A 144,179-nucleotide genomic window follows, 5' to 3' on the forward strand; every position below is an offset into this window, starting at 1 on the left:
GGCTCTCCTGAGCTTCTTAGTGAAAGTTTTAGTTTAGGTTTTTTATTTTCAGTGAGACCTGCTGGCAACAGGCTCACTGCATCGAGGGACTAAGGGGAGAAGAAGCGAACTCACCTGCGTGCAGAGTGGATTGGGCTTCTTGGCTACTGGACACCATTAGCTCCAGAGGGACCGCTCACAGGCCCAGCCTTGGAGCTCGGTCCCAGAGCCGCGCCGCCGGCCCCCTTACAGAGAAGCAAGAAGAGTCCGGCAAATCGGCGGCAGAAGACATCCTGTCTTCCACAAGGTAGCGCACAGCACTGCAGCTGTGCGCCATTGCTTCTCAGCACACTTCACACTCCGGTCACTGAGGGTGCAGGGCGCTAGGGGGGGGCGCCCTGAGCAGCAATAGAAACACCTTGGCTGGCTAAAAATACATCACATATAGCTCCTGGGCTATATGGATGAATTTTAACCCCTGCCATATTTTCACAAAAAGCGGGAGAAAGGCCGCCGAGAAGGGGGCGGAGCCTATCTCCTCAGCACACTGGCGCCATTTTCTCTCACAGCTCCGTTGGAGGGAAGCTCCCTGGCTCTCCCCTGCAGTTACTACACTACAGAAAGGGGTTAAAAAAGAGAGGGGGGCACTAATTAGGCGCAGTATAACAATACAGCAGCTATAAAGGGAAAAACACTTATATAAGGTTATCCCTGTATATATATATAGCGCTCTGGTGTGTGCTGGCATACTCTCCCTCTGTCTCCCCAAAGGGCTAGTGGGGTCCTGTCCTCTATCAGAGCATTCCCTGTGTGTGTGCTGTGTGTCGGTATGGCTGTGTCGACATGTTGGATACGTGGAGGCGGAGCGGAGGCCGATAGATGGGATGTCGCCCCCTGTGGGGCCGACACCAGAGTGGATGGATAGGTGGAAGATATTAACCGACAGTGTCAACTCCTTACATAAAAGGCTGGATGACGTAACAGCTGTGGGACAGCCGGCTGCTCAGTCCGCGCCTGCCCAGGCGTCTCAAAGGCCATCAGGGGCTCAAACGCCCGTTACCTCAGATGGCAGACACAGATGTCGACACGGAGTCTGACTCCAGTGTCGACGAGGTTGAGACATATACGCAATCCACTAGGAACATCCGTTACATGATTTCGGCAATTAAAAATGTGTTACGCATTTTCTGACATGAACCCAAGTACCACATAAAAAGGGTTTTATTTTTGGGGAGAAAAAGCAGCCAGTGTTTTGTTCCCCCATCAAATGAATGAATGAAGTGTGTAAAGAAGCGTGGTTTCCCCCGATAAGAAACTGGTGATTTCTAAAAAGTTACTGATGGCGTACCCTTTCCCGCCAGAGGATAGGTCACGTTGGGAGATATCCCTTGGGGTGGATAAGGCGCTCACACGTTTGTCAAAAGGTGGCACTGCCGTCTTAGGATACGGCCACCTTGAAGGAACCTGCTGATAAAAAGCAGGAGGCGATCCTGAAGTCTGTAATTACACACTCAGGTTATACACTGAAGCCTGCTATTACCTCAGCATAAATAGTGCTGCTGCAGCGTGGTCTGATACCCTGTCAGATAATAGCTAAGACAGGGATAATGTTTTGCTAACATTGAGCATATTTAAGACGTTGTCATATATATAAAGGATGCACAGAGGGATATTTGCCGGCTGGCATCCAGAATTAATGCAATGTCCATTCTGCCAGGAGGGTATTAGAAACCTGGCAGTGGACAGGTGATGCTGCATTTAAAAGGCACGTGGAGATTCTGCCTTATAAGGGTGAGGAATTGTTTGGGGATGGTCTCTGGGACCTCGTATCCACAGCAACAGCTGGGAAGAAAAATTTTTACCTCAGGTTTCCTCACAAAAGCCTAAGAAAGCACCGTATTTTCAGGTACAGTCCTTTCGGCTTCAGAAAAGCAAGCGGGTCAAAGGCGCTTCCTTTCTACACTGAGACAAGGGAAGAAGGAAAAAGCTGCACCAGTCAGCCAGTTCCCAGGATCAAATCTCTTCCCTCGCTTCCTCTGAGTCCACCGCATGACGCTGGGGCTCCACAGGTGGAGACAGGTGCGGTGGGGGCGCGTCTCGGGAACTGCAGGGACCAGTGGGCTTGCCCACAGGTGGATCCCTAGGTTCTGCAAGTAGTATCACAGGGATACAGGCTGGAGTTCGAGACGACTCCCCCTCGCCGTTGCTTCACATCAGCCTTGCCTGCTGCCCTCGGAAAGGTAGTACTGGCGGAAATTCACAAGCTGTACTTCCAGCAGGTGAAATCAAGGTACCCCTCCTTCAACAAGACCGGGGTTACTATTCCAAAATGTTGTGGTACCGAAACCAGACGGTTCGGTGAGACCCATTCTAAAATTGAAATCCTTGAACACTTATATACGAAGGTTCAAGTTCAAAATGGAATCGCTCAGGGCGATTATTGCAAGCCTGGAAAATTTCAGGGTATCACTGGACATCAAGGATACTTACCTGCATGTCCCTATTTACCCTCTTCACCAGGTGTACCTCAAAATTGTGGTACAGGATTGTCATTACCAATTCCAGACGTTGCCGTTGGTCTGTCATCGGCACTGAGGGTATTTACCAAGGTAATGGCCGAAGTACTTATCCCGTACTTGGACGATCTCCTTATAAAGGCGAGGTCCAGGGAGCAGTTGTTCGTCGGAGTAGCACTATCTCGGGAAGTGCTACAACAGCACGGCTGGATTCTGAATATTCAAAAGTCGCAGCTGGTTCCTACGACGCGTCTACTGTTCCTGGATATGGTTCTGGACACAGAACAGGTTAAAATGGGTTTCTCCCGGAGGAGAAGTCCAAGGAGTTGGCGTCTCTAGACGGAGACCTCCTAATACAAATACAGGTATCGGTGCATCAATGCACGCGAGCCTTGGAAAAGATGGTAGCTTCTTACGAAGAATTTCCATTCGTCAATTCCCATGCAAGGGATCTGTTGGACAAGTGGTCTGGGTCGCATCCTCAGATGCATCGGCGGATAACCCTGTCTCCAAGGGCCAGGGTGTCGCTGTGGTGGTGACTGAAGAGTGCTCATAGGCTGGGGGGCAGTCACACAGGGAAGAAACTTCCAAGGCCTATGGAAAAGTCAGGAGACTTCCCTACACATAAATGTTCTGGAACTATGGGCCATTTACAATGCCCTAAGTCAGGCTAGACCCCTGCTTCAACACCGGCTGGTGCTGATCCAGTCAGACAACATCACGGCGGTCGCTCATGTAAACCGACAGGGCGGCACAAGAAGCAGGATGGCGATGACAGAAGCCACAAGGATTCGCCGATGGGCGGAAAATCATGTGTTAGCACTGGCAGCAGTGTTCATTCCTGGAGTGGACAACTGAGAAGCAGACTTTCTCAGCAGATATAACCTCCACCCGGGAGAGTGGGGACTTCATCCAGAAGTTTTCCAAATGATTGTACACCGTGGGGAAAGGCCACAGGTGGACAGGAGGGCGTCCCGCCTCAACAAAAAGCTACAAAGATATTGCGCCAGGTCAAGGGACCCTCAGGCGATAGCTGTGGACGCTCTGGTAACACCGTGGGTGTACCAGTCGGTGTATGTGTTCCCTTCTCTGCCTCTCATACCCAGGGTAATGAGAATAATAAGAAGGAGAGGAATAAGAACTATACTCATTGTTCCGGGGGGCCAAGAAGAGCTTGGTACCCAGAACTCCAAGAAATGATCTCAGAGGACCCATGGCCTCTGCCGCTCAGACAGGACCTGCTGCAGCAGGGGCCCTGTCTGTTCCAAGACTTACCGCGGCTGCATTTGACGGCATGGCGGTTGAACGCCGGATCCTGAAGGAAAAAGGCATTCCGGAGGAAGTTATCCCTACGCTATTTAAAGCTGGGAAAGAAGTGAACGCAAACCATTATCACCGCATATGGCGGAAATATGTTGCGTGCTGTGAGGCCAGTACGGCCCCAAAGAAGGAATTTCAGCTAGGTCAATTTCTGCACTTCCTACAAGTCAGAGGTGACTATGGGCCTAAAATTGGGTTCCATTAAGGTCCTGATTTCGGCTCTATCGATTTTCTTCCAAAATAGAACTGGCTTCACTGCCTGAAGTTCAGATTTTTGTTAAGGGAGTGCTGCATAGTCAGCCCCCGTTTTGTGCCTCCAGTGGCACCGTGGGATCTCAACGTAGTGTTGGATTTCCTGAAGTCGCATTGAGTTGAGCCACTTAAATCCGTGGAGCTATAATACCTCACGTGGAAAGTGTTCATGTTGTGGGCCTTGGCGTCGGCCAGGCGTGTATCAGAATTGGCGGCTTTGTCAAAAGCTCTTATCTGTATTTTATATGGATAAGGCGGAATTGAGGACTCGTTCCCAATTCCTTTCTAAGGTGGTAGCAGTTTTTTCATGTGAACCAACCTATTGTGGTACCTGCGGCTACTAGGGACTTGGAGGACTCCAAGTTGCTGGACGTAGTCAGGGCCTTGAAAATATATGTTTCCAGGACGGCTGGAGTCAGAAAATCTGACTCGCTGTTTATCCTGTATGCACCCGACAAGCTGGGTGCTCCTGCTTCTAAGCAGACTATTGCTCGTTGGATTTTTAGTACAATTCAGCTTGCACATTATGTGGCAGGCCTGCCACAGCCAAAATCTGTAAAAGCCCATTCCACACGGAAAGTGGGCTCATCTTGGGCGGCCGCCCGAGGGGTCTCGGCTTTACAACTTTGCCGAGCAGCTACTTGGTCAGGGGCAAACACGTTTGCTAAATTCTACAAATTTGATACCCTGGCTGAGGAGGACCTGGAGTTCTCTCATTCGGTGCTGCAGAGTCATCCGCACTCTCCCGCCCGTTTGGGAGCTTTGGTATAATCCCCATGGTCCTTACGGAGTTCCCAGCATCCACTAGGACGTCAGAGAAAATAAGAATTTACTTACCGATAATTCTATTTCTCATAGTCCGTAGTGGATGCTGGGCGCCCATCCCAAGTGCGGATTGTCTGCAATACTTGTACATAGTTATTGTTAACTAAATCGGGTTATTGTTGTAGTGAGCCATCTTTTCTAGAGGCTCCTCTGTTATCATGCTGTTAACTGGGTTCAGATCACAAGTTATACGGTGTGATTGGTGTGGCTGGTATGAGTCTTACCCGGGATTCAAAATCCTTCCTTATTGTGTACGCTCGTCCGGGCACAGTATCCTAACTGAGGCTTGGAGGAGGGTCATATGGGGAGGAGCCAGTGCACACCAGGTAGTACTAAAGCTTTCTATTTGTGCCCAGTCTCCTGCGGAGCCGCTATTCCCCATGGTCCTTACGGAGTTCCCAGCATCCACTACGGACTATGAGAAATAGAATTATCGGTAAGTAAATTCTTATTTTCTTTCCTTTAAACATACAGACCCTTGTTTCAGGAACAGCAGGGTCTTCCGAGATATGTAACACTTCTTTTATTGCCACAATCATGTACTGAATGCTCTTAGCCAGTTTAGGATTCAACCTGGCATCACCATAGTCGACACTGGAATCCGAATCCGTGTCGGTATCTGTGTCTGCTTTTTGGGTAAACGGCCGTTTCTGTGACCCTGAGGGAACCTGCGTTAGGGATAAAGCATCTTCCATGGATTGTCTCCATGTTTGGTTCTGAGCCTCAGATTTATCCAATCTCTTATTTAATAAAGCCACATTTGCATTCAAGGCACTCAACATATTTACCCAATCAGCAGTCGGCGGTGTCGACAGATTCACTCCCCCACACTGTTCTGTCCCACTCCAGCCTCATCCTGGGAAGAGCTTTCAGCCTCAGACATGTCGACACACTCATACCGACACCACTATCACACTGGGCTATAGGGGACAGACCCACAATAAGGCCTATCCCGGTCTGAAAGCATATATAATGCCCCAGACTTGTCAGCGCTTTTTATAAATAATAATCAACACTAAATTTGCTGTCCCCCCCCCCCCCCTTCCTCGTTGAGCACCCTGTTACTTGTGACAGAAGTGTAGGAGGCCAGGACCAGCGTCTCTGCAGCCCACTGTGGAGAGAAAATGGTGCTGATTATAGCTGGGAGGACCAAGCCACGCCCCCGTAATGGCGCGCTTATGTCCCGCTATTTTTATACTGGCGGGGGTCTGTATACAGTGCCTATGCACTGTATATTACTTATGCCAGGCTGAACTTGAGGTATTATTGCTGCCCAGGGCGCCCCCCCCCCCCCCTGCGCCCTGCACCCATGTAGTGCCGTTTGTGTGTGGGAGCATTGGCACGCAGTGCGACCGCTGCGCGGTACCTCTGAGACTAAAGTCTTCTGCCGTCTTTAGTGAAGTGAAGTCTTCTGTACTTCGGTTACTCACCTGGCTTCTTTCTTCTGGCTCTGTGAGGGGGATGACGGCGCGGCTCCGGGAACGAGCAGTTAGGCTATACCAAGTGATCAGACCCTCTGGAGCTAATGGTGTCCAGTAGCCTAAGAAGCAGAGCCTTTAACTCACAGAAGTAGGTCTGCTTCTCTCCCCTCAGTCCCACGAAGCAGGGAGCCTGTTGCCAGCAGTGCTCCCTGAAAATAATAAACCTAAAAAAAAAAGTATTTTTCCAGAGAAACTCAGGAGAGCTCCCCTAGTGTGTGTCCAGTCTCCCTGGGCTCAGAATCTAACTGAGGTCTGGAGGAGAGGCATAGAGGGAGGAGCCAGTTCACACCCCTTTTTTGAAGTCTTAAAGTGCCCATGTCTCCTGCAGATCCCGTCTATACCCCATGCATCCCCAGCATCCTCTAGGACAGAGGCGGCCAAAACGTTGATCGCGATCTACCGGTAGATCGCAATCCAAGTGTAACTTGCTGCCTCTGCCCGGAGCGTTACCAATGATGCATTGCGCGGGTGATGTCATGACGGCAGCCGCGCAACGCAATGCGCGATTGGGAACGCGATGTGAGGAGCCTGTGCGCCTGCTGGCACTGTGGGGGCATATGTGGCACTGTGGGGTCATATGTGGCACTGGGGGCACATGGCACTGTGGGGGCATATATGGCACTGTGGGGGCATATGTGGCACTGGGGGCATATGTGGCACTGTGGGGGCATATGTGGCACTGTGGAGGCATATCTGGCACTGTGGAGGCATATCTGGCACTGTGGAGGCATATCTGGCACTGTGGGGGCATATCTGGCACTGTGAGTACATGGCACTGTGGGGGCATATCTGGCACTGTGGGGGCATATGTGTATCTGGCACTGTGGGGGCATATGTGTTTGAGGTTTTTACCTGTGGGAGCCAATAAGTGATTTCGTGCGAGACAGTCATAACACCCAGTGCAGCAAGGGCACGCCCCTTTTGTTATAACACGCCCCCTTTTTGTTATACCACACCCCTTTTGGGGGCGCGCGCCTGCAGCGCACAAAATTATCTCACATGAGTAGATCACAAAGCTTTTCAGCTTTCAAAGTAGATCACCGACTCCAAAAGTCTGGCCACCCCTGCTCTAGGACGTATGAGAAATTACATTTGAGGTCAGACTGGCTCACCAGATCCCCTGTGGGCCCACATCCTGAGTACTCCATCCCCTCTTATATAATGGCCTGAGGCATGGGTCGATCAAGCAGCAGCTGTGCCAGATTTTTTTTAAGTGTCTATTAAAATAAACTGGGCCCTGCCAGGATTGGCGCCTGCATCATATTTTCTGCATTTTTCGTCCCTGCCCCAGAAAAAAATCTCATGACTCCACAGATATTACATAACGTGGGAGGTGTTAATAATTCAGAATGCTAATACAGTACTGGAGCATGTGTTTTCCTAGCACACACATTGGTTCACTTGATACAGTATATAATCCAATTCACCACAGCAAGTTAATTGTTTGGACTTAATTAGAAACTGACACACCAGTCCAGTGGTTCTCAAATTCAGTCCTCAGGACCCCAAACAGTTCATGCTTTCTAAGTCACCTGTGGATCTTTACAGGGCCGTCTTAACAGCAGTGTGGGCCCCTGGGCACAGCAATGTACTGGGGCCCCTACCCATCCTCCAGGGGGGGGGGGGGCTATCAGCGGCAGCTTTGATGTTCTGTGGGGGTAGGGGGGTTCTATCTTCCGCTCAGCATGTAGAACCTGGAGCAGTAATCTGCTAATTACTCCTTTACTGCACAGATGGGGCAGGATGGAGAACACTAAACTGTAGAAGGTGGCATTGGGCTGAATGAAGGGGCCGGGTACATAACCTCCAGGGTGGTAGGGAGTGTTTAATACACAGGGGAGGTGTGGACAGCGGAGTGGGCTTAATATTCATCATTTTCTGGTGAGAGAGCAGCTTGTATGACTGTAGATATCTCAAGTTCCTGGAAAATGATTTCTTAGATTTGAATGGGATAAAAATGAGAAAGTCTCACCTGTCAGGAGGTTCTGGGGACTTGGGGATCAGAGTTCAGGAGCCAGAGCAATCCACCAATGAAAATATAAAACTGCATCCCAGGCGTGTGGAGCTGGAGCAGGGACCAGCTGCTTGAAGGCTGATATCTCTGGTTCTGGGCATGGTAGAGACAATCTGTCAGTGTCCACGAAAAAGGGAGAGTCCCAGCTTTTGGAGTATACCCTCAGAAAAACTCTACATCATACAAAGCCCGAGATATCTGGCTGGCAAGAGCAATTAACAGGCTTGGATGGGGACCACTGCTTTGAAGTCGGATATCTCTGGTTCCCTATGGCCGATTTTCAAAAATTTGGTACCTCTGGAAAGAGGGGACCCTCAGCTATCATCCTAGGGCCCTTATGCTGCTGGGGCCCTTGGGCAAGAGCCCATTGAGCCCATACGAAAAGACGTCCCTGGATCTTTAAAATGTGACATTAGTATTCCTATGCACCTGTAGGTGGTCTGTAAAATGTGAACTATCAGTATCCTGAGAACTGGCTTGGAGAAATACTGTGCTAATGATCTGTGACAGGCAATTCCACTCACTTTAACCTGGCGAGTACAATTACAATGGGTTGGGTTGCCGTCTTGCCGCCGGTCAGAATACTGACAGCGGCATCCCAACACATTTTGGTAAGTATGCTAACAGCGGCATCCTGATGGTCAGAATCCCGACACAGTTTGGTAAGTATGCTAACAGCGGCATCCCGATGGTCAGAATCCCAACACATTTTGGTAAGTATGCTAACAACAGTATCCCGATGATCAGAATCCCAACACATTTTGGTAAGTATGCTAACTCTACCCTCTACCCTTCCCCTAACCCTTCATACCTGCAACCTAACCCTAGCCTCCCCTCTGGCAGCATAACCTTAACTCTCCCCTCCCGCAGCCTAACTCTAACCCTCTTCTTCCACAACATAACCCCAACCTTCCCCCTAGTGCCAAACCCTAACCCTCCCCTTCCGCAACCTAACCTTAACCCCCTAGTGCCTAACCCTAACCCTCCTCTCCCACAGCCTACCCCTTTCTGTCTTACTTATGTTTGAGATTGTTACTGTCGGGATTCCGAGTGGTGTCGGGATTCCAATGCCGGTCTTCTGACCGTCGGCTTCCTGACTGTTGAGATGCCAACTAAATCCCAATTACTACAGGTGTGTAATCCATACACTGTTTATGATCTTCTCATCACTGCTTTCACCATAAATTTTTCTCTTACGTCCTAGAGGATGCTGGGGACTCCGTAAAGGACCATGGGGTATAGACGGGCTCCGCAGGAGACATGGGCACTATAAAGAACTTTAGATGGGTGTGCACTGGCTCCTCCCTCTATGCCCCTCCTCCAGACCTCAGTTAGATCCTGTGCCCAGAGGAGACTGGGTGCACTACAGGGGAGCTCTCCTGAGTTTCTCTGAAAAATAATTTTGTTAGGTTTTTTCTTTTCAGGGAGCACTGCTGGCAACAGGCTCCCTGCATCGTGGGACTGAGGGGAGAGAAGCAGACCTACTTAAATGATAGGCTCTGCTTCTTAGGCTACTGGACACCATTAGCTCCAGAGGGTCGGAACGCAGGTCTCACCCTCGCCGTTCGTCCCGGAGCCGCGCCGCCGTCCTCCTCACAGAGCCGGAAGATAGAAGCCGGGTGAGTATAAGAAGAAAGAAGACTTCAAAGGCGGCAGAAGACTTCAGATGCGCGCCATTGCTCCCACACACAACACACACAGCGGACACTGAAGGGTGCAGGGCGCAGGGGGGGCACCCTGGGCAGCAATAATAAACCTCTAGGGACTGGCTAACATGTATATAGGCTGCGGAGGCAGTATATTATATAATCCCCCGCCAGTATTGGAATTTTGAGCGGGACCGAAGCCCACCGCTGAGGGGGCGGAGCTTGATCCTCCAGCACCAACCAGCGCCATTTTCTCCACAGCACATTGCAGAGAAGCTGGCTCCCCGGACTCTCCCCTGCTGAACACGGTGACAGAGGACAAAAAAGAGGGGGGGGCACTTTGAATTGGCACCGTGAGTGTATATATATATATATATATATATATATATATATATATATATATTTATATAAAAGTGCTGTTTTATCTGGGAATTTTGTTTCCAGTGTCAGTTGGCGCTGGGTGTGTGCTGGCACTCTCTCTCTGTCTCTCCAAAGGGCCTTATTGGGGAACTGTCTCCATATAGATATATCCCTGAGTGTGTGTGTGGGGGGGGGGGGAGGGGGGGGGGGGGGGGGTGTCGGTACGTGTGTGTCGGCATGTCTGAAGCAGAAGGCTCATCTAAGGAGGAGGTGGAGCAGATGATTGTGGTGTCTCCGTCTGCAACGCCGACACCTGATTGGTGGGATATGTTGAATGTTTTGAATGCAAATGTGTCTTTATTACATCAGAGATTGGACAAAGCAGAGTCCAGGGATAGAACAGGGAGTCAATCCATGGCTTTGACTGTGTCACAGGGCCCTTCAGGGTCTCAGAAACGTCCCATGTCCCAAGTAGCAGACACTGATACCGACACAGATTCTGACTCCAGTGTCGACTACGATGATGCGAGGTTACACCCAAGGGTGTCCAAAAGTATTCATTATATGATTATTGCAATAAAGGATGTTTTACATATCACAGATGACCCCTCTGTCCCTGACAAGAGGGTACACATGTTTAAGGAAAAGAAACCTGAGGTAACCTTTCCCCCATCTCATGAGCTGAACGCGTTATTTGAAAAGGCTTGGGAAACTCCAGACAAGAAACTGCAGATTCCCAAAAGAATTCTTATGGCGTATCCTTTCCCTGCGCAGGACAGGTTACGGTGGGAATCCTCACCCAGGGTGGACAAGGCGTTAACGCGCTTGTCCAAAAAGGTGGTGCTACCGTCTCCAGACACGGCAGCCCTCGCAGACAGGAAACTACCTTAAAATCAATTTATACACATACAGGTGCCTTGCTCAGACCGGCAATAGCGTCTGCTTGGGTTTGTAGCGCTGTTGCGGCTTGGACGGATACTTTGTCAGCTGACATTGATACCCTGGATAGAGATACCATTTTATTGACCTTAGGTCACATTAAAGACGCAGTCTTATATATGAGAGACGCTCAGAGAGACGTTGGTCTGCTAGGTTCGAGAGCCAACGCCATGGCAATTTCTGCTAGGCGAGCCCTGTGGACCCGCCAATGGTCGGGTGATGCCGACTCAAAGAAGCATATGGAAGTTTTACCTTACAAAGGTGAGGATTTATTTGGGGAAGGTCTCGCGGACCTGGTTTCCACAGCTACCGCGGGTAAATCTACTTTTTTACCTTATGTTTCCCCACAGCAAAAGAAAACGCCGCAATATCAGATGCAGTCCTTTCGGTCGCATAAGTCCAGAAGAGGTCGGGGCTCTTCCTTCCTCGCCAGAGGTAAGGGTAGAGGGAAAAGACTGCCTGCTATGGCTAGTTCCCAGGAGCAGAAGTCCTCCCCGGCTTCTACTAAATCCACCGCATGACGCTGGGGCTCCACTGGGGGAGTCTGCGCCGGTGGGGGTACGTCTTCGACTCTTCAGCCACGTCTGGGTTCATTCAGATGTGGATCCTTGGGCAATGGAAATTGTATCCCAGGGTTACAAGCTGGAATTCGAAGACGTGCCTCCTCACCGGTTCTTTACCAGCTTCTTCCCCAGAAAGGGAGATAGTTTTAGCTGCAATTCAAAAACTGTGTCAACAACAAGTGGTTGTCGAGGTTCCCCTAGTTCAACAGGGGAAGGGGTACTATTCAACCCTATTTGTGGTCCCGAAACCGGATGGCTCGGTCAGACCCATTCTAAATTTAAAATCCCTAAACCTGTACTTGAAAAAGTTCAAATTCAGGATGGAATCGCTCTGGGCAGTTATCTCCAGCCTGGAAGGGGGGGATTTTATGGTGTCACTGGACATAAAGGACGCATACCTTCATGTCCCCATATATCCCCCTCATCAGGCGTACCTGAGATTCGCTGTACAGGACTGTCATTACCAGTTTCAGACGTTGCCGTTTGGGCTTTCCACGGCCCCGAGGATTTTCACCAAGGTAATGGCAGAAATGATGGTACTCCTGCGCAGGCAGGGAGTCACAATTATCCCGTACTTGGACGATCTCCTGATAAAAGCGAGATCGAGAGATCAATTGCTGAAAAGCGTGTCGCTCTCCCTGAGAGTGCTGCAGCAGCATGGCTGGATTCTGAATCTACCAAAGTCACAGTTGATTCCAACGACTCGGCTATCTTTCTTAGGCATGATTCTGGACACGGAACTGAAGAGGGTTTTTCTCCCAATGGACAAAGCCCAGGAACTCCAGAACATGGTCAGAGACCTGCTAAAACCAAAAAGAGTGACAGTCCATCAATGCACTTGGGTACTGGGAAAAATGGTGGTGACCTACGAGGCCATCCCCTTTGGCAGGTTCCATGCGAGGACGTTTTAGTGGGACCTTCTGGACAAGTTGTCGGGGTCCCATCTACAAATACATCAGAAAATAAGCCTGTCCCCCAGGGCCAGAGTGTCTCTCCTGTGGTGGCTGCAGAGTGCTCACCTTCTCGAGGGTCGCAGGTTCGGCATTCAAGACTGGGTTCTGGTGACCACGGACACGAGCCTCCGAGGATGGGGAGCAGTCACACAAGGAAGAAATTTTCAGGGACTATGGTCAAGCCAGGAGGCTTGTCTACACATAAACGTACTGGAATTGAGGGCCATGTACAACGGCCTACGTCAAGCGGAGAATCTTCTTCGCGACCTACTGGTTCTGATTCAATCAGACAACGTCACAGCCGTGGCTCATGTAAACCGCCAAGGCGGGACAAAGAGCAGCCACCAGGATTCTTCGCTGGGCGGAAAATCACATAAGTGCGTTGGCAGCAGTCTTCATTCCGGGAGTGGACAACTGGGAAACAGACTTCCTCAGCAGACACGATCTCCATCCAGGAGAGTGGGGACTTCATCAAGAAGTTTTTGCAGAGATAACAAGTCATTGGGGACTTCCTCAAATAGACATGATGGCGTCACGCCTTAACAAGAAGCTTCAGAGGTATTGTGCCAGGTCAAGGGACCCTCAGGCAGTAGCAGTAGACGCCCTGGTGACACCTTGGGTGTTTCAGTCGGTCTATGTGTTCCCTCCTCTTCCACTCATCTCAAAGGTATTGAGAATCATAAGACAAAAAAGCTTGCGGACAATACTCATTGTTCCAGATTGGCCTCGAAGGGCCTGGTATTCAGATCTTCAGGAAATGCTTACAGAAGATCCGTGGCCTCTTCCTCTCAGAGAGGACCTGTTGCAATAGGGGCCCTGCATATTCCAAGACTTACCACGGTTACGTTTGACGGCATGGCGGTTGAACACCGAATCCTAGCTGGGAAAGGTATTCCGGAAGACGTCATCCCTACTCTGATAAAGGCTTGGAAGGAGGTGACGGCGAAACATTATCGCCGTATCTGGAGAAAGTATGTATCTTGGTGTGAAGCCAAGAATGCTCCTACTAAGGAATTCCATCTGGGACGTTTTCTCCACTTTCTACAGACAGGAGTGGATATGGGCCTAAAATTAGGCTCCATTAAGGTACAGATTTCGGCCTTATCAATTTTCTTTCAGAAGGAATTGGCTTCTCTCCCAGAAGTCCAGACTTTTGTAAAGGGAGTGCTGCACATACAGCCTCCTTTTGTGCCTCCAGTGGCACCATGGGACCTTAACGTGGTGTTACAGTTCCTAAAATCTCACTGGTTTGAACCTCTTCAAACGGTTGAATTAAAATTTCTCACTTGGAAGGTGGTCATGTTGTTGGCCTTGGCATCTGCAAGGCGGGTGTCCGAATTGGCGGCTTTGTCTCACAAAAGCCCCTATCTGATTTTCCATGTGGATAGAGCAGAGTTGAGGACGCGTCCTCAATTTTTGCCTAAAGTGGTTTCATCGTTTCATATGAACCAACCTATTGTGGTACCTGTGGCTACGGGTGACTTGGAGGATTCCAAGTTCCTTGATGTGGTCAGGGCCTTAAAAATTTATGTAGCCAGGATGGCTTGGGTTAGGGAAACAGAGGCACTGTTTATCCTGTATGCAGCCAACAAGGTTGGCGCTCCTGCTTCTAAGCAGACTATTGCTCGCTGGATCTGTAACACGATTCAGCAGGCTCATTCTACGGCTGGATTGCCGTTACCAAATTCAGTAAAGGCCCATTCCACTAGGAAGGTGGGCTCTTCTTGGGTGGCTGCCAGAGGCATTTCGGCATTACAGCTTTGCCGAGCGGCGACTTGGGGGTATATTTACAAAGATTTGTGTTTTTGCCGTTTTTAAGGGTGTTTGAACTCGAATGGTATCGGGTGCATTTTACTGCAACTTTTTGAATCCTGATACGATCATTCACTAAGCTGCTGATTTTTGAAATTCGTATTTTCCGATGTCGATGTGATTCGTAATGTCAGGCAGTGTTTTACGGGAGTGATGAGTAAAACACTGCCTTACAAAACACAAGGAATCCCGGCCGGATCTGTGAGATCCGTGCAGGGCTTCATTGTGTACCTTAATAAGGTGTTTAAAGTGTTAAAAATTCTGAAAAAAATTGCATGGGGTCCCCCCTGCTAAGCACAACCAGCCTCGGGCTCTTTGAGCCGGTCCTGGTTGAAAAAATATGGGGGAAAAAATGACAGGGGTTCCCCCATATTTCATCAACCAGCACCGGGCTCTGCGCCTGGTCCTGGTTCAAAAAATACGGGGGACAAAAAGCGTAGGGGTCCCCCGTATTTCTTAAACCAGCACCGGGCTCCACTAGCCAGGTACATAATGCCACAGCCGGGGGACACTTTTATTGTGGTCCTGGCGGCCCTGGCATTACATACCCAACTAGTCACCGCTGGCCGGGGTACCCTGGAGGAGTGGGAACCCCTTAAATCAAGGGGTCCCCCCCTTCCAGCCACCCAAGGGCCAGGGGTGAAGCCCGAGGCTGTCCCCCCCATCCAAGGGCGGCGGATGGGGAGCTGATAGCCAAGTGTAAAAAATCAGAATATTGTTTTTAGTAGCAGTACTACAAGTCCCAGCAAGCCTCCCCTGCAAGCTGGTACTTGGAGAACCACAAGTACCAGCATGCGGTGGAAAACCGGGCCGCTGGTACCTGTAGTACTACTACTAAAAAAATACCCAACAAAAAACAGGGGACACACACCGTGACAGTATAGGTTTATTACATACATGCACACCTCCAAACATACATACTTACCTATGTTCACACGAGGCTCGGTCCTCTTCTCCATGTAGAATCCTCGGGGTACCTGTGAAAAAAATGATACTCACATAATCCAGTGTTGCTTGTCTTCTTTGTATAATCCACGTACTTGGCAAAACAAAAAAAACGGAAACCCGACCACGCACTGAAAGGGGTCCCATGTTTACACATGGGACCCCTTTCCCCGACTGCCAGGACCCCCCCTGACTCCTGTCAAAGAGGGTCCCTTCAGCCAATCAGGGAGCGCCACGTCGTGACACTCTCCTGATTGGCTGTGTGCTCCTGTAGTGTCTGTGAGGCTGCACACGGCAGATACAATGTAGCGCCTATGCGCTCCATTGTATCCAATGGTGGGAACTTTGCGGTCAGCGGTTGACCGAAAGTAACCTCACCGCTGACCGCAAAGTTCCCACCATTGGATACAATGGAGCGCATAGGCGCTACATTGTATCTCTGCCGTGTGCAGCCTCACAGACACTACAGGAGCACACAGCCAATCAGGAGAGTGCCACGACGTGGCGCTCCCTGATTGGCTGAAGGGACCCTCTTTGACAGGAGTCAGGGGGGGTCCTGGCAGTCGGGGAAAGGGGTCCCATGTGTAAACATGGGACCCCTTTCAGTGCGTGGTCGGGTTTCCGTTTTTTTGTTTTGCCAAGTACGTGGATTATACAAAGAAGACAAGCAACACTGGATTATGTGAGTATCATTTTTTTCACAGGTACCCCGAGGATTCTACATGGAGAAGAGGACCGAGCCTCGTGTGAACATAGGTAAGTATGTATGTTTGGAGGTGTGCATGCATGTAATAAACTTATACTGTCACGGTGTGTGTGTCCTGTTTTTTGTTGGGTATTTTTTTAGTAGTAGTACTACAGGTACCAGCGGCCCGGTTTTCCACCGCATGCTGGTACTTGTGGTTCTCCAAGTACCAGCTTGCGGGGGAGGCTTGCTGGGACTTGTAGTACTGCTACTAAAAACAATATTCTGATTTTTTACACTTGGCTATCAGCCCCCCATCTGCCGCCCTTGGATGGGGGGGACAGCCTCGGGCTTCACCCCTGGCCCTTGGGTGGCTGGAGGGGAGGGACCCCTTGATTTAAGGGGTTCCCACTCCTCCAGGGTACCCCGGCCAGGGGTGACTAGTTGGGTATGTAATGCCAGGGCCGCCGGGACCACAATAAAAGTGTCCCCCGGCTGTGGCATTATGTACTTGGCTAGTGGAGCCCGGTGCTGGTTTAAGAAATACGGGGGACCCCTACGCTTTTTGTCCTCCATATTTTTTGAACCAAGACCAGGCGCAGAGCCCGATGCTGGTTGATGAAATATGGGGGAACCCCTGTCATTCCCCCCCCCATATTTTTTCAACCAGGACCGGCTCAAAGAGCCCGAGGCTGGTTATGCTTAGGAGGGGGGACCCCACGCATTTTTTTTTTCTGTTTTTACACTAAACACACCCTTTCCCATAGATAACCATGCACAGATCTCACTGATCCGTGCATGGTTATCCAAACTCGACTGGAAAAAGCAGGTCTATTTTTTTGCTGCTTTTTTAAAACGATTCGCAAAAAAATAGACCCGCACTTGAGCACTCAGAGACTAGCACCCAAATACGAATGAATAGTGAATACCCGTATTGTATGAAATAACAGCCGCGTTTGACCGATGGTCTATTCATTCGTATTTCAGAACTTTGCCGTTAAACCCTTTACAAATAGACCAGACACTGCCGAGATTTGTGCTTAGTGAATTCACGGATTGGGACTTTGAAAAAAAAACACAAATCGGACAAACTCGATTTTTTAGTAAATATTGACCTTGATCGGGTTCAAACAGTTTTGCAAAGTTCTACAAGTTTGATACCCTGGCTGATGAGGACCTCATGTTTGCTCAAGCGGTGCTGCAGAGTCATCCGCATTCTCCCGCCCGGTCTGGAGCTTTGGTATAATCCCCATGGTCCTTACGGAGTCCCCAGCATCCTCTAGGACGTAAGAGAAAATAAGATTTTAAACCTACCGGTAAATCTTTTTCTCCTAGTCCGTAGAGGATGCTGGGCGTCCGTCCCAGTGCGGACGTATTTCTGCAAGGCTTGTATATAGTTATTGCTTACATAAGGGTTATGTTACAGTTGAGATCAGTCTTTGGCTGATGCTGTTTTTGTTCTTACTGTTGACTGGTTGCGTATATTCCAGGTTATATGGTGTGGATGGTGTGGGCTGGTATGAATCTTGCCCTTAGATTAAGAAAAATCCTTTCCTCGTACTGTCCGTCTCCTCTGGGCACAGTTCTCTAACTGAGGTCTGGAGGAGGGGCATAGAGGGAGGAGCCAGTGCACACCCATCTAAAGTTCTTTATAGTGCCCATGTCTCCTGCGGAGCCCGTCTATACCCCCATGGTCCTTACGGAGTCCCCAGCATCCTCTACAGACTAGGAGAAAAAGATTTACCGGTAGGTTTAAAATCTTATTTTTTCATCTCTTGCCTTTCCGTTAATATTTTACATTTGCCTTTCTTCCCCAGACAGATAACATCAGTGGACTCTACAGCTATGAAGTGAAAGACCAGTAATTGGAACCTAGTGCTCCCTGGTCACCATTTTCTATGACAAGCCTAAATATGCGGCCCAAATACTGATGGACCCAACTGTGTATGTGTTTTCTATCTATCCAGTGAAACGTTCTTTTAATAAATTCAATTGACTATTTCAATGTGAACAATTCATGAATGTGTGTGTGTGTGTGTGTGTGTGTGTGTGTGTGTGTGTGTGTGTGTGAAAGCCCTCACTCACTCACTCACTCACTCACTCACTCACTCACTCACTCACTCACACATCGCACTCACATTCTCTTACTTCCCGATATGTTAGGAAGCTGAAATTTAAAATAGGTATTCATCAGGCAGGAAATAGGAAAACTAAGTAATTGGAATGTTAATAAACCTCCCCTAAGGGGATGAAAAGGGGGTTGATATAATGATATCCTTACTGATGCGTGGTTTACGTTGCGGGAACGATTATGCCCAAATGGACAATCAGATCAAAATTTGGATTGCAGCTCCAGTGGGTAGAATTTAATAAACTACAAAAAAAGTCCTGTCACTTTTTACCGTATCTGCTACGGGTGCTCCTCTGGTAACATCAAGAAAATTTACTTACATTAAGACGTCTCAATTTTACATCTCTTTAGATTTACCAAATTTTTAACACTCATTTATATTCACAACTGTGAAAATCAGCTAGTATGTATTTATTTTCATCTCTGTGAACCTGTAACAAAGTAAGGGGGAGATGTATGAAGCAGTTAAGAGTGGAGAAGTATACAAGTTGTCCATCACAATCAATCAGCTTTGAGGTAGCATTTATCAAGTACATTCCAACTTACCTTGGGTCTCTCCTGGCTACTCTTACACGCCCTAGATTGGAGTAAACCCCAAAGCTGTCTTGGGGACCTCACAGTCATCAGAATTGTTTGTCAGCAATAATTCCTCCACTGAGTTATTCAAACTGCTGCGATCACTCAAGTCGACTCCATGACGTTCCCTTAGCAGTCATTTAGTGATGTATTTAGCAGAAAGCTGCAGAGATCCTAACTGTATAAGGAACATGGGATTGCCCCATTGATTTGTTACCTAGGAAAATGCCCCCTCAAGGAAAAATCTTCCACTTTTTGCTTCCTGAGACTCAAGTGGTAGCTGTGTATATACAGGAGAACCTCGAGGGTCCATCAGAGAATCAAAGTCAACTCTACCCCAAAGCTCTGAGCTTTTGGGTCAAATTAAGGGGGCTAGAATCTTTTCTAAGTTAGATCTACATAGTGCCTACTATTTAATAAGAATCAGTTCCGAAGATGAATGGAAGTCAGCCTTTAACACCCGTGATGGGCACTACAAATATTTAGTTATGCCTTTTGGATTAGGTAACGCAAAAGCTGTTTTACAAAAATTTAAGGATAGCATATTCCGGGATTTCCTGTATAAATATGTCATGGTCTACCCACAATACTTTATTTGACATTAACAAGACAACCATGAAATTTCAATGAAATTAACGTATGAGCACCCTGTACTGTGGAGCAAGCAATAAACATATTTAATTTAAAATTAACCCTGTTCCTTTTGACCATTTAGCAAACGAACATCTGTTGGAAAAAGAACTATTAAGCATATGCTTAGTGTACACACGTACACTCCTAAATTGTTTTTGGGGCAGCAGTCTTTCAAAGACCAAGTGATTTGGATGACTAGGTTCAGCTATTATGCATCTGACTCTTTTTAACACTCTGTTTACATAGAGATCCTTCATACAAGGCAGGGACGTCCCAAAAATCCTACTAGAAGTCCTAACCACACTTTCTAGGGCAATCTGCTCAGCTACAGTACAGTTCCCAACCCATACTATGATCCCATAAGTCAGAACACTCTCTACTATGCTTTGATAGAACTTAACTAACATGTTCGTACTCAGGCATACAGCCTTAAGTCTCTTTAAATAGTAAAGTACAATTTAAGGACCAAGTAAAGTCACTAGCAATATACATGCCCAGAAATGTAAATGAGTCCACCTCCTTAATTGGCTTACCGTCCAGAAATACAGGAAGTAAAGGTCTTCAGCTGCCTCATCTAAAATCATTACCAATTCCTTCGTTTTGGTTGCATTTAGGAGCAAACTATTTTTTTTACTCCATTCTAATAAGTTTAAAACCTCATGCCTATAAGCTTCCTCATTGTTTTTATTTATCAGACCGACAACAGCTGTGTCATCAGCACATTTCACCACCTTAACAAATTCAGAGGCTGAAAAACAATCATGCGTAAATAAGGAATACAATAATGGGCTCAGGACACATCCCTGTGGTACCTTGATAAAGGCTCCTAGTGGAGCAGAAACGCGTTGGTGAGCTGATCAGGGAGACTGCGGCAGACCAGGTTACCGAATTGGACACTGCAGGTCCAGGGACGAACACGGCACCAAAGAAACCCGGGAGGTACCCGTATGATATGACTATGCTTGTTTGGGTAGGCATGAAATGATACCTCTTTGAATCTGGTACGCTTCTGAGCCTGACTTATGGTGGAATTCTGTGCATTGTTACCATTTTTAAGGGTCTGGGACTCAGGGTCGACAGCAAAAAGGTCAACACACCTTAGGTCGACGCCAATTGGTCGACATATCTTAGGTCGACATGGACAAATGGTCGACAGGAACAAGGTCGACATGGAAAAGGGTCGACATGAGTTTTTTATGTTTTTTTGGTGTCGTTTTCTTCGTAGAGTGACCGGGAACCCCATTTAGTGCACCGCGTCCCCTCGCATGGCTCGCTTCGCTCGCCATGCTTCGGGCATGGTGCCTTCGCTCCGCTACCGCTTCGCTCGGCATAGATTACCGTTCCAATCGTAGTCCACGTGGATCGTTAAGTATGAAAAGGTTCCAAAAAAGAAAAAAATCGTAAAAAACTCATGTCGACCTTTTTCCATGTCGACCTTGTTCCTGTCGACCTTTTGTCCACGTCGACCTTTTGTCCATGTCGACCTAAGGTGTGTCGACCAATTGGCATCGACCTAAGGTGTGTCAACCTTTTTGCTGTCGACCTGGAGTCCGGATACCATTTTTAATGTCATTTGTCTTTTGAAATATTAAAATTGTACTTCACTATATACACCTCCTCTATTTTTACATTTTGGGTCAACACGGAGTAAATACTCTTTCAGGAGAGAGAAAAGTCTTTTTTTGCCAACAAGAATGGATTTGGATGGTTATTAGACTTCCAATCAGTGTTTCTGGAGAATTGGAACTTGTAAAGCAAAGTAACAGTAACTTTCTGGACTTCAAAGTATATCTATTTACATATGTAAATTTCACCCTTTTCATATCTGCCAAAATTATTTACCTGGTATTTATTTATTTACACATATAATTTCCCCCTGTATCTATGAGGGTGCGCATAGTTGCTAACATGGGCCCTCATTCCGAGTTGATCGGTCGCAAGGCGAATTTAGCAGAGTTACACACGCTAAGCCGCCGCCTACTGGGAGTGTATCTTAGCTTCTTAAAATTGCGACCGATGTATTCGCAATATTGCGATTACTAACTACTTAGCAGTTTCAGAGTAGCTCCAGACTTACTCTGCCTGTGCGATCATTTCAGTGCTTGTCGTTCCTGGTTGACGTCACAAACACACCCAGCGTTCGGCCAGGCACTCCCACCGTTTCCCCGGCCACTCCTGCGTTTTTTCCGGAAACGGTAGCGTTTTCAGCCACACGCCCCTGAAACGCCGTGTTTCCGCCCAGTAACACCCATTTCCTGTCAATCACATTACGATCGCCGGAGCGAAGAAAAAGCCGTGAGTAAAAATACTTTCTTCATAGTAAAGTTACTTGGCGCAGTCGCAGTGCGAACATTGCGCATGCGTACTACGCGGATTTTCACTGCGATGCGATGAAAAATACCGAGCGAACAACTCGGAATGAGGGCCATTGTGTATTGTCCTGTGGTACACCAGTTTTTACCTGAACCTCACTAGACACAGATTTTCGTAACTTAACTACTTGAGACCGGTCAGTCAAAAAATATAAAATCCAATTGCACCTAGACCCGTTTAAGCCTAGATTTAAAAGCTTAAAAAACAAGGATACTGGTATTATAGTATTAAACGCAGAACTAAAATCCACAAATAAAATTCTGACATATGTCCCCTTCTTTTCTAAGTGGTTCTGCGCCTGGTGTAAGACAGTCAAAACTGCATCGTCTATAGAACGGTTCTCCCTATAGGCAAATTGAACGGGATCAAAATTGGCAGAAAAACAAGATTTAATATGACTTAGCATCAGGTGTTCTAAGCACTTCATAACAAACAATGTCAATGTAATAGGGCGATAGTCATCTAGACATTTAGGCACATTCTTTTTGGGTACAGGAATAATTGTCGTAGATTTAAAACATTTAGGAATTATACAGACCTGTAGTGAAATATTAAATAACAACGTAAAAATCCTAGCTAATTGATCGCTACACTCTCTGAGAATTTTTCCTTGAATCCCGTCTGGACCAGCTGTTTTACCTATGCTGACACATCGTAGGCACTTCAAAACATCTTGTTCATCTAGTACTATAGCAGGGACGGGGAACTTCAGGCCCGAGGGCCGTATAAGGCCTGCAGAGCCACTTGATCCGGCTCGGCCAGGCTCACCTAGCTGGGCGCCCGCTGAGATTTTGTTACTAGTGGGCGCCCAGCTTCTTAACCTCAGTAGCAGCCGGAGGCAGGAGCTCACTCCTGAGTTCCCGTTTCCGGCTCTGGCAGTGTGCATGTGCTGCTGTGCGGTGTTATGGGAGAGATGTCATGACTTCTCTCCCATAGTTCTGAGGAGCGAGCGGCCAGGCGGAGGGCAACGGTCCAGAAGCAGGAGCGGGGCTGGTGAGTATAGTGTTTTGTTTTTTTAATTTGTGTGTGTGTAAGATTTGCTACTAGAGGGCATATCTAATGGGGCATAACAACTGACTGGTGGCATATCTAATGGGGCATAACAAGTGACGGGGCATATCTAATGGGACATAACAAGTGACTGGGGGTATACTTACTGGGGGCATATCTACTGGGGCATAACAACTGACTGGGGGTATATCTACTGGGGGCATAACTATTGACTGGGGGCATTACTATTGACTGGGGGCATAACTACTGACTGGGGGCATATCTACTGGGGGCTTAAATACCGGGGGCATATCTACTGGGGGCAGGCTCATTTTTAAATTGATAATTTTTGTATGGCCCCCAAAGGATTTTATAAATATCCAAATGGCCCTTGGTAGAAAAAAGGTTCCCCACCCCTGTTCTATAGGAACCTCACCTGGTCTAGTCTCAACAGCTTTGACAGTAGTCAAGTTATTCTTATCAAATCTGGAATAAAAAACATTTAGATCTTCCACCAGAGTACTATTTGCTACAATAGACTCCATCTTTTAGGTATATAATCGGTAATATCTTGCAAGTTCTGCCACATACTCCTAGAATCATTGCACTGTTTGAGCTTGTCCGCCACGCTTTTAGAAAACGAAATTTTTGCCTTTTTAATCCCTCTCCTCAAATCAGCCCTAGCTACTGTATATACAACTCTATCCTTCATTTTGAAAGCCCTATCCCGAGCCCTTATTAGGGAACACACCTCAGTGTTTCTCGTTTGCAGAAACTTTAAAACTTCGCTTTAACGTTACACTCTCTACACAGCAGCTTATGTACCCTATTACCATGGTCGCTAAAAGATCGATATCTATAGACCCACCCGTCACGGACTCCTCAATTAGCAACTACCAATTTGTAAATGCTAAGGTGTCCTGTAACCTCTCCACAGCAGTGTCTGGCCATGCAAGGACAGATCTTTTGGGAGGCCTAACACGTCTAACCAAGGATTTATACATAGGGATCAAAAATAGGGAAACATGGTCCGATTTCCCAATATGTGGAAGAACAACAGTCTCATAAGCAAGGTCCATGTTAGTATAGACTTGATCCAAAATGTTACCACCACGTGTAGGCACATGAACATATTTATAAAATTTCGGTAACACCAATTGTAGATCAGACCGATTAAAATCACCTGCTATAATAAGAGCAGCGTCCACATACAGTATTTGGTCTACAATCCGACTAAAATGTCATATAAAGTGTCAAGTGCAGAGTCCACATCAGCCTGTGGACAGATATAAACAGACATCACTATAACAATTGAATATTCTCTAGGTAAATAGGCCTGCATTTAATCAACAAGTATTGGAAGTCCTCAGAGCAATAACTTTCAATCAGGGCAGCATTTGAACACCACAAATTATTCACATAGAGGCAAACCCCGCCACCACTAATGTTTCCTGATGCACTAGTCCTATCCGCTCTAAACAAAGTCCTATCCATGAGACCCAATGCAATATCGGGGATGGTATCATTCAACCATATTTCAGTAAAAATTATAAGAGAAACATTTCTCAAGCAACGCTTATTAGCTACTTCCATTTGAATGTCATCCAATTTACTGGGTAGAGATTGAACATTTGCCAGGAATAAACTGGACAAAGGAGGCTTCAAGGGGCAGAGCTGTAGTCTTACTTTAACTTCAGACCTCTTTCCATGCTTCTGCCACCTTTCTCTTTGTTGGGCACCGTTTCCAGCTATCCAGAAAGTCAGACCACCAGCGAGATCCCCTGGACCTTGAACCTTGACCAGCTCTTCTGTAGTAGCAGTAATGGTAGTGGCTGCGATTTCCTCCCCTTTCCTGGCCGCTGGTAGCCGGCTCTGGCAGCTGTAGCTCTTGCCCAACCCCATGGACAGGGGAAACCAGCCGCTCCTGGACAGCAACCGCGTCCGGAAGCACATAGCCGCTTCCCGCAGCATCAGCAGGGTCAGCGATACCATCAGCCCTTGCTCCAACTCTGGCGTGATGAGCCGCTTCCGCCCCATCATACAGGGCTCCCGACAACGCGCCACTGCACCGCAATCCCAGCAAGACCTCCCGTTGGTAAGCAATCCTCGACTTTCCGCTGCCCAACATGCTTATCAACATAAAATAGATGTAAATCTTCGTTGTAACAGTGCAAGTACAGGAGCTCAAAGCTGCTGCGTCAAGGCGTGCCGCCATGTTGAGCCCAGAAGAAGGTGACATTCTGATCTTTACTAAACATTTAACATTCCAATGCAAAGTGCAAACATGTGAGTAGAATCTTGTCCGTTTTCAGGCATACCAGCTATACTGTAAGTTGGGGAAATGCATTTTTTTGCAGGTGATTGCAGTTTTGGGTTACACTATGACTGGGTCCAGTCTACCAATTGATCCTGAGAAGCTCTCGGCTATTGTAATTGGCCTCATTCTTCTGGATTGAAAGGAATTCAGTAATTTCTGGGATTCAGTTTATCAAGAATATTCATCCGTAGTGTGTCCAACAAAAGCAGTTATTGGGAAATCACAAATGATCAAGGTTTGGCCTCCTGAAGCTGCCATTCTCTTGTTTTAAACAGCACCCATTATACAGTTACTTTAGGACCCATTCTAAGACAACCAGATCCTGACCAGCCTTTCTTTGTAGGAGTGGACGCCACTTCAGTTGGACTTGAAGCTGTCCTCTTGCAAAAGGACACAGCTGGGAAATAGTGTGGACAAGAAGCTGTTGGCAATTTGCTTTGAAAGTAGCAAAATTCCCTATTTTAACAACTCAGTTATTAAAACCAGGAGACAGAGGGGCTGATTAAAGGTGGATGCTAGGCCTATATTTATTTATTTTTTTAAACTAGGCATGCAGTTGCAGTGCCTTGGATATCACAGCTTGCGGCCATTTTTAGGCAGTATTCTCGAAAAGGGGCATGTCAGATTTACTGGCCACGGTAGTGGAGATGTTTCGCCCATTCTGATTAGCCTTAAGCTGAGTACACACTACACTATGAGGGTCATTCCGAGTTGAACGCTTGCTAGCAGTTTTTAGCAGCCGTGCAAACGCTATGCCGCCGCCCACTGGGTGTGTATTTTAGCTTAGCAGAAGTGCGAACGCATGTGCAGCCGAGCTCTGCAAAAACAGTTTGTGCAGGTTCTGAGTAGCTCTGAACCTACTCAGTGCTTGAGATCACTTCAGCCTATTTGTGTCCGGATTTGATGTCATACACCCGCCCAGCGAACGCCCAGCCACGCCTGCGTTTTTTCAGACACACCTGCGTTTTTGCAAACACTCACTGAAAACGGTCAGTTGACACCCAGAAACGCCCCCTTCCTGTCAATCTTCTTGCGGCCGTCAGTGCGACTGAAAACTTCGCTAGAACCTGAGCACAACCACAAAGAGCTTTGTACCCGTACATCGAGCGTGCACATTGCAGCCCATACACATAAACACATAAATGCCATTTTTTCACCTGATCACTGCGCTGCGAAAATAGCCAGCGAGCGATCAACTCGGAATGACCCCCAATGTGTGTACCCAGCGACATGGTGAGCAACGGGACCCGGCAGGGGTACTGGCATCACCAAGTGCATACATACTTGCCGATGCCAGACTCGACGACGGGGGCCATACTGAATTCAGCAGTATGGCTCTTGCTAGCAATGTTGCCCATTGATCCTGCATGTCACTGACGATGTGCGGAAGCGCGCATCATCAGTGACATATTGGGTACACACAAGATGATGTGCCCAATATGTCAGTCTGATCCGCCAACAAAAAAGTGCAACAACAAAAAAAATTGTTTGGCTTATTACACGTTTATATTTTCAATAGGATAGTATTTTTTTTTTACTCTATATAGCATCTTAAGTTTTTCTACCTAGTGTTTTTTATATCTAAATATATGTTTATTTCAAAATTGTTGCACGTGATATAGCAAACCTCCCAACCATCTTGTTTTTAACAGGCCAGTCCCACAATTTGAGGACCGTCCCACTGTTCCACCCGTAGGCAATGGGTGGTTGGGAGGTTGTGGGACATACTGTCACTGCTCTGCCTCACAATGCAGCGGTGCTGGATATGCGTCCATCTATTCACATGCTGGGGCTGCCCAGTACAGGGCAAGGCCGTCCAGTATGTGTGTGGTGGTGCCACCCGCAATGCATCCGCTATTTATTTGTGGACATATTGATTTACGGTTGACCTCTGTCTGGTCCAGCGCCATTTTTGTTCTTGGAGTGGCTGAATGTGATGTCACTGAGCTGCCCCAAAAATGCTCCTAACACAGCCCTGTTTTGCCTGCCACGCCCCCGCAACACCGCGTTGCCACCCACCCAACGCCTGCCGCTGTTAATCATCTTGTGGACGCATCCTTTGGGGATATGATGTGAATGACCAATGTTCGGCAAACTGAGATGCAGCCAAATCAGCATTCATCTCTGAACAGGGCCCACAGTGTTCACTCTGGGTGCAGAGTCATGATTACCGGGGAGGCATATTGCTTGTCTTGTGCGATGTATGTTTTAGAAAATATGTCCTCCTCACTAAACAACACCCTGTACATACAGTGAACACTATATCACCCTTGCACTTGTATATTTAAAATGGTTCAGAGGAAGCCACCTGTAACCCAATCAAAAGTACTTAATTATAGGTCAATTTTGGTGGTAATATGTTAACAATGTAAACACCTTTGCGAAAGGGATCCTGCTTTTCTGGCCCTTGGTATTGTATTGTAAAAATATAAAAAATGTTCTTGTGTGTACTTTTACAGATGTTTAAATTTTCAAATAAATTAAAAATCATTGCAGATAAACAAAATTAGTTCAACCCAAAAGTTGTTTATGTCGTCTATAAAATTGAGGGAAGGTTTGCTAACAGGGTCTCCTGGATGCATTATGCACTGGCGTTACCTTGGTCCCCCTCATACAGCACAGACACAGGTGTAGTGTACAGCTCTCCAGTGTCCTGCATAGTCCACTCAGGGAGAAAATGCTCATGTATCTCACAATTATTGGGCCTAATTCAGACCTGATCGTAGCCGTGCAAAATTTTGGACGTCTATGATAGGTTACTCAGACATGCGAGGGGACGCCCCACATGTCTGCCCCCCCCTCCCTCACCTCATAGGTACAGATGCTTTTGTACCTGAAGAGTAGCTCCCTACCTGCACAACTCCTGCGCGCTGTCAGAGAGCTACCCGTTGCTGTCCGGGTTGCAGCGGCAGCATGTGATGTCACGCAACCACTGCGGCCCGCCCCCCACGCGGTCTGTGCAGCCCAAACTACGCCCCCAAAACAGCGGCCATACGCCGCCGGCCTGCCCCCTCCCACCCAGTGACCGCCTCTGCCTGTCAATCAGGCAGAAGCGATCGTCTGGCTGAGAAGGCCATCGGTTGTCTGGCAAGCGCCTGTGCACTGTGGCGCCTGCGCATGCGCAGTTCAGACCTGATCAGCTGCTGTGCAAAAACGCACAGCAGCGATCAGGTCTGAATTAGGCCCATTGTGCAGTATACAGCAGGCACCTACAACGTTAGGCATTAGTTTTAGGTCAACATCACTACACTTCAATAAGCAGTGCCAACATCCTTTTAAATATCTGAAGGCATTATCCATGACGGTCCAGACAGAACTGAGGGTGTGGGTGAAGTTTAGTTGGTGTGGCAACAACTGTACAAGTTTGGTGTAACCCTTCATGAGCCACCGCCGCAAAGCATATGCTCTATCCCTGTCCAGGTGTACTGGGATCTCCACCCTATACACAGTCTTGGATTTCTGGATATGATGATGATTATTATTATTATTATCCTTTTTTTATATGGCGCCACATGGAATCTGCAGTGCCCAATTACAGAGTTTATAAACCAAAAATCAATACAGGAAAAACAGTGACTTACAGTTGAAGATGGTATAGGACAAGTACAGGGTAACTAAACATAGCTACATCAGCAGAGTAAAAGTATCAGAAAACCAAGGGATTTAGGAGGTTATTCCAACCTGATCGCTCGCTGCAGTTTCTCGCAGCGCAGCAATCGGGTCAGAACTGCGCATGTGCTGGCGCCGCAGTGCGCCGGCGCATGCCAGCCATTGTTGCGGTCGCTGGGCAGGGGCTGGTAATGCCGCTGTTTAGGGGGCGCGGTCCAGCCAATGCAGGCGTGGCCGGGCGGTTGGGGGGGGGGGCAGGCCGCGGCGGCTGCGTGATGTCACACGCAGCCGCTGCAGGCCGGGGAGAGACGTGTAGCTCCCGGCTAGCACGCTAAAGCTGCGCTGGTCAGGAGCTACTCTTGAAGTGCAAAGCCATCGTTGCTTGCGATGCCTTTGCACTTCTGTGGAAGGGGGGGGGGGGGGCGGCACTGACATGCGGGGCGGACTAGCCCTGTGCTGGGCGTCCCCCCGCATGTCAGTGTGAATGGTCGTAGCTGTTCTAAATTTAGCACAGCTACAATCAACTCGGAATGACCCCCTGAGGGCCTAATTTAGCAAGGATCGCAAATCAGCAAAATAGCAAAAAAAGCGTAAAACCGCAAATTCTGCAACTTAAATAACAAAAACTGAGAGAGAAAAAACAATTTCTGAGACTTAGCAAAAATTGCGTATGCACTACGAAAAGTAGGCGTGTAGGGGGCGTACTAAAGGGCTGGACTCGCAAAAACTACGATCAGGGACGTGTTGCGGGGTGTGTTGTGAGCATATGCTGATGGTCGGTGGGTGGTGCATTCGCACTTTTTATAGCAGATCGCACATTTCTGATGTGACAGTTTCTGAATGACTACAGGTCTACTTTAAAAATTGCACAAGCTGACCTCAGTTGTAGACTGCATGTATACTGCAATCATTGCTTCATTACACCCAGCTGAAGAAACTCACACCTCAGACCACAAATCACTTCATTCAGCTGTATTGGAATTAGAAACATGTAAGGTATTGTTTAACTCTGTAACACATGTTGATTGTGAACATATATGTTACTAACCGATTTGTGTTTACACTTACTAACAATCAAGGTTTGAACACCACACTATTTGATAGAAGCAAAAGTAAAATAACCTTTACAAGCATTTTGCTTAGTAGTATCTGCTGAATGACATTTAGCTTCCTAACATTTTTTTTGAAACAACCAACATTTTATTGTTAAACAAAACATACCCACATACATTTTCTTATTTTTTACATTTTATTTGTGCGCTACACACATAAACATATGTTGAAGAACAGCAACACCATCTTTTTATTTTCAAGTTTTGCAAATTCAGCTCCATTTGTATACTTATTGAAACAAATATTTACACATAATTCCTTAAAGTAAGGTATGTAAATAAAAGCAAAGAAACAATAATATGTAATGTTTGACCACTTCACAATAAAAAAAAACCTCTATTTTTTTATTTTATTTTTATAAAAATGTTACTGTTGTTTCCGAATTAAAATATTTTGACTCCAAAAAAAGTGTGTTTGTTAAAACATAAACCAATAATTGCTGTTGTGTAGGGTTTAGAGGCTAGAATTCACACTCTCTCTAGTGGAATATATTTGAACACAGTTATGGGCATTAGTCAATGTTTGAAGAAAAACACTATGGTGTCTTTAAGATAATAATTGCTAAATTACCACAAGATCATTTGACCAATTAAGTGATGATTGAATTGATTTACAATTGTTGAGTAGTTTCTTTAATTTGGGTGCAGGAAAGTAGGTTGTGCAATTTTTAAGGGAAAAACACTGTTGTTAGCAAAAAATACAACATCAGAAACATGTATGCAAAAATTGCGATTCTTAGGATGGTTTTCGTAATATTTGCACATTTCACAAGGCCACCTTCTTTTTGTTAAATTAAATTAGTGTTGCAGTTTTTCCGTTTGGGCGTGCTTTCGAAATTTGCTTTTGCTCACAATTTTTGCTAATTTGTAATTTTTGCAATCCTTACTGAATTTGCCTCTTAGTGCAGTCAAAGATTATTAAAGTAAGAAAAAAATAAGCACATAAAGGAAGAGGACCCTATTCGTGAGAGCTTACATTCTAAAGGGGAGGGGCAGACAGACAGGGGTGACACAGATGGGTGTTTGAAGTTTTGTAGAGAGGTGGAGAGTCTGAGAGGGAGAGGAAGAAAATTCCAGAGAGCAGCATGTGAAAAATCTTGGAGGTAGGAGTGGAAGGAAGTAATCAGTAGGCAGAAGCGGAAGCGTGAATTAGCAGAACCAAGAGGATAGTTGGGAGTGTAAAGGGAGATAAGGTAAGAGATGTAAATAGGAGAGGAGTGGGTAAGGGTTTTGCAGACGGATGTGAGAAGCTTGAATTGGATTCTGAAAGGGAAGGGAAGCCAGTGAAGGGCTTTTAGGACAGGGGAGGAGGACATAGTGTGTTTGGTGATGAAGATGAGCCAGGCTGCAGCATTGAGGATATATTTGAGTGGAGAGAGGCATTCATCAGGGATGCCAGTCAGGAGGAGATTACAGTAGTAGAGTCTGAAGATGAAAAGTGAGTGGAAAAGGGTCTGATCCTGGAAATATTTTTGAGGTGAAAACAACAGGTTTGTGAGAGGTGCTGAATGTGTGGTTTGAAGGACAGGGAGAACTCATGGATTATTCCAAGACAGCGCACTTGTGGGCTAGAGTAGACAGTTGTGCAATCAATAGATAAGGTGAAGTTATGCGGGAGGGTGGGAAGATGATCAGCTCAGTCTTAAACATGTTAACTTTAAGAAAGCGCTAGGACATCCAAGAAGAGATAGCAGAGAGACAGTTAAAGATACAAGTAAGGAGAGCAGGGTAGAGGTCCGGGGAGGAAAGGTACATTTGAGTATAATCAGCATAGAGATGATATTGGAAGTCAAAAGAGCTAATGAGTTCTCCTAAAGAGGAAGTATAGAGAGAGAAAAGGAGAGGACCAAGAACAGAACCTTGAGGGGCACCTACAGTTAGTGGAAGGGGGGAAGCCATTAGAGGAGACCGAGAAGGAACGGTCAGAGAGGTAGGAGGATAGCCAAGAGAGGGCAGTTTCACGCAGACCAATGGAGTGAAGGATTTGCAGAAGGAGAGAGTTGTCCACAGTGTAAAAAGCAGCAGAGAGGTCAAGAAGAATAAACAGAGAGTAGTGGGCCTTATATTTGCAGGATGGAGGTCATTGCAGACTTTTGTGAGGGCAATTTCAGTGGAGAGGATGGAAGCCAGAGTGGAATGGGTAAAACAGTGAGTGGGAAGAAAGAAAGGAAGTAAGGTGGTTGTAAACAATACGCTCATGAAGTTTGGAGGCAAAAGGAAGGAGAGAGATGGGTCAGTAGTTGGAGAGGGTGTTTGGCTCAATGGTAGAATACAGGTAACCAGTGGAGGGACGGACAGAGTGGATCTGCAGATGATGAATGTCTAGCGAGGAAGATCAACCTCACAGCTGCATTTAGAATGGATTGCAGTGGTGAGAGTCTTTTTTGGTAAGACCAGTAAGAGGACTATTGCAATAATCATTGCTGGAGATAATGAGAGCATGGATTAGAGTTTTTGCAGACGCTGTCACAGTAAACGCCATATTACACCTGGCATGGCGTCTCCCGCGGCCTCCGCCGCCGTCCCTGAACTTCTGCATGCAGAGTGTCTGAGTGGCGATTACGTCAGCCGCGGCCTCCGCTGTGTCCGCGTGGTTGGATGTGCATCTGTCAGCCTGGCGCCTCCTGTCTCCGGTGGCTGGCGCCGCCATTACTGTTTTCATTACCACATGGATTACAAACCAAACTTCCCTCCAAGTGTCTGCATGGGCGCAGCCATCTTGGATTCTGTCAGCTGATCATTTCCACCAATCTGTTCTCAGTATTGATAATCTGCATAATTGCCTAGCCAATCCCTTCCTTGCTGCAGGTATAAATACACTGTGCCTGAACAAGGAAGGCGTCAGTGCTTTGGTTGTCAAACCTAGTTCCTGTTTGTCTCTCTCCTGTGATTGTCTTCCAGGTTCCAGCTCCTGTCTCAAGACTTCCACCATAGAGACCCGCACCAGCATTCCACCTGCGGTGTAGCCTGACTCTCCAATCCATTGTGGATTCATCTGTTTCCAGCTACAACATTACCTGCTTCCAGCTCAGCTTCCAGCAGAGTACAGCTTCCCTTAAAGGGCCGGTGTCCTTTCTACACTTTACCACTCTCCACCGGTATTATTATTTCTCCGCTCTCAAGTTCTACATTTCAGTTCATATTTCATCGCTCCCAAGTTCATTTATTATTTAACTGGTTCCAGCCAGTATCCACTCCGTGCTAACAACAGTCTGGTTCCAGCCAGTATCCACAGCAGCTGTTTTATCTTCAGCAACCCAGCTTTTCCTGGAACACCAGCTGGCACAATCCTGGGTTATCTCCATTGCTACAGTCGGGCCTGGTAAGGACTTTCCATCTAGAAGATCATAAGAACTATCTCACACTACCAGTGCCCTGTGGCTCCTGCCATCCTGTAGTACCCAGGAACTGTATTTATTCTTTGCTGACTTTTACGTTTTCTTTTACTGCTGCTGTGTTGCGGAGTTGTCATAATAAACATCATTGACTTTTATCCAAGTTGTCGTGGTCACGCCTTCGGGCAGTTATTATTCATGTTACTTACATGTCCAGGGGTCTGATACAACCTCCCAGGTTCCGGTACATCTCAGCCCCTACAACTGAGGCTGCCTCCCGTCAGCTCAGGCCCTCAGTTGTGACAGTAAGCACTGACCTAATGAATCCAGCCGGAGACCAGGATCAAGCAGCCAGGCCGATGCAAGAACTGGCAGCCCGATTAGAACATCAGGAGGCTGCACAGGGCCACATCATCCGCTGTCTCCAGGATCTCTTTACTCGGCTGGATGGGATTCAGACAACTCTCCGTGGATCAGGCGCGTCTGGTGCGTCAACCACAGTGACTCCAGCTATAACCCCACCCACCTTACCCATTTCTGCTCCACGTCTTCATCTTCCAACGCCAGCAAAATTTGACGGATCTCCGAGATTTTGCAGGGGATTTCTCAACCAGTGTGAGATTCAGTTTGAGCTACAACCTGGCAATTTTCCCAGTGACCGTACAAAAATTGCCTACATTATTTCTCTTCTCAGTGGCTCAGCCCTTGATTGGGCATCACCGTTATGGGAGAGGTCCGACACCCTGCTATCTTCCTACACTGCCTTCGTGTCAACATTCAGGCGCATCTTCGACGAGCCAGGCCGGGTAACCTCAGCTTCATCCGAGATTCTCCGTTTACGCCAGGGGTCACGTACTGTAGGACAATATCTGATACAGTTCCAGATCCTGGCATCCGAACTGGCATGGAACGACGAGGCCCTGTATGCTGCATTCTGGCATGGCTTATCTGAGCGTATTAAAGATGAGTTAGCTACCAGAGACTTACCTTCTAAGTTAGATGAGCTAATCTCACTCTGCACGAAAGTTGATTTACGTTTCAGAGAGAGAGCAACTGAGCGTGGAAGATCATCTGCTCCAAAATCTTCTGCTCCTCCTCCTCGTCAACTGTCACCATCTAAAGATGAGCCCATGCAACTTGGCCGTTCCCGTTTAACTCCTGCTGAGCGCCGAAGACGTCTCTCCGAGTTTCTCTGTCTCTATTGTGCAGCTCCGTCTCACACCATTAATGCCTGTCCCAAACGTCCGGGAAACTCCAAATCCTAGCTCGCCAAGGAGAGGGCCGGCTAGGAGTAATGATCTCCTCTCCATCTCCTCAAGATTGTAATCTCCCAGTCTCGCTTCAAGTTGCTCAACGTTATCGGAACGTCATTGCCCTCCTTGATTCCGGAGCAGCTGGGAACTTTATTACCGAAGCCTATGTTAAACGGTGGTCCCTACCCACCGAGAGACTTCCTTCGTCCATTTCTAAATTTTTGATGCAGTTATTTCTTTAAGGACTCTACCAGTTCGTCTGAGAGTGGGAGTTCTTCATTCCGAACTTATTTCTTTTTTAGTGATTCCAAGAGCCACACATCCTGTGGTCCTGGGCCTTCCATGGCTCCGTCTTCACAATCCTACAATTGATTGGACGACTACGCAAATTCTGGCATGGGGTTCCTCCTGTGCTGAGACATGTTTGTTTAAAGTATTGCCTGTCTGTTCTTCCTCCCCCAGGTCGTCTGATGTTCCACCTCCTCCATATCAAGATTTCACGGATGTGTTCAGTAAAGCTTCTGCTGATATCCTTCCTCCTCATAGAGAATGGGACTGTCCGATTGATCTCGTTCCAGGGAAGGTTCCACCTCGAGGCCGAACTTATCCGTTGTCTCTGCCTGAGACGCATTCTATGGAGGAATATATTAAAGAGAACCTAGCAAAGGGGTTCATTCGACCTTCTTCTTCTCCAGCCGGCGCAGGCTTCTTTTTTGTAAAAAAGAAAGATGGTGGTCTGCGGCCGTGCATCGACTACAGAGGTTTGAACGACATTACCATCAAGAACCGTTATCCTTTACCCCTGATTACTGAGCTCTTTGACAGAGTTAGCGGAGCTACCATCTTTACAAAGCTGGACTTGCGAGGTGCATACAATCTCATCCGGATCCGTGAGGGTGACGAGTGGAAGACCGCCTTTAACACCCGTGACGGACATTATGAGTACCTCGTCATGCCCTTCGGATTGAGCAATGCTCCAGCTGTCTTCCAGCATTTTGTCAATGAGATCTTCAGAGACATTCTATACCGTCATGTCGTGGTCTATCTAGACGATATCCTCATTTTTGCCAACGATTTAGAGGAACATCGTTTTTGGGTTAAAGAGGTTCTGTCCCGTCTCCGTGTCAATCATCTCTATTGCAAATTAGAAAAATGCGTCTTTGAAGTCAAGTCCATTCCGTTTCTAGGGTACATTGTGTCCGGTTCCGGACTAGAGATGGATCCTGAGAAACTACAAGCAATCCAAAATTGGCCGGTACCCTTAACCCTCAAAGGGGTCCAGAGGTTCTTAGGGTTCGCCAACTATTACCGAAAGTTTATACGAGACTTTTCCACCATTGTGGCGCCTATTACTGCTTTCACTAAGAAGGGTGCTAACCCGTCCAAGTGGTCTGAAGAAGCCATGCAAGCATTTCATCTTTTAAAACAAAGGTTCATCTCTGCGCCTGTTCTGAAACAGCCTGACATCGACTCTCCTTTCATCTTAGAGGTGGATGCCTCCTCCGTTGGAGTAGGAGCGGTGTTATCTCAGAGGGCTAAAGATGGCCATTTACACCCTTGCAGTTTCTTCTCCCGGAAGTTCTCCCCAGCTGAGCGCAACTATGCCATTGGCGACCAGGAGTTGCTAGCCATCAAGCTCGCTCTAGAAGAGTGGAGGTATCTGTTGGAGGGAGCTTCTCATTCAATCACCATACTTACAGACCACAAGAACCTTTTATACCTGAAGGGCGCACAATGTCTCAACCCTCGTCAGGCCAGATGGGCACTTTTCTTTTCCAGGTTCGACTTTAAACTCCAGTTCTGTCCGGGCTCTCAGAATCGCAAGGCCGATGCCCTTTCCCGCTCATGGGAGCAAGAAAATGAGTCAGAGTCTTCAGACAAGCATCCTATTATAAATCCGTTGGCATTCTCCACGGTAGGGATGGACTCTACGCCCCCATCAGGGAAAAGTTTTGTGAAGCCGATGCTAAGGAAGAAGCTCATGCATTGGGCCCATGCTTCCCGTTTTGCCGGACATACAGGTATCCAAAAAACCCTGGAGTTTATCTCTAGGTCCTATTGGTGGCCAACTCTGAAAAAGGACGTCTTGGAGTTTATTGCATCTTGCCCAAAGTGTGCCCAACATAAAGTATCCCGCCAGTCGCCTGCGGGGCAACTGGTTCCACTATCCGTTCCCCGTCGACCATGGACCCACTTGTCGATGGATTTCATTACAGACTTACCCATGTGCAACAAGTTCAATACCATCTGGGTGGTAGTTGACCGGTTCACCAAGATGGCACACTTCATTCCTCTCACCGGTCTTCCGTCAGCTTACAAGTTGGCTCAAGTATTCATACAAGAGATCTTCCGACTCCACGGTCTTCCTGAAGAAATTATCTCAGATCGAGGAGTTCAATTCACAGCCAAATTCTGGCGAAGTTTATGTCAAGTCCTCCAAGTCAAGCTAAAGTTTTCCACGGCTTACCATCCTCAGACCAATGGTCAAACCGAGAGGGTGAATCAGGACTTGGAGGCCTTCCTCCGCATCTATGTGTCCTCCTCTCAAGATGACTGGGTTCAATTACTTCCCTGGGCCGAGTTCTGTCATAACAACCAGTATCATTCTTCATCTGCTTCAACACCATTCTTCACTAACTTTGGATTCCACCCTAAAGTCCCTGAGTTCCAACCGCTTCCAGCAACTTCTGTTCCCGCAGTGGATATCACCTTGCATCAATTTGCCAATATCTGGAAGAGCGTACGATCAGCTCTGCTCAAGGCATCGTTCAGGTACAAGAAGTTTGCGGATAAGAAGCGTCGAGCAGTTCCTGCTCTCAAGGTGGGTGATCGGGTATGGTTATCCACGAAGAATTTGAGGTTAAGAGTTCCCAGTATGAAGTTTGCACCTCGCTATATCGGTCCTTTCAAGATTGAACAAGTCATCAATCCTGTTGCTTACAGACTCCAGTTGCCTCCCTTCTTAAAAATACCCAGGACATTCCATGTTTCCCTGTTGAAACCGCTGATCTTGAATCGGTTTCATTCCTCACTTCCTCCAACTCCGAAAGTCCAAACTCAACGAGGCGTTGAGTATGAAGTGGCCAAGATCCTGGACTCACGTCACCGTTACGGTCAACTACAATATCTTATTGACTGGAAGGGTTATGGTCCTGAGGAACGTTCATGGACCAATGCTTCTGATGTCCATGCTCCTGCCTTGGTCCGGAGATTCCATTCCAAGTTTCCTCAAAAGCCAAAGAAGTGTCCTGGGGCCACTCCTAAAGGGGGGGGTGCTGTCACGATCCGGGTATCTGGACGCCATTTCTTACCCATCAGATGCCTCCTAAGGCTGGCTCAGCGCTCCAGGACCGGATCCCATCTGTTATCCTGATGTGTACATTCCTGTATCCTCTCCTGTCACTCTGGGACGCTGTCACAGTAAACGCCATATTACACCTGGCATGGCGTCTCCCGCGGCCTCCGCCGCCGTCCCTGAACTTCTGCATGCAGAGTGTCTGAGTGGCGATTACGTCAGCCGCGGCCTCCGCTGTGTCCGCGTGGTTGGATGTGCATCTGTCAGCCTGGCGCCTCCTGTCTCCGGTGGCCGGCGCCGCCATTACTGTTTTCATTACCACATGGATTACAAACCAAACTTCCCTCCAAGTGTCTGCATGGGCGCAGCCATCTTGGATTCTGTCAGCTGATCATTTCCACCAATCTGTTCTCAGTATTGATAATCTGCATAATTGCCTAGCCAATCCCTTCCTTGCTGCAGGTATAAATACACTGTGCCTGAGCAAGGAAGGCGTCAGTGCTTTGGTTGTCAAACCTAGTTCCTGTTTGTCTCTCTCCTGTGATTGTCTTCCAGGTTCCAGCTCCTGTCTCAAGACTTCCACCATAGAGACCCGCACCAGCATTCCACCTGCGGTGTAGCCTGACTCTCCAATCCATTGTGGATTCATCTGTTTCCAGCTACAACATTACCTGCTTCCAGCTCAGCTTCCAGCAGAGTACAGCTTCCCTTAAAGGGCCGGTGTCCTTTCTACACTTTACCACTCTCCACCGGTATTATTATTTCTCCGCTCTCAAGTTCTACATTTCAGTTCATATTTCATCGCTCCCAAGTTCATTTATTATTTAACTGGTTCCAGCCAGTATCCACTCCGTGCTAACAACAGTCTGGTTCCAGCCAGTATCCACAGCAGCTGTTTCATCTTCAGCTACCCAGCTTTTCCTGGAACACCAGCTGGCACAATCCTGGCTTATCTCCATTGCTACAGTCGGGCCTGGTAAGGACTTTCCATCTAGAAGATCATAAGAACTATCTCACACTACCAGTGCCCTGTGGCTCCTGCCATCCTGTAGTACCCAGGAACTGTATTTATTCTTTGCTGACTTTTACGTTTTCTTTTACTGCTGCTGTGTTGCGGAGTTGTCATAATAAACATCATTGACTTTTATCCAAGTTGTCGTGGTCACGCCTTCGGGCAGTTATTATTCAAGTTACTTACATGTCCAGGGGTCTGATACAACCTCCCAGGTTCCGGTACATCTCAGCCCCTACAACTGAGGCTGCCTCCCGTCAGCTCAGGCCCTCAGTTGTGACAGTATGGTCGTATTTTGGATATGTTTTTAGATGCATGTAACATGATTTTGAGACACACTGAATGTGGAGAACAAAGGACAGTTCTGAGTCAAGTATGACACCTAGGCAGCGAGCGTGTGGGGTAGGATTGATTGTTGAGTTCTCAACAGTGATGCAGTTATCAGTTTGGTAACTACTATTGGCTGGTTAGTTTACCAAGGTTACCAAGAGATGAAGTATAGATTAAGAAAAGCAGAGGACCGATCTAAGTAGAAGATTCAAGAGCAGTAGTAAGGGATGCATTGTATAGGGAAGTGGCTTGTTCAGGACATGAGAGAGAGAAAATAGGAGACAGAAGTTACTCAAACAGGGAGGATAGGGATGTGGAGTCAATAACCTCAATGTTACACTTAGTGATGGTAGCCTTAGGAGATAGAGATGGGTAAGCAGAGACATAAAAGTTAAAGGAGAGCAAGTGGTGGTCAGAAATGTGGAGTTGGAGAAATCATAAATATTACAATGGTGAGTGAAGACCAGATCCAGTTGGCTCCCATTCACATGGGAGGGTGAGGAGGTCCACTGGGAGAGACTAAGTGAAGATGTGAGGTTAAGAAGTTTAGAGGCAGGGGATATTGTGGGGATATCGACAGGGATGTTGAAATCTCCTAGGATAATGGAGGGTATGTCGGAAGTGTGGAAGCCAGGAAGCAAAGTTGTCGAATTTGGAGGCACTGCCAGGGGGGGCAGTAAATGACAGTTCTAAGATAGACAGGTTGGAAGAGGCATACAGCATTGACCTCAAATGAGAGAAGGGATGGTTCTAGGGGTATGAGTTGGTAGGAGTAACTAGAGGGTAAAAGAACCCCAACACCACCTCCATGGTGACCCTCGGGTCGAGGTGTGAATGTGAGGCCACCAGCAGGGAGTGCCGCAGGAGAAGTAGTCAGAGGGGGTAATCCAGGTTCAGTAATGGCTAGTAGATGCAGGGAGTTGGAGATGAAAATGTCATGAGTAGGGACCAGTTTGTTACAAACAGTTCCGGCATTCCAGAGGGCACAGGATAGGTGGTATGAGTTTGTGGGAGAGATGTGAATGAGGTTATCAGGGTTGCTGTAGCGTTGAGGTGAGATTAATGTGGAGGGCAGGGATGATGAGAGAGTAGTGATGGTGCGGGTTTATGAGCTACGAAGAGAAACTGCAGTAGTTAGGCAGGAAAGGAGTTCAGCGTGATGTGGATGGGGGTGTGGTGAGATGATAGGGAGAGGAGGGAGGGAGCAGGGCAGAGTGGTGGGGTAGTAGGACCATGGTGAAGCAGAGATGAATGAAAGTGGGGTAACAGGAGAGGAGGGGATAGGAAACAGAGGGGTGGAGGGGAGACAGAGGAGGGGAGAGAGGATGAGGTATAGGAGACTAGGGGGAAAGGATAATGGTGGGAACAGGAGGTAAGATACTGTACATAATAGGTAGACACTGAGTGAAGGGGGCGTAGAGGAAAACCTAGACATAGCATACCTCCCAACATTACCCTCTCCAATGCTCTGCTTCTGCACTTTTCTCCTAATTTATGATTGCTGGCACCTGTTTTGAACAGGTTAATAGATAAGAAAGGTGTCTCAGCACAGGTGATGGCAATCATACATTAAGAGGGAAGTCCAGGAGCAGAGCATTCTGTCCCTCCTGGAGAGGGTCATGTTGGGAGGTATGGACATAGGGGTTAATTTACTAAGATGGGAGTCCTATTTAAGATGGGATGTTGCCAACAGCAAGCAATCAGATTCCAGGTATTATGATGTAGAAGGTGCTAGATAAATGAGAAGTAGAATCTGATTGGTTGCTTTGGGCAACATCCAATCTTAAATAGAACTCCCATCTTAGTAAATTTACCCCATAGTGTGGAGTAGGTAAATAGGTGGAGGGAAACTGGAACTAGTAGTGGAGGCTGTAAGGGAATCAGAGGAGATTTGCAGAAATTGAGGTGAGTAAAGCAGTGTAAGCGCAATCATGGGTGTAAATTTAGTTTGAAATTAATCAAAAGCGTTGATAATATGGGTGCAGAAATTGATTTGGACTGAAAGCACCTGGGGGATGTGAGTGTGGATAAAAAGCAATGGTAATTCAGACAGGACTTTTAAGTGTTTTAAGGTAAAATTCCATTGGTACAGCTGTGCATAAAAAAAAAAAAATACAATAAAAGCATGTCTTGGTAAAATGGATGGTTTTTTAAATGTCCATGTCAGGTAGTTCACTGTTATTTACTCAGATTAAACAATCAGAAGGTGAATGATATAAAGAGTAAGTGGACTCACATTTGTTTAAATTAGTTCTTCAGTTTTCGGTTGTTTTTTTTCTTCTTAGATTGGTCTCCTTCTGTTTCCCTTCTGTTTCCCTTTGGTAGAACGGTGCAGTTATGTGGCAATTGTATCACACTTTGATAAATATGCACACTTCAATAATATATGCACAGCCTACAGGATGAAACTATCAGTATATTATCACTGATTATCATTATATTGAAAATATGGGACATTTATTCACATGGGGGTCATGTTACTGTATGTAAAGCACTGCAGAATTTCTATGTGTTTGCAAATATAATATAGTTGGGTCTATAGTGCACATATTGTGCATTGCTTTACACATACTATTTTGGTCGTTTACAACAGTTGCAACACCTGCATACAATATATAATGGTTGTCACATGGACACATATAGCTGTATTTCAGACTTGTGGTTACAAGTTACAGCATGTACACTTGATGGTGTGGTGATTATCTATGAATTGGTAAGTGGAAGTAATACTGACCATCATACCAACCTTGCTGCCATATTTGCTGACTAGGTGCAAAATAAAATAATAAAGGAAGCTGTACACACATTGGGTCAGATGTATTAAGCCTGGAGAAGGGATAAAGAAGTGATAAAGCACCAGCCAGTCAGGGGGATATGTACTAAGCAGTGATAAAAGTGGAGAAGTGAGCCAATGGAGAAGTTGACCATGGCAACCAATCAGATGCTTTGTATACTTTTACAGCATGCAAATTATAAATGTTATGTCAATGCTGATTGGTTGCCATGGGTAACCTCCACTTTTATCACTTCTTAGTACATCTCCCCCTCAGCTCCTAACTGTCATTTTTCAAATGTGTAATGATTGGCTGGTGCATTATCACCTTGCGCTTATCACTGCTTTATCACTTCTTTATCCCTTCTCTAGTTTAATACATCTGCCCCATTCAGTGGCGTAACTAGAAATGTTTCTCCCCCAAGCCAAAAAATTCTTCGGCGCCACCCCCCCCCCCCCATAATTGGCAGCAGTAAAGGGGCAAATATGCGCGCGCCGAAGGCGCGCACCGCCAAAAAGGGAGTGTGGCTTCATTGAAATGGGTGTGGCTTTGCATAAAGAGGCGTGGCATTGCAGGAAAAGACTACCTTATACCCCAGTTTTGCAACCTGCACGCCCAGACGTTAGCCACCACAGGAAAGAAAAATAATCCTGATTCATGCCCCTTACATTATTTGTAATTTTTCCTCCTTATAGTAATGCCCAGTATACATTATGCCACATACTGCAATGGCCCTTAGACATTATGCTACACACAATAATGCACATGACACAATATGCACACACTGTAATGCCCCCGACACATTATGCCACACACCGTAATGCCTGTGACACATTATGACAGGAATCGCAATGCCCGTTATACATTATGCTACACACTGCAATGCCCCTGATACATTATAGCACATACAATGTCTGTGACACATTATGACACACACCGCAATGACCCTGAGACATTATACCACATACCACAATGATCATGATATAGTATACAACACACCGTAATGCCTGACACATTATGACACACACCGCAATGTCCGTGATACATTATGCCACACACCGTAATGCCCATTACACATTAAGTTCTACAGTAAGGCTTCTAATTACTTTTAAATTACCTGCTCGTTGCCAGGGGTTTCATGCTCTTGGTTCCATGCACGGTGCCAGGGATTTTCATGCTCAGGGTGTCATGCTCGTTGCCAGGGGTTTCATGCACTGGGTGTCATGCTCGTTGCTAGGGGGTAGTGCTTGTTGGTAGGGCCGTGCTCCCAGTGCCACATATGCCCCCAGTGCCAGATATTCCCCCACAGTGCCAGGTATATGCCCCCAGTGCCAGATATTCCCCCACAGTGCCACATATGCCCCCTCAGTGCCTGCTCCCCCCAGTGCCAGATATTCCCCCACAGTGCCAGGTATTTGCCCCAGTGCCAGATATTCCCCCACAGTGCCACATATGCCCCCTCAGTGCCTGCTCCCCCCAGTGCCAGATATTCCCCCACAGTGCCAGGTATATGCCCCCAGTGCCAGATATTCCCCCACAGTGTCACATAAGCCCCCTCAGTGCCTGCTCCCCCCAGTGCCAGATATTGCCCCACAGTGCCAGGTATATGCCCCCAGTGCCAGATATTCCTCCACACAGTGCCAGGTATATGCCCCCAGTGCCAGATATTCCCCCACAGTGCCGCCAGGTACATGCCCTCAGTGCCAGATATTCCCCCACAGTGCCTGCTTCCCTATTTCCCCCCCCCCCGCCCCCCACCGCTCCTTTGTGTTGGAGGGACACGGAGGGCACAGCGCGCGCCTTTCCCGTGTCCTTCCTGGCTCTCCTGCGGGTCTAATAAAGGAAGTGCCGGTTCATGAGCCAATCAGAGCTCACGAACGGCACTTCCTTTATTAGACCGGCCGGAGAGCCAGGAGGGACACTGGAGAGGCGCGCGCGGTGCCCTCCGTGTCCCTCCAACACAGCAGCGGAGGGAAGGAGACCGCAGATTGACATGCGGACGCTCGTCCGCATGTCAATCTGTTCTAAGTCAGTGGCGCCCCCGCAGCCCCTCGCCCCCAAGCCACCGCGAGGACTGCGGGGGCATTAGTTACGCCACTGGTCCCATTGCACTATAATACATTATTACTACAGTATTATTGAGTCGGACTACAACAAATTTCTACCCCCTAATAAATAGAAAGTTTAGGCAAAAAGCCATCCATCCTTGCATCATGAGTTTACCCAGGCCATTCGACAAACACATTTGTGAAGCTAAAATTAATGTTTATTAGATTTTTTACCAAAACAAAAAATACATGTATACTGGATATACAACACACATTGGAAAACAATGCTTACCAATAGTTGTTGTCCACTACAGCCTGTAGTGCAGGGGTGGGGAACCTCCGGCCAGCAAAGCTGTTTGTCAGCGAGGCACGCCGCCGCTTAGTCCGGCAGCGGCATGTCTCAGCTGTCAGGGCAGGGAGGAGAGCACAGCTACTATGTCCGGCGGCAGCGGCGGGTAGGATCTCAATCCGCCGCTGGTTCATGAGCCAATCAGAGCTTGCGGATCGCAGCCAATCAGAAGCTGCCACTGCCGGTCCGCAAGCTCTGATTGGCTCACAAACTGGCAGCTGGTTTGAGGTCCTACATGCCGCCGGACATAGCCACGCTCTCCTCCCTGTCGTGACCTGACAGCTGAGACACGCCGTCGCCGGACGGAGCTGCAGCAGCGGTGAGCGGTCTGGCACTGTGGGGGCATTTATGTATCTGGCACTGCAATGGCATATGTGTCTCTGGCACTGCACTATTGGGGGCATATGTGTATCACGTCCCATTTTAATTGGCCAACCCATTTTTTGGCATGCGCACGCACTCAGTACCGCTAAGGGGCATAACTACTGGGGGCATAACTACTGGGGGGCAGGGTAATCTTTAAGTTGATAATTTTTGTATGGCCCCCGAAGGATTTTATAAATATCCAAATGGCCCTTGGTAGAAAAAAGGTTCCCCACCCCTGCTGTAGTGCAATAAAATCTATTCTTTGCGGTTGTAGTAGTCCACTGGTTTGTGATGGGGAACGATGATGGAGATGTGAGTCCCGTCGATGACATCTGCACACTGGGGATATCCGCACCTCAAGAAACCTTGAATGGTGTCATCTAGGCGTTGTCCTTGAGGCAAGGAGACAAAGCGATGATAGAGGTTATCCAGTATTACCTGCAGCACCATTTTTAATGACATCCATAGGGTTTGATCTGGGCAGTGGAAACAGGGTCTGTGCCGGATCCGAAATGCTGGGTTGGACCCGAGATTTTGGTGGAAAAAGGGTATAATTTATGAGTGTCATGAGTGTCCCAGTTTAAAGGGGTAGTATGGTAAGCCCACAAATAGTGTATTAGAACTACAATACATACTTTTTCTAGGATAGTCAGCAAGGCTGCAGCAATTACACTCAATAATGAGACAAGTATTTAGTGCACCTTGTTCATTAACAGAGTGTAACTCAAATACTTTCAGTTAATGAAGTTACTGTGTTTTACCTGTAAATGCCTTGTTAGCATGCATTAGCCATATACTGATCTTTTCTATGGTGCTCAAACTATGTTAATTCCCAGAGTTAATATAAAGCCAGGTAATCTGCTACACAGCTTGCATGGCTGATTTATTGTATTTGCACACAAGGGTGTGAGACTCACCATGTTTACTCATGTCAGAAACATAACACATTGGAATAGAATATATATATATATATATATATATATACATACATATATATATATATATAATAACATATGTACTTTATTCATCACAATTATTATTTCACAACTAAATTGTTACATTATTAAACACATTGCATGTGTTCTCTTTTTTTGTTTGGATTTGCTTCTCTTGTTTCTGGAGATAGTTTCATAGTTTAATCACAGTAAGGTTGGTTGTATAAACTTTAGTTTATAGAGAGGTTTGTGATTTTGCTTAATATGATTGCCGACACCTGTTTTGAACAGGTTAATGGACAAGAAAGGTGTTACAGTGCAGGTGATGGCAATCATAAATTAAGAGGGAAGTCCAGGAGCAGAGCATATAACAAGTAATGCTCCATATGCCCTCTATATGTCAGTAGACCCTAAAGCTGGCCATACACCTAAAGATTTATTGTCAGATGTGGCTGGTTGGAATGAAAATCTGGTAATGTATGGAAGCAAATGACAATTGACCATTTGTTCCCAAACACTGAAAAAATTAGATCTATGGTAAGAACTTACCGTTGTTAAATCTCTTTCTGCGAGGTACACTGGGCTCCAGAAGGGTTAACATCGGGGTGTAGAGTAGAATCTTGATCCGAGGCACCAACAGGCTCAAAGCTTTGATTGTTCCCAAGATGCACAGCGCCGCCTCCTCTTTAACCCCGCCTCCGTGCACAGGAGCTCAGTTTCGTTAACCAGCCCAATGCAGTAGCAGATACCAGAGACGACAATCGCTCGTAGCCAATTACATCACACACTCAACGCAGGAGAGGATGTCATCGGCTATACCATACCAACCCAAAGAAGCTAAGTGCGTCAGGGTGAGCACCTTGTGGAGCCCAGTGTACCTTGCTGAAAGAGATTTAACAACGGTAAGTTCTTACCATAAATCTCGTTTTCTGCTGCGGGTACACTGGGCTCCACAAGGATTAGCATTGGGGATGTCCTAAAGCAGTTCCTTATGGGAGGGGACGCAATGTAGCGGGCACAAGAACCCGGTGTCCAAAGGAAGCATCCTGGGAGGCGGAAGTATCAAAGGCATAGAACCTTATAAACGTGTTCCCTGAGGACCACGTTGCCGCCTTGCACAATTGTTCAAGGGTCGCACCACGGTGGGCCGCCCAAGAAGGTCCAACCGACCGAGTAGAATGGGCTTTGATGGTAGCAGGAGCTGGACGACCAGCCTGTATATAAGCATGTGCAATCACCATTCTAATCCATCTGGCCAGGGTCTACTTGGAAGCAGGCCAGCCACGTTTGTGAAAACCAAACAGAACAAACAGAGAATCAGATTTCCTAATGGAGGATGTTCTCTTCACATAGATACGGAGAGGCCGTACCACATCCAAAGACCAAGCGGCATCAGGCGCCCACATTGGAACAGGCCCACAGCATCTGTTGTGCTGCTGCAGCCAGTAATTTTTTATCCTGCTACAGCAGCCTGCCAGTGACCATCTGAAGCCCGGCCCACGACCTCTCCCATGTGCAGGGACCTCTTCCCTCCTGCTGCGACCACCAGGGGACCAGATACCGGCGCCGATAACTACTGCACTCACATCACACAGTGATATCACACAGGAACCGCCCTATGAGGGTAACTCAGTTCTGACCCCAGCAGCAAATTTGTTAGCAGTTGGGCAAAACCATGGGGGTCATTCCGAGTTGTTCGCTCGTTATTTTTTTCTCGCAACGGAGCGATTAGTCGCTAATGCGCATGCGCAATGTCCGCAGTGCGACTGCGCCAAGTAAATTTGCTATGCAGGTAGGTATTTTACTCACGGCATTACAAGGTTTTTTCTTCGTTCTGGTGATCGTAATGTGATTGACAGGAAGTGGGTGTTTCTGGGCGGAAACTGGCCGTTTTATGGGAGTGTGTGGAAAAACGCTACCGTTTCTGGGAAAAACGCGGGAGTGGCTGGAGAAACGGAGGAGTGTCTGGGCGAACGCTGAGTGTGTTTGTGACGTCAAACCAGGAACTACAAGCACTGAACTGATCGCACTGGCAGAGTAAGTCTCGAGCTACTCAGAAACTGCACAGAGAAGTCTTTTCGCAATATTGCGAATCTTTCGTTCGCAATTTTGATAAGCTAAGATTCACTCCCAGTAGGCGGCGGCTTAGCGTGTGCAAAGCTGCTAAAAGCAGCTTGCGAGCGAACAACTCGGAATGACCCCCCATGTGCACTATAGAGGGGGCAGATATAACATGTGCAGAGAGAGTTAGATTTGGGTGGTTTATTTTGTTTCTGTGCAGAGTAAATACTGGCTGCTTTATTTTTACATTGCAATATAGATTTCAGATTGAGCACACCCCACCCAAATCTAATTCTCTCTGCACATGTTATATCTGCCCCCACTGCTTTGCCCAACTGCTAACAAATTTGCTGCTGCGATCAGGTCTGAATTAGGCCATATATCTGGTGTGCACTGAGAAGCAAACTGCAGGTCCTTGATTAATGTGAGTGGGTCACTGGTCGCATCAGTGAGCGGAGTGAGCTGACAACTACTTAAAGGCTGGGTCCTGGGTAAGTGACTGATCCTCCAGAAAGGTGTCAGCTCAGTCCTCATGGCTGCTGGCGAACCACTCACATGACAGGCCAGTGAAAATAGGATTTTGATAACCTACCGGTAAATCCTTTTCTCCTAGTCCGTAGAGGATGCTGGGGACGACATCAAGACCATGGGGTATAGACGGGATCCGCAGGAGACATGGGCACTCTAAAGACTTTTCATTGGGTGCGAACTGTCTCCTCCCTCTATGCCCCTCCTCCAAACCTCAGTTGTAGGAACTGTGCCCAGGGAGACTGACATTTAGAGGAAAGGAATTACTTAACTAATGGTGAGATATCTACCAACTCACACCCTCAACCATGCCGCACACATGGCTTTCAACATAACACACGCCAACTGGCATGTACCAATTGCAGCAACATGCTGAACTAAAATAACACAACTTGTGTAACTGTAATAACTAAACTGCAGGTAAAATACGCACTGGGACGGGCGCCCAGCATCCTCTACGGACTGGGAGAAAAGGATTTACCGGTAGGTTATCAAAATCCTATTTTCTCATACGTCTTAGAGGATGCTGGGGATGACATCAAGTCCATGGGGTCTATACCAAAGCTCCAGTACGGGCGGGAGAGTGCGGATGACCCTGCAGCACCGATTGACCAAACTTGAGGTCCTCATCGGCCAAGGTGTCAAACTTGTAGAACTTAGCAAATGTGTTTGACCCTGACCAAGTAGCTGCTCGGCAAAGTTGTAATGCCGAGACCCCCCGGGCAGCCGCCCAGGATGAGCCCACCTTCCTAGTCGAGTGGGCCTTTACCGACATCGGTAACGGCAATCCAGCCGTAGTATGAGCTTGCTGAATCGTATTTCTTATCCAACGTGCAATAGTCTGCTTGGAAGCAGGACAGCCAATCTTGTTGTGAGCATACAGGACAAACAGAGCCTCTGTTTTCCGTATACGCGCCGTTCTAGCGACCTAGATTTCAAAGCTCTAACCACATGTAGAGATTTTGAAAAAGGTGAATGTGTCAGTAACTACTGGCACTACAATAGGTTGGTTTATGTGGAAAGATGAAACCACCTTCGGAAGAATATGTTGACGAGTCCTCAACTCTGCCCTATCTTCATGGAAGATCAGGTAAGGGCTCATGTGAGACAAGGCCCCCAATTCAGACACCCGCTTTGCGGATGCCAAAGCCAAAAGCATCACCACTTTCCAAATGAGAAACTTCAACTCTATCTTTTGTAAAGGCTCAAACCAATCCGATTGAAGGAACTGCAATACCACGTTAAGGTCGCATGGTGCCACTGGAGGCACGAATGGAGGCTGGATGTGCAGAACCCCTTTCACAAAGGTCTGAACCTCTGGAAGAGAGGCCAATTGTTTCTGGAAGAACACTGACAAGGCTGAAATCTGGACCATGATTGATGCCAATCGGAGGCCCGCCTCCACACCATCCTGCAAAAAATGGAGAAAACGTCCTAAATTAAACTCTTCCGTAGGAGCTTTCTTGGATTCACACCAAGATACATATTTTCTCCAAATATGGTGGTAATGTTTTGACGTTACTCCCTTTCTGGCCTGAATAAGGGTGGGGATGACTTCCTCTGGAATACCCTTCCTGGCTAGGATACGGCGCTCAACAGCCATGCCCTCAAACGTAGCTGCGGTAAGTCTTGGTAAACACACGGCCCCTGCTGCAGCAGGTCCTCTCGAGTAACTGCTGAAGATCTGGGTACCAAGCCCTCCTTGGCCAGTCTGGGGCAATGAAGATTGCTCGAACCCTTGTTTTTCTTATGATCCTGAGTACTCTTGGGATCAGCGGAAGTGGAGGGAAGACATACACAGACGGAAACACCCACTGGGTCACCAGTGCATCCACTGCTACTGCTTGAGGGTCTCTCGACCTGGAACAGTATCTCTGAAGCTTCTTGTTGAGACGAGACGCCATCATGTCTATTTGAGGAACTCCCCAAAGACTTGTCACCTCTGCGAAGACTTCTTGGTGGAGGCCCCACTCTCCTGGATGGAGATCGTGTCTGCTGAGGAAGTCTGCTTCCCAGTTGTCTACTCCCAGAATGAATATTGCTGACAGAGCTTGTAGATGTTTTCTGCCCAGCGGAGGATTTTTGTCGCCTCTGCCATTGCCGGTCTGCTTTTCGTTCCGCCCTGCCTGTTTATGTATGCGACTGCTGTTATATTGTCCACCAGGATCTGCACGGGACGGTCTTGAAGAAGATGTACCGCTTGTTGAAGGCCGTTGAAAATGGCTCTTAGCTACAGAACGTTTATGTGAAGGCAGGCTTCCTGTTGTGACCAACGTCCCTGGAAGTTTTCTCCCTGACAGACTGCTCCCCAGCCTCAGAGACTTGCATCCGTGGTTACCAGGACCCAGTTCTGAATCCCGAAGCTGCGTCCCTCTAGTAGGTGAGAGCTGTGTAACCACCACAGGAGCGAAATCCTGGTTTTTGACGACAGGATTATCTTTCTGTGCATGTGTAGGTGTGACCCCGACCACTTGTCCAATAGGTCCCACTGGAATACTCTGGCATGGAACCTGCCAAACTGTATGGCCTCGTAGGCCGCCACCATCTTCCCCAACAACCGAATGCACTGATGGATCGACACATTTGATGGTTTCAATATCTGTTTTACCATTTTTGGGATTTCCAGAGCCTTTTCCTGCGGAAGAAATACTCTCTGAACTTCTGTGTCCAGAATCATCCCGAGGAAAGACAACCTTGTAGTCTGTTTCAACTGTGACTTTGGGTAATTCGTGATCCACCCGTGTTGTTGGAGTATTGACAGAGAGAGTGTTATGTTTTGTAACAACTGCTCCCTGGATATCGCCTTTATCAGGAGGTCGTCCAGATAAGGAATTATATTGACTCCTTTCTGACAAAGGAGAACCATCATCTCCGCCATCACCTTGGTGAATACCCTTGGCGCCGAGAGACCGAAAGGTAACATCTGGAATTGGTAATGACAATCCTGAACCGCGAATCTCAGATAAACCTGGTGAGGAGGATAAATGGGAACATGTAGGTAAGTATCCTTTATGTCCACCGACACCAAGTAATCCCCCTCCTCCAGACTGGCAATCACTGCCCGAAGTGATTCCATCTTGAACTTGAACCTTTTATATGTAACCATTCAGATCCTTTAGATTTAGGATCGGTCTGACCGAGCTGTCCGGCTTCGGAACCACAAAGAGGCTTGAATAAAAACCCCTCCCTTGACATAATTTTTGGATTGCGCTGTTACTGGTTCTCTTTCGGACGGAGAAACTGGCAAGGTCGATTTGAAAAATCGGCATGAGGGAACATCCTGAAACTCCAGCCTGTACCGCTGGGATACTATTTGCAAAACCCAGGGATCCAGGCCAGACAGAATCCAATCCTGGCTGAAGAGTCTGAGACGTGCCCCCACCCGAGCGGCCTCCCGCAAGGGAGCTCCAGCGTCATGCTGAGGATTTGGCAGAAGTAGGGGTAGACTTCTGCTCTTGGGAACCTGGAGCCGCTGTGGGCTTCTTTCTCCTTCCACTACCTGCAAAGAAGGGGGAACCTCTCGTCTTTTTGTATTTATTGGGCCGAAAGGACTGCATTTGCGAGTGATAGGTCTTTTTTGCCGCTGCAGGCGCAGATGGTAAAAATGTCGACTTACCTGCGGTAGCCGCCGAGACAAACGCATCCAGGCCATCGCCAAATAAGGCCTCACCTTCATATGGGAGAACCTCCGTGTTTCTTTTGGAATCTGCATCCGTGTTCCACTAGCGAATCCACAACGTCAGCCTAGCCGATACTGCCATGGTAGCGGCCTGTGAACTCAAGAGTCCAATATCCTTCATTGCTTCCAGAATGTAGGCGGCAGCGTCCTTGATATTCCCTAACTTAAGGAGTATCTCATCTTTATCAATCGTGTCAATTTCTGATGACACGCTTCTGACCATTTTTCAATAGCGCGACTCACCCATGTGCAGGCATAAGTGGGCCTAATCAGTGTACCATTGGTAACATAAATGGATTTCAATGTTGTTTCAATTTTGCGGTCTGCCGGCTCTTTAAGAGAAGCCGTGCCAGGAGCAGGGAGAATTACCTTCTTTGTCAACCTGGAAAGTGCACTGTCTAACACAGGGGGTGACTCCCACTTTTTCCTGTACTCAGCCGGGAAAGGGTAAGCTATGTGAATTCTTTTGGGAATACGAAATCTTTTATCAGGATCACCCACATCCCTTCAAACAGAGCATTTAGTTCGTGTGAAGGGGGGAACGTGACTTTGGACTTCTTTTTCTTACATACATACGCCTTCTCCTGAGGTATAGGAGTGGTTTCTGTAACCTCCAACACGTCCCTTATAGCCTCAATCATATATTGTATATTTTTTGCCAATTTATGATCTATCTCTCTGGACTCACTATCGTCGACACAAGAGTCAGAATCCGTGTCGGTATGAGTGTTTACAACATTTGCAAATGGTCTCTTATGTGACCCAGAGGGGCCCCCCGCATAAGGAATAACAGCATCCTGAAAAATCATATCTTCCACAGATTTTCTCCAGCATGCAGCCTTAGATTCAGATTTATCTAATCTACGGTTAATCAGATGCATACTGTCACGTATCTCTTTCACCCATGCAGGCTCTTGGTGTGCCGGTAGCGCCACCACATTACAACTCTGTGTCCCTAAAATGGCTTCCTCCGGGGAGGAACTCCCTGCCTCAGACATGCCTCACACGTGTATAGCACACCAACAGACACACTGGGACTTATTTTGGGGACAGACCCACAGTAAAATATGTCAGAGGGACACAGGACAGGAGCAGCCAGTTCACAATCCCAGCACCAGTATTTTCTGTGAACACAGTATGTCCACAGCCTAACAGCGCTTTTTAAATAGTAATATACACTGTCAAATGCACCACAATCGCTTTGTGCCCCCCCCCTTAATAGCACCCTGTACATGTCAGAAGTGGAGGAGAGGACTAGCGTGTTCTCTGCAGCCTGAGGAGAGAGAGAAAATGGTGCTGAGTAGTGTGCTGGCTGCCTGAGGAAGAAGCTCCGCCCCCGCAATGGCGCGTCCTTACACTCATACAAACTAGAGCTGAGCGGGTTCGGTTCCTCGAGATCCGAACCCCCCCGAACTTCACCTATTTTACACGGAGCCGAGGCAGCCTCGGATCTTCCCGCCTTGCTCGGTTAACCCGAGCGCGCCCGAAGTCATCATCCCGCTGTCGTATTCTAGCGAGATTCGTATTGCATATAAAGAGCCGCGCGTCGCCGCCATTTTCACTCGTGCATTGGAGATGATAGCGAGAGGACGTGGCTGCGTTCTATCAGTTTCTGTGTTCAGTGTGCTGCAAATATCTGTGCTCAGTGTGCTGCAAATATCTGTGCTCAGTGTGCTGCAAATATCTGTGCTCAGTGTGCTGCAAATATCTACGTTCTCTGCCTGACAACGCTCCATATCTGTGCTGCATTGTAGTATATAGTAGGACAGTGCAGAATTTTGCTGACCACCAGTATATATATAGAAGTACGGTACAGTAGGCCATTGCTCTACCTCTGTGTCGTCAAGTATACTATCCATCCATACATGTGCTGCATTGTAGTTGTGCGCAGTATATAGTAGGAGGACAGTGCAGAATTTTGCTGACCACCAGTATATATATAGCAGTATGGTACAGTAGTCCATTGCTCTACCTCTGTGTCATCAAGTATACTATCCATCCATACCTGTGCTGCATTGTAGTTGTGCGCATTATATAGTAGGAGGACAGTGCAGAATTTTGCTGACCACCAGTATATATATATAGCAGTACGGTACAGTAGGCCATTGCTCTACCTCTGTGTCGTCAAGTATACTATCCATCCATACCTGTGCTGCATTGTAGTTGTGCACAGTATATAGTAGGAGGACAGTGCAGAATTTTGCTGACCACCAGTATATATATAGCAGAACGGTACAGTAGGCCATTGCTATTGATATATTACTGGCATATAATTCCACACATTAAAAAATGGAGAACAAAAATGTGGAGGGAAAAATAGGGAAAGATCAAGATCCACTTCCACCTCGTGCTGAAACTGCTGCCACTAGTCATGGCCGAGACGATGAAATACCATCAACGTCGTCTGCCAAGGCCGATGCCCAATGTCATAGTAGAGAGCATGTAAAATCCAAAAAACAAAAGTTCAGTAAAATGACCCAAAAATCAAAATTAAAAGCGTCTGATGAGAAGCGTAAACTTGCCATTATGCCATTTACGACACGGAGTGGCAAGGAACGGCTGAGGCCCTGTCCTATGTTCATGGCTAGTGGTTCAGCTTCACATGAGGATGGAAGCACTCATCCTCCCGCTAGAAAAATGAAAAGACTTAAGCTGGCAAAAGCACAGCAAAGAACTGTACGTTCTTCTAAATCACAAATCCCCAAGGAGAGTCCAATTGTGTCGGTTGCGATGCCTGACCTTCCCAACACTGGACGGGAAGAAGCGGCGCCTTCCACCTTTTGCACGCCCCCTGTAAGTGCTGGAAGGAGCACCCGCAGTCCAGTTCCTGATAGTCAAATTGAAGATGTCACTGTTGAAGTACACCAGGATGAGGATATGGGTGTTGCTGGCGCTGAGGAGGAAATTGACAAGGAGGATTCTGATGGTGAGGTGGTTTGTTTAAGTCAGGCACCCGGGGAGACACCTGTTGTCCGTGGGACGAATATGGCCATTGACATGCCTGGTCAAATGACAAAAAAAAAATCACCTCTTCGGTGTGGAATTATTTTAACAGAAATGCGGACAACAGGTGTCAAGCCGTGTGTTGCCTTTGTCAAGCTGTAATAAGTAGGGGTAAGGACGTTAACCACCTAGGAACATCCTCCCTTATACGTCACCTGGAGCGCATTCATCAGAAGTCATTGACAAGTTCAAAAACTTTGGGTGACAGCGGAAGCAGTCCACTAACCACTAAATCCCTTCCTCTTGTAACCAAGCTCCTGCAAACCACACCACCAACTCCCTCAGTGTCAATTTCCTTCTTAGACAGGAACGCCAATAGTCCTGCAGGCCATGTCACTGGCAAGTCTGACGAGTCCTCTCCTGCCTGGGATTCCTCCGATGGATCCTTGAGTGTAACGCCTACTGCTGCTGGCGCTGCTGTTGTTGTTGCTGGGAGTCGATCATCATCCCAGAGGGGAAGTCGGAAGACCACCTGTACTACTTCCAGTAAGCAATTGACTGTCCAACAGTCCTTTGCGAGGAAGATGAAATATCACAGCAGTCATCCTGCTGCAAAGCGGATAATTCAGGTCTTGGCAGCTGCGGTGGTGTTAAACGTGTGTCCGGTATCCACCGTTAATTCACAGGGAATTAGAGAACTGATTGAGGTACTGTGTCCCCGGTACCAAATACCATCTAGGTTCCATTTCTCTAGGCAGGCGATACCGAGAATGTACACAGACCTCAGAAAAAGAGTCACCAGTGTCCTAAAAAATGCAGTTGTACCCAATGTCCACTTAACCACGGACATGTGGACAAGTGGAGCAGGGCAGACTCAGGACTATATGACTGTGACAGCCCACTGGGTAGATGTATTGCCACCCGCAGCAAGAACAGCAGCGGCGGCACCAGTAGCAGCATCTCGCAAATGCCAACTCGTTCCTAGGCAGGCTACGCTTTGTATCACAGCTTTCCATAAGAGGAACACAGCTGACAACCTCTTACGGAAACTGAGGAACATCATCGCAGAATGGCTTACCCCAATTAGACTCTCCTGGGGAGAGCCATTAATATTGTGCGTGCATTACATCTGGGAAAATTCCAGCACGTCCCATGTTTTGCACATACATTGAATTTGGTGGTGCAGAATTTTGTAAAAAAAACGACAGGGGCGTGCAAGAGATGCTGTCGGTGGCCCGAAGAATTGCGGGCCACTTTCGGCATTCAGCCACCGCATGCCGTAGACTGGAGCACCAGCAAACACTCCTGAACCTGCCCCGCCATCATCTGAAGCAAGAGGTGGTAACGAGGTGGAATTCAACCCTTTATATGCTTCAGAGGATGGAGGAGCAGCAAAAGGCCATTCAAGCCTATACATCTGCCTACGATATAGGCAAAGGAGGTGGAATGCACCTGACTCAAGCGCAGTGGAGAATGATTTCAACGTTGTGCAAGATTCTGCAAGCCTTTGAACTTGCCACACGTGAAGTCAGTTCAGACACTGCCAGCCTGAGTCAGGTCATTCCCCTCATCAGGCTTTTGTAGAAGCAGCTGGAGAGATTGAAGGAGGAGCTAAAACAGAGCGATTCCGCTAGGCATGTGGGACTTGTGGATGGAGCCCTTAATTCGCTTAACCAGGATTCACGGGTGGTCAATCTGTTGAAATCAGAGCACTACATTTTGGCCACCGTGCTCGATCCTAGGTTTAAAGCCTACGTTGTATCTCTCTTTCCGGCAGACACAAGTCTGCAGAGGTGCAAATACCTGCTGGTGAGACACTTGTCAAGTCAAGCGGAACGTGACCCGTCAACAGCTCCTCCTTCACATTCTCCCGCAACTGGGGCTGCAAGGAAAAGGCTAAGAATTCCGAGCCCACCCGCTGGCGGTGATGCAGGGCAGTCTGGAGCGAGTGCTGACATCTGGTCTGGACTGAAGGACCTGCCAACGATTACGGACATGTCGTCTACTGTCACTGCATATGATTCTGTCACCATTGAAAGAATGGTGGAGGATTATATGAGTGACAGCATCCAAGTAAGCACGTCAGACAGTCCGTATGTATACTGGCAGGAAAAAGAGGCAATTTGGAGGCCCTTGCACAAACTGGCTTTATTTTACCTAAGTTGCCCCCACTACAGTGTGTACTCCGAAGGAGTGTTTAGTGCAGCCGCTCACCTTGTCAGCAATCGGCGTACGAGGTTACTTCCAGAAAATGTGGAGAAGATGATGTTCATCAAAATGAATTATAATCAATTCCTCCGTGGAGACATTCACCAGCAATTGCCTCCAGAAAGTACACAGGGACCTGAGATGGTGGATTCCAGTGGGGACAAATTAATAATCTGTGAGGAGGGGGATGTACACAGTGAAAGGGGTGAGCAATCAGACGATGAGGAGGAGGTGGACATATTGCCTCTGTAGAGCCAGTTTGTGCAAGGAGAGATTGATTGCTTCTTTTTTGGTGGGGGCCCAAACCAACCAGTAATTTCAGTCACAGTCGTGTGGCAGACCCTGTCGCTGAAATGATGGGTTTGTTAAAGTGTGCATGTCCTGTTTATACAACATAAGGGTGGGTGGGAGGGCCCAAGGACAATTCCATCTTGCACCTCTTTCTTCTTTAATTTTTCTTTGCATCATGTGCTGTTTGGGGACTAGTTTTTTAAGTGCCATCCTGTCTGACACTGTAGTGCCACTCCTAGATGGGCCAGGTGTTTGTGTCGGCCACTTGGGTCGCTTAGCTTAGCCATCCAGCGACCTTGGTGCACCTCTTTTTTGCTTTGCACCATGTGCTGTTTGGGGACTATTTTTTTAAGTGCCATCCTGTCTGACACTGCAGTGCCACTCCTAGATGGGCCAGGTGTTTGTGTCGGCCACAAGGGTCGCTTAGCTTAGCCATCCAGCGACCTTGGTGCACCTCTTTTTTTCTTTGCATCATATGCTGTTTGAGGACTAGTTTTTTAAGTGCCAGTGCCACTTCTAGATGGGCCAGGTGTTTGTGCCGGCCACTTGAGTCGCTTAGCTTAGTCATCCAGCGACCTAGGTGCAAATTTTAGGACTAAAAATAATATTGTGAGGTGTGAGGTGTTCAGAATAGACTGGAAATGAGTGGAAATTATGGTTATTGAGGTTAATAATATTATGGGATCAAAATGACCCCCAAATTCTATGATTTAAGCTGTTTTTGAAAAAAAAACACCCGAATCCGACAAAAATTTTTTACGAAGGTTTTGCCAAAACGCGTCCGAATCCAAAACACGGCCGCGGAACCGAATCCAAAACCAAAACACAAAACCCGAAAAATGTCCGGTGCACATCACTAAACAAACACTGTAATATTTATACTGGTGGGGGTAGGGCTGTGCCAGCGGCAACTTATGCCCCCTTTTAGCCAGTTTGAGGTATTTTTCTTGCTGCCCAGGGCGCCCCCCCCCCCCCCGCGCGCCCTGCACCCTGTAGTGCCTGTGTGTGGGCAGCAATGGCGCGCTGCACTCCCGCCAGACGCGCAGCACCTCAACCGTCACTTACTTGATAGAAGATCATTCTTCTTATACTCACCTGTCTTCTGACTTCTGGCTCTGTGAGGGAGGTGACAGCGTGCTGTGGGAGTGAGCATCTAGACACGGCTAGCGTTCAGTTCCCTTCAGGAGCTAATGGTGTCCTGTCAGCCAGAAGCAGAGCCATGAAACTCTGAGGAAGTTGGTTCTGCTTCTGCCCCCTCAGTCCCACGAAGCAGGGAGTCTGTTGCCAGCAGACCTCCTTGAAAATAAAAAACCTAACATAAGTCTTTTCAGAGAAACTCAGTAGAGCTCCTCAGAGTGCATCCAGTCGACCTGGGCACATTTCTAAAACTGAGGTCTGGAGGAGGGGCATAGAGGGGGGAGCCAGTTCGCACCCAATGAAAAGTCTTTAGAGTGCCCATGTCTCCTGCGGATCTTGTCTATACCCTATGGTCTTGATGTCATCCCCAGCATCCTCTAGGACGTATGAGAAATGATTTTGATAAAGAAATATGTATGTGTCACAAATGAGAAAAATATGTACCATGATTCGCTGCAGCTTATACTAGCATACTGCTATGCACTACAGCCAATAGGTTTCTGCCATGCCCCCAACCCCTCAAAAAAGTCAGCAGCTGCAGAGGCATCAAGCATTTGCACTTTTCAGTCTCTTCACATCACCAGTGCAAGTGATCAGCACAACCACGGCATCCCCAGCGCAAGGAGCAGGAGGAAAGGTGTCAACCTTTTGCCGCTGGCAGCGTATGGCTGCCTGGACCTTACTGAACCACTGTACAAGTAATATGCGGGGAGCAAACCGAGTGTGCTGCCTGTAGTGTTTTATATCTTGTCTGTGGGGCCTTTTTTTGGGGTATTGTACAGATCCATAACTAGACTTTCCCGAGAGATAATTGCCTCCAATAGGGACCTATAAATAAAAAAATAAATATAATGTGTGTGTGTGTGTGTGTGTGTGTGTGTGTATGTATAAATATATACTAGCTATAGCATACACACCTGCTGATGTCGGCTGCAACAAGGGAGGAGGAGTGGGACCATGCTGCATTCTGCAGCATGGCCCTTGTAACCAATATCTCATTTCGGACCTGCATGGATCGCTATTGAGGCTGAGATAGCTATTTTTACAAATCTACTATTGCTAAAAATCGCATGTGAAGAGCCGCCCAGAAAAGATAAAAGACGCCCACTGATGCATTCTAAAATCTGTGTAGGTATTAGCAGATTCGCAATGCATATACAAAATGAGCACCATCGACATTTGCGGCTGAACAATGACAATGCACTGGGCGACATGTTTGTGACCACAGCGTTCAAAGATGATGTCAGATGCCCCCCTACCCACAAACGCCATGTTACCACCCACAGCTGATCACTTCCTGTTAATCAAAATGCATCCTCTTTACAATTAGTGCAATCGCATTTTGCCCTTCTCGCATGCACAGTCTGACGATAATCGCTCACTGCGTGCAATCTCACATTTGCAAACGGTAGTGAATCAGGTCCACTGATCACAAGACCAATGCCGGGATCCCGACATCAATCACAGTGTCAGCGCCGGAATCCCGACTGCTGGCATCCAGATAGTAAGTATGCCAGGAGAGTTAGGCTGCAGGGTGGAGGGTTAAGGTTAGGCTGCGGAGAGAGAGGGCTAGGGTTAGACATCACCGGGGAGGGTTAGCACGGACAGGCGTAACATACTTACCTAGTAGGTGTTGTGATTCTGCGCATCGGGATACCACTGTCGGTATTCTTACCACCAGCATCCCAAGCGCCGGGATCCTGATACCATCCCTTATGGGGAAGAGAAGCCAGTTACTAAAGGTTCTTTTACACCAAGCATGGGTCTGCTGCAAGTACTCCTACTAATGATGATGATTGATACTGTTGGTGTAAAATCAGTGAGCGGCATGGGTTTCCTCTTTCACGCACACTAACACCAGTTTTACTTGAATACATTTGTGTTAGCATAAAGCAGTAAAATGGGAAGCAGTTACCATACCGTTAGTCGGGAACCCGGACATCACAATGCTGACGCTGGAATCCCGACTAGTGCTGAAAATCCTGCCGCCATAATCCTGCCGCCACAGGCTTTTCTCCCTCAAGGGGTGTCCACGATACCCATAGAAGTAGAATAAATCCTGTGGCAAGCCACCGTGCCCGCTGCGTTGATAGCGCAGCGAGCTCGCAAGGGGCTTACTAGCGCTCATCCAGCTGCCGGCATACCGACGGCCAGGATCCCGCTGTCGGTATACTGTCATAATAAATACTACTGTACTTGTACAAAGAGTATATAAAATCCAATTTTAATAGCTTTCAAAATGTAGATATATGTACTGAAATTCAAGTGTAAAAAATATTTAAAGGATATTACAAATAATTTGTATATTTAGTGTGAACAAAGGTGCACAAAACAGATGATTAATTCCTAGTATATTATATCACCCTACAGTGCCCTTGTGGATATGCACTTTCATCCTGTTACACCCAAAGAGCTGCCCAACCTGTTTTGTCCGTTTCTCTATTAACCAACTTTGAGGATGCGAACAACATCTTTGACTGGGAGGTGAGAAGCTTCATATGGCCGAGGAAATAATCTACTTATCCAGTTTCCAATTATAATTTCACAATCCCATGCTATAACATTGATTAGTTTCCCCCCTAATTGTCCTTCATGGTATTGTGTCCTTCTGCAGGTCCAGGAGGATCTGTGTGTTTTCTAGTACCTGAATATTGCAGTGTGCCCCTCTGCAGCATCTGATGGATGCAGTGTGCACCTCTGTAATGACTGATGGACGCAGTGTCCACCTCTGTAATGAATGATGGATGAAGTGTGCACCTCTCTATGGGACTAATTCAGACCTGATCACTAGGGTGCGTTTTTTGCATCCCTGCAAACAGGTAGTTGCCGCCTACAGGGGGAGGGGGAATTCTCTGTGCAGGTGTGCGATCGCATGTGCAGAGAGCTGCACAAACAAAAGTTTGTGCAGTCTCTGCATAGACCAGGACTTACTCAGCCGATGCGATGATCTGGGGCCGAAGCTGACATCAGAAACCCTCCTTCCAAATGCCTGGTCCCTCCTGCGTTTTTTCCGGACAGTCCTCTAAAACGGTCAGTTGCCACCCACAAATGGCCTCTTCCTGTCAGTCACCTAGTGGTCGCCGTGCGATTGCTTTGTTCATACCATCCCAGCGCTGCCGGCACTGCCCGGCGCAGCGCACCGACGTGCCTGCGCATTACGGTGCATACGCGTGCTCAGTTCAGACCCAATCGCCCGCTGCGCGGAAACACACAGCAGTGATCGGGTCTGAATTAGGCCCTATGACTGATGGATGCAGTGTGCACCTCTGTAATGACTGATGGATGCAGTGTGCACCTCTGTAATGACTGTTGGATGCAGTGTGCACCCTTGTAATGACTGATGGATGCAGTGTGCACCTCTGTAATGACTGGTGGATGAAGTGTGCACCTCTCTATGACTGATGGATGCAGTGTGCACCTCTGTAATGACTGATGGATGCAGTGTGCACCTCTCTATGACTGATGGATGCAGTGTGCATCTCTGTAATGACTGATGATTCAGTGTACACCTCTCTAATGACTGATGGCTGCAATGTGCACATCTCTAATGACTGATGGATGCAGTGTGCACCTCTTTAATGACTGGTGGATGAAGTGTGCAACTCTGTAATGACTGATGGATGCAGTTTGCACCTCTGTAATGACTGACGGCTGCAGTGTGCACCTCTGTAATGACTGATGAATACAGTGTGCACCTCTGTAATGACTGATGGATGCAGTGTCCACCTCTGTAATGACTTATGGTTATTGTGCAGTTCTGTTATGTCTGTCGGATGCTGTGTGCACCCTTGCAGTGTCTAATGGATGCTGTGTGTACCTCTGCAGTGTCTGATGGATGCAGTGTACACCTCTGCAGGGCTATAGAGAGAATGGCAGGGCCCAGGTTCTTGAGGGGCATGGCCTAATGTAAGGAGGCGTGAACAATCCCCCCCCCAAGTAAATTTAGCATTTGTGGTGTTGTGAAGTTGAAGGAAGGCAACAATGTGCCCCTCAGCCAGGAGAAGTTAAAGGGGTGGGGGGATGCAATTACTCCACCCCCTTCCATAGCCAGAGAAGTCTGCTGCTGCTCAGTGGCAGCCTCCCTGCGCCCATTGCAGCCCATCACACTGCTGGGCCCCTCCATCGGGTTTGGGCCCAGGTAATTAGTGCCCGCTCCCTCCCTCTCTTTGCCACTGCCCCTCTGTAATGACTTATGGATACAGTGTGCACATCTATAGTGTCTGATGGATGCAGTGTGCTCCTCTGTATTGTTTAACAGATGCAGTGTGCACCTCTGTAGTGTTGAATGGATGCATTGTACCCTTCTACAATGTCTGATAGATACAGTGTGCTCTTCTACGTCTGCTGGATGCAGTGTGCTCTTCTACAATGTCTGATGGATACAATGTACTCTTCTACAATGTCTCATAGATACAGTGTGCTCTTCTACAATGTCTAATGGATGCAATGTGCTCTTCTACAATGTCTGCTGGATGCAATGTGCTCTTCTACAATGTTTGGTAGATATAATGTGCTCTTCTACAATGTCTGCTGCATGCAATGTGCTCTTCTGCAATGTCAGATGGATGCAGTGTGCTCTTCTGCAATGTCTGATGGATGCAATATGCTCTTCTACAATGTCTGATGGATGCAAATGTCTGATGGATGCAGTGTTTTCTTCTGCAATGTCTGATGGATGCAGTGTGCTCTTCTGCAATGTCTGATGGATGCAGTGTGCTCTTCTGCAATGTCTGATGGATGCAGTGTGCTCTTCTGCAATGTCTGATGGATGCAATGTGCTCCTCTAAAATGTCTGATGGATGCAGTGTGCTCTTCTGCAATGTATGATGGATGCAGTGCACTCTTCAGTAATGTGTGATGGATGCAATGTGTTCTTCTACAATGTCTGGTGGATGCAGTGTGCTCATCTACAATGTCTGAAGGAAGCAGTGTGCTCGTCTACAATGTCTGATGGATGCAGTATGCTCTTATACAATGTTTGATGGATGCAATGTGCTCTTCTACAATGGTTGATTTATGCAGTGAGATCTTCTGATACTCCTTTTCTATTATGTAGAGCATGTATTGAGTTGCTCTGTAATATCTACCCCATGTACTGAGGTCCCCTAGTATTTACAGTATGCAGTGAGGTCTGTTGTGTTATATGGAGGATGTACAGCAGTGAGATTTTCCGTAATATCTGAAGATTATGGTGGAATTACAAAGTATCTAGCAAAAATAATGAGAACCTTTGTAACTGAGAGAGAATGTAGTTTGCTTCCCTGTAGTATTTGGATATGGATATCAAGTTATGGATATCAAGATCTTCTATGGTGTATAAGGATGTGATAAGATACTCTTTAGTATCTGGATGATATAGTATGTGGAGAATGTAGTCAGGTTCTCTGTAGTATATGAAGGATGTAGAGAGATTATCTGTTTAGCATCTGGATGATATACTGTAGCATGTGGAGTATATAGTCAGAGTATCTGAAGGCTGTAGATAGATTACCCGTTATAACTAGCTGATTCACTGAGATTCATTGTAGTAACTAGAGGATATAGGGGGACATTTACTAAGCAGTGATAAGAGTGGAGAAGTGAGCCAGTGGAGAAGTTGCCCCATCAACCAATCAGCTGCTCTGTATAATTTTATAGTATGCAAATTATAGATGTTACTTCAGTGCTGATTGGTTGCCATGGGCACTACTCCACTGGCTCACTTCTCCGCTCTTATCACTGCTTAGTAAATGTCCCCCATAGACTAGTGAGCCCCTCTATAATACCTGGAGTATGTAATGAGATCCTTTGTAGCATCTGAATGATGTAGTGACATCATCTGCCAATTGTGGAGGATGTAATGAGATACTCTGCAGTATCTTGATGATGTAATGAGATCATGGATGATGTAATGAGTTCCCCTATAGCATATTGAGGAGAAAGAGAAATCATCTGCAGTATCTGAAATCCTCAGCATGCGCACTGTCTACCTCATAGGTGTCACCTTAGTCTGTCTGCCCCTCACCTTCAGAATGTAAGCTCTCACAAGCAGGGCCCTCTACCCTCATGTGCTTTTCATTCTCTTACTTAGACTATCTTCCTTACACCTTACAATGGCACCTAACCCGTGGATTCTACCACACTGATGCATATATTAGTGTCATCCCCACTGATGCAGAAATAACTATATACCATACTTGATATAGTGAGACCCTTTATGTCATTTGAGGGATTTATTCTCTAAAGTGTTGGTCTAAAGATAAAGAATGGTGCTTGGATAATTCTGAAGGTGTTTTTACTCGTTTTTTGTGTAGGAGACAAACAAATTTTACTCAATCTATACATATGTTTTATAGCCCTTGTGTGATAGCATTGGAGGAAATAGAGACTTATACGTGACCACTGGGACAGGTCCTCTCTAATTGTATGATATCATACAAGTTGGTGATGATACATGTTTTGTACAAATATAGTATTATTCCAATTTGAAGATTCAAGTACAAATCCGTTGATTCCCATCTTTCAGGTTGGAGTCCATGGCATCTGGATAGAGTTTTCAGACGAGGAGGGGGTAAAACAAACTGCCACCTACCTGCCAAATGTAGCCATGGACCAAGGTATGTCTTTCTTTTTGTCTCTATGGGGCAGATGTATTAACCTGGAGAAGGCATAAGGAAGTGATAAACCAGTGATAAGTGCAAGGTGATAAATGCACCAGCCAATCAGCTCCTAACTGTTAATTTACATATTGGAGCTGATTGGTTGGTGAGTTTATCACCTTGCATTTATCACTGGTTTATCACTTCCTTATGCGTTCTCCAGGTTAATACATCTGCCCCTATATAACTAAGAATGATCTTGTTTGGATAATAATTGATGATTGTATAAACTGCGTGCAATGTGTCAGTCAGTCATTTGTGCTGACAGCCGAGAGGTAGTACATACAAATAGCGGATACAGTATACAGTAGACAGAGAGTATGTCACTGTGTAACATAAAGGTTAATAACTGACATTTATCCTTCTATCACCTAAACACCCCATTTTGTCTTAAGGGTGTTTTGTCTTATTTTACACAATGATCAGATTTGATCGTTGATCACAATTATCAGATTATCAGCATGACCCCAAATAAAACCTAATTTTTCATCATATGAATTAGTAATGATAATGATTTTATTACCAAGAATATATTACTTATTCATTAATCCTGCTGTCAGATATTGTCACATATGTACTTACAGGCTCCTGATTGATACAGAAATAATATCCTGACACATAAACTAAACAAATGAAAACTATTCTTTATGTAAATAATGGTCCTTTAGAGGCTACCAACAAAATTCGGGAGTCTCACGGACAGGGATGCCATCAGAAATGATGGGGCCCGGGACTAACACAGCTGCTAAGTTAGCTACATTGTCCCCATTTGAAGGACTTCTGGGGGCACAAATGTCCCCCTGTGTGGCTGCTATCGCAGCCTGTATGTACCCCAGTACCACCTGTGCTTCGCGGTGCCAGGAAAACTATTTCTACTTTTTTGTTGAGGAGGTGTGACCCATTGCTTATCTTTTAGATGGCAGGGAGGAGAACATTATTTATTTATGCCTCTCCCAGCAAATTGGGAGGCTTGTTCTCCTAACCATCAGCTGTTGCTAGGTAGCAAACCAATTCCCTAAAACGAATAAAGTATGCAAGTAAAAGATTAATGGAAACTCCTGTTAATGAACACATGTAGATTTATTGCAACATTATGTTTTTGGTACAGGTACTGCAGTGAGAAAGTGACCGTCAGTTACCAGGAATACCTGGCCTCCCGCCTGCCCCCACTGCAAATGAAGGAGAAAACAGGAGAGAGGTAACAGAAAATGAGAAAATTCCCTGTTTCTTGTGTTCCCAATACTAGGTGTTTCTGTTTCTCTTATTTTTCAACTCACAGCAGCCTAGATATGGTTATTAGGGTACTGTTTCTGAAATGCATACCTGACTACTCTCCAAGAATGGCTGGGAGGCTCCGGAAAAATCTGTAGGCACTCCCGACCTCCGGGAAGAGTCGGCAAGTCTCCCAGCTGGACGATCCCCACCTGCGTCCCCAGAAGTCCCCTGCAGTTATTGCTGTTCGGCGGGGGGGTCCGATGATGCGATTCTCGCTGTCACACCCGGCCCCGCCCCCATTACGGCCCCCCATGCCACACACCCCACTGTGCCGACCTGGCTGCCTCCTCCCAGAGGGGGCAGCTAGAATGTCGGCTTGTATGGTGAAATGTATTAAATGTTTTAATGTTTGAAAAGTGCAAATGTGAGCCACCATAAATTGATGTGAAAATTGGCTTTATTATGAGAATATGACGAAGATTGTGCTGCGCCCACGTCACACCTTCACATTTCTAGGATATTTTTAAATGCTTGAGGATGTGCAGCTTATGTTGTGTAATGTCAATGTTTGTTTATGTAGGCAACTTTCTGGAAAATAAAATAGAGAAATGCAGATTACATTCATTTACATTTTAAAGGATTCACATATTTCAAAATTTGGACATTGATTCAGCTGCACTCAGTGTAGTCACTGTTACTCACACCTATGAAGGTTTGTATTGTTTGATGTTAAATGCAAACATACTGTATACTAGCATACCTCCCAACTATCCCAATTTTGGCAGGACAGTTTTTGTTTTTAGGGCACTGTCCCTCTGTCTTGCCCATGGGCCACAGATTCCTGTGGTGGTGGTGGTGGTGGTGGGGGGGGGGGGGGGGAGATGGGAGGCCCCTCTTGCTGCTATTCTTAGCTATGCATAGGCACAGTGTCTGTTCACCGGGAGAGAGGGACTGGGGGCATGGGCTGGAGCTCACAGAGCACTGGGCATTCCACCAACTGGGGTGTGGCCCGCGGTTGTAGCACTTCCTATGACACCACATTCCCTAGTTATGAGGCCACAACCCATATTTTTGGGCACGGGCCTTTGGTGTACGCAGCGGTCCCTTCTCAGATCCAGACACAGTTGGGAGGTATGTACTAGTATATGAGGCAGTACAGCTGGTATAATGGTTAGCATTACTGCCTCACAGCACTAAGGTCATGGGTTTCATTTTTACCACGTCTCTAACTGTGTGGAGTTTGTATATTCTCCCCATGCTTTCTTGGGTTTCCTTCGAGTACTCCAGTTTCCTCCCACAATGCAAAAATATACTGGTAGGTTAATTAAAAAAAATTAACACTAGTGTGTAGGTGTGCATGTACACGGGCAGATTAAATGGGTGACGTGGTTCTAATCTGCTGCAAAATTCCTTGTTTCCATAAAACTTTTTATATAGCTGTGTGTAGTAGTGTATTCATATATTCATAGGCATTATATCAGAGGAGGGGGACCATTTGCAGTCTCCGTGTGGGTCTTCTGCTTGCAAAACACATTCACTGACTAGATACTGGCATTGTTCCAGAGTCTATTGCACATGCGCATATCTGCAGGAAAAATAAGAATTTACTCACCGGTAATTCTATTTCTCGTAGTCCGTAGTGGATGCTGGGGACTCCGTAAGGACCATGGGGAATAGACGGCTCCGCAGGAGACTGGGCACATCTAAAGAAAGATTTAGGTCTATCTGGTGTGCACTGGCTCCTCCCCCTATGACCCTCCTCCAAGCCTCAGTTAGGACACTGTGCCCGGAAGAGCTGACACAATAAGGAAGGATTTTGAATCCCGGGTAAGACTCATACCAGCCACACCAATCACACCGTATAACTCGTGATAGGAACCCCGGTTAACAGTATGGTAACAACGGAGCCTCTGAACAGATGGCTCGCAATAACAACCCGATTTGTGTAATACAGAAAAGAGAGAAACCCAGTGGCGCAAAAAGGTAACAGATGTATAAAATAATATGCAATAAAAGTCTTTCCTCTTAATGGAGAATCCTATTCATAGAAGAAGTTCTTCTTTATGGCTTTATCTTCCAAACGATGTACCTCAAACAGGAGAGAGAGTAATCCTTAGTGCAACACCGTTTGATAACTGGATTTATCACACACTAGTGTAACAATATCACACTCAAGGTATACGGACCTTTCTCAAGGTATACGCCAGTCAATACATAGTCAAGACATCAGTAGCATCGACAGCAGCATCAAGAAGGAACCAGGCTATGTATTGACTGGCGTATACCTTGACTGGCGTATACCTTGAGAAAGGTCCGAGCATAGGACCGAAACGTTGAAGTGGAGCTGGAAGCTGTAACCAGCTGCAATAATTAAGCTGGGTACACACTAGACCAGTGGTTCTCAAACTGTGTACCGTGGCACCCTGGGGTGTCTCAGGACACTTGCAGGGGTGCCTTGGATTGGTGGCCCAGCACAGCAACAGGACAAGTGACGTGGTGTTTGACGATGGGACTCACAGAGTAGAAGAACGAGCTTCAGCTGCAAGGAGGTGGTCACTGAACAGACCATTACATTTCATCTAGCATCTATACCTGAGCTGATCCTCTTCCGTGTGACTGCAGTTTGCTGACAGTGGTTGCTGTCAGAAAGACAGTGGTCCCTGACATGCACCAACGCTTCGGAGTAGTTCCAGACAGAACTGGATCTTCTAGGGTGACAAAAAGCTGTATATTTCCAAGTGGAGAACGAGCTTTAAAATTCCCTAAAGTGGAGGATGATGTGCCTATTTATGATTCATTAAATGTGAGTGTGATATTGTTACACTAGTGTGTGATAAATCCAGTTATCAAACGGTGTTGCACTAAGGATTACTCTCTCTCCTGTTTGAGGTACATCGTTTGGAAGATAAAGCCATAAAGAAGAACTTCTTCTATGAATAGGATTCTCCATTAAGAGGAAAGACTTTTATTGCATATTATTTTATACATCTGTTACCTTTTTGCGCCACTGGGTTTCTCTCTTTTCTGTATTGTATTGCTCTATCAATTGGTTGGTGAACCATTGTGAGTTTACCTGGGCTGCATTCAAAAGGTTTATGCGCAACTGTTTTTTGGTGTTCTTTCCCTTCTATAACCCGATTTGTGTAACAATAACTATTTACAAGTATTGCAGACAATCCGCACTTGGGATGGGCGCCCAGCATCCACTACGGACTACGAGAAATAGAATTACCGGTGAGTAAATTCTTATTTTCTCTGACGTCCTAGTGGATGCTGGGTACTCCGTAAGGACCATGGGGATTATACCAAAGCTCCCAAATGGGCGGGAGAGTGCGGATGACTCTGCAACACCGAATGAGAGAACTCCAGGTCCTCCTCAGCCAGGGTATCAAATTTGTAGAATTTTGCAAACGTGTTTACCCCTGACCAAGTAGCAGCTCGGCAAAGTTGTAAAGCCGAGACCCCTCGGGCAGCCGCCCAAGATGAGCCCACCTTCCTTGTGGAATGGGCTTTTACAGATTTAGGCTGCGGTAGTCCCACCGCAGAATGCGCCAGCTGAATAGTGCTACAAATCCAGCGCGCGATAGTCTGCTTAGAAGCAGGAGCACCCAGTTTGTTGGGTGCATACAGGATAAACAGCGAGTCAGTTTTCCTGACTCCAGCCGTCCTGGAAACATAAATTTTCAGGGCCCTGACTACGTCCAGTAACTTGGAATCCTCCAAGTTCCTAGTAGCCGCAGGCACCACAATAGGCTGGTTCAAGTGAAACGCTGATACCACCTTCAGGAGAAACTGAGGACGAGTCCTCAACTCTGCCCTATCCATATGGAAAATCAGATAAGGGCTTTTATAGGACAAAGCCGCCAATTCTGACACACGCCTGGCCGAAGCCAGAGCCAACAGCATGACCACTTTCCACGTGAGATATTTTAAATCCACAGTCTTAAGTGGTTCAAACCAATGTGATTTCAGGAACTCCAAAACCACATTGAGATCCCAAGGTGCCACTGGGGGCACAAAAGGAGGCTGAATACGCAGAACTCCTTTGACAAAAGTCTGAACTTCAGGCAGTGAAGCCAGTTCTTTCTGGAAGAAAATCGACAGGGCCGAAATCTGTACTTTAATGGACCCCAATTTGAGCCCCAACATCACCCCTGCTTGCAGGAAATGCAGGAATCGACCCAGTTGAAATTCCTCCGTTGGGGCCTTCCTGGCCTCACACCAAGCAACATATTTCCGCCAAATGCGGTGATAATGTTTTGCGGTGACATCCTTCCTGGCTTTGATCAGGGTAGGGATGACTTCCTCCGGAATGAATTTTCCTTCAGGATCCGGTGTTCAACTGCCATGCCGTCAAACGTAGCCGCGGTAAGTCTTGGAACAGACGCCCTGCAGCAGGTCCTGTCTGAGCGGCAGAGGCCAAGGGTCCTCTGAAAGCATCTCTTGAAGTTCCGGGTACCAAGCTCTTCTTGGCCAATCCGGAACCACGAGTATAGTTTTCACTCCTCGCCTTCGTATTATTCTCAGTACCTTGGGAATGAGAGGCAGAGGAGGAAACACATAAACCGACTGGTACACCCACGGTGTTACTAGAGCGTCCACAGCGATCGCCTGAGGGTCCCTTGACCTGGCGCAATATATTTTTAGCTTTTTGTTGAGGCGGGATGCCATCATGTCCACCTGTGGTCTTTCCCACCGGTTTACCAGCATTTGGAAGACTTCTGGATGAAGTCCCCATTCTCCCGGGTGGAGGTCGTGCCTGCTGAGGAAGTCTGCTTCCCAGTTGTCCACTCCCGGAATGAACACTGCTGTCAGTGCTAACACATGATTTTCCGCCCATCGGAGAATCCTTGTGGCTTCTGCCATTGCCCTCCTGCTTCTTGTGCCGCCCTGTCTGTTTACATGGGCGACCGCTGTGATGTTGTCTGATTGGATCAGTACCGGCTGGTTCTGAAGCAGGGGCCTTGCTTGGCTTAGGGCATTGTAAATGGCCCTTAGCTCTAGAATATTTATGTGAAGCGAAATCTCCTGATTTGACCACAGTCCTTGGAAATTTCTTCCCTGTGTGACTGCGCCCCAGCCCCGAAGGCTGGCATCCGTGGTCACCAGGACCCAGACCTGTATTCCGAATCTGCGGCCCTCTAGTAGATGAGCCCTCTGCAGCCACCACAGCAGCGATACCCTGGTCCTTGCCGACAGGGTTATCCGCTGTTGCATCTGGAGATGGGACCTGGACCATTTGTCCAACAGGTCCCACTGGAAAGTCCTTGCGTGGAACCTTCCGAATGGAATTGCTTCGTACGAAGCTACCATTTTTCCCAGGACTCGTGTGCATTGATGTACCGACACCTGTCCCGGTTTTAGGAGGTCTCTGACTAGAGATGACAACTCCTCTGCTTTTTCCACTGGAAGAAACACTTTTTTCTGGTCTGTGTCCAGAATCATTCCCAGGAACAGAAGACGTGTCGTCGGGACCAGCTGTGACTTTGGAATATTGAGAATCCAGCCGTGCTGTTGTAGCACTTCCCGAGAAAGTGCTACCCCCACTACCAACTGTTCCTTGGACCTCGCCATTATCAGGAGATCGTCCAAGTACGGGATAATTAAAACTCCCTTCTTGTGAAGGAGTATAATCATTTCGGCCATTACCTTGGTAAAGACCCTCGGTGCCGTGGATAACCCAAACGGCAGCGTCTGGAACTGATAGTGACAGTCCTGTACCACAAATCTGAGGTACTCCTGGTGAGGAGGGTAAATGGGGACATGCAGGTACGCATCCTTGATGTCCAGGGAGACCATGTAATCCCCCTCGTCCAGGCTCGCAATAACCGCCCTGAGCGATTCCATCTTGAACTTGAACCTTTTGATATAAGTGTTCAAGGATTTTAAATTTAAGATGGGTCTCACCGAACCGTCCGGTTTCGGTACCACAAACATTGTGGAATAGTAACCCTTCCCTTGCTGAAGGAGGGGTACCTTGACAATCACTTGCTGTGAATACAGTTTTTGGATAGCCACCAACACTGCCTCCCTGGCAGAGGGAGTTGCTGGTAAGGCAGATTTTAGAAAACGGCGGGGGGGGGGGGGGGGGGGGGAACGTCTCGAATTCCAGCCTGTACCCCTGAGATACTACTTGAAGGGCCCAGGGATCCACCTGTGAGAGAGCCCACTGTGTGCTGAAATTTCTGAGACGGGCCCCCACCGTACCCGGATCCGCCTGTGAAGCCCCAGCGTCATGCTGTGGACTTACCGGACGCGGGGGAGGACTTTTGCTCTTGGGAACTGGCTGTATGCTGCAGCTTTTTCCCTCTACCTTTGCCTCTCGGCAGAAAGGATGCGCCTCGAGCCCTCTTGTGTTTATGGGGCCGAAAGGACTGTACTTGATAATACGGTGCCTTCTTTTGCTGTGGGGTAGCCTGTGGCAAAAATGTCGATTTCCCAGCCGTAGCTGTGGAAACGAGGTCTGAAAGACCATCCCCAAACAGTTCCACCCCCTTATAAGGCAAAACTTCCATGTGCCTTTTTGAATCGGCATCACCTGACCACTGCCGAGTCCATAACCCCCTTCTGGCGGCAATGGACATTGCGCTTATTTTTGATGCCAGCCGGCAAATATCCCTCTGTGCATCACGCATGTATAAGACAGCGTCCTTTATATGCTCTACTGTCAGCAAAATAGTGTCCCTATCCAGGGTATCAATATTCTCCGACAGGGAATCTGACCACGCAGCAGCAGCACTGCACATCCATGCTGATGCAATCGCTGGTCGCAATATAATGCCCGTGTGTGTATATATAGCTTTTAGGGTAGCCTCCTGCTTTCTATCAGCAGGATCCTATAGGGCGGCCGTATCCGGAGACGGTAGTGCCACCTGTTTTGATAAACGTGTATGCGCTTTATCTACCCTAGGGGACGTTTCCCAACGTGACCTATCCTCTGGCGGGAAAGGGTACGCTGCCAATAACCGTTTAGAAATTATCAATTTCTTATCGGGGGAAGTCCAGGCTTCCTCACACACCTCATTTAATTCCTCAGATGCAGGAAAAACTACTGCTAGTTTTTTCTCACCGAACATAATACCCTTTTTTGTGGTACCTGGGGTACTATCAGAAATGTGTAATACATTTTTCATTGCCTCAATCATGTAACGGGTGGACCTATTGGAGGGTACACTAGTCTCATCGTCGTCGACACTGGAGTCGGTATCCGTGTCGACATATGTGTCTGCCATCTGAGGTAGCGGGCGTTTTAAAGCCCCTGATGACATTTGAGACGCTGGAACAGTCACAAGCTGAGTAGCCGGCTGTCCTATGTCGTCAAACCTTTTATGTAAGGAGCTGACACTGTCACGTAATTCCTTCCATAAGTCCATCCACACAGGTGTCGACCCCTCAGGGGGTGACAACACATTTACAGGCATTTGCTCTGCCTCCACATCATTTTCCTCATCATACATGTCGACACAGCGGTACCGACACACAGCACACACACAGGGAATTCTCTGACAGAGGACAGTATCCCACAAAGCCCTTTGGGGAGACAGAGGGAGAGTATGCCAGCACACACCAGAGCGCTATATACCACAGGGATATCACCTATAAAGAGTGTTTTCCCTTATAGCTGCATATATATATTATACTGCGCCTAAATTTGTTCCCCCCCCTCTCTTTTTTACCCTTTCTGTAGTGCAGGACTGCAGGGGAGAGCCAGGGAGCGATCCTTCCAGCGGAGCTGTGAGGGAAAATGGCGCCAGTGTGCTGAGGGAGATGGCTCCGCCCCTTTTTCGGCGGGCTTTCTCCCGCTTTTTGTGTTACTCTGGCAGGGGTAATTTACACCTATATAGCCTCTGGGGCTATATATGGTGTCAGTTTTGCCAGCCAAGGTGTTAATATTGCTGCTCAGGGCGCCCCCCCCCCCCCCCCAGCGCCCTGCACCCATCAGTGACCGAAGTGTGTGGTGTGCATGAGGAGCAATGGCGCACAGCTGCAGTGCTGTGCGCTACCTTGGAGAAGACAGAAGTCTTCAGCCGCCGATTTTCCGGACCTTCTTGCTTCTGGCTCTGTAAGGGGGGCGGCGGCGCGGCTCCGGGAACGGACGACGAGGTCGGGTCCTGTGTGCGATCCCTCTGGAGCTAATGGTGTCCAGTAGCCTAAGAAGCCCAAGCTACCACCACTTAGGTAGGTTCGCTTCTTCTCCCCTTAGTCCCTCGCTGCAGTGAGCCTGTTGCCAGCAGGTCTCACTGTAAAATAAAAAACCTAAACTATACTTTCTTTCTAGGAGCTCAGGAGAGCCCCTAGTGTGCATCCAGCTCGGCCGGGCACAGAAATCTAACTGAGGCTTGGAGGAGGGTCATAGGGGGAGGAGCCAGTGCACACCAGATAGACCTAAATCTTTCTTTAGATGTGCCCAGTCTCCTGCGGAGCCGTCTATTCCCCATGGTCCTTACGGAGTCCCCAGCATCCACTAGGACGTCAGAGAAACAGTGAGTACTGCCACCATTTTCCCGAAGAGTTTGCTTCTCCGCGTGGGTATGTGTCTGGGAAAATGATGCTGGCACAATTATCCTACAGTTTTCTGCAGAGACTGCTAACAGATAAGTTCTGGCACAGGGGCCCAGATTTATCAAGTCTTGGAGAGTGATCAATAGCACGGTGATAAAGTACCAACCAACCAGCTCCTAACTGTCATTTCTGCTGCGGGGTACACTGGGCTCCACAAGGATAGACCTAGGGGTGTAGAGTAGGATCTTGATCCGAGGCACCAACAGGCTGAAAAGCTTTGACTGTTCCCAGAATGCATAGCGCCGCCTCCTCTATAACCCCGCCTCCCTGCACAGGAGCTCAATTTTGTAGTTGGTGCCGCAGATAGCAGGCACATAACAGAGGGGCTGCGCTAGGCAGCCCTGAGAAGAGCTTTTTAGAAGAAAAGTGAAGACTTCAAGGGCAGCAGCAGTGTGTATATGTCTTCTGACATTCACTGCTGCAGCTTCATCTCTCCCAGGCGGCACTGTACACTCCCGAGCCCTGGTTGCCGGGTAACTACAGCAGGAGGCTCCGGTTTTCTTCCATGGTCAGGCACACACGATGGGGGGCTCTCCGGGATCGCCTGGCCGCGCTTCGGGAGGTTGCGAGTGGGTCCCGCTTGCGGGACCCGTACTTTATCGCGATCCGGCGTGGTCAGTGGGAGGCGGGCCGTGCGCGCTGGCGGTGGACACTGTGGCAGTACAGCCGATCCCACTAGATCACCAGGGCATGGGTGCAGGTCAGGTTTTCTCTTTAAACCATTTTAATAGTAGCCCACAGTACCCGGTGGTTTTGCCAGCAGGGGGATAAGGCTTAGGCCTGGAGCCCCTCCCCCAGCCCCAGGGCGCCATTTCCCGCAAATGTTCCCACCCTGGAGCTGCATATCTGTCTCTTCCTCACTCCCTGTCAGTGTCTGGGCGCCATTTCTCTCAGCTACACTGTTCCTGGGACTGCATGGGCAAATCCTCCTGTGTAAAGCCGCCTGGTTGTCAGCGCTGTGCCTTTACATGACACTTAAGTATTCTACCTGCCTTTTAGACAGTGTTAGTTAAGAAAGAGTGCATTTAGTCAGGGTTTTCTAGTACAATTACCCTGTGATATACATCCAGTTCTTACTGTGCAGTGTTATATCTATTGACTATATAGCTATATAAGCTGGTCCAGTGCAGTATTATTGTCAGTAATAACCTCTGCATTGTACAACTGTGACTATATGTATGTGCATTAGCTTGCTGGGTGGTTTCCATTTCGTGTCTCTCACTCAACTTGCTATCTCTATATTCTATAACCTGAGGGGGCTTGGTGCGTCAGGTTTTATAATAATATAGGATATTCACAAGATATACTCTAATACGTATTTTTCTTTGTGATTTTAGTCACCGTATCTCTCCTGTGTACCTGCTTGTGCTGACTACACTGCGCAGGGGTTTGGGTAAGAGGTATTGTGCTGCTGCCAATTGTACTGTGCAGTGTCGTTTCTAGCGGCTGGCGAGCCGTGCAACCGCACGGGGCGCCCGCCGCGGCACTTCGTGACTACTCCTCTCCTCCCTCTCTCTTCCCCCCGAGCGCTCCTGCTCGGGGGGCGGGGCTTCGCGGAATGACGCGTTTGCGTCGTGACGTCACGACGCAAACGCGTCATTCCGCGAAGCCCCGCCCCCCGAGCAGGAGCGCTCGGGGGGGAAGAGAGAGGGAGGAGAGGACTGGAGAAGATAACCATCGACGGAGGAGGCGGCCGGCGCGCGGGACCCGAAGAGCGGCAAGTTGTAAGTATTCTCTCTCTCCCCCTCCCTCCCTCCTTCCTCTCACTTGACACCTGCCGCACTGTGTAAAATGGGGATACCTGCCGCACTGTGTAAAATGGGGGCACCTGCCGCACTGTGTAAAATGGGGATACCTGCCGCACTGTGTAAAATGGGGGCACCTGCCGCACTGTGTAAAATGGGGATACCTGCCGCACTGTGTAAAATGGGGATACCTGCCGCTCTGTGTAAAATGGGGGCACCTGCCGCACTGTGTAAAATGGGGATACCTGCCGCACTGTGTAAAATGGGGATACCTGCCGCACTGTGTAAAATGGGGATACCTGCCGCACTGTGTAAAATGGGGGCACCTGCCGCACTGTGTAAAATGGGGACACCTGCCTGCGTACTGTGTAAAATGGGGACACCTGCCTGCGTACTGTGTAAAATGGGGACACCTGCCTGCGTACTGTGTAAAATGGGGATATCTGCCTGCATACTGTGTAAAATGGGGACACCTGCCTGCCGCACTTTGTTAAATGGGGACATCTGCCTACCGTACTGTGTAAAATGGGGACACCTGCCTGCCGCACTTTGTAAAATGGGGACACCTGCCTGCCGCACTTTGTAAATGGGGACACCTGCCTGCCGCGCTGTGTAATATGGGGACACTTGCCTGCCGCGCTGTGTAATATGGGGACACTTGCCTGCCGCGCTGTGTAATATGGGGACACCTGCCTGCCGCGCTGTGTAATATGGGGACACTTGCCTGGTGTAATGTGTAAAAAGGGGACTTTTTTATTTTTATTTTTTCCCCCTGTGGTGGGTGTGATATCAGACGAGGCCACGCCCACTGTAATGAGACCACGCCCACTTTAATCAGGCCACACAGCCTTGTCGGGAGCGCGCGCGCCTTCGGCGCGCACATGCTTTTTTTCTGGATATATGGGGGGGGGCACGCAATTTTTTTTTATAGCAATGGGGGGGGGGGGCGCATTTTGAAATCTCGCACTGGGAGCCAAATTGTCTAGAAACGGCCCTGGTACTGTGTTACCTGATAATGCAAGTTATATCATGTCTGCTTCTGACGGTAATGGTTTTGGGGCGGAACACACTGCCGGTGTTGCTGAAGCCACAGATCCATATGAGGAGACTATAGCAGCTGTGGGTTCTGGTTCTGGGGGCTCCTTGCCCCCCAGTGGGATTGTGGCAACGGAGGTCCATAATCAGGGCCGGTTCAAGGGCGCTCTGCGCCCCGGGCAGGAAAAGGGGCGTGGCCTAATACAGGGGGCGTGGTCAGTTATGCCCCCTGTACATTGCTAGCGCCGCTTGAATGCTGAGCGGTGCGCGATGACGTCATTGCGCACCGCACAGCAAAAGGTCCTCTCCACGAAGGGAAACTAGATGCTATGCGTCTAGTTCCCTTCGTGGAGAGGACCTTTGCTGTGCGGTGCGCGATGACGTAATCGCGCACCGCTCAGCAAAGTTACTCTCCACGAAGGGAAACTAGACGCATAGCGTCTAGTTCCCTTCACAGGAGGGGGACGGCAGCGGGCAGCGGAGGCGGACGGGGGACACGGCGGGCAGCAGTGGCGGATCTTGCCACGGTGCGGCGCCCTCCGGATGGCGCCAGCGCCCTCCGGAAGGCGGCGCCCCAGGCAAAAGTCCTGCTTGCCCGTGGCAAGATCCGCTACTGTCCATAATGACCCACCGTGGGCTACATTTTCCACGCTTCTGCATACGCAAGTTAATAAACTAACACCCCCTATGGGACCCTCTATGCCGGTGCAACTGTATGTGGTCCCTGCAGCTAATCCGCTGTGGGAGGACAATTTATCTGCTCAGTTGAAGAAGTTGAACCAGTCCCTGACTACTAAAAAGTCTGACCCTCGCTCGCCTAAGCCCAAGGGGGCCTCTAAGCGAGCTCTTATCTCCTCACAATCCACTGCTGTCACTGACACCTCGTCTGATGAAGATGGCGCTTACACTGACCCCACAGATTCTGACTCAGATACTGCTGATGGGGAGGGTGGTTCACATGTGGATGTTCCTGATCTTTTGGAGGCTATTAAGTTGATTTTACAGATTACGGATGATCCCGAGCCATCCGTCCCTCCTAAGAAACCAGATAGGTTCAAGCGTCAGAAGGTGGTTAAACAAGTTTTACCTCACTCTGACCACCTAGTGGATATACGTCAGGAACCCTGGGAAAACCCGGGTAAGAAGTTTGTGCCTCAAAAGAAGATGCTGGCTCGCTATCCCCTCGCGCCAGAGCTGTCTAAAAATTGGGAAACGCCTCCTCCAGTAGACTCACATGTGGCTAGGATGGTGGTTTCTTCAGCTCTACCTGTCACTACCGTCACGTCTCTAAAAGAGCCTACGGATAAACGTGTAGAGGGTTGTCTGAAAGCGATTTACACCCTCATGGGTGCTGCACAAAGGCCCACTATTGCAGCAACATGGGCTGCAGAGGCTATTGAAGCATGGGCCTTGGAGTTAGAAGCTGAAATCTCTTCTGACCATGCTAGACAATGCTTGTCATATATTGTCACAGCTTCTCGCTATATTAAAGAGGCGGCTTCTGATGCCGGTATCCTAGCAGCCAAGGCTTCTACTACATCAGTCCTGGCTCGCCGGATTTTGTGGCTGAGATCCTGGTCTGTGGATCTGGACTCTAGAAAAACCCTGGAGGTACTCCCTTTCAAGGCAGATATTCTGTAAGGGGGGGACTTAAATAAGATTGTGGCTGACTTGGCTACTGCCAAAGCCGCCTGTCTGCCAAGTACCGCTCCTTCTGCCTCGAAGGCTAAAGGTACTTCCTTTCGCCCCTTTCGTCCTTCAGGTAAAGCAAAAGGTCAGGCGTACAACAAGCAGGCCCGTACTTCCAAACCTGGTAAGTCAAAGCCCAAAAGAGCCTGGGCGGCCCGTCAGCTAGCTTCCAAGACCGATAAGCCTACCGCATGATGGGGCGGGCCTCCCCCTGGGGGATCCCAGGGTGGGGGGCCGGCTTCTAGGGTATACCCAGGAATGGTTGAAGACCACTTCAGATGCCTGGGTACGGGAAGTCGTCACCCAAGGTTACGCCATAGCCTTCAAAATCCGACCCCCTCATCGATTTTGCCAGACAGACGTCCCGTTGGACCAGACAAAGGCAAACACTCTACATTCGGTGGTACAGACCCTCCAGGATACAGGAGTCGTCGTACATGTGCCTCTTGCGCAGAAAGGTCGGGGGTACTATTCTCCGATGTTTCTAGTCCCGAAACCGAATGGGTCCTCCCGGCCCATTCGCAACCTCAAGGCATTGAACAGGTTTGTGGAGGTTTCCAAGTTCCGTATGGAAACCCTTCGCTCTATAGTTCCGGCCTTGGAACCTAGGGACTACATGGTCTCCCAGGACATACAGGATGCTTACCTGCATATTCCTATAGCAGTGTCACATCAGCAATACCTGAGGTTTGCGATTGGCAACCTCCATTACCAGTTTTGGGCGTTACCTTTTGGTTTAACTATGGCTCCGCAAGTCTTCACCAAAGTTATGGAGGTAATGACGGTGGTACTCCGCCGTCAAGGGGTCAGGATACAGCCGTATCTGGACGACTTGTTAATCCTGGCAAATTCCCCAGAACTTCTCCTTCGTCATCTGGATATGACTGTCCAGTTTCTACAAGCCCACGGGTGGCTCATCAACTGGAAGAAATCCTCCCTGGCCCCTGCTCAGAGCATGGTGCACCTGGGAGCGCTATTGGACACTCACAACCAGTGGTGGTTCTTGTCTCAGGAGAAAGTCATTGTCACGCCGCCGCCCCGTCCGCCTTACTTACCTCCCTGGGCGCGCTGGTCCTCTCTGCGGCCGTCCTCGCTGGCGGCTCCCGGCGCTCGGTCCGGCGTCTGGGCGGGTGATGTCATCAGGCACTTCCCACCAACCAGACGGTGGTGGGAAGTATAAATTCAGGGCGCCAGGCCCTGCATCAGTGCCTGAGTATCATCAGTTCCCCAGAGTGGTCATCGCCAGTCCTCCGTGCCTCCAAGCACCTCCGTGCCACCAGCACCTCCGTGCCTCCAAGCACCTCCTTGCCTCCAGCACCTCCGTGCCTCAAGCACCTCCGTGCCTCCAAGCACCCCCGTGCCTCCAGCACCTCCGTGCCTCCAGCACCTCCGTGCCTCCAAGCACCTCCGTGCCTCCAGCACCTCCGTGCCTCCAAGCACCTTCGTGCCTCAAGCACCTCCATGTCTCCAGCACCTTCGTGCCTCCAGCACCTCCGTGCCTCCAAGCACCTCCGTGCCTCCAGCACCTCAGTGCCTCCAGCACCTCCGTGCCTCCGAGCACCTCCGAGCCTCCAGCACCTCCGTGCCTCCAGCACCTCCGTGCCTCCAAGCACCCCCGTGCCTCAAGCACCTCCGTGCCTCAAGCACCTCCGTGCCTCTAAGCACCTCCATGCCTCCAGCACCTCAGTGCCGCCAAGCACTTCTGTATCTCCTAGCACAGTCAGTGCCTTTCGCGTCCTGTACCTCTAATTTACCGTGCGTCCAGCAAACACAGGCTTCCGCACTGTGCGTTCCAGTCACGGTTACTACTCTCAATCTTCCTGTTCTCCAGCCACGTTCATTATCATTTGTCTGCAGAGGATTCATCAGCCCTTTCAAGTTCTTGTTTTTCAGGAGATCTTCAATATCCAACACGTGCCTCCTGCCTGCTGTCCGAATCCTGTATGAGGAAAACCTACATTCGGCCATCTCTGTTGCGGCCCAGTTGCGGTTCCTCTTCCCGATCTTCGGAAGATACCCCGAGTCCACAACAATCCCAAACCAGGTCAGTGATAGTATACTCAGGCCTCATGGACTCGGGGGATCGGAACACGGAATCAAGTGCTATCCAGAATCTGGCTTCCCGAGTACAAAGTCAGGAAGCGGCACAAGGTCAGGTGGTGCAGTACCTCCAGGAGTTGTCCGGGCGTCTGGATCAGATTCAAGCATCCCTAGCCTCGGTAATTCCAGCACCAGTTCCCGTAGCCGCACCAGTTGCCGCTTCCAGCAATGTTCAGCCATCGGCCGGTGCCACTCCGCGCCTTCAACTGCCTACTCCGTCCCGTTATAATGGGAATCCTAAAAATTGTCGTGGTTTTTTAAACCAATGCGAGGTACATTTCGAGTTACTTGCACATAACTTTCCTACAGACCGGTCCAAGGTGGCATATATTATTTCTCTGCTGGAAGGATCTGCCTTGGATTGGGTGTCTCCATTATGGGAACGTTCTGATTCACTGGTTTCCAATTACCCCGAATTCATCATGTCTTTTCGAAGAATTTTTGACGAGCCCGGCAGGATGACCTCGGCCTCTTCTGACTTGCTCCGCATCCGTCAAGGCTCCCGATCCGTGGGTCAGTATGTGGTTCAATTTCAAACCATTGCCTCTGAACTTCGCTGGAATAATGAGGCTCTGAGAGCTGCTTTCTGGAACGGTCTCTCTGATCGCCTGAAGGATGAGTTGGTCACTTGGGAGCTTCCGGATTCTTTAGAGGAATTGATCTCTCTCTGCGTCAAGGTAGATCTCCGGATGCAGGAACGTGGAGGTGAACGTAGTCGATCGGATCGTTCTAGGTTCCGGCTTCCCCCTGCAAGGCAAGCGGTGGTCCCAAGTCCGGACGAACCCATGCAGATTAACCGATCCCGATTGTCTCCGGAAGAGCGACAGCGTCGTCATGAGGGTAAACTCTGTCTGAACTGCGGAGCTGCAGGTCACTTCATCAAGTCCTGCAAATCCCGTCCGGGAAACGGGCAGGCCTAGCTTGTTTCCGGAGGAGTCAAGTTGGGGGTTACGACCAAATCTTCTCCGACTTCGGACTGTGTGCTACCTGTATCGTTAACCACCGAGTCTACTTCCAAGTCTTTTGAAGCCCTGTTGGACTCCGGGGCTGCGGGGAATTTCGTTTCTTCTCTCTGTGTCCAAAGCCTGAATTTGGAAGTACGGCCCATCGAGCGGCCTATTTCTTTGACAGCTATCAATGGTACTAGGATATCCAAGGGTATCATAACAGGGCGCACGGTCCCAGTTAAACTACAGGTCGGGGCTCTACATCAAGAATATTTGGAGTTCCTGGTGATTCCGGAAATGCATCACGATCTGGTTCTCGGAATGCCTTGGCTCAAAATTCACAATCCCCATATCGATTGGAAGACCGCACAGCTTCGGTCTTGGAGTTCTTTTTGTCACGCTAACTGTCTCACCCCTGTCTGTCCGCTTCGTGTTTCTACTAAGTCGGAGGAAGAACTTATCCCGGAGGCGTATCAAGAGTTCAAGGATGTGTTCTCGGAACAGGCGGCTGACCAGTTACCACCCCATAGGCCTTGGGACTGCCCCATTGACCTCATCCCAGGGAAAATGCCACCCGGGGTCGCATTTATCCTCTGTCCCTTCCAGAGACACAAGCTATGTCAGACTATATCAAGTCCAATCTTCACAAGGGATTCATTCGCCCCTCTATCTCCCCGGCTGGAGCGGGCTTCTTCTTCGTGAAAAAGAAGGACGGGGGTTAAGACCATGTATCGACTACCGCGGCCTAAACGATATTACCATAAAAAATAAATAACCCTTGCCCCTAATCACAGAGCTATTTGATAGAGTTCGTGGTGCCCACGTTTTTTCCAAGCTCGATTTGAGGGGGGCCCATAACCTTATACGCATCAGAGAGGGAGATGAATGGAAGACCGCCTTCAATACCCGGGATGGGCATTATGAGTACCTGGTGATGCCGTTCGGTCTTAGCAATGCTCCTGCTGTCTTCCAGGGATTCGTCAACGAAATCTTCCGAGACATGTTATACCTAAGTGTCGTGGTATATTTGGATGACATACTGATTTTTTCCAAAGATCTTGCTGAACACAGGACACAGGTCAAAGAGGTACTCCGCCGTTTACATGAGAATCATCTCTATGCCAAGATCTCCAAGTGTACCTTCGAAGTAACATCAATACCGTTCCTCGGTTATATCATCTCAGGGACGGAGCTTCGCATGGACCCGGAGAAACTTTCCGCCATTCGGGACTGGGCACAGCCATTCTCCTTGAAAGCAATACAAAGATTCCTGGGTTTTGCGAACTATTATAGAAAATTCATTAGAAGTTTCTCCACCATTGTTGCGCCCATTACCGCCTTGACGAGAAAGTGTTCCAACCCGGGTTTGTGGCCTCCCGAAGCCATAGAGGCTTTTTCCCACTTGAAATCAGCTTTTATGTCTGCTCCAGTACTCCAACAACCAAATTTCGAGGAACCTTTCTTCCTAGAAGTTGACGCATCCTCGGTCGGAGTTGGGGCCGTTCTCTCTCAGTACTCCTCAGATAAGAGATTACATCCGTGTGGCTTCCACTCTCGTAAATTCTCTCCGGCCGAACGAAATTACACTATTGGAGACCAGGAACTCTTTGCAATTAAATCTGCCTTGGAAGAGTGGAGATATCTCTTAGAAGGGGCCAAACATGTGATTACCATTTACACTGATCACAAAAATTTGTTGTATATCAAAACCGCACAGTGCTTGAATCCTCGCCAAGCTAGATGGGCACTCTTCTTCATTCGATTTTCTTTTGTTATCAAGTACCGAGTCGGGACTTTCAATACTAAAGCGGATGCACTGTCCCGTTCACAAACTCCCACAGATGAAGAGGATTCTTTTGAGCGGAGTTTAGGGGGTCATTCCGAGTTGTTCGCTCGTTATTTTTTTGTTGCAACGGAGCGAATAGTCGCTAATGCGCATGCGCAATGTCCACAGTGCGACTGCGCCAAGTAAATTTGCTATGCAGTTAGGAATTTTACTCACGGCATTATGAGGTTTTTTCTTCGTTCTGGTGATCGTAATGTGATTGACAGGAAGTGGGTGTTTCTGGGCGGAAACTGGCCGTTTTATGGGAGTGTGCGAAAAAACGCTACCGTTTCTGGGAGAAACGCGGGAGTGGCTGGAGAAACGGAGGAGTGTCTGGGCGAACGCTGGGTGTGTTTGTGACGTCAAACCAGGAACGGCAAGCACTGAATTGATCGCAGATGCCGAGTAAGTGTGGAGCTACTCAGAAACTGCTAAGAAGTGTCTATTCGCAATTCTGCTAATCTTTCGTTCGCAATTTTAATATGCTAAGATTCACTCCCAGTAGGCGGCGGCTTAGCGTGTGTAAAGATGCTAAAAGCAGCTTGCGAGCGAACAACTCGGAATGACCCCCTTAATTCTGAATCCAATTTCTGTCTCCGCTGCCTCAACTACTCCAGGTCCTCCCCCTGGAAGAATGTCCGTACCAGCTAAATTCCGGCCGAGGATACTACGGTGGGCCCATATCTCCAAGTTTTCCGGTCATCCCAGCGCCCAGAAGATGTACAAGGTGGGACTCCATGAGGAAGGATGTACAGGATTACGTTAATTCTTGTCCACAGTGTACACAGCATAAATCTTCTCGCCTGCCTCCTGCTGGGTTGCTTCGTCCTCTGTCCATTCCTATGAAATCCTGGACTCACATTTCCATGGACTTCGTCACCGACTTGCCCTGTTCCAAAGGTTACAACACTGTCTGGGTGATCGTCGACCGTTTTTCGAAGATGGCGCACTTCGTTCCATTGACTGGTCTGCCGACAGCTCCTAAATTAGCTCTAATATTCGTCCGAGAACATTTTCGGTTGCATGGGTTGCCTCAAGAAATAGTCTCTGATCGAGGGGTACAGTTCACCGCAAGGTTTTGGAAAGCTCTCTGCTCGGCCTTACAAATTAAACTTAAGTTTTCGTCCGCTTATCACCCCCAAACTAATGGGCAAACGGAATGAGTCAATCAAGATTTGGAGACTTTCCTCCCCCTGTATCTCTTCCCCTCACAGGACAACTGGGTAGAGTTATTGCCTTGGGCAGAGTTTGCACATAACCATTAATTTCATTCCTCCACTGGCGAATCTCCGTTCTTCATCAACTATGGTTTCCACCCACGAGTTCCGGAATTACCAATTCTTCCAACAGGAGAGGTTCCAGCTGTGACTTCCACTCTACTACACTTCAGACAAATTTGGAGTAAGGTTCATGCTAGTCTTAAAAAGGTTTCTGTCCGATACAAGTTCTTCGCGGACAAGAAACGGCGAGCCGCTCCTCAATACAAGGTTGGTGACAGGGTATGGCTCTCCACACGTAACCTCCGGCTAAAGGCACCCACCATGAAGTTCGCCCCAAGATTCATCAGTCCATACCCTGTGCTACAAATCCTGAATCCTGTGGTCTGCAAGTTAGGATTACCTTCTCATCTACGCATACCGAATGCCTTTCATGTTTCTCTCCTTCGTCCTCTCATCCTTAATCGTTTTCATTCTAAGCCCTCAAGCCCCACTTCGGTAGAAACTGAAACTGGGACAGACTTCGAGATCAAAACTATTCTGGACTCTCGTTATCTTCATAAGAACCTGCAATATCTGGTAGAATGGAAAGGTTATGGTCCTGAGGAGAGAAGTTGGATAGGAGCTTCTGAGGTCTCAGCTCCTCGACTAATCCGGATCTTCCATGCCAAGCACCCTACGAAACCTGGGAAGTGTCCAGGGGCCACCCCTAGAGGAGGGGGTACTGTCACGCTGCCGCCCCGTTCGCCTTACTTACCTCTCCGGGCGCGCTGGTCCTCTCTGCGGCCGTCCTCGCTGGCGGCTCCCGGTGCTCGGTCCGGCGTCTGGGCGGGTGACGTCATCAGGCACTTGCCACCAACCAGACGGTGGTGGGAAGTATAAATTCAGGCGCCAGGCCCTGCATCAGTGCCTGAGTATCATCAGTTCCCCAGAGTGGTGATCACCAGTCCTCCGTGCCTCCAAGCACCTCCGTGCCTCCAGCACCTCCGTGCCTCCAGCACCTCCGTGCCTCCAAGCACCTCCGTGCCTCCAAGCACCTCCGTGCCTCAAGCACCTCCGTGCCTCCAAGCACCTCCGTGCCTCCAAGCACCTCCGTGCCTCCAGCACCTCCTTGCCTCCAAGCACCTCCGTGCCTCCAGCACCTCCGTGCCTCCAGCACCTCCGTGCCTCCGAGCACCTCCGAGCCTCCGAGCACCTCCGAGCCTCCGAGCACCTCCGTGCCTCCGAGCACCTCCGTGCCGCCAAGCACTTCTTTATCTCCTAGCACAGTCAGTGCCTTCCGCGTCCTGTACCTCTAATTTACCGTGCGTCCAGCAAACACAGGCTTCTGCACCGTGCGTTCCAGTCACGGTTACTACTCTCAATCTTCCTGTTCTCCAGCCACGTTCATTATCATTTGTCTGCAGAGGATTCATCAGCCCTTTCAAGTTCTTGTTTTTCAGGAGATCTTCAATATCCAACACGTGCCTCCTGCCTGCTGTCCGAATCCTGTATAAGGGAAAACCTACATTCGGCCATCTCTGTTGCGGCCCAGTTGCGGTTCCTCTTCCCGATCTTCGGAAGATACCCCGAGTCCACAACAATCCCAAACCAGGTCAGTGATAGTCCTGAAGCTTCAGGACAGGATTCGTTGCTTCCTTTCTCGTCCGCAAGTGTCGATACATTCGGCGATGCAGGTGCTGGGCCTCATGGTATCAGCATTCAACATGGTGGAGTATGCTCAATTCCATTCTCGCCCCCTCCAGAAGCTGATTCTAGCCATGTGGGACGGCCTGCCTCACCGGATCAGGTCTCACATGATCTCATTGACTCCGGAGGTCCGTCTGTCGCTGCTATGGTGGCTCCAGGACTGACAATTGTGCAGGGGCCGTCCGTTCTGGATATCCAACTGGGTCCTGTTGACGACAGATGCCAGTCTAAGGGGTTGGGGCGCAGTGCTGGAGCAACACTCCCTTCAGGGTTGGTGGACCAAGGAGGAATCTCTCCTCCTTATCAACATTCTGGAATTGCGGGCGGTCTTCAATGCGTTGAACCTGGCCCAGCATTTAATTCAGAACCGTCCTGTTCAAGTATAGTCGGACAACGCCACCACGGTGGCTTACATAAATCATCAAGGTGGCACTCGAAGCCGCTTGGCAATGAAGGAAGTCTCACGGATTCTACATTGGGCGGAACGCCATCTACCGGCCATATCGGCAATATTCATTCCGGGAGTCCTGAATTGGGAAGCAAACTTTCTCAGTCGTCAGGACGTACATGCCGGCGAGTGGGGCCTCCATCCAGAAGTGTTTCAACTTCTAGTGGAAGAGTGGTGCCTTCCAGACGTGGATCTGATGGCGTCTCGACACAATCACAAGGTTCCGGTCTTCGGAGCAAGGACAAGGGATCCTCAAGCAGCATTCGTGGATGTGCTGGCGGTACCGTGGAGGTTTCGGCTGCCGTACGTGTTCCCTCCGGTGTCACTCCTGCCCAGGGTAATTCGGAAGTTCAAGCAAGAAAAAGGAAATCTGCTTCTCATAGCTCCAGCGTGGTCCAGACGGCACTGGTTCTCAGACCTACAGGGCCTATTGTCAGAGCATCCAATTCTACTTCCACAATGCCCAGACCTCCTCGTTCAGGGCCCCTGTGTCTACCAGGACCTAGCCCGGCTGTCTTTGACGGCGTGGCTCTTGAAGCTTCCGTCCTAAGGGCAAAAGGGTTTTCTGAGGCAGTCATTCAAACTATGTTGCAGGCCCGGAAATCAGCTTCGGCTCGGATTTACTATAGGATCTGGCATTCTTACTTTGTTTGGTGCGCATCTAACGATTATGACACTTCCAAGTTTAGTATAGCCAAGTTGTTGGCTTTTCTTCAGCAGGGCCTGGACTTAGGCCTGCGTCTGGCCTCCCTCAAGGTTCAATTATCTGCCTTGTCGGTGTGGTTTCAGAGAAAAATTGCGACCTTACCTTATGTGCATACCTTTACTCAGGGTGTGTTGCGTATCCAACCTCCATATGTCCCGCCTATGGCTCCTTGGGACTTGTCGGTGGTTTTGGAGGTGCTACAAGAGTCTCCGTTTGAACCTCTTGGTTCAGCTGATCTTAAGTGGCTTTCCCTTAAGGTGGTGTTTCTGATGGCTATTGCTTCAGCTAGAAGAGTGTCGGATTTGGGTGCCTTGTCCTGTAGTTCCCCATATCTGATATTTCACCGTGACCGGTTGGTTCTTAGGACTCGTCCCGGATATTTACCTAAGGTGGTTTCTTCGTTCCACCTTAACCAGGAGATTATGGTTCCGGCACTTGTTTCTCCTGATCTGTCTTCCAAGGAGTGGTCTTTGGATGTGGTACGGGCTCTCCGTATCTATGTGAAGAGAACTGCTTCTATTAGAAAATCTGATTCTTTTTTTTGTGCTGTTTGGATTTCACAAACGTGGCTGGCCTGCTCACAAGCAAACTTTGGCCAGATGGATTAGAATGTTGATTGCACATGCTTATGTGAGGGCTGGTCTTTCAGCTCCTGATCACATTACGGCCCATTCTACTTGGTCTGTTGGACCTTCTTGGGCTGCCCGACATGGTGCGACCGTTGAACAATTGTGCAAGGCGGCTACGTGGTCCTCCGTGAACACGTGCATAAGGCTCTATGCCTTCGATACTGCTGCTTCCCAGGATGCTTCCTTTGGACGCCGGGTTCTTGTGCCCGCTACAGTGCGTCCCCTCCCATAAGGAACTGCTTTAGGACATACCCTATGTCTATCCTTGTGGAGCCCAGTGTACCCCGCAGCAGAAAACGAGTTTTATGGTAAGAACTTACCTTTGTTAAAACTCTTTCTGCGAGGTACACTGGGCTCCACAAGGCGCCCACCCTGACGCACTTAGCTTCTTTGGGTTGGTATGGCATTAGCCGCTGACACTTCTCCTGTCGTGAGAGTGTGGTGTATGTGGCTACTAACCGTTGTCGTCTCTTTTCCTGCTACTGCATTGGGCTGGTTAACTAAAAACTGAGCTCCTGTGCGGGGAGGCGGGGTTATAGAGGAGGCGGAGCTATGCATTCTGGGAACAGTCAAAGCTTTTCAGCCTGTTGGTGCCTCGGATCAAGATCCTACTCTACACCCTTATGTCTATCCTTGTGGAGCCCAGTGTACCTCGCAGAAAGAGTTTTAACAAAGGTAAGTTCTTACCATAAAACTCGTTTTTTCAAACACAGCCTGTAACATGGCAGTTAGGATCTGATTGGTTGGTACTTTATCACCGTGCTATTTATCACTCTCCAAGGCTTGATAAATGGGGGCAGGTGAGTAGTGTGGGCCAATTTTGACTCAGGGGCTCATGTGCATAGCACACTGTAAACTCATTATAGATAAAACACTGAATATACTGCACATTATAATGTTTAATTGGACCTGAATGTTGACCCTGTTGGAGTTTGGGGGGAGACATTTCCACATCCTGTAAACAAGCAGCCTTCATTCTGTTCATGGGTAAGACTGACATATACATCATGGAATTGCCAAAAGCCGATGGCTAATAAGCTATTGCCAGAAATAAAACAGCATTTGTAAATATAAAACATGACAACATGTTTTTTCGTATTGTCTCTAATGTTTGTCTTGGTATCCATTTGATAGACAGTCAATAGATAGACACCATATGTTAGACAGACATTAGATCGACAGGGTCAAAAGGTCGACATGAAAATGGTCGACATAAAAAAGATAGACAATTTTTATTTTTTCAGTTTAACATGTTTTTGGACTATTTCATACCTTCTCTATCCATGTTGGCATAGAGTTGGTTATAAACCTTGTGGCGAACAAAGCGAGCCACCGTGCCCGAAGCGTGGCGAGTGAAGCAAGCCCCGCGAGGGTATGCCTTTCTACAATTGGGGCTCTCAGATGACAAAACTATCCACACTAACCACAAAAATGCAAAAAACATGGGGGGAAATTTACTAAGCTCCTGATTTTGACCGATTTTGCGTTTTTTCTTCAAAGTATCATCTCGGGAATTTACTAAGCACAAATCTCGGCAGTGATGAGGGCATTCGTATTTTTTTGGAAGTCCAAGAAAATTTTTACGAATGAATACACCATCGGTCAAATACGCTTGTTATTTTATAGAACTCGGTCATTTACTAAAATTTGTATTTCACAAACACTGCCGGCAATAGCCAAACACTGCCGTGAATAATTACAAATCGTAAAAAAAAGCAGTTTTAAAATAGACCTGCTTTTTTTTTACCGTGCTCTGATTGGCATGCACGGATCCGTGAGATCCGTGCATGTTTATCAGTGGGAAGGGGTGGGAAAGTGTTAATTTTGTTTAAAAAAAAAATGTGTGGGGTCCCCCCTCCTAAGTAAAACCAGCCTCGGGCTCTTTGAGCCGGTCCTGGTTCACAAAATATGGGGGAAAAAATGACCGGAGTTCCCCCATATTTCATAAACCAGCACCGGGCTCTGCGCCTGGTTCCAAAAATACGGGGGACAAAAAGCGTAGGGGTCCCCCGTATTTTTGAAACCAGCACCGGGCTCCACTAGCCAGGTACATAATGCCACAGCCGGGGGACACTTTTATATTGGTCCCTGCGGCCCTGGCATTACATACCCAACTAGTCACCCCTGGCCGGGGTAACCTGGAGGAGTGGGAACCCCTTAAATCAAGGGTTCCCCCCCTCCAGCCACCCAAGGGCCAGGGGTGAAGCCCGAGGCTGTCCCCCCCCATCCAAGGGCGGCGGATGGAGGGCTGATAGCCTTTTGAAAAAAATGAGAATATTGTTTTTAGTAGCAGTACTACAAGTCCCAGCAAGCCTCCCCCGCAAGCTGGTACTTGGAGAACCACAAGTACCAGCATGCGGTGGAAAACCGGGCCCGCTGGTACCTGTAGTACTACTACTAAAAAAATACCCCAAAAAAAACAGGACACACACACCGTGAAAGTATAAGTTTATTACATACATGCACACCACCATACATACATACTTACCTATGTTCCCACGAGGCACGGTCCTCTTGTCCCAGTAGAATCCTTGGGGTACCTGTTAAAAAATTATACTCACATAATCCAGGGTCTCTTGTTTTCTTTGTATAATCCACGTACTTGGCAAAAAATAAGATTTTACTCACCGGTAAATCTATTTCTCGTAGTCCGTAGTGGATGCTGGGACTCCGTAAGGACCATGGGGAATAGCGGCTCCGCAGGAGACTGGGCACAAGTAAAGAAAGCTTTAGGACTACCTGGTGTGCACTGGCTCCTCCCTCTATGACCCTCCTCCAGACTTCAGTTAGGATACTGTGTCCGGAAGAGCTGACACAATAAGGAAGGATTTTGAATCCCGGGTAAGACTCATACCAGCCACACCAATCACACCGTATAACTCGTGATACTATACCCAGTTAAAAGTATGAACAATAACTGAGCCTCTCAACAGATGGCTCAACAATAACCCTTTAGTTAAACAATAACTATAAACAAGTATTGCAGACAATCCGCACTTGGGATGGGCGCCCAGCATCCACTACGGACTACGAGAAATAGATTTACCGGTGAGTAAAATCTTATTTTCTCTGACGTCCTAAGTGGATGCTGGGACTCCGTAAGGACCATGGGGATTATACCAAAGCTCCCAAACGGGCGGGAGAGTGCGGATGACTCTGCAGCACCGAATGGGCAAACTCTAGGTCCTCCTCAGCCAGGGTGTCAAACTTGTAGAATTTAGCAAATGTGTTTGACCCCGACCAAGTAGCTGCTCGGCAAAGTTGTAGAGCCGAGACCCCTCGGGCAGCCGCCCAAGAAGAGCCCACCTTCCTCGTGGAATAAGCTTTCACTGATTTAGGATGCGGCAGTCCAGACGCAGAATGTGCAAGCTGAATCGTACTACAGATCCAGCGAGCAATAGTCTGCTTTGAAGCAGGAGCACCCAGCTTGTTGGGTGCAAACAACAAGTCAATTTTCCTGACACTAGCTGTCCTGGAAACATAAATTCTCAGGACCCTGACTACGTCCAACAACTTGGAAGCCTCCAAGTCTTTAGTAGCCGCAGGCACCACGATAGGTTGGTTCAAATGAAAGGCTGATACCACCTTAGGGAGAAACTGGGGACGAGTCCTCAATTCTGCCCTATCCATATGGAAAATCAGATAAGGGCTTTTACATGACAAAGCCGCCAATTCTGACACACGCCTGGCCGAAGCCAAAGCCAACAGCATGACCACTTTCCACGTGAGATATTTTAATTCCACGGTTTTAAGTGGCTCAAACCAATGTGACTTTTGGAAATCCAACACCACGTTGAGATCCCAAGGTGCCACTGGAGGCACAAAAGGGGGCTGAATATGCAGCACTCCCTTAACAAAAGTCTGAACTTCAGGTAGTGAAGCCAGTTCTCTCTGGAAGAAAATCGATAGAGCCGAAATCTGGACCTTAATGGAACCCAATTTTAGGCCCATAGTCACCCCTGACTGTAGGAAGTGCAGAAAACGGCCCAGCTGAAATTCCTCCGTTGGGGCCTTCCTGGCCTCACACCACGCAACATATTTTCGCCAAATGCGGTGATAATGGTTTGCGGTCACTTCTTTCCTAGCTTTAATCAGCGTAGGAATGACTTCCTCCGGAATGCCCTTTTCCTTCAGGATCCGGTGTTCAACCGCCATGCCGTCAAACGCAGCCGCGGTAAGTCTTGGAACAGACAGGGCCCCTGCTGCAGCAGGTCCTGTCTGAGCGGCAGAGGCCATGGGTCCTCTGAGATCATTTCTTGAAGTTCCGGGTACCAAGCTCTTCTTGGTCAATCCGGAGCAATGAGTATAGTTCTTACTCCTCTTCTCCTTATTATCCTCAGTACCTTGGGTATGAGAGGAAGAGGAGGGAACACATAAACCGACCGGTACACCCACGGTGTCACTAGAGCGTCCACAGCTATCGCCTGAGGGTCTCTTGACCTGGCGCAATATCTTTCTAGCTTTTTGTTTAGGCGGGACGCCATCATGTCCACCTGTGGCCTTTCCCAATGGTTTACAATCAGTTGGAAGACTTCTGGATGAAGTCCCCACTCTCCCGGGTGGAGGTCGTGCCTGCTGAGGAAGTCTGCTTCCCAGTTGTCCACTCCCGGAATGAACACTGCTGACAGTGCTAACACATGATTTTCCGCCCATCGGAGAATCCTTGTGGCTTCCGCCATCGCCGTCCTGCTTCTTGTGCCACCCTGTCGGTTTACATGGGCGACTGCCGTGATGTTGTCTGACTGGATCAGTACCGGCTGGTTTTGAAGCAGGGGTTTTGCCTGATTTAGGGCATTGTAACTGGCCCTCAGTTCCAGAATATTTATGTGTAGGGAAGTCTCCTGACTTGACCATAGTCCTTGGAAGTTTCTTCCCTGTGTGACTGCCCCCCAGCCTCGAAGGCTGGCATCCGTGGTCACCAGGACCCAGTCCTGTATGCCGAATCTGCGGCCCTCTTGAAGATGAGCACTTTGCAGCCACCACAGCAGAGACACCCTGGTCCTTGGAGACAGGGTTATCAGCCGATGCATCTGAAGATGCGATCCGGACCACTTGTCCAACAGGTCCCACTGAAAAGTCCATGCATGGAACCTGCCGAATGGAATTGCTTCGTAGGAAGCTACCATTTTCCCCAGGACTCGCGTGCAGTGATGCACCGACACCTGTTTTGGTTTCAGGAGGCCTCTGACTAGAGATGACAGCTCCTTGGCTTTCTCCTCCGGGAGAAACACTTTTTTCTGTTCTGTGTCCAGAACCATCCCCAGGAACAGTAGACGTGTCGTAGGGACCAGCTGTGACTTTGGAATATTTAGAATCCAACCGTGCTGTTGTAGCACCTCCCGAGATAGTGCTACCCCGACCAACAACTGCTCCCTGGACCTCGCCTTTATCAGGAGATCGTCCAAGTACGGGATAATTAAAACTCCCTTTTTTCGAAGGAGTATCATCATTTCGGCCATTACCTTGGTAAATACCCTCGGTGCCGTGGACAGACCAAACGGCAACGTCTGGAATTGGTAATGACAATCCTGTACCACAAATCTGAGGTACTCCTGGTGATGATGGTAAATGGGGACATGCAGGTAAGCATCCTTGATGTCCAGTGATACCATGTAATCCCCCTCGTCCAGGCTTGAAATAACCGCCCTGAGCGATTCCATCTTGAACTTGAATTTTTTTATATATGTGTTCAAGGATTTCAAATTTAAAATGGGTCTCACCGAACCGTCCGGTTTCGGTACCACAAACATTGTGGAATAGTAACCCCGTCCTTGTTGAAGGAGGGGCACCTTGACTATCACCTGCTGGGAATACAGCTTGTGAATTGCCTCTAGCACTGGCTCCCTGCCTGAGGGAGTTGTTGGCAAGGCAGATTTGAGGTAACGGCGGGGGGGAGGAGACGTCTCGAATTCCAGCTTGTACCCCTGAGATACTACTTCAAGGATCCAGGGATCCACCCGTGAGCGAGCCCACTGATTGCTGAAGTTTTTGAGACGGGCCCCCACCGTACCTGGCTCTGCCTGTGGAGCCCCAGCGTCATGCGGTGGACTTGGAGGAAGCGGGGGAGGACTTTTGCTCCTGGGAACTGGCTGTATGCTGCAGCTTTTTCCCTCTACCTCTGCCTCTGGGCAGAAAGGACGCGCTTTTAACCCGCTTGCCTTTATGGGGCCGAAAGGACTGTACCTGATAATACGGTGCTTTCTTTGGCTGTGAGGGAACATGGGGTAAAATGCTGACTTCCCAGCTGTTGCTGTGGAAACGAGGTCCGAGAGACCATCCCCGAACAACTCCTCACCCTTATAAGGCAAAACTTCCATGTGCCTTTTAGAATCTGCATCACCCGTCCACTGCCGAGTCCATAATCCTCTCCTGGCAGAAATGGACATTGCACTTATTTTAGATGCCAGCCGGCAAATATCCCTCTGTGCATCTCTCATGTATAAGACTGCGTCTTTTATATGCTCTATGGATAGCAATATAGTGTTCCTGTCTAGGGTATCAATATTTTCCGACAGGGAATCTGACCACGCAGCTGCAGCACTGCACATCCATGCTGAAGCAATAGCTGGTCTCAGTATAATACCTGAGTGTGTATATACAGACTTCAGGATAGCCTCCTGCTTCCCATCAGCAGGCTCCTTTAGGGCGGCCGTGTCCGGAGACGGTAGTGCCACCTTTTTTGACAGACGTGTGAGCGCTTTGTCCACCCTAGGGGATGTTTCCCAACGTGACCTATCCTCTGGCGGGAAAGGGTACGCCATTAGTAACCTTTTAGAAATTACCAGTTTCTTATCGGGGGAAGCCCACGCTTCTTCACACACCTCATTTAATTCCTCAGATGGGGGAAAAACCACTGGTAGTTTTTTCTCCCCAAACATAATACCCTTTTTTGTGGTTCCTGGGGTAATATCAGAAATGTGCAACACATTTTTCATTGCCTCAATCATGTAACGTGTGGCCCTATTGGAATGTACATTTGTCTCATCGTCGTCGACACTGGATTCAGTATCCGTGTCGACATCTGGGTCTGCCATCTGAGGTAGCGGGCGTTTTAGAGCCCCTGATGGCTTTTGAGACAGCTGGGCAGGCACAAGCTGCGAAGCCGGCTGTCCCACATCTGATATGTCGTCAAACCTTTTATGTAAGGAGTTGACACTTTCACGTAATTCCTTCCACAAGTCCATCCACTCAGGTGTCGGCCCCGCAGGGGGTGACATCACATTTATCGGCACTTGCTCCGCCTCCACATAAGCCTCCTCATCAAACATGTCGACACAGCCGTACCGACACACCGCACACACACAGGGAATGCTCTGACTGAGGACAGGACCCCACAAAGCCCTTTGGGGAGACAGAGAGAGAGTATGCCAGCACACACCAACAGCGCTATATAACACAGGGATTAACACTATAACTGAGTGATTTTTCCCAATAGCTGCTTGTATACACAATATTGCGCCTAAATTTAGTGCCCCCCCCCCTCTCTTTTTTACCCTATGTAGTCTGGAAACTGCAGGGGAGAGCCTGGGAGCGATCCTTCCAGCGGAGCTGTGAGGGAAAATGGCGCCAGTGTGCTGAGGGAGATAGCCCCGCCCCTTTTTCGGCGGACTTCTCCCGCTTTTTTCTATGTATATCTGGCAGGGGTATTTTACACATATATAGTCTCTATGACTATATTATGTGTTTTTTTGCCAGCCAAGGTACTTAATATTGCAGCCCAGGGCGCCCCCCCCCCCCAGCGCCCTGCACCCATCAGTGACCGGAGTGTGAGGTGTGCATGGGAAGCAATGGCGCACAGCTGCAGTGCTGTGCGCTACCTTGTTTGAAGACCGAAGTCTTCTGCCGCCGATTTCCAGGACTCTTCTTGCTTCTGGCTCTGTAAGGGGGACGGCGGCGCGGCTCCGGGAACGGACGATCGAGGTCGGGCCCTGTGTAAGATCCCTCTGGAGCTAATGGTGTCCAGTAGCCTTAGAAACCCAAGCTAACTGCAAGCAGGTAGGTTCGCTTCTCTCCCCTTAGTCCCTCGTAGCAGTGAGTCTGTTGCCAGCAGATCTCACTGAAAATAAAAAACCTAAAATAAACTTTATTTTTCTAGGAGCTCAGGAGAGCCCCTAGTGTGCATCCAGCTCAGCCGAGCACAAAATTCTAACTGAGGTCTGGAGGAGGGTCATAGAGGGAGGAGCCAGTGCACACCAGGTAGTCCTAAAGCTTTCTTTAGTTGTGCCCAGTCTCCTGCGGAGCCGCTATTCCCCATGGTCCTTACGGAGTCCCAGCATCCTCTTAGGACGTCAGAGAAAAATAAAACTGAAACTCGACCACGCACTGAAAGGGGTCCCATGTTTACACATGGGACCCCTTTCCCCGACTGCCAGGACCCCCCCTGACTCCTGTCAAAGAGGGTCCCTTCAGCCAATCAGGGAGCGCCATGTCGTGGCACTCTCCTGATTGGCTGTGTGCTCCTGTAGTGTCTTTCAGGCTCCACACGGCAGAGATACCATGTAGCGCCTATGCACTCCATTGTATCCAATGGTGGGAACTTTGCGGTCAGCGGTTGACCGAAAGTAACCTCACCGCTGACCGCAAAGTTCCCACCATTGGATACAATGGAGCGCATAGGCGCTACATTGTATCTCTGCCGTGTGGAGCCTGAAAGACACTACAGGAGCACACAGCCAATCAGGAGAGTGCCACGACGTGGCGCTCCCTGATTGGCTGAAGGGACCCTCTTTGACAGGAGTCAGGGGGGGTCCTGGCAGTCGGGGAAAGGGGTCCCATGTGTAAACATGGGACCCCTTTCAGTGCGTGGTCGGGTTTCCGTTTTATTTTTTTGCCAAGTACGTGGATTATACAAAGAAAACAAGAGACCCTGGATTATGTGAGTATAATTTTTTAACAGGTACCCCAAGGATTCTACTGGGACAAGAGGACCGTGCCTAGTTGGAACATAGGTAAGTATGTATGTATGGTGGTGTGCATGTATGTAATAAACTTATACTTTCACGGTGTGTGTGTCCTGTTTTTTTGGGGGTATTTTTTTAGTAGTATTACTACAGGTACCAGCGGGCCCGGTTTTCCACCGCATGCTGGTACTTGTGGTTCTCCAAGTACCAGCTTGCGGGGGAGGTTTGCTGGGACTTGTAGTACTGCTATTAAATACAATATTCTCATTTTTTCAAAAGGCTATCAGCCCCCCATCTGCCGCCCTTGGATGGGGGGGACAGCCTCAGGCTTCACCCCTGGCCCTTGGGTGGCTGGAGGGGGGGAACCCTTGATTTAAGGGGTTCCCACTCCTCCAGGGTACCCCGGCCAGTGGTGACTAGTTGGGTATGTAATGCCAGGGCCGCAGGGACCAATATAAAAGTGTCCCCCGGCTGTGGCATTATGTACCTGGCTAGTGGAGCCCGGTGCTGGTTTCAAAAATATGGGGGACCCCTACGCTTTTTATCCCCCGTATTTTTGGAACCAGGACCAGGCGCAGAGCCCGGTGCTGGTTAATGAAATATGGGAGAACTTCGGTCATTTTTTCCCCCATATTTTGTGAACCAGGACCGGCTCAAAGAGCCCGAGGCTGGTTTTGCTTAGGAGGGGGGACCCCACGCATTTTTTGGGGGGGATTTTTAACAATGTTCTTTTTTTTACGAAAGGTGCACAATGAAGCCCAGCACGGATCTCACAGATCCGGCCGAGATTCATTGTGTTAATGTCGGCAGTGTTTTACAATTCACTCCCGTAAAACACTGCCAAAAAATACGAATGACATCGACATCGGAAAACACGAAAATGCAGAATACGACAGGTTAGTAAATTAGTCGTAATAAATTCAAAAAGTTGCAATTTTACACTTTCGATGTCATTCGTGTTTGAACTTTAACCTCATTCGGAAAAATACGAATTTTAGTAAATTTACCCCATGGTGTCTACCTTTTTTTGTGTCAACCTTTTGACCCCGTCGACCTTTTGTACTGTCTATCTTTTTCCTGTCGACCTAACGTCTATCTAACATGTGTCTGTTTATTGACTGTCTAACTCAGAGGTTCTCAAACTCGGTCCTCGGGAGCCCACACAGTGCATGTTTTGCAGGTCTCCTCACAGAATCGCAAGTGAAATAATTAGGTCCACCTGTGGACCTTTTAAAATGTGTCAGTGAGTAATTAATACACCTGTGCACCTGCTGGGTTACCTGCAAAACATGCACTGTGTGGGCTCCCGAGGACCGAGTTTGAGAACCTCTGGTCTAACTAGACACTTTCTATCTGTTAACCCACACCCGTTTGTCTTTGCTGTTACTCTCAGGCTGTCACAGGCAAGAGTTGAAGAAGAGATGAAAAAATGCTGGAAATCCACTTGAGAGAGCAAACCATCACCAAGCTTCTCTGCTGTGAAGCAGAAACTGTGACCGTCTCCTGCACGATTAGCCCCCAGACCCATACTGCAGCCAGCCCCCTGATGAAACAACACTGGGTCCGGGTGTCCTCACTCCCCTCTCAGGTACCAACCAGGCCCCAAGCAGGAGAAGACAGTTGGTGGCGACAGCTTGTATGGGCTTCTGCTGGCTTTAGTATCACCTGCATGGCTTCCCACAGCCACGTCTGCAACATCTCACCAATGATCAGTAGTAAGCATATCTCCTTACCTATCTACTTCATGAAGGAGCACAAGTAGGTGACATCATCCAGGAGATCTGATATGGGAGCTGATAACTGTATGTACTAAGAGGTTTATTCAGATCGCATCGCTAAGCTATGCTACCGCAATATCCCTGTTGTTGGCATCATTGCTGCATGCGTTTGGGTTGCAATGGGTGTGAACACCTCTGCCTGATTGACAGGCAAAGGCATTCGCAGGGTGGGTGCGGGGTGGCGACGGACCGTTGCGAGGAAGGCATGGGGAAAACAGGGTCGGGTCAGCGGCGTCTTCAGGGTGGCTGCATGGCATCAGACACAGCTGCTCCACTGGGTAAAATTATGGCGGACCATCTGCATACACAGCCTAGCTGCGACTGCAGGGGGTCGTCCACAGTTGCTGTGACCGCAATTAAACTGCAGTCGCAGCCGCTGGGCAGGCCATTCAGCATGCTGGGCGGTATTGCTCTGTGATGGGTGGCCCCCAGCATGCAATAGAAAGAATCTGCAATCCTTACGGGATAACCCCCTAAGTCATATGACTTGCTACTGTTTGGGCCAGGAGGCACAGAGGTCAGCTTTGAAGTCAATGGATGAAGGAGTGGGAGAAGGCTGATGAGGGGGAAGATTCTAGCCTCAATGAGATAGTAAGGAAAAAACATAATATACTAAAACACTTGTTTAATATTACAAACAAAACTTATTGTGACAAACAAAACTTATATGACAAACAGGGTAGTTTGTCCCAGCCTCTTGGGAAAGAGACTAAAGTCTTCTTTTGGAGACTGCGGGCTCATGGCAAAGACAGGTTTAATTGTTCCAATACACAGCACAACTACACAGTTGCATCACATGGGTGTGAATAATTAGTTGGTAGTGCTTGGGGAGGAGGCTTAGGTAGTGTTTGGGTCAGCGCCCCCAGCGCTAGACATGCTGGCCAGTGACTAGCTAGGTGACCAATATATAGCCAGTGACAGAATTGCTGGAATACTTTGCTGATGTGATTGCTGGAATCACAATGAATGCTGTCTGTACCATACTGACGTTTGGTGAATAAACTACAGTCCATTGGTTCAGCAAACCCTTTGTGGACATTCAATAATTACTTGTTTGCCACAAGTGGTGTCATCTTGGGATTGTTAAAGGACAGACAGAACTTGTTGTCCACCCAGCCAGCAGATCCCAAGGGGTCCCCCCCTCCAGGCACCCAAGGGCCAGGGGTGAAGCCCGAGGCTGTCCCCAGCACCCCTGGGCGGTGGGTGCCAGGCTGATAGTCATAAGTGTGCAAAAATAGAATATTGTTTTTTGTTGTGGAACTACAAGGCCCAGCAAGCCTCCCCCACTTGCTGGTACTTGGATAACCACAAGTACCAATATGCGGGGAAATAATTAGCTCGCTGGTACCTGTAGTTCCACAACAAAAAAAATACCCAAATAAAAACACAACACGCACACCTTGAAAGTAAAATTTTATTAAAACACACTTACACACTCTCACATACTTACCTACATCCCACGCCGGTCACGTCCACTTGTCCAGTAGAATCCAATTGGGGTACCTGTAAAAATGAGAGAGAGATTACTTACCTACATCCCACGCCGGTCACGTCCACTTGTCCATTAGAATCCAATAAAACCTATAAAACAAGTAATTTAGGGAGGGATGTACTAACCTCCGCCATCGCGATAACTGCACTTTTCTCTGCGCTCTGACACTCCCCGCTGCCCGCTGCTCCCCTGTCTGCTTTCTCATCCCCTTCTCCCTCTTCCTCACCGCCGCGGCCACTGTATTCTCTCATCGTTGCGCTCCCCCTGGGCGTTTGGCGCATACGCATCCGGGTTCTGCTGTTCTGGGCATGCGCACACTGGTTCATCAATAAGTCAGTCCGCGCATGGCCAGAAAAACAGAACCTGGATCCGCATGCGCCAAACGGCCAGGGGGAGCGCAGCGATGAGAGAATACAGTGGCCGTGAGGAAGAGGGAGAAGGGGATGAGAAAGCAGACGGGGGAGTGTCAGAGCGCAGAGAAAAGTGCAGTTATGGCGGAGGTTAGTACAGCCCTGAGACATAAAAACTTCAATACAGAGGAGTGGTAAAAAAAGGAGAGAGAGAGAGAGAGAGAGAGCGCTCACCGATGCTCCCCGTCGCTCCCCGTCCTCATGGCCTTCCGCATTATCACCTCCGCAGCCAATGATTCCCCCCAGCTCTTTCCATGCAGCTTACTCAGCGCTGCTCTCCGGCTCTGACGGAAACAGCCACGTGATGCGCCTGTAGCCGCAAAGTGTCCTCCCCTGGTCCCGCACTGGCCAATCGCTGCTTCAAAGCGGCACTACAAGTAGGTGCCGCTTCTAGGAGTTTTTGTCAATGCTTTCTCCTGCCCTTATGCTGGCCCCGCCCCCCGCTTCCGGCCCGTACACACAGACACCGGGAGGCACTGACAGCGCTGCCTCAACAACACTGACAGGACCGCTTTTACACAGGTACGACTGGCTAAAATAATACAAAGGCTAAAGCAGATACTTATAACACATAACATGTGTCATAAGTATCTTCTTTGTATTATTCCAACATTAATGTCAGGGGAGGCACTGCCTCCCCTGCCTCCCCTGACTGCACGTCCCTGGCTGAACGGCCAACCTTAAAGGAACCAGTCCAGCTCTCACTGGATTCAAGAGGAGAGTCAACAGAACTGTCATTTATGGATTTTGGATATAGGTCCACAATTGCTACTCATCCCAAGTCTTGCCCAAGAAGACAGGAGGAACAAGCTTGGGCCGGGGACACTGTTGTGGAAACTTTGGTGCCACCAGATGATATAGAGGAGGGGTTCCCAATTCCGAGACTTGTTTCATTACAAGAATCGGCTATTGATCAACTTAATGATGTTACCCTAGGAAATGCCTTTAAAACTGTTGAAGTTAATGGTGTAGTGAAAGCTGCCAGGCCGGCAGAAGGTGAACCAGAAATTTGTTTTTTTATAGCGAGGTTTGTTCAAGGGAAAAAAAACATTGAGTAACTATTGATACTGCAGGTACATGTTCCTATAGTTTTGGAAGCTGCACACAGACACCTTTGTAGGGGTTATTTGGGAGAAAGAAAGACCCTGTAATGTATGTAGCTGTGCTCCTGGCAGAGAAGAAACTGGGGCACCACTACATACATTACAGCGCCAGTGGTGGTGCATTGACATTGTGGGTGGATGTGGACAGTTCTCCGCCCACAGGGCATATGCACTGTGTGCTGAGCACCGTCCGCACCACCCTAGTTACAGCCCTGACCACCGTACACAAAGAATTGCGCATGAGTGAGATACTTTTGGTGCCAGCATTGCTTTCAAGATAAGTGAGGAGCAGAGGGTGCACACAGAGCGCACAATGAAGTGCATAGCTGGGCACCTTGATGAATGCAGTCATGTGAGGACAGATATGCCTATCAGGCCAGAGAATGATACATGTAGGCCAATCCAGCCTCCCTCACAACACCAACTGCTGCACACCCAACACAGCTATGGTGACCAATCTGCACCTATTGTAATAGGACCTCAACACCCACTCATAGTGCTATCTGCAGTAGCATGATGCAGTATGTGTCAAATAACCCATCAGCTGATGGAAATAGCCCTACTGATTTCCAATACCACCAATTACATTAAAATGTGTAGTATAAAGTTCTTTGCACATAGGGGGTTATTCAGGTTTGTTGCCCTGCACAGAAATAATATAACCCACCCAAATCTAATGCTCTCTGCACATGTTACATCTGCCCCACCTGCAGTGCACGTGGTTTTTCCCATTAGTGTACTGTTTTGGTTTGCTAACAAACCTGGATAACCCCCTTAGTGAGTATATTATTAGTTTTTAGTTGGGACGTTCTGGAATATTTTAACTTGCTACAGGACTTGTTTGAGAGATGGTGCTCTAGCTAACAACATGTAAGGCTTGGACGCTGAGGACCTTTACCTTTGTCTTTACATTTCTGAAAATGTATAACAAAAATAGCCCATAGCTAGAACAACGAATTGGAAGAAAATATTGTCTGTCCTCGGTTGGTTGGTTTGTTTATATATATATATATATATATATATATTGGTGAACAAATTGGAGAGCGCAAATAAGTAATAAAAAGCCCTGACGAAAAAGCGAACTGCTTTGAAACGTTGGCAACAACTTGCAGTGTCTCGTCTCATTTGTTCTGAGTGCCGCCGTTTAAGACTGCTATATATATATATATATATATTGGTGAACAAATTGGAGAGCGCAAATAAGTAATAAAAAGTATAAGATTTTACTTGAAATAACTGCTTACATACATTTCAGTTTAAAACAAACGGCATGTGTGGAATACTGCAACTCAGCCACTGCATCCGCAATGTAGACTTCTCACAGAGCCCGCTCTGGTCACGGTCACTGACGTCACCACATCCACGTCCAAGCCACGCCCTACGCCCTACGCGTTTCGTCCAATCAGGGACTTCGTCAGGGGTGTGGTCTGCATTCACGATCACAGTCTCTTATATACCCATATTGGGCGGTTCTTTCCCATCTTTCTCCCATCATTTAATTAATACTAGCAAGCATATACAAGTATATATATATACCAGAGAGAGATGTTTACAATAGAGGATTCTTATAGGAATAACCATTTAAACATTAAAGTTCTGGAATCGATCTTAACAAGATACAATGTAACAGTTTCTTAACTTTTTATAAAGCAACTATAATCATAATTTCAGACAACTTGCCAATATTAATCCTGACTTATCACAGGGTTAAAGTGCATAGATTGAATGAGTAAAGCATATAGCAATTTAGATGGTAGAACGGCTCATGCAGTGTTAACCCCTCCAATGCTGCGCTATATGCACGGGAACCGGGACCTCGCCACAGCCGTTCTCGTGCAAAGCGCCATCAATCGAAGAGTCCACAGTGCACAAGCAATCTTCAACAGGGATAGAATTATTTTAAAAAGACAGTTATGTCCTCTACAATAATCGTTTAAATATCTCAGTACAGGGAATGTTATAAAATACATACAAAATTCAGATTTATAATAAACATTATTCATAAACAACTTGTCTGTATTCTCACAGCCCCTCATAAATTGGGAGAGACACATATTATGTATATATGCACAACATCTAAAGTTTCAAGTGGTAATCTAATTCTATGGTGTCCGACCTCACAACTGCTGCGCTAATATGTACGAGCCGGGACCTAACCACTGCCGCTCACACACAGAGCGCTGCCGTTAAAGAGGCCAGCACCGCACAAATGATCACCTCCATAACTATAGTTTATTAACCACTTCCTTTTCATATAAACATATGCCTATAAGCAGGATAAATATATAGACAGAACAAAAATTAATACATTCCAAATACCCGTGATAGGACATACACGTCAAAAAATGGACAACCCATTATCAATCATGCACATCCATCACGGATAATTAATTAACTATGCAAAAATGGAACAATATCACATCCTTCATTTAATCCAAAAGGTGAAAAAGTATTCAAGGTATAGATCCAGAAGGTTTCTCGCTGCGATAATCGTTTTAATATATCTCCCTTTCTATCATCCACTTGAATTTTTTCTATAGCCTTAAATGAAAATCCCTTTAACTTAGATTCACAGCATTCTTTAAAATGGCGTGGAACGCTATGATTTTCCACTTTATTTAATATATTACGTGTATGTTCTAAAATACGTAATTTCAATATACGTTTTGTTTTTCCTACATAGCGTTTTCCGCATTTACACTCCAATAGGTATATCACAAAGGTGCTGAGGCAACTCATTTTCCCTTTTATTTTCCAGGATTTACTATTTGATGAGTTAAAAAATTGTTTATTATCTTTATTTGCATATTGACAAACTTTACATTTAGTGCAAGCAAAAAATCCTTCCAGCTTTTTTATTTTATCCTCGGCTCTTATACTTTTTAAATTACTTGGGGCTAATTTATTTCTTAATGAGCATGATCTCTTATATACTACCTGTGGTTGTGGAGGTATAATGTCACACAGAAGTGGATCAAGGCATAATATACCCCAATGTTTTTGTAGTATACCCTTTATGCTGGCTCCCCTTGTATTAAATCTAGTTATAAATGGGATATCAAACTTTCCATTTTTATTGTTTTCCTTTTCTTTATAAACTACCAATTCTGTTCTATCTCTATCCCTTGCTTTTATATAACTTTCTTCAATAATATTATCTGGATATTTCTTGCTATTAAACCGTTTTTTGTAGATGGTAGCTTGTTCGTCAAAGGTGGTCAAATCCGAACAATTACGCCTCAAGCGAATAAATTGTGAATACGGTATGTTGTTCAGCCATTTTTTGTAATGGCAACTCTGATAATGTACATAACTGTTCCTATCAGTTTCTTTAATATATGTATAGGTTCTTATATTATCTCCTGTATTACATCCAGTACTGTCCAGGGTTAAGTCAAGAAAATTAATTTTATCCTTTTGGATATTTGAAGTAAAACGGAGGTTAAAGCAATTCCTATTCAGATAAGACATGAAATTTTCAAACATAAGTTCATTACCTGACCAAATTATTAATATATCATCTATAAATCTTTTATATAGATGTATGTATGAAAGAAATGGATTGTTATCTTTTTCTACAGTTTCCTCCTCCCATTTACCTAGATAAAGGTTAGCTAGACTCGGAGCATATGAAGTTCCCATCGCTACTCCGCAGTCCTGATTGAAAAAACTATCCTGGAATTTAAAATAATTATTATTTAAGATATATTGGACACATTCCAGTAAAAACTCTTTCTTTTGCATGGTAATATTCTCATCTAGATCAAGGAACATTTGGACTGCTTCTAGACCCCCATTATGGGGTATACTAGTATATAACGCTTCAACATCGATTGTTACCCAGAAGAAACTTGTATCCCATTTAAGATTATTAATATCATTCAAAATTTGGGTAGAGTCTTTTACATATGATTTTAAATGGGTTACATAATCTTTAATGTGTGCATCGATAAACTCAGATATACGGGAACTTGCAGACCCTATTCCTGCTATTATAGGGCGTCCCGGAGGTTTTTTCAAACATTTATGTACCTTAGGAAGGCTATAAAAAATAGGTATCCTAGGATTTGGAATAAACAAAAAACCAAATTCATCTTGGGAAATAGCCTGATTAGTTATACCCCTTTGTAAAAGTATCCTAATTTCCTCTATTATACGATCTGTTGGGTCCTCATTTAATTTAGTGTACGTATTGCTATCACCCAATAAACGATAACACTCCTCCAAGTAATCTTTCTTATCTAATACCACTATACCTCCTCCTTTATCGGCCATCTTAATGACCAATTCAGGATTGCTTTCCAGGGTTTTTAGAGCCTGTCTTTCTACTCCAGTCAAATTATCTTTATATTTAGCTTTTTCTTTACATAATGCCTCCATATCTTTTTTTACTAAATTAAAGAATGTATCAATATAATTTCCCCGAGATTCTACCGGGTAATATGTGGATTTCTTTTTAAAAGGATTAGGATTTACTTTAACATCTAACGATGCTGCATTAATTTTAGAAAAATGTCGTTTCAGTGTTAAATTTCTAATAAATTTATTAGTATCAATGAAAAGTTCAAATCCATTTGGTCCTGAACTAGGTGCAAATGACAAACCTTTTGCTAACAATTGGATTTCTGTGTCATTCAGTTTATAATTAGACAAATTAAAAACCTCTAGTTTTAATGGGAGTTCTGTCGTCTTATTTTTGTTCCTCTTTCCTCCTCTCTTGCCTCTTTTACATCCTCCTTTTTTCTTTTCACACTGGTCCCTGGACTCGGTTCCATATCCCTGTTTCTCATTTCTCTCCTTTCCCTCCATGTTGGTTCCCTGTGAAAAAAACGTTGTTCTTGTTTTCTAAATCCTGGTGAGTCTAATTTCCCAAACCTATTTTGAAGTGAAATAGGTCTAATGCTCTTATTCTCATACTTATATCTTCCATTTCCCTGTACTTTCTGCCACTCACTTCTATGGGGTTGTTCTCGTTGTTTCCATTCCCTCTTTTGTTTGGGCCAGCTCTTAATATTGCCCTCTCGATAATCAATAGTATCACGTTTAAATTTCGATACCTTTGTATTAATAATTTCATTTTCCAGTTTCTTAATCCGTGTATCGCTATCCGATCTCATTTCTTTCAATTCTGCCAAATCTTTAATTGGTTCTAGCTGTTTCTCTAGTTCTACTAGTTCCTTATCTAGTTCAGAAAGCTCACGTTTTCTTTCTTTGACAATTAATCTCATCAACTCAAATGAGCAATTCTCTAAAATGCGATCCCATTCAATCATAAATACAGATTTCTCATTACCAAATGTGGGTCGTTTATTTAAGCGTAGACCCCTGGGTACTAATTTTGCTTCAATATATTTCTCCAATGTGGTAATCTCCCAATTATATTTCATTTCTTTTATGTATAATTTTTCAGACTTCTCACATAAAGAGTCAAGATCTATTCCATCATCACATCTTGTATTTTGTTTTTTATATGAACTATCCAAATGATCATCAAAAATCTTTTGGCACTCCTCATATTTTCTAATCCTTCTTTCTACTCTTAATTGAGACATATTCAAACAAATGCAAACCACTGGCTTGGCACCACGTAATAATCAACAATTTAAAAGATAAATATCACTTTAAAATTAAATCCAAGAATTCAGCAGCAGCTGATATAGGCAAAGCAAGATACAAACGAAAATCAGTCCTTTGCGCTTAAAATCCTTGGAGTCCAGATTAGTGTCCAACTGCGCTTCAATCCCCTCCGTGCCACCGGAGCAAAGTAGAAACTGGTGAACAAATTGGAGAGCGCAAATAAGTAATAAAAAGTATAAGATTTTACTTGAAATAACTGCTTACATACATTTCAGTTTAAAACAAACGGCATGTGTGGAATACTGCAACTCAGCCACTGCATCCGCAATGTAGACTTCTCACAGAGCCCGCTCTGGTCACGGTCACTGACGTCACCACATCCACGTCCAAGCCACGCCCTACGCGTTTCGTCCAATCAGGGACTTCGTCAGGGGTGTGGTCTGCATTCACGATCACAGTCTCTTATATACCCATATTGGGCGGTTCTTTCCCATCTTTCTCCCATCATTTAATTAATACTAGCAAGCATATACAAGTACAGGTTGAGTCTCCCTTATCCAAAATGCTTGGGACCAGAAGTATTTTGGATATCGGATTTTTCCGTATTTTGGAATAATTGCATACCATAATGATATATCATGGTGATTGGACCTAAGTCTAAGCACAGAATGCCTTTATGTTTCATATACACCTAATACACACAGCCTGAAGGTCATTTTAGCCAATATTTTTAATAACTTTGTGCGTTAAACAAAGTGTGTGTATATTCACAAAATTCAGTTATGTTTCATATATACCTTATACACACAGCCTGAAGGTCATTTAATACAATATTTTTAATAACTTTGTGTATAAAACAAAGTTTGTGTACATTGAGCCATCAGAAAACAAAGGTTTCACTATCTCACTCTCACTCAAAAGATTCCGTATTTCGGAATATTCCGTATTTCGGAATATTTGGATATGGGATACTCAACCTGTATATATATATATACCAGAGAGAGATGTTTACAATAGAGGATTCTTATAGGAATAACCATTTAAACATTAAAGTTCTGGAATCGATCTTAACAAGATACAATGTAACAGTTTCTTAACTTTTTATAAAGCAACTATAATCATAATTTCAGACAACTTGCCAATATTAATCCTGACTTATCACAGGGTTAAAGTGCATAGATTGAATGAGTAAAGCATATAGCAATTTAGATGGTAGAACGGCTCATGCAGTGTTAACCCCTCCAATGCTGCGCTATATGCACGGGAACCGGGACCTCGCCACAGCCGTTCTCGTGCAAAGCGCCATCAATCGAAGAGTCCACAGTGCACAAGCAATCTTCAACAGGGATAGAATTATTTTAAAAAGACAGTTATGTCCTCTACAATAATCGTTTAAATATCTCAGTACAGGGAATGTTATAAAATACATACAAAATTCAGATTTATAATAAACATTATTCATAAACAACTTGTCTGTATTCTCACAGCCCCTCATAAATTGGGAGAGACACATATTATGTATATATGCACAACATCTAAAGTTTCAAGTGGTAATCTAATTCTACGGTGTCCGACCTCACAACTGCTGCGCTAATATGTACGAGCCGGGACCTAACCACTGCCGCTCACACACAGAGCGCTGCCGTTAAAGAGGCCAGCACCGCACAAATGATCACCTCCATAACTATAGTTTATTAACCACTTCCTTTTCATATAAACATATGCCTATAAGCAGGATAAATATATAGACAGAACAAAAATTAATACATTCCAAATACCCGTGATAGGACATACACGTCAAAAAATGGACAACCCATTATCAATCATGCACATCCATCACGGATAATTAATTAACTATGCAAAAATGGAACAATATCACATCCTTCATTTAATCCAAAAGGTGAAAAAGTATTCAAGGTATAGATCCAGAAGGTTTCTCGCTGCGATAATCGTTTTAATATATCTCCCTTTCTATCATCCACTTGAATTTTTTCTATAGCCTTAAATGAAAATCCCTTTAACTTAGATTCACAGCATTCTTTAAAATGGCGTGGAACGCTATGATTTTCCACTTTATTTAATATATTACGTGTATGTTCTAAAATACGTAATTTCAATATACGTTTTGTTTTTCCTACATAGCGTTTTCCGCATTTACACTCCAATAGGTATATCACAAAGGTGCTGAGGCAACTCATTTTCCCTTTTATTTTCCAGGATTTACTATTTGATGAGTTAAAAAATTGTTTATTATCTTTATTTGCATATTGACAAACTTTACATTTAGTGCAAGCAAAAAATCCTTCCAGCTTTTTTATTTTATCCTCGGCTCTTATACTTTTTAAATTACTTGGGGCTAATTTATTTCTTAATGAGCATGATCTCTTATATACTACCTGTGGTTGTGGAGGTATAATGTCACACAGAAGTGGATCAAGGCATAATATACCCCAATGTTTTTGTAGTATACCCTTTATGCTGGCTCCCCTTGTATTAAATCTAGTTATAAATGGGATATCAAACTTTCCATTTTTATTGTTTTCCTTTTCTTTATAAACTACCAATTCTGTTCTATCTCTATCCCTTGCTTTTATATAACTTTCTTCAATAATATTATCTGGATATTTCTTGCTATTAAACCGTTTTTTGTAGATGGTAGCTTGTTCGTCAAAGGTGGTCAAATCCGAACAATTACGCCTCAAGCGAATAAATTGTGAATACGGTATGTTGTTCAGCCATTTTTTGTAATGGCAACTCTGATAATGTACATAACTGTTCCTATCAGTTTCTTTAATATATGTATAGGTTCTTATATTATCTCCTGTATTACATCCAGTACTGTCCAGGGTTAAGTCAAGAAAATTAATTTTATCCTTTTGGATATTTGAAGTAAAACGGAGGTTAAAGCAATTCCTATTCAGATAAGACATGAAATTTTCAAACATAAGTTCATTACCTGACCAAATTATTAATATATCATCTATAAATCTTTTATATAGATGTATGTATGAAAGAAATGGATTGTTATCTTTTTCTACAGTTTCCTCCTCCCATTTACCTAGATAAAGGTTAGCTAGACTCGGAGCATATGAAGTTCCCATCGCTACTCCGCAGTCCTGATTGAAAAAACTATCCTGGAATTTAAAATAATTATTATTTAAGATATATTGGACACATTCCAGTAAAAACTCTTTCTTTTGCATGGTAATATTCTCATCTAGATCAAGGAACATTTGGACTGCTTCTAGACCCCCATTATGGGGTATACTAGTATATAACGCTTCAACATCGATTGTTACCCAGAAGAAACTTGTATCCCATTTAAGATTATTAATATCATTCAAAATTTGGGTAGAGTCTTTTACATATGATTTTAAATGGGTTACATAATCTTTAATGTGTGCATCGATAAACTCAGATATACGGGAACTTGCAGACCCTATTCCTGCTATTATAGGGCGTCCCGGAGGTTTTTTCAAACATTTATGTACCTTAGGAAGGCTATAAAAAATAGGTATCCTAGGATTTGGAATAAACAAAAAACCAAATTCATCTTGGGAAATAGCCTGATTAGTTATACCCCTTTGTAAAAGTATCCTAATTTCCTCTATTATACGATCTGTTGGGTCCTCATTTAATTTAGTGTACGTATTGCTATCACCCAATAAACGATAACACTCCTCCAAGTAATCTTTCTTATCTAATACCACTATACCTCCTCCTTTATCGGCCATCTTAATGACCAATTCAGGATTGCTTTCCAGGGTTTTTAGAGCCTGTCTTTCTACTCCAGTCAAATTATCTTTATATTTAGCTTTTTCTTTACATAATGCCTCCATATCTTTTTTTACTAAATTAAAGAATGTATCAATATAATTTCCCCGAGATTCTACCGGGTAATATGTGGATTTCTTTTTAAAAGGATTAGGATTTACTTTAACATCTAACGATGCTGCATTAATTTTAGAAAAATGTCGTTTCAGTGTTAAATTTCTAATAAATTTATTAGTATCAATGAAAAGTTCAAATCCATTTGGTCCTGAACTAGGTGCAAATGACAAACCTTTTGCTAACAATTGGATTTCTGTGTCATTCAGTTTATAATTAGACAAATTAAAAACCTCTAGTTTTAATGGGAGTTCTGTCGTCTTATTTTTGTTCCTAGAACAACGAATTGGAAGAAAATATTGTCTGTCCTCGGTTGGTTGGTTTGTTTATATATATATATATATATATATATATATATATATATATATATATATATATATATAATGTATTCAGATACATAAGCAGTTTCCTCATGAAGCTGGATGCCTTTTTAAAATTAGACACAAACCATTGGACTCCATCTTCCCTCCCAAAGAGTCACTATTCCCAGCAACATACAGTATGTGACTGGCAGAAACATGATACTGCCACCTTGTGGCTTATGCTGCTACCCCAAGCAGAGCACTGACACAATAACAATTAATTTAATAGGAAGTGTATGAATAATTCTGTAGCTTTTTTTTTCAGTCTGAGAACCAAATGGAGCCCAGCCTCAGAATGATACTTACAGCTGGGACTGAGAAACACTAGACTGGGAGATTAGAAGCGAGAAGCTTCAAGGCATCTGTTCCAGGATGTACAACAAGGATGTGTGGATAGCTCTTCACATCACATGAAGCTGCATTAAAAAAATATTTACTTTTACTGTGTGACATTATTCCAATATATTTCTGGTGTCCTGACGCTATCTTATGCCATGACAAACATCCGATAGTGGGGATAAGCGTGAGACGAAGGCAAACCTATAGCAGGAATGGTGACTACAGCTGGGTACACACTGAGCAATGTTTCCCCAGTCATATTGGATCCTGGGTATACTTCAGAACCATCTAATGAAGAACGTAATGATCACTGTTCCATCCATCATTAGCATACACCATGTCACTGGTGTTATCGCTCGGTTGTAGTGATGAGCGGGTTCGGTTTCTCGGAAACCGAACCCCCCCGAACTTCACGCTTTTTACACGGGTCCGAGGCAGACTCGGATCTTCCCGCCTTGCTCGGCTAACCCGAGCGCGCCCGAACGTCATCATCCCGCTGTCGGATTCTCGCGAGGCTCGTATTCTATCGCGAGACTCGGATTCTATATAAGGAGCCGCGTGTCGCCGCCATTTTCACACGTGCATTGAGATTGATAGGGAGAGGACGTGGCTGGCGTCCTCTCCGTTTAGATAGAGAGTGAGACACTTGATTTACTGGAGCATTAGGAGTACTCAGAGAGTGCAGAGTTTTGCTGATAGTTATACTAGTGACCACCAGTTTTATTTATTATTTAATATAATCCGTTCTCTGCCTGAAAAAAAACGATACACAGTCACATACCATATCTGTGCTCAGCCTCAGTGTGCTGCATGATAATATCATCTATGTATATCTGACTGTGCTGAGTAGTGCTCACTGCTCACACAGCTTAATTGTGGGGGAGACTGGGGAGCAGTTATAGCAGGAGTACATATTTAACAGTGCACACTTTTGCTGCCAGAGTGCCAGTGTGACTGACCAGCAGTGACCACCAGTATATTGTCTGCCTGAAAAAGTTAAACACTCGTGTGGTGTTTTTTTTTTTATTCTATAAACGCATTCTGCTGACAGTGTCCAGCAGGTCCGTCATTCATTATATTTCTATCTTCTTCATACTAGTAGTTTAGGAGTCTGCAGTGCTGACAGTGTCCAGCAGGTCCGTCATTATATAATATATACCTGTCCTGCAGTAGTGATATATATATATTTTTTATATCATTATCATCCAGTCTATACTAGCAGACGCAGTACGGTAGTCCACGGCTGTAGCTACCTCTGTGTCGGCAGTCGCTCGTCCATAATTGTATACCTACCTGTGGTGGTTTTTTTTTTTCTATCTTCTTCATACTAGTAGTTTAGGAGTCTGCAGTGCTGACAGTGTCCAGCAGGTCCGTCATTATATAATATATACCTGTCCTGCAGTAGTGATATATATATATATTTTTTACATCATTATCATCCAGTCTATACTAGCAGACGCAGTACGGTAGTCCATGGCTGTAGCTACCTCTGTGTCGGCACTGGCAGTCGCTCGTCCATAATTGTATACCTACCTGTGGTGGGTTTTTTTTTCTATCTTCTTCATACTAGTAGTTTAGGAGTCTGCAGTGCTGACAGTGTCCAGCAGGTCCGTCATTATACAATATATACCTGTCCTGCAGTAGTGATATATATATATATATTTTTTATATCATTATCATCCAGTCTATACTAGCAGACGCAGTACGGTAGTCCACGGCTGTAGCTACCTCTGTGTCGGCAGTCGCTCGTCCATAATTGTATACCTACCTGTGGTGGTTTTTTTTTTTTCTATCTTCTTCATACTAGTAGTTTAGGAGTCTGCAGTGCTGACAGTGTCCAGCAGGTCCGTCATTATACAATATATACCTGTCCTGCAGTAGTGATATATATATATTTTTTATATCATTATCATCCAGTCTATACTAGCAGACGCAGTACGGTAGTCCACGGCTGTAGCTACCTCTGTGTCGGCAGTCGCTCGTCCATAATTGTATACCTACCTGTGGTGGTTTTTTTTTTCTATCTTCTTCATACTAGTAGTTTAGGAGTCTGCAGTGCTGACAGTGTCCAGCAGGTCCGTCATTATATAATATATACCTGTCCTGCAGTAGTGATATATATTTTTTTTTTATATCATTATCATCCAGTCTATACTAGCAGACGCAGTACGGTAGTCCACGGCTGTAGCTACCTCTGTGTCGGCACTGGCAGTCGCTCGTCCATAATTGTATACCTACCTGTGGTGGGTTTTTTTTTCTATCTTCTTCATACTAGTAGTTTAGGAGTCTGCAGTGCTGACAGTGTCCAGCAGGTCCGTCATTATACAATATATACCTGTCCTGCAGTAGTGATATATATATATATATATTTTTTATATCATTATCATCCAGTCTATACTAGCAGACGCAGTACGGTAGTCCACGGCTGTAGCTACCTCTGTGTTGGCAGTCGCTCGTCCATAATTGTATACCTACCTGTGGTGTTTTTTTTTTTTCTATCTTCTTCATACTAGTAGTTTAGGAGTCTGCAGTGCTGACAGTGTCCAGCAGGTCCGTCATTATACAATATATACCTGTCCTGCAGTAGTGATATATATATATTTTTTATATCATTATCATCCAGTCTATACTAGCAGACGCAGTACGGTAGTCCACGGCTGTAGCTACCTCTGTGTCGGCAGTCGCTCGTCATCCATAAGTATACTAGTATCCATCCATCTCCATTGTTTACCTGAGGTGCTTTTTAGTTGTGCCTATTAAAATATGGAGAACAAAAATGTTGAGGTTCCAAAAATAGGGAAAGATCAAGATCCACTTCCACCTCGTGCTGAAGCTGCTGCCACTAGTCATGGCCGAGACGATGAAATGCCATCAACGTCGTCTGCCAAGGCCGATGCCCAATGTCATAGTACAGAGCATGTAAAATCCAAAACACCAAATATCAGTAAAAAAAGGACTCAAAAATCTAAAATAAAATCGTCGGAGGAGAAGCGTAAACTTGCCAATATGCCATTTACCACACGGAGTGGCAAGGAACGGCTGAGGCCCTGGCCTATGTTCATGGCTAGTGGTTCAGCTTCACATGAGGATGGAAGCACTCAGCCTCTCGCTAGAAAAATGAAAAGACTTAAGCTGGCAAAAGCACAGCAAAGAACTGTGCGTTCTTCGAAATCACAAATCCACAAGGAGAGTCCAATTGTGTCGGTTGCGATGCCTGACCTTCCCAACACTGGACGTGAAGAGCATGCGCCTTCCACCATTTGCACGCCCCCTGCAAGTGCTGGAAGGAGCACCCGCAGTCCAGTTCCTGATAGTCAGATTGAAGATGTCAGTGTTGAAGTACACCAGGATGAGGAGGATATGGGTGTTGCTGGCGCTGGGGAGGAAATTGACAAGGAGGATTCTGATGGTGAGGTGGTTTGTTTAAGTCAGGCACCCGGGGAGACACCTGTTGTCCGTGGGAGGAATATGGCCATTGACATGCCTGGTGAAAATACAAAAAAAATCAGCTCTTCAGTGTGGAAGTATTTCAACAGAAATGCGGACAACATTTGTCAAGCCGTGTGTTGCCTTTGTCAAGCTGTAATAAGTAGGGGTAAGGACGTTAACCGCCTCGGAACATCCTCCCTTATACCTCACCTGCAGCGCATTCATCATAAGTCAGTGACAAGTTCAAAAACTTTGGGCGACAGCGGAAGCAGTCCACTGACCAGTAAATCCCTTCCTCTTGTAACCAAGCTCACGCAAACCACCCCACCAACTCCCTCAGTGTCAATTTCCTCCTTCCCCAGGAATGCCAATAGTCCTGCAGGCCATGTCACTGGCAATTCTGACGAGTCCTCTCCTGCCTGGGATTCCTCCGATGCATCCTTGCGTGTAACGCCTACTGCTGCTGGCGCTGCTGTTGTTGCTGCTGGGAGTCGATGGTCATCCCAGAGGGGAAGTCGTAAGACCACTTTTACTACTTCCACCAAGCAATTGACTGTCCAACAGTCCTTTGCGAGGAAGATGAAATATCACAGCAGTCATCCTGCTGCAAAGCGGATAATTGAGGCCTTGGCATCCTGGGCGGTGAGAAACGTGGTTCCGGTATCCATCATTACTGCAGAGCCAACTAGAGACTTGTTGGAGGTACTGTGTCCCCGGTACCAAATACCATCTAGGTTCCATTTCTCTAGGCAGGCGATACCGAAAATGTACACGGACCTCAGAAAAAGACTCACCAGTGTCCTAAAAAATGCAGTTGTACCCAATGTCCACTTAACCACGGACATGTGGACAAGTGGAGCAGGGCAGACTCAGGACTATATGACTGTGACAGCCCACTGGGTAGATGTATTGACTCCCGCCGCAAGAACAGCAGCGGCGGCACCAGTAGCAGCATCTCGCAAACGCCAACTCTTTCCTAGGCAGGCTACGCTTTGTATCACCGCTTTCCAGAATACGCACACAGCTGAAAACCTCTTACGGCAACTGAGGAAGATCATCGCAGAATGGCTTACCCCAATTGGACTCTCCTGTGGATTTGTGGCATCGGACAACGCCAGCAATATTGTGTGTGCATTAAATCTGGGCAAATTCCAGCACGTCCCATGTTTTGCACATACCTTGAATTTGGTGGTGCAGAATTATTTAAAAAACGAGAGGGGCGTGCAAGAGATGCTGTCGGTGGCCAGAAGAATTGCGGCACACTTTCGGCGTACAGGCACCACGTACAGAAGACTGGAGCACCACCAAAAACGCCTGAACCTGCCCTGCCATCATCTGAAGCAAGAAGTGGTAACGACAGAGCCGGCCATAGCTATAGGCAAACTAGGCAATTGCCTAGGGCATTTGATATGCCCAGGGGGCATCAGCTCCTTCTGCTGATTAAAATGATATGCGGCATGCCTATATTCTGTGTGTAGCATTTCATATGCAGATACAGCCACAGTCTCACACAGTATAAAGGCATGCTGTATATCATTTTAATCAGCAGAAGCTGCTTGTGCATCCTAGCCATATAACAATGCAAATAAGATGCACTTTCATTAAAAAATGTGCCCGACGTTAGCACTGAGGCAAGATTTATGAGGACACATCTGTATCCCAGCAGAGGCAGAGGTCACAGTGTTAGCGGCAGTGTGAGTGCTGTGTTCATGTGAGTGGGTTGGTTGTGCAGTAGTGTTCGGAATATGTGTAAGGAGCATTATGTGTGTCATGTAAAAATGCATTAATGTGCAACATATGTATAAGGGGCACTATGTGTGTCATTATGTGTATAAGGGCATTAATAATGTGTGGCATACAGTATGTGTAACAGGGTACTACTGTATTTGTCATTATGTGTATAGGGGCACTAACAATGTGCAGCAAATGTGTAGGGGGCACTATGTGTGTCATGATGTGTATTAGGGCATTAATAATGTGCGGCATATGTGTAAGGGACATTATGTGTAAAAGGGCATTAATAAAGGTAGTCATAATGTGTAAGCACATTATGTTTAGAAGGACATTAATAATGTGTCTCATATGTGTTAGGGGCATTACTGTGTGGAATTATGTGTTTAAGGTGCTCTTCTATGTGGTGTTGCGTATAGAAAGGGCACTACTGTGTCGTCTAATGTGAATAAAGAGCAATAGGGTGTGGTGTAATGTGAATAAGGAGCAATTCAGTGTGATGTAATGTGAATAAGGGGCTCTACTGTGAGGAGTAACGTTTATAAGGTAAAGTGATACTACTGTGGGATATAATATTAATTATGGAAACTATCGCATGATCAAATGTGAATAAAGTGCAGTACTGTGTGGCGTATTTGGAATTGGGGCTACTATTGTGTGGCCATGCCCCTTGCCATCAAAAACACACCCCTTTTTGGGCTGTGCGCCAAATGTGCGAACTGTTCCTATTTAAAATATAGGGGGTACAAACACCAAAATAAGGACTGTTATGGCTGAGGGGTGATGGTTCTGGGAACGAAGTGCAAGGTCAGAGGCGGAACCAGGGGTGGTGCTAGGGGGCACCAGCCAAAATCTTGCCTAGGGCATCATATTGGTTAGGGCCGGCTCTGGGTAACGAGGTGGAATTCAACCCTCTATATGCTTCAGAGGTTGGAGGAGCAGCAAAAGGCCATTCAAGCCTATACAACTGAGCACGATATAGGAGGTGGAATGCACCTGTCTCAAGCGCAGTGGAGAATGATTTCAACGTTGTGCAAGGTTCTGCAACCTTTTGAACTTGCCACACGTGAAGTCAGTTCAGATACTGCCAGCCTGAGTCAGGTCATTCCCCTCATCACGCTTTTGCAGAAGAAGCTGGAGACATTGAAGGAGGAGGATGCAGAGCGATTCCGCTAGGCATGTGGGACTTGTGGATGGAGCCCTTAATTCGCTTAACAAGGATTCACGGGTGGTCAATCTGTTGAAATCAGAGCACTACATTTTGGCCACCGTGCTCGATCCTAGATTTAAAACCTACCTTGGATCTCTCTTTCCGGCAGACACAAGTCTGCTGGGGTTCAAAGAACTGCTGGTGAGAAAATTGTCAAGTCAAGCGGAACGCGACCTGTCAACATCTCCTCCTTCACATTCTCCCGCAACTGGGGGTGCGAGGAAAAGGCTCAGAATTCCGAGCCCACCCGCTGGCGGTGATGCAGGGCAGTCTGGAGCGACTGCTGATGCTGACATCTGGTCCGGACTGAAGGACCTGACAACGATTACGGACATGTCGTCTACTGTCACTGCATATGATTCTCTCCCCATTGAAAGAATGGTGGAGGATTATATGAGTGACCGCATCCAAGTAGGCACGTCAGACAGTCCGTACTTATACTGGCAGGAAAAAGAGGCAATTTGGAGGCCCTTGCACAAACTGGCTTTATTCTACCTAAGTTGACCTCCCACAAGTGTGTACTCCGAAAGAGTGTTTAGTGCCACCGCTCACCTTGTCAGCAATCGGCGTACGAGGTTACATCCAGAAAATGTGGAGAAGATGATGTTCATTAAAATTAATTATAATCAATTCCTCCGTGGAGACATTCACCAGCAGCAATTGCCTCCACAAAGTACACAGGGAGCTGAGATGGTGGATTCCAGTGGGGACGAATTGATAATCTGTGAGGAGGGGGATGTACACGGTGATATATCGGAGGATGATGATGAGGTGGACATCTTGCCTCTGTAGAGCCAGTTTGTGCAAGGAGAGATTAATTGCTTCTTTTTTGGTGGGGGTCCAAACCAACCCGTCATTTCAGTCACAGTCGTGTGGCAGACCCTGTCACTGAAATGATGGGTTGGTTAAAGTGTGCATGTCCTGTTTATACAACATAAGGGTGGGTGGGAGGGCCCAAGGACAATTCCATCTTGCACCTCTTTTTTCTTTCATTTTTCTTTGCGTCATGTGCTGTTTGGGGAGTAGTTTTTGGAAGGGCCATCCTGCGTGACACTGCAGTGCCACTCCTAGATGGGCCAGGTGTTTGTGTCGGCCACTTGGGTCGCTTATCTTAGTCACACAGCTACCTCATTGCGCCTCTTTTTTTCTTTGCGTCATGTGCTGTTTGGGGGGTGTTTTTTGGAAGGGCCATCCTGCGCGACACTGCAGTGCCACTCCTAGATGGGCCAGGTGTTTGTGTCGGCCACTAGGGTCGCTTAGCTTACTCACACAGCTACCTCATTGCGCCTCTTTTTTTTCTTCTTTGCGTCATGTGCTGTTTGGGGGGTGTTTTTTGGAAGGGCCATCCTGCGTGACACTGCAGTGCCACTCCTAGATGGGCCAGGTGTTTGTGTCGGCCACTTGGGTTGCTGAGCTTAGTCATCCAGCGACCTCGGTGCAAATTTTAGGACTAAAAATAATATTGTGAGGTGTGAGGTGTTCAGAATAGACTGAAAATGAGTGGAAATTATGGTTATTGAGGTTAATAATACTTTGGGATCGAAATGACCCCCAAATTCTATGATTTAAGCTGTTTTTTAGGGTTTTTTGAAAAAAAACACCCGAATCCAAAACACACCCGAATCCGACAAAAAAAATTCGGTGAGGTTTTGCCAAAACGCGTTCGAACCCAAAACACGGCCGCGGAACCGAACACAAAACCAAAACACAAAACCCGAAAAATTTCCGGTGCTCATCACTACTCGGTTGGCCCCGCAGCAGGGCCAGCCTGGAAACATCGCTAGAGACCGCAGGTACTCACATATCGGGCATATACAGTGAACGATATGCCCGTATTGTTGTTCTGATTCAGCCGGAAACTACATATAGTATAGGGCCGATATCATGTCAGTGTGTACCCAGCTTAAGAAGAGGCCAAATAAAACAGCATTAACAGCCTTAAATCTGGAGAAGAACAAACAACCCCTCAATCTGGTGTAACTATATGATAGTTTTAAATATATTTTTTCAACTGAAGTTAAACCACTGGACTCCATCTTCCTTCCTTGATGCACTTTTCCAGCATATCTGACAGAAATATTGTACTGCCACCTTGTGGCTGACTGCTGGTATTGCAAGAAAGATTCTCTACCATTATCTTGTTCGCTGAGTTAAAAGAAAAACTAACCGCATCTTGGGGGTAATTCCAAGTTGATCGCAGCAGGAAATTTTTTAGCAGTTGGGCACAACCATGTGCACTGCAGGGGGGGGGGGGGGCAGATACAACATTTGCAGAGAGAGTTAGATTTGGGTGGGTTATTTTGTTTCTGTGCTGGGTAAATACTGGCTGCTTTATTTTTACACTGCAATTTAGATTGCGGATTGAACTCACCACACCCAAATCTATCTCTCTCTGCACATGTTATATCTGCCCCCCCCCCTGCAGCGCACATGGTTTTGCCCAACTGCTAACAAAGTTCCTGCTGCGATCAACTCAGAATTACCCCCCTTATCTGTAACAATTCCAATTCTGTTGCCAGCTGCTCCACTGTGACCAGCTGTTCCGACAGACTTTTTTATATTCATTATTTCAGTTTGATGTACAAAAATGTATCCACCAAAACAGGTCAAAACAATATTTTCACAATGAATGGGAAATGGAGTATCTTTTTTTATGTTTAAAGCCAAGCGTTGTATAATTTGTAGCACCTCAGTGTTATCACCAACAAAGGGTAACTTCATACATGCCTGCTCTCCCGGAAGCTGCGCTAGACTCCTGATGTTTTGTGTAGTCCCCTGCACCCCCGGAAACAGTATGCTTATCTCTCACATCACACCCACTTCCAAACTAAGTGAACAGGATGGGTAGATAATACGGGAAATTCCGGGTGCATATAGAGGGGTTGCTAAAATGCCACAAATTACGCTATTTTAACCCTGCCCCTTTAGCACGGATCCACAAATTGCAGCATTTTCCTTCAGTGGGGGTGAGGCTTCATGACATAGCAAGCTGGACCCGTCCCCCAAAGGTGTCAGCAGCAATTCCTCTCCAGACTACTCCTGGGCCAGTATTTACTAAGAATTCGAGTTTGTCCGTTTTGTGTTTTTTTTTTTCTAAGTCCCAATCTGGGAATTCACTAAGCACCAATCTCGGCAGTGTTTGGACTATTCGTAATTGTTTGATTTGCAAAGTTCAGAAATACGAATGAATAGACCATCGGTCAAACACGGCTGTTATTTCATACAATACGGGCATTCACTATTCATTCGTATTTGGGTGTTAGTTTCTGAGTGCTCAAGTGCGGATCTGTTTTTTTTCGATTCGTTAAAAAAAGCAGCAAAAAAATAGACCTGCTTTTTCCAGTCGAGTTTGGATAACCATGCACGGATCAGTGAGATCTGTGCATGGTTATCTATGGGAAAGGGTCTGTTTAGTGTAAAAACTGGGAAAAAAATTGCGTGGGGTCCCCCCCTCCTAAGCATAACCAGCCTCGGGCTCTTTGAGCCGGTCCTGGTTGAAAAAATATGGGGGGAAAAATGACAGGGGTTCCCCCATATTTCATCAACCAGCACCGGGCTCTGTGCCTGGTCCTGGTTCCAAAAATACGGGGGACAAAAAGCGTAGGGGTCCCCCGTATTTTTGAAACCAGCACCGGGCTCCACTAGCCAGGTACATAATGCCACAGCCGGGGGACACTTTTATACTGGTCCCTGCGACCCTGGCATTACATACCCAACTAGTCACCCCTGGCCGGGGTACCCTGGAGGAGTGGGAACCCCTTAAATCAATGGTTCCCCCCCTCCAGCCACCCAAGGGCCAGGGGTGAAGCCCGAGGCTGTCCCCCCTATCCAAGGGCGGCGGATAGGGGGCTGATAGCCTTTTAAAAAAATGTGAATATTGTTTTTAGTAGCAGTACTACAAGTCCCAGCAAGCCTCCCCCGCAAGCTGGTACTTGGAGAACCACAAGTACCAGCATGCGGTGGAAAACCGGGCCCGCTGGTACCTGTAGTACTACTACTAAAAAAATACCCCCCAAAAAACAGGACACACACACCGTGAAAGTTTAAGTTTATTACATACATGCACACCTCCATACATACATACTTACCTATGTTCCCACGAGGCTCGGTCCTCTCTCCATGTAGAATCCTTGGGTACCTGTGAAAAAAATTATACTCACATAATCCAGTGTAGAATCAAACCTTTGTATAATCCACGTACTTGGCAAAAAAATAAAACGGAAACCCGACCACGCACTGAAAGGTGTCCCATGTTTACACATGAGACCCCTTTCCCCGACTGCCAGGACCCCCCCTGACTCCTGTCAAAGAGGGTCCCTTCAGCCAATCAGGGAGCGCCACGTCGTGGTACTCTCCTGATTGGCTGTGTGCTCCTGTAGTGTCTGTCAGGCTGCACACGGCAGAGATACAATGTAGCGCCTATGCGCTCCATTGTAGCCAATGGTGGGAACTTGGCGGTCAGCGGTTGACCGAAAGTAACCTCACCGCTGACCGCAAAGTTCCCACCATTGGCAGCCTGACAGACACTACAGGAGCACACAGCCAATCAGGAGAGTGCCACGACGTGGCGCTCCCTGATTGGCTGAAGGGACCCTCTTTGACAGGAGTCAGGGGGGGTCCTGGCAGTCGGGGAAAGGGGTCCCATGTGTAAACTGGCTCAAAGAGCCCGAGGCTGGTTAAGCTTAGGAGGGGGGACCCCACGCAATTTTTTTCAGATTTTTAAAGACTTTAATCAACTTTTTAAGGTACACAATGAAGCCCTGCATGGATCTCACAGATCCGGCCGGGATTCCTTGTGTTTTGTCAGGCAGTGTTTTACTCATCACTCCCGTAAAACACTGCCTGATATTACGAATCACATCGACATCGGAAAAAACGATTGTGCAAAACTCGGCAGCTTAGTGAATGATCGTATCAGGATTCAAAAAGCTGCAGTAAAATGCACCCGATACCATTCGAGTTCAAACACCCTTCAAAACGGCCAAAACACGGATCTTTGTAAATATACCCCCTGGAGAGGAGACTGAAAAAGGTGGCAACAGGGGCGTTTATTATAATTCATACTTTGATTAATAATATTTCTTCTATGTATACATGGGAGGGGCCTTAGACTGCACACCTATAGCTGCCAGAAATGTGAGGTGCTACCTACTGAGACTTGTAGTTCTACAGAAGAAAAGGGGGGTGTTGTAGGTGCACTGTCTCTAGCATTACTGATATCATACAGCTTAGCATATAATAAATAGTGGAGTTTAGTTATGTATTGATCAATGCATGAAGCTGCAGCCCCGCGGCAAGGGACTCCACTCTGCTGCAGTACCTAACACTATAGGGGTTCAAACCTAGGGCACGGGACCCCCCAAAAAACCACAGCCAAGCAACCCCAGGGCATCGCAGGGAATTATTATGTGTAGTGAGAAGGATTAAGGGATAGGTGAGAAAAAAAGGGTGTTATGGGTAGAGATGTGCACCGGAAATTTTTCGGGTTTTGTGTTTTGGTTTTGGGTTCGGTTCCGTGGCCGTGTTTTGGGTTCGAACGCGTTTTGGCAAAACCTCACCGAATTTTTTTTGTCGGATTCGGGTGTGTTTTGGATTCGGGTGTTTTTTTCAAAAAACCCTAAAAAACAGCTTAAATCATAGAATTTGGGGGTCATTTTGATCCCAAATTATTATTAACCTCAATAACCATAATTTCCACTCATTTTCAGTCTATTCTGAACACCTCACACCTCACAATATTATTTTTAGTCCTAAAATTTGCACCGAGGTCGCTGGATGACTAAGCTCAGCGACCCAAGTGGCCGACACAAACACCTGGCCCATCTAGGAGTGGCACTGCAGTGTCACGCAGGATGGCCCTTCCAAAAAACACCCCCCAAACAGCACATGACGCAAAGAAAAAAAGAGGCGCAATGAGGTAGCTGTGTGAGTAAGCTAAGCGACCCTAGTGGCCGACACAAACACCTGGCCCATCTAGGAGTGGCACTGCAGTGTCAGGCCGGATGGCCCTTCCAAAAAATACTCCCCAAACAGCACATGACGCAAAGAAAAAAAAGAGGCGCAATGAGGTAGCTGTCTGACTAAGATAAGTGACCCTAGTGGCCGACACAAACACCTGGCCCATCTAGGAGTGGCACTGCAGTGTCACGCAGGATGGCCCTTCCAAAAAATACTCCCCAAACAGCACATGACGCAAAGAAGAAAAAAAAGAGGCGCAATGAGGTAGCTGTGTGAGTAAGATAAGCGACCCTAGTGGCCGACACAAACACCTGGCCCATCTAGGAGTGGCACTGCAGTGTCACGCAGGATGGCCCTTCCAAAAAACACTCCCCAAACAGCACATGACGCAAAGAAAAATGAAAGAAAAAAGAGGTGCAAGATGGAATTGTCCTTAGGCCCTCCCACCCACCCTTATGTTGTATAAACAGGACATGCACACTTTAACCAACCCATCATTTCAGTGACAGGGTCTGCCACACGACTGTGACTGAAATGACGGGTTGGTTTGGACCCCCACCAAAAAAGAAGCAATTAATCTCTCCTTGCACAAACTGGCTCTACAGAGGCAAGATGTCCACCTCATCATCATCCTCCGATTCATCACCGTGTACATCCCCCTCCTCACAGATTATCAATTCGTCCCCACTGGAATCCACCATCACAGCTCCCTGTGTACTTTGTGGAGGCAATTGCTGCTGGTGAATGTCTCCACGGAGGAATTGATTATAATTCATTTTAATGAACATCATCTTCTCCACATTTTCTGGAAGTAACCTTGTACGCCGATTGCTGACAAGGTGAGCGGCGGCACTAAACACTCTTTCGGAGTACACACTTGTGGGAGGGCAACTTAGGTAGAATAAAGCCAGTTTGTGCAAGGGCCTCCAAATTGCCTCTTTTTCCTGCCAGTATACGTACGGACTGTCTGACGTGCCTACTTGGATGCGGTCACTCATATAATCCTCCACCATTCTTTCAATGGTGAGAGAATCATATGCAGTGACAGTAGACGACATGTCCGTAATCATTGGCAGGTCCTTCAGTCCGGACCAGATGTCAGCATCAGCAGTCGCTCCAGACTGCCCTGCATCACCGCCAGCGGGTGGGCTCGGAATTCTGAGCCTTTTCCTCGCACCCCCAGTTGCGGGAGAATGTGAAGGAGGAGATGTTGACAGGTCGCGTTCCGCTTGACTTGACAATTTTCTCACCAGCAGTTCTTTGAACCCCTGCAGACTTGTGTCTGCCGGAAAGAGAGATACAACGTAGGTTTTAAATCTAGGATCGAGCACGGTGGCCAAAATGTAGTGCTCTGATTTTAACAGATTGACCACCCGTGAATCCTTGTTAAGTGAATTAAGGGCTCCATCCACAAGTCCCACATGCCTAGCGGAATCGCTCTGTGTTAGCTCCTCCTTCAATGTCTCCAGCTTCTTCTGCAAAAGCCTGATGAGGGGAATGACCTGACTCAGGCTGGCAGTGTCTGAACTGACTTCACGTGTGGCAAGTTCAAAAGGTTGCAGAACCTTGCACAACGTTGAAATCATTCTCCACTGCGCTTGAGACAGGTGCATTCCACCTCCTATATCGTGGTCAGTTGTATAGGCTTGAATGGCCTTTTGCTGCTCCTCCAACCTCTAAAGCATATAGAGGGTTGAATTCCACCTCGTTACCACTTCTTGCTACAGATGATGGCAGGGCAGGTTCAGGCGTTTTTGGTGTTGCTCCAGTCTTCTGTACGTGGTGCCTGTACGCCGAAAGTGTCCCGCAATTCTTCTGGCCACCGACAGCATCTCTTGCACGCCCCTGTCGTTTTTTAAATAATTCTGCACCACCAAATTCAAGGTATGTGCAAAACATGGGACGTGCTGGAATTTGCCCAGATTTAATGCACACACAATATTGCTGGCGTTGTCCGATGCCACAAATCCACAGGAGAGACCAATTGGGGTAAGCCATTCTGCGATGATCTTCCTCAGTTGCCGTAAGAGGTTTTCAGCTGTGTGCGTATTCTGGAAAGCGGTGATACAAAGCGTAGCCTGCCTAGGAAAGAGTTGGCGTTTGCGAGATGCTGCTACTGGTGCCGCCGCTGCTGTTCTTGCGGCGGGAGTCAATACATCTACCCAGTGGGCTGTCACAGTCATATAGTCCTGAGTCTGCCCTGCTCCACTTGTCCACATGTCCGTGGTTAAGTGGACATTGGGTACAACTGCATTTTTTAGGACACTGGTGAGTCTTTTTCTGAGGTCTGTGTACATTTTCGGTATCGCCTGCCTAGAGAAATGGAACCTAGATGGTATTTGGTACCGGGGACACAGTACCTCAAACAAGTCTATAGTTGGCTCTGCAGTAATGATGGATACCGGAACCACGTTTCTCACCGCCCAGGATGCCAAGGCCTCAGTTATCCGCTTTGCAGCAGGATGACTGCTGTGATATTTCATCTTCCTCGCAAAGGACTGTTGGACAGTCAATTGCTTGGTGGAAGTAGTAAAAGTGGTCTTACGACTTCCCCTCTGGGATGACCATCGACTCCCAGCAGCAACAACAGCAGCGCCAGCAGCAGTAGGCGTTACACTCAAGGATGCATCGGAGGAATCCCAGGCAGGAGAGGACTCGTCAGAATTGCCAGTGACATGGCGTTCAGGACTATTGGCATTCCTGGGGAAGGAGTAAATTGACACTGAGGGAGTTGGTGGGGTGGTTTGCGTGAGCTTGGTTACAAGAGGAAGGGATTTACTGGTCAGTGGACTGCTTCCGCTGTCGCCCAAAGTTTTTGAACTTGTCACTGACTTATGATGAATGCGCTGCAGGTGACGTATAAGGGAGGATGTTCCGAGGTGGTTAACGTCCTTACCCCTACTTATTACAGCTTGACAAAGGCAACACACGGCTTGACACCTGTTGTCCGCATTTCTGTTGAAATACTTCCACACCGAAGAGCTGATTTTTTTGGTATTTTCACCAGGCATGTCAATGGCCATATTCCTCCCACGGACAACAGGTGTCTCCCCGGGTGCCTGACTTAAACAAACCACCTCACCATCAGAATCCTCCTTGTCAATTTCCTCCCCAGCGCCAGCAACACCCATATCCTCCTCATCCTGGTGTACTTCAACACTGACATCTTCAATCTGACTATCAGGAACTGGACTGCGGGTGCTCCTTCCAGCACTTGCAGGGGGCGTGCAAATGGTGGAAGGCGCATGCTCTTCACGTCCAGTGTTGGGAAGGTCAGGCATCGCAACCGACACAATTGGACTCTCCTTGTGGATTTGTGATTTCGAAGAACGCACAGTTCTTTGCTGTGCTTTTGCCAGCTTAAGTCTTTTCATTTTTCTAGCGAGAGGCTGAGTGCTTCCATCCTCATGTGAAGCTGAACCACTAGCCATGAACATAGGCCAGGGCCTCAGCCGTTCCTTGCCACTCCGTGTGGTAAATGGCATATTGGCAAGTTTACGCTTCTCCTCCGACGATTTTATTTTAGATTTTTGAGTCCTTTTTTTACTGATATTTTGTGTTTTGGATTTTACATGCTCTGTACTATGACATTGGGCATCGGCCTTGGCAGACGACGTTGATGGAATTTCATCGTCTCGGCCATGACTAGTGGCAGCAGCTTCAGCACGAGGTGGAAGTGGATCTTGATCTTTCCCTATTTTTGGAACCTCAACATTTTTGTTCTCCATATTTTAATAGGCACAACTAAAAGGCACCTCAGGTAAACAATGGAGATGGATGGATACTAGTATACTTATGGATGACGAGTGACTGACGACACAGAGGTAGCTACAGCCGTGGACTACCGTACTGCGTCTGCTAGTATAGAGATGATAATGATATAAAATATATATATATATCACTACTGCAGGTATATATAATATAATGACGGACCTGCTGGACACTGTCAGCAGACTCCTAAACTACTAGTATGAAGAAGATAGAAAAAAAAACCCCACCACAGGTAGGTATACAATTATGGACGAGCACTGACGACACAGAGGTAGCTACAGCCGTGGACTATCGTACTGCGTCTGCTAGTATAGAGATGATAATGATATAAAAAATATATATATATCACTACTGCAGGTATATATAATATAATGACGGACCTGCTGGACACTGTCAGCAGACTCCTACTACTAGTATGAAGAAGATAGAAAAAAAAACCCCACCACAGGTAGGTATACAATTATGGACGAGCACTGACGACACAGAGGTAGCTACAGCCGTGGACTACCGTACTGCGTCTGCTAGTATAGAGATGATAATGATATAAAAAAATATATATATATCACTACTGCAGGTATATATAATATAATGACGGACCTGCTGGACACTGTCAGCAGACTCCTAAACTACTAGTATGAAGAAGATAGAAAAAAAAAACCCACCACAGGTAGGTATACAATTATGGACGAGCACTGACGACACAGAGGTAGCTACAGCCATGGACTACCGTACTGCGTCTGCTAGTATAGAGATGATAATGATATAAAAAATATATATATATCACTACTGCAGGTATATATAATATAATGACGGATCTGCTGGACACTGTCAGCAGACTCCTAAACTACTAGTATGAAGAAGATAGAAAAAAAAAAACCACCACAGGTAGGTATACAATTATGGACGAGCACTGACGACACAGAGGTAGCCACAGCCGTGGACTACCGTACTGCGTCTGCTAATATAGAGATGATAAAGATGATAGAGATGAACAAAAAAAATATAACACTACTGCAGGTAAATATTTATATAATATAATGAATGACGGACCTGCTGGACACTGTCAGCAGAATGCGTTTATAGAATTAAAAAAAAAAACACCACAGGAGTGTTTAACTTTTTCAGGCAGACAATATACTGGTGGTCACTGGTCAGTCACACTGGCAGCAAAAGTGTGCACTGTACTCCTGCTATAACTGCACCCCAGTCTCCCCCACAATTCAGCTGTGTGAGCAGTGAGCACTCAGCACAGTCAGATATACATAGATGATATTATCATGCAGCACACTGAGGCTGAGCACAGATATGGTATGTGACTGTGTATCGTTTTTTTTCAGGCAGAGAACGGATTATATTAAATAATAAATAAAACTGGTGGTGGTCACTAGTAACTATCAGCAAAACTCTGCACTCTGAGTACTCCTAATGCTCCCCAAAATTACTAAGTTAGTAGTAAATCAACTCAAGTGTCTCTATCTATTCTAACGGAGAGGACGCCAGCCACGTCCTCTCCCTATCAATCTCAATGCACGTGTGAAAATGGCGGCGACGCGCGGCTCCTTATATAGAATCCGAGTCTCGCGATAGAATCCGAGCCTCGCGAGAATCCGACAGCGGGATGATGACGTTCGGGTGCGCTCGGGTTAACCGAGCAAGGCGGGAAGATCCGAGTCTGCCTCGGACCCGTGTGAAAAGGCTGAAGTTCGGGGGGGGGGTTCGGATTCCGAGGAACCGAACCCGCTCATCTCTAGTTATGGGGTGAATTAATATAAGTGAAAAAAGTGTGTAACATGTATAATAAACAAACAAACGGTGAAAGTGCCAAATTAAATGTAATGCTGCGATGCCCTGTTGTCGCCCAGCCACGGCAGTCCAGGAGGCCCCGTACCCCAGGAGCCACCCCATTGCTGACCTATTGTTCAGAATAATTGGACTTACCTAGAATTGTGCCATATTCACAAGTGCAGTCATGCTAGGTACCCTAGTTAAAATAAATGAGGGTCAGGTGCGGGTGGGTGCAAGTCTAAGAATGAAGGTGTCTCACTCCTTCAGGTGTGTCTATACAAAACACTTTTAGTTTGCTAGGGAGGGGCCTTAGACTGCACACCTATAGCTGTTTTGTATAGACACACCTGAAGGAGTGAGACACCTTCATTCTTAGACTTGCACCCACCCGCACCTGACCCTCATTTATTTTAACTAGGGTACCTAGCATGACTGCACTTGTGAATATGGCACAATTCTAGGTAAGTCCAATTATTCTGAACAATAGGTCAGCAATGGGGTGGCTCCTGGGGTACGGCAGGGACGTGCAGTCAGGGGAGGCAGGGGAGGCAGTGCCTCCCCTGTCATTAATGATTAAGTTAATACAAAGAAGATGCATATGACACATATTCTGTGTCATATGTATCTTCTTAATATTATTCTTTACATTGCTCCCCTCTATATGTGTTTGGGAGGCACCGATCGTGGTGCCTCCCGTTGTCACTGGGGAAAGTATGGGGAGCGGGGGGCGGGCACTAGCCATGGGCTGTAAAAGCCCATTGAAAATATATGGGAAAGCGGCACCATTAGAGGTGCCGCTTTCCTACAGGGACGTGCTTTCAACCTATGAAAGCACGTCCCTGTCAGTGAGGCCACAGTGATTGGCCAGCGGATCCGTCACTGGATCCGCTGTCAATCACTGTGTCGGCGACGCTGGCGGAGGAGGTGCGGGCGGCTGGATGCGGCGATGGTGAGGGCGGCGGGATGCGGCGGTGGTGCGGGCGGCGGTGGTGCAGGCGGCGGCGGTGCGGGTTGCGGCGGCGGAAATGTACCTTTATCTGCAGAGTTTGGCAGCGGAGCGGTTCCAGTTTCAAAAATGGCGCCTCAGCGTCATTTTTGAAATTCAAGATGGCCGCCGCGAGCCAATCACGGCTCACCGCGTCATCGCCCCGCCCCTCCGGCTGACTTATATAAGTCAGCGTGAGGCGGAGGAGAGTCAGTCCAACGGCGGAGGGGGAGCAGTGAAGAGCTCCTGAAGAAAGAAGACGCCGGAAGTCCTGGCTGGGCGGCGGCTATGCAAAAGAGCTTAGCAGCCGCCGCCCACCAGGTGAAGACGCTGGAAGCCCTGGGGGGGGTGGCGCCCCCCAGGTGAAGACGCCGGAAGCCCTGGGAAGGCGGCGGCCACGCAAATGAGCTTAAAGGTCGCCGCCCCCAGGTGAAGACCCAGTTTAATAAAGCTTATTTTTGTGTGGTGTTTTATTTTAATATTTTCTTTACAGGTGGACTACAGGTGCCAACGGGCCCTTTATGTCCGGGCATGCTGGCACTTGTGGTTCTCCAAGTGCCAGCATGCTGGGGCAGGCTTGCTGGGACCTGTAGGCTACCTGTAAAGAACAATATTACTATTCTTTGCAGGTGGACTACAGGTGCCAGCAGGCCCTTTATGTCCGGGCATGCTGGCACTTGTGGTTCTCCAAGAGCCAGCATGCTGGGGCAGGCTTGCTGGGACCTGTAGGCCACCTGTAAAGAACATTATTAACACACAATGAACCCCGCACCCACCGCCACCAGGGGTGCGGGGCATAGCACTGGGCTATCAGCCCAGTGCTGGTTATTGCTCGGGAGGGGGGACCCCATTTTTATTTTTTGGGGTTCCCACTTTCCGAGGAATTCCAACCCTGGGCTGACTGGCTGGGGGGCAGATTAATGTTATGGCAGGGGGACACCACACTGAGTGTCTCCCCTGCTATGGCATTACTCCCCCTGGCTGGTTCTGCCTAGTGCTGGTTTTACTGATTTGTTGGGGGAGGGGACCACACTTTTTTTTATTTCCGGGGGGGTGGGGCTTGTTAGCTGCCAGTGCCTCCCCAACCAGTGACCTCACCGCACGTCACTGGGGGTACGGGGCCTCCTGGACTGCCGTGGCTGGGCGACAACAGGGCATCGCAGCATTACATTTAATTTGGCACTTTCACCGTTTGTTTGTTTATTATACATGTTACACACTTTTTTCACTTATATTAATTCACCCCATAACACCCTTTTTTTCTCACCTATCCCTTAATCCTTCTCACTACACATAATAATTCCCTGCGATGCCCTGGGGTTGCTTGGCTGTGGTTTTTTGGGGGGTCCCGTGCCCTAGGTTTGAACCCCTATAGTGTTAGGTACTGCAGCAGAGTGGAGTCCCTTGCCGCGGGGCTGCAGCTTCATGCATTGATCAATACATAACTAAACTCCACTATTTATTATATGCTAAGCTGTATGATATCAGTAATGCTAGAGACAGTGCACCTACAACACCCCCCCTTTTCTTCTATATATACATGTATGAATCATGCCCGAATTCGCACAAAAGTGTTCGCCACACCATAGAGGTCTGAGCGATTTTGTGCGAATTGGGGCTGTTTTCAGCATGCAAAGGGTGCAAGATTGGGTTCATTTGCCGCATAAAAACACAGTGGCAACAGCACATCGCACCATTGCTGTTAATTGTACTGACCCCTCAGTCCTCAGGGACTCCTAAAAGTAAATATTTAAAGGTACCGATTTTACCCAGTTTTGTTCTCTTACTGTTGTTCTAATTGTAAAGCGCAACAGAATATGTTGTGCTCAGGGCCGTAACTACGTGTGTGCCAAGTGGGCTTGGCACACAGCGCAGTTGCCCTGAGGGCGCACGGCCAGCGGCATGTAATGAGTCAAATTGACTCATTACATGCCGCCTCTGCTCTGCGCCGTGCGCCGCGCTGTGGAGGGAGAAGAGACCAGCGCCGGGCAGCGGAGGAGGAGGGAGGGGGAGCAGGGAGCCGCAGCAGCGCTATTTCATTGGTAGTAAGCGCCGCTGCAGCATCCCCCTCTCCTTCCGTATTGGCTGCCCAGCGCTGCTGTGGATGCTGGGATGCGGTTCCTGCATCCCAGGATCCACAGCAGCGCCGGGCAGCCAATACGGAAGGAGAGGGGGATGCTGCAGCGGCGCTTACTACCAATGACATAGCGCTGCTGCGGCTCCCTGCTCCCCCTCCCTCCTCCTCCTTCTCACCTCACTGCCTGCACCGAGGAAGCTGCATGAGGAGCCTGACTGCCAGCAGGGAGATGGTAAGTATATCTCTCTTTCTCTCTCTCTCTCTCTCTCTTTCTCAGGGGGACACCGTCTGCCGCAATGTGTAAAAAGGGGGACTGGCTGCCGCAATGTGTAAAAAGGGGGACTGGCTGCCGCTGCCGCAATGTGTAAAAAGGGGGACTGGCTGCCGCAATGTGTAAAAAGGGGGACTGGCTGCCGCAATGTGTAAAAAGGGGGACTGGCTGCCACAATGTGTAAAAAGGGGGACTGGCTGCCGCTGCCGCAATGTGTAAAAAGGGGGACTGGCTGCCGCAATGTGTAAAAAGGGGGTCTGGCTGCCGCAATGTGTAAAGAGGGGGCCTGGCTGCCGCAATGTGTAAAAAGGGGGACTGGCTGCCGCAATCTGTAAAAAGGGGGACTGGCTGCCGCAATGTGTAAAGAGGGGGCCTGGCTGCCGCAATGTGGAAAAAGGGGGACTGGCTGCCGCAATGTGTAAAAAGGGGGACTGGCTGCCGCAATGTGTAAAGAGGGGTCTGGCTGCCGCAATGTGTAAAAAGGGGGACTGGCTGCCGCAATGTGTAAAAAGGGGGACTGTCTGCTGTAATGTGTAAAAAGGGGGACGCTGTCTGCTGTAATGTATAAAAGGGGCTCTACCTGGTGTAGTGGCGCTACTGTGCAGCGTAATTTGAATAATGTAGACTACTGTGCACCGTAGTATGAATTGCTATTATTTTGTGGCCACGCCCCTTCCCCGTGAAGCCACACCCCTATAACATTTTCGCGCGCCTACAGCGCGCACTGCCCCTATCTTACATGGGGGGGGGGAGACCCACTGTCGTTTCTTGCACACAGCGCTAAAATGCCTAGTTACGGCACTGGTTGTGCTATATAAGAAACTGTTAATGAATAAATAATAAATCATTGTGTCTCTACACACTTTTCCTTCTTGGTTTGAAACTGATACATTTGGAGCATAGTAGAGGTGTAAGCAGAGGAGGATTTACCACAAAGCAACCCAAGGCAGCTGCTTAGGGACCTGTTGGTCTCAGGGGGCCCGCCAACAAGGCTGTATAAAGTGCATTTTTGTCAGACCATGAGCTTCACCGAAATTGTCTGAGAGCTGGGCTGGCTGAATACTCCCAGCAGGCTGTCAGTTATTAGATAGCTGTTGGGTGCCTGTGTCTCCAGTCCTGCAGCACTGTGCGTGTGACCAGTCATGACACACGTGTGTATGACGTTGCGATGTGCACAGAAAAAACATGAGTTCTTGCAGTGTACTTTATTACAGTATTTTTTACATTTTATATAACATTCACCACCTACTTCAAATTCCAATCAGGCGTGAGTGGGAGATGATGGGGGGGGGGGGGGGGGGGGTGATAATTTGGTCCCTCTTTTTCTGCCTTTCCCTATTTTAACTCATATCAGCTATTGGTATGAGAGGTTTTTCCCTTTTTGCTCTCTCTCTTTTCCTTCTCTTTATGGTTCCCTCTGTTATCCTTGGTAGTTATTATTGTTCACTATTTAAATATAAGTTTTCAAAAAATGTTATTACTATTTTTATTGCTGTAGATATAAGCCATAGAAATAAAGCACAACATTTGAACTGTATATGTGTGGTATTCTTCTCTGACCTATTTTTAGATTTTATACTTATTTTATATAATGATACGTTATGAAGGACCTGTCCACTTAACCCATTAGTAGTTAGATACTCACTAATATCTCTCTGGTTGATATTTCATAAAATTTTTATATATTCTATGCGTGGAACAGAATTTTTCTATAAAATAATCTCTCTATATAGTGTTTACTTTATATTTAATGCATACTTACCTACTCTCCCGGAAGCAGCGGGAGGCTTCCGTTTTTTGGGGTAGCCCCCCGCACCCCCGGAAGAGTGGGCATGTCTCCTGCATCCTGCTCGCACCCTAGTGATTCGAGCAGGATGGAGAGATAACATTCCGCAATCGCGGGTCCGTCGGGTGGAGAAGGGGTTAAAATGACGCAAATCGCGTCATTTTCGCCCCGCCCCTTCTTGCGGACCCGCAAATTGCGGCATTTCCCGATGCGGGGGCGGGGCTTAGTGATGTCACAGTCCGGCCCCGCCCCCCGAAGACACTGCAGCGTCTCCTCTCCGGGCTTCTCCCGGAGAGGAGAAATAAAATGTAGGTAAGTATGATTTAATGTGTTATACAGGTTGAGTATCCCTTATCCAAAATGCTTGGGACCAGAGGTACTTTGGATATCGGATTTTTCCGTAGTTTGGAATAACTGCATACCATAATGAGATATCATGGTGATTGGACCTAAGTCTAAGCACAGAATGCATTTATGTTTCATATACATCTTATACACACTGCCTGAAGGTCATTTTAGCCAATATTTTTTATAATTTTGTACATTAAACAAAGTGTGTGTACATTCACACAATTCATTTATGTTTCACATACACCTTATACACACAGCCTGAAGGTCATTTAATACAATATTTTTAATAACTTTGTGTATTAAACAAAGTTTGTGTACATTGAGTCATCAGAAAACAAAGATTTCACTATCTCACTCTCACTCAAAAAAGTCCGTATTTCGGAATATTCCGTATTTCGGAATATTTGGATATGGGATACTCAACCTGTATATCACCGCTTTTGATCATTCTGTTCCCCATGATCCAGTTTCTGGGTTGTAGGTGCAGGGAAGCTGGATTGATTAGCAGTTGAGATCAGATGTGATTACAGACTGTACAGCTATTTATTCTTCCCCGCTGCACACAATGGTCTGCTTGACAAAGCCGCCCTATGGGGGTAATTCCAAGTTGATCGCAGCAGGATTTTTGATAGCAATTGGGCAAAACCATGTGCACTGCAGGGGAGGCAGATATAACATGTGCAGAAAGAGTTAGATTTGGGTGGGTTATTTTATTTCTGTGCAGGGTAAATACTGGCTGCTTTATTTTTACACTGCAAATTAGATTGCAGATTGAACACACCCCACCCAAATCTAACTCTCTCTGCACATGTTATATCTGCCTCCCCTGCAGTGCACATGGTTTTGCCCAATTGCTATCAAAAATCCTGCTGCGATCAACTTGGAATTACCCCCTATGTGAGAAATGCGTTGAAGGTACAGAGAGATCAGCTGCTGCAAATCCTCCTAGTATCTCCCTCTGCACACTGCGTGGAGTCAGTGAGACAGCGTTGACTGCAAGGAGTTAGTCAAGGTGTTTCTCACTTCAGCGCTCCCACTGCCAGGATGTACTGTGGCCACCTTATCTTCATTGAACTACTAGTCCCAGTGTGCTGATGACAGGATGGCTAAGCTGCGGCACCGTGAATGGATCTCATTTGCATTATTGTAGTGAGAACCCTACTATTACAATCTATGGAGGGAATTCATAAGTGGTTTTGCGAGAAAATGAGATGCATAATTTTTTCACGCATCATTATTTTTAGGAAACATCAACAGAACTTGCGCCCTCCCCCCCGACTAATTAACCAATTGGAAGTTTACAATTAGCTTAATTAGTCAGTAATAATTCACCTTCTGCAGCAGTATCTCCTTCATCTAGGTTTGGGAGCCGGTCTCCTGCAGCAGCGGTGAGTATGTGAGTGTGTTTAAGTGTGTGTGAGTATGTGTGTGTGACCCCTGGTGTGTGTGTGTGTGTGTGTGTGTGTGTGTGTGTGTGTGTGTGTGTGTGTGTGTGTGTGTGTGTGTGTGTGTGAACCCCCTGTGTGTGTGTGACCCTCTGAGGATGCAGCAGCAGGGAGAACTACTTCTCCCAGCACCCACCTCTACTCGTGGTATACCAAAATTGAGTACAGTGTGTTTTTGGAGCATATATCTCGTGCCCAATTGAATAAACAGTCTATTATCATGATTTTAACCCAATGGTTATTACCGGGCTATTCAATTATAGCCCATTTTAATCGGCCGAAAAATTTCCCCTTTTTGGATAATAACACACTTGTTCCAGGATAAATCCCAGACCCATGTGCTGTCGTGCATCTGAGATCTGGTTATTGGGCACACAAAGCATAATCCCCAATTAGTGCCAGCTGTAGGGGCTAATTGGATAGCCACCAGTTAATACTAATTGCCCCAACTTGAAGAAGCTCTCTGTTATTAACCTTTAAAATTGAAATATATCATACCTGTTTGTGCAGATTGGGACTATAAAGCACTACTACATTCGTGTCTATTATATAAAAAAAATATATGTTATGGTAAGAATTTACCGTTGATTTCTCCTAAGTCCACAGGATACATTGGGATATGGTTGAGCGACAGCGCATTGGCACCAATCGGTCAAAGCTTTCTGGCCTCCCTGCATGCAGCAGGCTCATCCATATATCCCCGCCTCCTGGCTCAGGTAAATCAGTTCTTTTCCAAAGCTAAAGGCAGAACCATCATGTACAGCCCTAATCAGGCAAGAAGAACACACATGCACACCCTTCCGTACAAGAGGGAAGAGGTTAGTGAGCAAAAGGATCCTCAAATCAGGTGCATCAGGGTGGGATCCCTGTGGACCTAGGAGAAATACCGCTATCAATGGTAAGTTCTTACCATAACGTATATTTCTCCTGCAGGGTCCACAGGGTATCCACAGGATACATTGGGATGTCCCAAAGCAATTTAGTGGTCGGGACACTCCTGATTAGACAGGAGAATCCTTCGCCCGAATTCAGCGTCCTGAGAGGCAAAGGTATCTACAGCATAATGTCTAATGAATGTGTTAATGGAAGACCATACGGCTGCCTTACATATCTGTTCTTTTAAAGCACCACGCCGTGCTGCCCATGATGGACCTACCTTACGAGTACAGTGAGCAGAGACTTTATACGGGACCGGGAGATCAGCCTGAGAATATGCTTCTGAAATTATCATCCGAAGCCACCTCGCCAGTGTCTGCTTATCAGCAGTCCATCCTCTCTTGTGAAATCCATAGAAAACAATGAGAGAATCTGTATTCTGATAGCACTGGTATGATCTACATAGATCCTTAAGGCAAGGACTACGTCCAACGATGCATCTCCTGCAGAAAGGTCCGACCCCTGGAAAGCCGGGACTACAATTTCTTTATTAAGGTGGAATTTAGACATCACCTTAGGAAGATACCCAGATTTAGTTCTGAGAACTGCTCTATCTGGATAAAAAAAATCAGAAATGGAGGACGACATAATAATGCGCCTAAATCTGAAACTCTTCTAGCTGAAGCCATGGCCAGTAGAAAGAGAACCTTAGCTGTCAACCAGTTAAAATCTACTATTTTAAGTGGTTCAAATGGGGCAACTTGAAGGGTCTTTAGAACTAAACTTATGTCCCAAGGCACTGTAGGAGGAACAAAAGGAGGTTGAATGCGCAGCATTCCCTGGAAAAGAACAGTGTGCACATCCTATAGGTTGGCAATTTTCTTTTGGAACTATACAGTTAGTGCTGACACTTGCACTCTCAAGGAAGCCACCCTTAAACCTTTATCCATTCCTGCCTGCAGGTATGCTAGGATTCTGGAAACTCTGAAAGACCTGGGGTCACGTTTTCGTTCACTGTACCATTGAATATAGGCTTGGCATAATTGTGAGCTGAGGAGGGTTTCCTTGCTCTAAGCATTGTTTGAATTACCTGTTGTGAGAATCCTCTTGACTTCAGGATGGATGTCTCAAGAGCCACGCCAACAAAGACAGTCGACCCAAATGTCTGTAATGACAAGGCCCCTGAATCAGTAGATCTGGATGTTGAGGTAGTAGGAATGGAGCATCCATCGACATCCTCTGCAGATCTGTGTACCAATGTCTTCTGGGCCAAGCCGGAGCTTTTAGTATCACGGCACTTTTTCCTTGTTTTACCTTTCTCACCACCCTGGGTAACAAGGCGATGGGAGGAAACACATAGGCCAGATGAAAGTCCCATCTCACTGACAGGGCATCCACACAGATCTCTTTTGGGTCCTTTGTTCTTGATCCGTATGCGGGCACCTTGTGGTTCTGACGAGAGGCCATGAGATCTATCTCTGGCAACCCCCATCTGTCGACCAGGGTCTGAAAGACTTCCGGGTATAAAGCCCATTCGTTTACATCAGGGGTGGGGAACCTCTGGCCCGGGGGCCGTATAAGGCCCGCAAAACCATATATTCCGGCCCACCCGCTTGTGTCAGTAAGACACACCGCCACTCAGTCCGGCGGCAGCGTGTCTCAGCTGTCAGGGCAAGGAGGAGAGCGCAGCTACATGTCCGGCGGCAGGTAAGATCTCAAACCAGCCACCGGTTCGTGAGCCAATCAGAGCTCGTGGACCGGCAGCCAATCAGGAGCCGCCGCTGCCGGTCCATGAGCTCTGATTGGCTCATGAACTGGCGGCTGGTTTGAGGTCCTACACGCCGCTGCCACCCGACATAGCTGTGCTCTCCTCCCTGTCCTGACCCTCTGACACCCGAGACACGCTGCCGGACGGAGCACCAGCAGCAGTGAGTAGCACAGTGGGGTGGGGCACTGTGGGGGCATTTGTGGATCTGGCACTGTGGGGGCATTTGTATACCTGGCACTGTGGGGGCATTTGTATACCTGGCACTGTGGGGGCATTTGTATACCTGGCACTGTGGGGGCATTTGTGGATCTGGCACTGTGGGGGTATTTGTGGATCTGGCACTGTGGAGGCAATTGTGGATCTGGCACTGTGGGGGCAATTGTTGATCTGGCACTGCACTATTGGGGGCATATGTGTATCACGTCCCATTTTAATTGGCCACTCCCATTTTTTGGTGCACACGCACTCAGTACCTCTAAGGGGCAGACCTACTGGGGGGCAGGGTAATTTTTAAGTTGAGAATTTTTGTATAGCCCCCGAAGGATTTTATAAATATCCAAATGGCCCTTGGTAGAAAAGAGGTTTCCTACCCCTGGTTTACATGAATGGTGTGCCGACTGAGAAAATCCGTTTCCCAGTTTAGGACTCCAGGAACGAACGCTGCGGACAAGGCTGGTAGATGATGTTCTACCCACTTTAACGTGTGACATACTTCTTTCATTGCTTTCCAGCGGTGAGTTCCTCCCTGATGGTTGAGGTACGCTACTGCCATTGCATTGTCCGAGCGGATCTGGACTGGTTTCCCCTGAAGGATGTCCTTTGCCTGATTCAATGCCATGTATATGGCTCGAAGTTCCAATATATTTATTGGCAGGCAACTTTCTTCCTTGGTCCACTGCCCCTGGAAGCAATTTCTTCCTGACACTGCTCCCCAGCCCTGAAGGCTGGCATCTGTTGTCAGAATTTCCCAATCTGATATCCAAAAGGGTCTCCCTTTGACAAGATGGGCTGTCTGTAGCCACCAGGCTAATGACCTCCTTCCTTCCAGAGGAAGAACCATAGTCTGCGTTTTTAATGTCCGATGAAACACATTCCACTTGGTAAGGATCAGATGTTTTGGTCAGAGGTAAAATTACTCTCTAAAGGCTCGAATCCAACACAGCCTCCAAGTGAGTCTTCCGTTGTGACGGAACCAAAGACGATTTTGACCAATTTATGAGCCAACTGTGGTTCTACAGACACTCTATTGTCTGTTGCAAATGACACAGAAGCAATTCCTGAGACTGTGCCAGGATTAAAAGATCGTCGAGGTATGGAAATATCTTATCCCCTGCTGGTGGAGACAAGCTGCCATAATCACCATAATATTGGTGAATACTCTGGGGGCTGTGGCCAGTCCAAATGGCAGAGCCTGAAACTGAAAATGCTGTTGGAGGATAGCAAACCTGAGATAGCGCTGATGGGACAGGGCTTTAGGAACATGCAGGTAAGCATCCTGTATATCCAGGAACACCATAAAATCCCCTGGTTCCATAGCCAAAATGATAGAACGTAAGGTCTCCATATGAAACCGAGGTACCCAAATGTACTTGTTCAGCATTTTTTGATTGAGTATGGGCCGGAACAACCCGTTCGGCTTCTGGACTAAAAACTGGTTGGAGTAGAAAAACCCTGTCCTTGTTGTGCAGTAGGAACCGGAATGATTACTCCTGACTGAAGCAATGTCTGAACTGCCTCTTGCAAAGTGCTGGCCTTCGTTTCTACCAAAAATGGGCTGGTACATAAAAACCTTTGAGTAGGGTTTTTCCTGAAAGCAAACGCATAACCGTGAGATACCGCTTCTTGCACCAAGACATCTGTGGTAGACTGTTGTCAGATGTGTGCAAAATGAATAAGTCGGCTCCTCACCCTGGGGTCCCCCAGGTGGAGGCCCACACCATCAGGCTGATGGCTTATCTTCTGTTTTAGAAGCCGGTCCTCTGGTTGCCCAAAGCTTTTTAGTCTTACCAGACCTGATATACTGGGACTGTTTGCTAATACCCTTTATTTTTGCTTTTCCTTGAGATTGAAAGGGCCGAAAAGCTGGAATTTTAGGCTTAAATTTGTAAGTAGAAGGAAACTTAACTTTCTTGGAGTCTGCTTCTGACTCCAAAATACTGGTTAACTCTTTACCAAAGAGAATGTCTCCAGTAAAAGGTAACGACTCCAAAACATTTTTTGGATTCTGAATCAGCTTTCCAGGTGCATATCCAAACTGCTCGGCAAGCGGCTACTGTTGAGGCTGATGCTTGAGAGTCAATAGTACCCATATCTAAGGCTGCTTCTTCAAAGAATATTGTAGCCTGTTTGATATGTGCCACATGGGATTTTTGCTCTCTAGATGTCATTGAAATTTCCCCTTCCAATGCTTCTGCCCAGGCAGCCACCAATTTAGCCATCTAGGTTGAGGCCAGGGCTAGTCTAATGATTGCCCCAGACAGGGAAAAACATGTTTTTTTAGCAAATCATCTACTCCCCTATCCGTGACATCATTTAATAATGTTGAAGGCTGAGGTAATGTAGATTTTCGCACTAAGCGAATCACATGCGTATCTACTTTAGGGGCTATCTCCCTCTTTAAAGAGTCCCCAGTCGGAAAAGGATAATTGGAATTCCATTTCCTAGGAACTCTAAATTTCTTACTGGGCATAGCCCAAGCCTCTTCCATAATATCCGTCAGCTGTTCTAATCCAGGAAACTCAGTCTTAACTGTTTTGGGACGTTTAAATACAGGTGCCTTGGGTTTTAACACAGGCTCTGCTGATTCTTCTAAGGATAAAATGGATTTCATTGCAGTAATCAACTCAGATATGTCCACTGAGCTGAGACCTTCTTCCTCATCCTCATATGTAGAACCAGAGTGTAATGAGTCTTCGTCCTCTGATGAATCCTCATCTGAAACATGTGTAGACTGTGAAGATGTTTCGTGTCTAAATGATTTACCTACCACTGGCTTTTCAGCCTTTTTCTGTTGAGAGGCTACTGCTTCCCCTGCTGGAAATTATAAACCACAGGTGGAATGCTGCACATAAGGGTTAATAGTGTAACCTATCGCTGGTACAGAAGTTGGAGTTATCCGCTCAGCTATACTGGATAATGTCTGTGCAAACATAGCCCACGGGGGATCAACTTGCACCTGCGTCTGCCTACAATTTTTCAAGAGACCTTGGTGAAAGCTAAAACAGTTTGCACACAACTCATCCTAAACCAGATCCTGAGAGGTTAACCCAGCTTTACATGACAAACATGATGTGAGTGTCGGTGCTGCTGTGAGTGTGTTTTCCTCATTTTTGCTGTTCTTAGACATGATAAATAATACACAATTTGTGACTGTAATAATTTTAAAATGTGTTAAAGTGACATATAATCCGACCCTACCCAGCTTAGCACCAGCATTGAGGATCGGAGTAAACAGAGAAAACTGACAGAATTCATAAAAGTCAGCAATCACACTAACAGTCAGTCACAGGTTATACATTAGTATAATAAGCAATATGATCACATATTCAACTACAGGTACAGTTCAAGTATGTGGGAGAAACATATTACTGCATTACTTTATAAAAAAAGTTTTAACCGTATTCAGACGCATAGCGAAATAAACCACAGTAATATTATCAAACTCATGTGCATTATGCACTTTTCCAACTATTCATACTCAAAGGTAGATAGAGACTTAGTGCTGTATAGCCCGTAGAGTGGGATAGAGAGAGACTTACCCTGCTTCCAGGATCGATCAATACGTTTGCAAACGCTGAGTGGATCCAGACACTATAAGTGTATACCGCCGCTCCATGAACCTACAGTGAACACAGACGCCCTAGTGAA

At 47.0% G+C, this 144,179-nt stretch overlaps 1 long non-coding RNA gene across 2 annotated transcripts; it reads left to right on the top strand.

Annotated features, from left to right (window-relative positions):
• Nucleotides 1-18,112: 18,112 nt before the first annotated feature.
• On the top strand, nucleotides 18,113-105,966 carry LOC134911281 (uncharacterized). Of its 2 annotated transcripts, XR_010176446.1 has the most exons (7): nucleotides 18,113-18,234; nucleotides 20,326-20,569; nucleotides 60,946-61,059; nucleotides 65,081-65,171; nucleotides 66,322-66,411; nucleotides 99,314-99,635; nucleotides 105,897-105,966. It is a non-coding gene; the product is annotated as an uncharacterized LOC134911281 (long non-coding RNA). The 2 variants fall into 2 exon arrangements; XR_010176445.1 differs by lacking the exon at nucleotides 105,897-105,966 and having other exon boundaries at nucleotides 99,314-99,911.
• The last annotated feature ends 38,213 nt before the right edge of the window (nucleotides 105,967-144,179 follow it).

The sequence above is a fragment of the Pseudophryne corroboree genome, chromosome 4 (genome assembly GCF_028390025.1).
Source record: "Pseudophryne corroboree isolate aPseCor3 chromosome 4, aPseCor3.hap2, whole genome shotgun sequence".
NCBI classification, from domain to species: Eukaryota; Metazoa; Chordata; class Amphibia; order Anura; family Myobatrachidae; genus Pseudophryne; species Pseudophryne corroboree.